The 107,942-nt window shown below is 58.2% G+C and overlaps 1 protein-coding gene across 5 annotated transcripts; it reads left to right on the forward strand.

Moving 5' to 3' along the window:
- The first annotated feature begins 209 nt into the window (after positions 1-209).
- On the forward strand, positions 210-96,219 carry PHF21B (PHD finger protein 21B). Of its 5 annotated transcripts, none has more exons than XM_021091398.2 (13): positions 561-679; positions 1,530-1,595; positions 64,670-64,762; positions 67,686-68,036; positions 71,038-71,178; positions 81,003-81,054; positions 83,851-83,927; positions 86,363-86,417; positions 88,371-88,393; positions 89,423-89,581; positions 92,508-92,583; positions 92,923-93,026; positions 94,138-96,219. In XM_021091398.2, the coding sequence occupies exons 1-13, from the start codon at positions 626-628 to the stop codon at positions 94,354-94,356; spliced, it is 1,470 nt and encodes a 489-aa protein (XP_020947057.2). In that variant the 5' UTR covers positions 561-625; the 3' UTR covers positions 94,357-96,219. The 5 variants fall into 5 exon arrangements, 4 of the variants coding, with proteins under 4 accessions (XP_020947057.2, XP_084881103.1, XP_020947058.1 ...); XM_021091399.2 differs by lacking the exon at positions 561-679 and adding an exon at positions 1,217-1,361; XR_014845368.1 differs by lacking the exon at positions 88,371-88,393 and having other exon boundaries at positions 210-679.
- The last annotated feature ends 11,723 nt before the right edge of the window (positions 96,220-107,942 follow it).

Here is a 107,942-nt window from a genome sequence, read left to right on the forward strand (position 1 = left end):
CGGCGCCCCAAGACGCGGACCGGCGAGTTTGCGCCCCTGAGCGCCGCCACTTTTGTTCTGCGCTCGCGGCGCCTGGCCGCGGCGGAGTGGCAGTGCGCACGCGCGGGCGGGGCGGGGCGGAGCGGGGCGGGCGGCGGGCTCCGGCCCCGCCCCCCGCGCCCCGGCCCGCTCCATCCGGGCACTGCCGAATTAGCATCGTGCCGAGGCACAACTTTGCCGAGGCCCAGCGAGATCCAGGCGCGCGCCGGAGGAAATATAGTCCCTGCCGGCTGGTGGCTCGCGCGGGCGGCGGCGGCCGAGGGGCGGGCGCGCGCGGGGCTGCGCGGGGCTCCCGGCGCCTGGGGGCCATGCGCCGGGCCGCGCCGGCAGCCCGGGGACCCGGCGCAACTTGCCGGGCAGCCTGAGGAGTTGGGGCGGCCGCGGGCTCGGCGCCGCGGCGCCCGGCCGCCTTTCTTCCCCCTTGCCAGACCCCTCCTTCCCTTTCGGCCGTGGGGGAGGGGGCTCGTGTCGCCCCCCCTTCCCCGGAGACCCAGTCCATCCCCGTCCGCCCCCTCCCCGGCGGAGCCGCGCAACTTCCCGGGAGCCGGGGCCAAAGTGAGCGTAAAGTGCCGCCCAAGTTGCCGGGATGGAGCTGCAAAGCCGGCCCGAGGCGCTCGCCGTGGAAATCGCGCGCCACCAGGTAGGCGACCCGGGGCTGCGGGCCTGGGGTCGGGGCTCCAGACACCGGAGGCCGGCGTCCTCTTCCTTGTCGCGGGGTTTGCAGGGCTGGAGGGTCCGCTCTTCGAGCCTGCCCTGGGGGCGAGGGGAGTGTGTACCTGCACGGGACCCGGTCTGGACCTCCCCTCTGCCCCTCTTCCGTGCAGTCCTGCCCGGTTTGGGAGGTCGGAGGCCGGTGGGACCCGAGCCCGGCGTCTTCTCTTTCTCGAGCACGGTCTACAGGACGAAGGTCCCGGGAGGGACCCCCTCGGTGAACCTCCCCGGGGCTTGTGTGAGAGTGCGTGCGCCGACCCCCTCCGGCCCCCACCCGCCCCGTGCAGTCCTGCACAGTTTGCAGAAGTAGTTTTGGCGATTGTTGCTCGGGCGAGCAGCGGCGTGGCGGCCGAAGCCCGAGCGGTATTGCGGCGTGCGCGCGTGTGTGTGTTGGGGAGATTAGGACGCGACTTGAATATTTATGAGCTTTGCTCGACACGGACTCGCCGTGTTTACTTGGCTCTTTGTTCCTCCCCCCTCCCCCGGCACACACTCACACTCACTCGCACACACACCCCGGCCTGCAAACTTGCACCTCTCGGGGCGCGCCGCCGGGTGGCCTCGGCCCCCTCCCCGCCCCGCGAGCTGCCCCGATGAGGCGGCAGCCACAGGTAAGCGGCCCCGCGCGGCACTGCCCGGCCGCCGCGCGAGCGGGACGCGGCCCCGGGGAACTTGGGGCGCGTGGCTGGCGGCCCGAGCGGGGGTCCGGGAACACTTGACCCCCACCCCACCCCCGCCCAGGGCGGCCGGCCTGAGCCCGCTCCTCCGTGTTTCCGCAGAACGGCGACCTCAAGAAACAGCTCCACGAGAGGCAGCCGCGGATCGCCGCGCTCAGCGACAAACAAGTAAGCGAGCTGGAGCTTGGCCCCCGCCCCCCGCTCGGGGCGGGGAGGAGGGGTCGCCGGGCACTTTGGCGGCACCCTAAAAAGTGCCGCCCTCGGCACCGCGCGCTCAGACTCCCAAAGGAGTCTCTTCAGTCCTCAAAGTTACTCGCCCCCCTTTTCTGGAAAGAAAGAGCCGGGTTATGGGCGGCCGAGTGGGCAGAGCGCAGCTCCCGCAGTGGCCGAAAGAGAGACGCTGCACTTAAAAGGCGGCGAGCAGCCCGGCGTCCATTTTGAGCTGGTGGACATGTTTTTGGAATGTGGCAGTTTCTCCCGGCTCCGTGTCCCCCGCTTCACGCTGGTGTGAGGGCGGGTGGGGGGAGAGGGGGCGGCCATTCGGGCCTGGACACCGAAGTACTTGGAAGCGATTTCTTGGTTCCCTTGCAAATCTTATTTAAAGCAGCGTCCCTCTGGGCCCCCCCTCCCCTCCACTTCTCCAGCATCACTTTTATTCTTGGAACCTGACGCCCGCTCCCGGGGAACAAAAGAAAGGCGCCCCCCAGGACTCCCCAGTTCTGCTCCAACTTTGGTCGTGGGCATCAGGTGTAGCTTGGGACCCGCGAGAAGCTCCTCGCGGTGGGGGGCCACCGACCCCCTTCCGGCCCCTCGGCGAGGAAAAGTTGTCCATTGTGACTTAGTTGCGCTGAGCTCAGCGGTAGGGGTTTCAGCACCACGAACAGATGCCGCCGCCGGAACGCGGCCGGCCGCGCGCCCCCGCCCCCTCCCTCCCTCCCTCCCGGCCGCTCGCGCCCCTCCCCCTCCCCCTCCCCCCGCGCTCCCTCCCCGCACACTCGCTCCCGCCCCTTCCCCGAGCCGAGAACTTTGAGCGGCGCAGCCAATGGCGGCCTCGGGGCTCCGAGGGGGGCGGGGGCGGGGGTGCCCGCCCCGCTGCCCCCTCCCCTCCCTCTGCCCGCCCCGCGGGCCCGCCCCCGCCCCGCCGCGCCCCCGAGCCATCGATCGCGCTTCCTTCGGAATGCCGGTCGCCGCCGTCGGCACCAAACTTGGACAGCGCCCCCCCCCCCGCCCGCCTCCCCGACTCGGCCGCCGAGCGGGTCCCCTTCTTCCCCCAAGTCCCGGCCGGGTCTGCCCGATCGGAAGCCCCCCCCTCCCCAGAGGGCTCGTCGGTTGGCGGGGAGACGTGGAGGAGTCTGGAGGGGGAGAACTCGGAGGCCGGGTGTTCATTTCGAGTCTTTAAAGTTGAGAAGTGGTGGGAGGGGGCGTGCGGGAGAGGAGGGGGCCGGGGGTGGCGGAAAGAAAGATGGCTGTTCCCGCGGGTCGGCGCCTGGTCGGGGGCCCCGGGCGGGACCCGAGGGTCGGGACGAATGCGTTAACCCCTTTCTGGCGGTGCCGCGGCCCCCTTCCCGGCCGCGCGCGCCCGCCCGCCCCGCGCCCCCGGCCAGGAGTGGAAGCTTCCATTCCCGCCGGAGGGGGGCCCGGCTCTCGGCCCCGGCGAAGTCGGGGAGTTCGCGGGGGGAGGGGACCCGGGCCCCGCATTAGCATTTTGATTGCTTTGATGCCATTTTTGGAGGGGGAGGGGTTGGAAGACCCTTCTCCGCGGAGCACAAAGATGTTTAATCACTGTGTAGAATCAAATCAGATACTTTCTTAAAAAAAAAAAATCCTCCATCGAATCTGATACCGTGTGATAGCTGAGGGTTACTAAGCCCCTTTTTAACTGGGTAAAATAGCAAGTTGTTGACTCTTATGCTCCGAGTAGAAGATTTAAAAGGGAGAGCGAGAAAATCCAATAATCCCGCAGCTTTTATTGCAACAATGTCTCTTTATGTGTGCTTCTACATCGCAATAGTTTTACTATTTGGAGTGGCTTTTCGGAGCTTAGGTTTGATCATGTCTGTATTGTGGCAACTATTTCAAGGCTGTTTAAATTTTTATGATGATAGTAAATGAGTAGCTATTTATTATCTGTCATGCCTGAATTTAGATGAGGCTGAGGAGAGAAACATTTGAAGATCGTGTTTGAAGGTTGTGGTGGCGCTTGGGGAAGGAACTGTCCTGCTCCAGGCTGCCTTTGCCTTTAAATTTGAACTCGGGGAAGGAGGCCCGTGAACGGACTGTACCTCCATCTTTTTGTGTGTCGGAGTGTGTGTTGAAAAAGAGAGAAAGAAAGCCACAAAAACTTTTGTTCTCTGGCTTTTTAAAAACAATTCTCTTTGAAGTGGCTGAAAATACCATTTGGGAAGCAGCCAGGGCTTGTCCTGGCCATTGGCACTTGTGTTGGTAACTGCAAGTGTGTTGTTTTTCCTTTTCTCTTTGTGGCATTTTATGTAGCAAAGGGCTCATAAAAGAGAGAGGGAGGGGCTGGGGCCGTGGTGCAGCATGCTAATAAAGCTGCCTCGTCTCTCCCAAGCTCCGCCGAGAAATCTTTCCGAGGTCACCTATGAAATGAGTTGGGGAGAGTTCACATTCACTCGTTTCCCTCTCCTCGGGCGAGTTTGGTGGTGGTTGGCAGCGTGGCTGGAGGAAGGTCAGGGAATGAGCTTCTGGAGGTGGTTCCGGGCTGCACCCAGGGTCTTGAAGGGGAGCGGTGGGCTCGTCTTGGTCACCCCTGCACCTGCCCAGGAGGAGCTGAAAGGCGGGATCAGGGATGAAAAAAGCCAGGATTCCGGAGTTTGTTTTTCATGCCCCGTAAACATAAGGGTAGTGTCCCTTTAGAGGTTCGCTTGGGAAGGAACACGCCATCTTCATCTCTGGGGATGTGTTTTTGTGCTGCTCCTGCTCGGAATATGGGACATAAGGGTTAAGTGTCACTGAGAAGTGCCAACGCGGGTGGGTGATGAGCTCGGTGGTAAAGTGGTTGGAGGACCCCATCGTCCGCATTTGTTAGAAATACAATAGCAGGGAGTAATATCTTTGGTGCCCGCCATCGAGTTCCCATGCACGCCCTTGGCACTGGGATTTTTTTTCCGTTACTTCTGGAAACATGGACGAGTGCTCGAAGATGTTTATCAAGGATTCCTGGAAGTAGAGAGGTTGTTTGTTGGTCCAAAGTACAGAGATCCGGATCCTGTGTAAGCGTCCAGCATCTCCAGAGGGTAAACTAGGGAACCAGTTTCCGTGGGACCTGGCTATTAGAAAACAGAGTTCATGTTTTTTTCCTTAAAAACAAAAAAGAGAAAGGGAGATAAGGGGCAGCTGGTCAGCGCCCAGCCGTGGCCCAGCCCTCCGTGGCCAGACCGCATTCCCGTGTGGCATCCCCCCCACCCCTGGGGTGTGAATCTGGTGGAGGCTGGACCCTTCGTCTTTAACAAGATATGATGTGTGAAGACTCCATTAGTTGCTCCAGTGGTTTTACGCTGTGAATTTGCAGCACATGCAGAGAGGCAGTAACATTTTTATCTAAATTGTCAAGCAACAAGAACTTCCGTGTAAATAACAGCCCCACATCATAAATACCGGGTTTTTTTTTTTTTTTTTTTTTTTCCTCCCCTCTGTCTTTGGAGTTCTCAGCACAGCGTTCAGCTGCCATGTGAAGGGGCATCTTCAGACCTGAACTTCATGCAAGTTCAGCTTCCCCGTGGAGTGAGAAGAGCCTTCTGTATGAACGCAGTCTGTGCCAGTGTGGCAGACACACACACACACACACACACACTGAACTCAGGGCCTTGCGTGCGGCTCGATCTGTCCATTTGATGGACTCTGGATTCCGAGGGAGCGTCCTCAAGTGCAGCAATAAAAATATGTCTTCTTGAAGGTATTATGTATGTGGCGTTCACCCAGGCACTGAATCACGTCTTGACTGTGATTCACTAGCAGCATCGGACGCCAGAGGGACTCCACCAGAAGCATCCACCGAAGGCAGCTGCGGGGTGGAGTTACTCTGAAAGCTGCCCACTTGTTTTCAGTCCCTCAGTAAAAGGATGCGCCATTTGCCAAGCCCTCCCCCCAAGTCCGCTCTCATCCCGGAGGCTAACTTTTAACCTTCCTGACCTGGTGTTCACAAAATCTCATCCTTAAAACAGCAGCATTCCATGGAAAAGATCACTCATGCTGCTGCTCAGAGCTTCATGTCTCATGTTCTGGAAAAGAGTGTGGGCTCGAGAGAGCAGGTGCTCAGGCCTGGCTTTGCCCTGTTGCCACCTGCTCGGCCTTGACCTCCCACTCCGCCTCCCACGGCCAGAGTCTCCTGGACCCACACTTTTCTCTGAGCTGTCTTCCGGGGCCCCTCTTGCCCTCCATCTGCCCACCACTCTGGTCCCTTCCCCATCATCCCTTGGCTGGAAGAGTACAGCCTCCTCACCTAAAGCTCCACTCAGAAAGCTTTATTGGAATATAATTCATGGATTGCATAATTCACCCGTTGAAAGTGTACAGTCAAGTATTTTTGGTATGTTCACAGGTATTTGCAACTGGTCACTGCCGTCGATTCTAGAACATTTTCATTATCTTTTGGGTATCAGCCCCCCGTCCCCACCCCCACCCCCAGTCTTAAACAACCACTAATCTACCTTCCGCCTCTGTGGAGTTACCCAGTCTGGACTTTCTCATGAACAGAATGGTCCAATCTGGGCTCGTAGATGCTGGGTTTCTTCCACCGAGCGCACCGCTTCTAAGCTCAGCCAAGTGTCACGCCTTCTTGGGTGTGAATTCTGTTCCGTCGTGTGGCAGACCGCACTTTGTGTCCGTTCACCAGCTGATGGGCGTTTGGGTCGTTTCCGGCTCTTGGCTCTCGCCCCCTCTGGTTCCTTCTCCACCGGAGGAAGCGTCTTTAAACTGGAACAAGATCATGATGCTCCCTTGCTGGAGCCATTCCAGGGGTTTCCCTCTGCTCTCTGCAGGGATGGCCCTGCCCCCCACCGTCCCCAGGGCTCGGCCTCTGCGAGGGGTGCCTCCCCCTGCCCCCTGCCCCCAGACAGCGCGGCTCCTGGCCTCGGGTACCGCCCGCGAGCATTTTCCTGCTCTGGAGACTCTGCTGACGGTCATCCGTTCCCATCTTTTCAACACCGTCCGTCGTTTGGGCCAGGCTCTAAGGGAGCTTACAGGTCCCAGAGCAGTGCCTTAGAGGGGCTGGCTGCGTATTTCCTGAAGGAGCAGATGCCCGGGAGAAGGTGGGTGTGCAGACCGGCAGGGACGTGCAGCGGGGCCCTAGAGGAGCCCTTCGTAGTGGTCCTTGTCGTGGGCCTGCCGTGAACAGTTTTTTCAGTCGTGTTTGGAATGAGCGGACACAGAGGTGAGTAAGACCGGCAGCTCCCTGTTTTTGGAAGCCACACGACGGAGTGCGGTTTAACAGCCACGTGTCAAGGAAACTCCAGAAAGGTTCTGTGGGAACCATGCTGTGTGTGTGGGTCTCCGGAGACAGAAGACAGCTTCCTGGGGGAGACGGGTCGGGGGGGGGGGTCCTGAGGACTCCTGGGGGTGTGGGCTGGAGATGCTGGTGGCCGAGCTCGGGGCTAATGGCCTGAGAGAACCTGCTGGTGAATTTCTGGCAGTTAAACCATAAGAGAGACAGACAGACAGCAGAGATTGCCGGGCAAGGGGGGCATCTAACACCGGCGCAGAGCCTGGATTTGTGCTGGGGCTGGGAGAGGCCTGGGGCTTTCAGGGCTTTGGTGCTGAGATTAGAAGGGGAGAGAGGGAAGGAGGCTTGAACTCATTCCCTGCCTGGCCTGGCCGTGTGAGCATCTTGATCTGTCACCTGCCTGGGAAGACTCTTACAGCGACGATGGCATCTGAACATGACGCAGGAGAGGGGGCTGCTAGGTGACGGGTACTTTGCAGGCTGAGGGGTCAGTGGCTATGAGCTGACCCTCCTCCTGACTTCACCAGGGCTTCTCAGGACCGAGAATTTGGTGGGGGAACACTTCTGGAAGCTCCTTGAAAGTGGCTCGGTGGGCAATTCTGCTGGGTTGGTTTAAGAGGAAAAAAAGTAGGAGTTCCCTGGTGGCTCGGTGGGTTAAGGACCTGGTGTGGTCACTGCTGTGGTGCAGGTTTGATCCCTGACCTGGGCGTGGTCACTGCTGTGGTGTGGGTTTGATCCCTGACCCGGGAACTTCTGCATGCCGTGAGCACAGCCAAAAGAAAGCAGAAAAAGAAAAAAAGTATGTGTGTACATAACACGTATTTCCATGTATTGGCTAGGTTTCCATTACTGATTTGATTTAGACTAGTTGTAAAGTGTGTAATAACAAATAGCAAGTACAGAAGACCCTTGAACAACGTGGGGGTTGGAGATGGTGACCCTCAGTGTGTAACTTCTAGGAGATTCTCTGATTCTCCGTGTAAGGCAGGTCCTCTTACCTGGGGATTCGTCCAACCACAGACCCTGCAGTAGTGCAATATTTACTAGTGCAAAAATCCGTGTGGAAGTGGACCTGCATGGTTCGAACCCGTGTTGTTCAAGGGTCTCCCGTACATCGAAAGATGCCAGTATATATGCACAGAGTCTGTGCCGTGTGTATATAAAGTGAGTTGATAATTTGTCCAGGATTATGTTACTAAAACCAGAGACAGGATTTGTTGAAGACAAAAAAATAATGACCCTTCTCCTACGGAAGTAAAATCTTAACACGATAATGAGCACAACTAGGAACCATGAGAATGCAGGTTCGATCTCTGGCTGCCTCAGGGGGTTAAGGATCTGGCATTTCCGTGAGCTGTGGTGTAGGTCGCAGATGTGGCTCGGATCCCGTGTTACTGTGGCTGTGGTGTAGGCTGGCAGCTACGGCTCTGATTCAACCTCCAGCCTGGGAACTTCCATATGCTGCAGGTTTTGGCCCTGAAAACAACAACAACAACAAAAACCAAGAAACAAACAAACAAAAATAAAACTGCGGAAGGCAGCAGTTGCTTTTCTTCCTGTTTCTGTAACATTTCGGAGAAGAGGAAGAAGTCAACTTCTCGCAAAGTTTCTGCTGTAAAAGCAACATCTGGTTGTTGGGGAGAAAATTCACAGCACAAACGTGAGTCGTAAAACATGACCCCGCCGCTGCCCCTCCTACTGTGCGGACGAGAGCCGTGCTGGTTCTCCGGTGTGTTTGCGGACGTGTTCTGTGCATGTACACACGTTTGTAACACAGATAAACACGCTTAGTGGGTTACTCATGAGCACGCGCTTCCTAAACTTGTTTTTTGCACTTGACATTTGTCTGGACATCTCTCGGGAACAACTCGGTTCAATTCCACAAACATGTAATGAGCTCCCGCCTGGTGTGGGGGTGGCTTTGATGGTGGGTGATGTGCTATTTTTAGTAATAGCGACAGCTCTCATCCAAGATTTTACACTAAGGCTTCACTGGCTGTGCTGGCAGCAAGTTTCTCCTGTAGTCGGGGAGGCAGGTGTATTCATGGTTACCTGTCCGGCCAGGCGCCTGCGTGGAGGGTTACCTGGGGCTCAGCCGGGCAGGGACGGGGTGCTTGCTGTGATGAGGCAGTGGGTCACTGAGGAGGTGACATCTATCTGCACTGTGCAGAAGCAGAGAGGCAGGTTGCAGGCCCTGTGCCCTGGCTGTCTGCGGCCCTGAGGTTCTCCAGTGGGTCTGTCCCAACACTGGAGACACACATCCATGGCACGCTGAAGTTCTTGGGCCAGGGATTGATCCGGCACCATAACAGGGACTTGAGCCCCAGCAGTGACAATGCTGGCTCCTTAACCCACTGAGCCACCAGGGAACTCCCCAATGCCTCTTTGATGCACGTCTCGTTTCCTTTTTTAAGGTTTAGTGGAAGTATAGCTCCGTTACAGCGTTGTGGTGAATTTCTGCGGTACAGCAGAGTGATTCAGTTATACGTGTACCCACGTCCGTTCTCTTTCAGATTCTTTTCCCTCATGGACCGTCCCGGACCCCTGGGTAGAGTCTCCTGTGCTGTACAGCAGGGCCCCGTTGCCCAGTCCGCCCATGGGCCTCAGTGAGATGCACGTCTTTTTGTTGGATTGTTGAGATAATCTCGTGACGTGTGGCTCAGGCCGGGCCAGGTGCACCTTCCCAGTGGGACAGGGCAGAGAGGGGCAGCGTCCCCAGTTAGACAGCTTGGGACCACTGAGGGGGTGCCCTCTGGTTCAGCCCTTGGCCTCTAGACTGTAACTTGGGGTACCCGGGAGGACAGAGGCCCTGAGGTCACGACACCAGGCTTCCCATCCCTGTTCCGCCTCCATCTGGCTCGCCTCGGACAGGTCCTTTTGCTTCCTCGAGCAGTTTCCCATCTGTCACGTGGGCATCATAGTAAAAACCACCTTCCTGGGTTTTTGAGGTAAAATCAGGTGATGGGTGACAGTGCATCGAACTGCCAATGGGCTAAAGGGGTGATTTGAGTAGAATTTCACTGGCCACGTGGGTGACCCCAGGAAAGGCCTTCGTGGCACCGGGGAGGCTGGAGCTTTTGTCCTGTTACTTGTCCTTCTTGGTCGAGGTTGATGACTGCTGTCCCCTCTGCCGGTCCACGGAGTTGGCTTTGATATGTTAGCCTCTTAAAACACCTGCTGTCGGAACTGTACAATTGATTTCAATTAACTTTGAATTTTTTCAGTGAGATGACTCTGATAATAACTTTGGTAATCCCATGCCGCCTCATTAGAGTGGCTGGCTGGTGATTAGCCCTGTGATTTAGCAAGTTTTTCCTCCAACGCCTTTGTCTGTTCAGAAACCCAGTCATGGGCGCACTGCCGTTGTCACTCCGCTCGTGCGAGCCGGTGCTCGGCGTGGCGCTGCCTGGTCCACCACGGAGCCCACTGTGGGGTCTGAGCCGGTGGTGGGGGCCCTTCCCGCGGGCAGCATCTTGGGTACACTCTGGTCACACATGGGGGGCTTAAGGAGGCCCCTTTGCGGGTGTTGGCTCATTCTCTAAGTCCCTTGTCCCTGACTTCAGGGGAAGGATGAAATCACGGGTCGTTTTACCCACGCTCTTTGGAACTTCCAGCTTTTGAGGAAATAGGACTCTTGGATTTTCCTGGAGGAAGAGTCCCCCTAAGAAGGCTTTTAACTCTGACTCTGAGAAGCGTGGAAGAGGTTAAGCACCGCCTGGCCTTACAGCTGGACAGGCTGGACGTGTGACCCCAGCTCTGTGCTTTGAGGGCTGTGAAGCGGGACTAGCAGGCCAGGCATCGCCCATCAGAGAGCCGAGTGCTGGCGTGTAGGGAGGATTCCCTGACACGACACGTGGCGCTCTGGGCCGGATAAGTTCTCAACAAGTGGGATCTGAGCCTCACGAGTCAGCTGTCCCATCGGATGACACCCTGGGTGCCCCCACTGCTGCCTCAGTCACTGTGCACACAGCCCTTTGTGCACGGCCTGCTCTTAACCCTCATCCTAGCTGGGAGGCGGCTGAAGCCCCGAGAGCTAGAGCGGCTTGTAGACGTCACTCAGCTGGCAAGTGGCGAGGGAGCCGTGGTCCAGTTCTGGGCCGTTGTGGCTTCACGATCGCAGCATGTGGGGGAACAGGACAGCACTCGGGGCCGTGAATGTGAAAAGTCGGGTGTGTCCTGTGACTCCAGGGCACGTGTTCTGATGAAAGGAAATGGAGTTAGGATGTCAGAGAGAAGCACCAGCAAGTTCGGTGCTGTTTGTGATGACGAGTGGGGATTTTATGGTGAAGCAGAAGGTCATGGAACTTGGGGCAGGGGCGGGGCTCGGTCTGTGTCCGGTCTCTGCCCCTGGCACCAGGGTGGGGAGCATGGGGCAGGCAGTGGGGAGGGCAATCTCTGTGGCATAGAACGAGCCAGCAGCAGGTGGTCTGGATGGACCCCCGGGCGAAAGCCCCCCACCCTCTGCTCTGTCATTCCCGCAGTGGCCTGAGCACCTCTGTTCTCCTTGTCACTGGGGTTTTATACGTTAAGGTGGAGGCATCTCCTCATTTTGAAATGGCCTCTGTTCTCCAAAGGAACAGACGTGCTTCCTTAAGATGTTTATTTGTTCGCGACTTAAGTGTGGTGAGAAATGGCTGATGGAGCTTCGTTCTGGTGGTGACCTCTGACCGCCACCAGCGGGCGTCCCCTGCGGTCTCAAGCGGGCCGCGCTTTGCTTTTTTCGTTTTTATTTTTATTTTTCGCTCGGTCCCTGTGTTGGTCTTGTTAAAGCGCAGCAGAAAGGGCACCCGTGGGGGGATTTTTCCTTTTTTTCACTCGGGGTTGAGTGGCTCCGCAGCCCCACGAGTAAGCCAGGGAGGGCAGTTGTTGGGGTTCCTGTGGCAAAGTGGGGACGGCGCGGCTTGCAGGCCGGGCTGTCCTGAGGACCAGTGCGGGTGCCTGTCCCACGTGCCGGGTGCCATTTCCGGCCCGCGGCGGGCAGCCGGGTGAGAGGGAGCCCTTCCCGGTGTAGCTTTTTAACAGTCATGCGAGAAGCAGGGGCCTGGCGGTGCCCCCGAGACACGACAGCGGTGGAGAGGTGGACAGACAGGTGACCGTGGCTCTTGTCGGGACCGAAGCCCCCGGGCTGCTTGCTGTCTCCCCGGACTGGTGTGTCCCCAGTTGGGATTGGGCCCTAACCTTGGCATTCGGTGGAAGTTGAGGGCCCAGGTCCCGCAGACTCGGCAGAGGGCGTCCAGCAGAGATACACGTGACCAGGGGCCACCCCAAGCCCCTCCTTCGCTGGAGCGACAGCCCTCATGGGGGTGGTGAAGGCGCCCCGGGCCCCCAGGCTCCAGTCTCCGGACCACAGTGCAGCTGCCCAGGAAGCATGTCGTTTGGGTCAAGCCACTCCATTCTGCTCATGCTGTTTTCTTTCAGAAGCGACTTGCCCCCTGGGGGAGGCAGGCTGGGTCCCTCACACGGGGTCCTCGTGGCGATGGCAGGGTCGCTGGGGCCACCACCCTGGAGGCTTCCAGAAGGCGGTCAACTTTGAGAGCCCCAGCTTGCGATGCGCCCAAGGGGGGAGGCGGCCCTGGGAGGAAGGGCGCAGCGCCTCCCGGGACCGTCCGTCTGTCCTACGAGACTTCCCACCAGAGATTGGCCGGTGCGCGCCACGCTGGTTCAGTCCAGAAACATGAGTGCCTGCAGGGCTGCACTTGGGGACAGAGGTCCATCGTGGACGTGTGTCTGGCAGAGGCCACGACCTACACAGCCACAAACCAGAAAGTGTTTGTCAGATTTCGCCAAGTCACCTTCCAAAATAGCAAAGGTGATAAAAGATAGTAGTTTGCAGGGGGCGGGGGGTGGGGGGATTATCTTTAGGGGAAATAATCGCTGCCTTTTGATCTCTTGGGGGGAGGCAGCAGGAAGTTACCTGAAATAGCAGGTGAGGGTCTCTTGGCCTCTGTGGGGGATTCCAGCAGGCTCCCACGTGGGTGATGCTCTCATCAATTTGGGGAGAAGCTTTTGCCCCAGGAAAGAGAACGAGGGGGGGGATGGGGGAGGAGATATGTTTCTCTTTGGTGTCACTCAGGCGGAAAGCCAATCTGCACATGTAAATGAACTTGAAAATGCAATTAAAAATGTATACATATTGGAGACTGTGATCCAGAATTTAATGTGAGCTGCAGGTTACCAAGCGACAAGCAGCATTTCCTACAATCAGTGGGACCGAATCTGCTCTGTGATTAATGCAGCTCGGTGGAGATGAGTGCAGCCCAGCCGGGCTGATGTCTCAAGCTGGAGTGTGACGGCCCCACTGAGTGTCACTTTTCTTTGCTGACATCACCAAGCTCCTTCTCCTGGTTGTCACTGCCGAGGGGACACGGACTCAAGAAGGTCCTTCCAAGGGCTCGTCCTGACTGGACAGGAGAGGTGACAGACACTTAGCCTGTCGTTGGGGACAGAGGTCAGAGGGGCCCTGGGCGAGGTCACAGCTGCTGGTGCTGGGAATGGGCGGATCTCGGGGACCACCTGGCTGGGGTCTTAGAGCAGGAGCTGGGCCGGGGGTGCCAGGGAGGGGCAGTCAGGGTGGCAGAGCTGTCCATGTCTGGGTCTTGTCCGGGGTGTACCCACCAACATGTGCAGAAGGCAGTGCTCGGGGTTGGGGGGCGGGGAGGGCGGCAGCAGCCACCGCTGGTTATGGAGATGGGACACACGCCTGCTGGGCTCCCACTCTGTGCCAGGCGCTGGGGACACAGCAGTGGACAGAAGAGGCCTTCGAGATGTGCTCAGGCTCAGGGGCCGAGGCAGGTAATAGGCAAGACACATCATAAATGAATAGGAGGGAAGGGGCCGAGTGTTTCAGCCAAGAGTAGAGTGTGTGGGGGAGCAGGGGGCGGCGAGGGGAGGCAGGTGGCTCCTTGAAATGGGGTGGCCTCAGGCGTCAGAGCCAGGCCTGCAGAGCAGCTGGAGAAGTGAAGAGGGCATTCTGCAGGACGAGTGTCCTAGGCAGGGGTCCGGGAGACAGGACCTGCCTGGCGTTTCCAGTGGAGGCCGGCGTGGCCAGGATCGTGAGTGACAGGTGAGTCTGAGGGAGTCTGGAGCTGGTGGTTCAGGCGGGGTCTGACCTCCCCAGCACGGCTGTCCCCTGCCTTTCAGTCGCCAACTGGCCGCGGCGAAGAAGAGAAGGTGGCCCTTTCATCAGGCAGGGTTTGGACTAGAAGCTGGAAGTTACTGGAAGGCCAGTGTCAGTGGGGGTATCGCTCAATGGTAAAGCACTTGACCGCAGAAGGCCAGCTTTGGCTCTGAGGCTGGAGGACTTCCCTTACACAGGCACCTCCCTGGGGGGCCAACCGGTCGTTCTGAGACCTTCTTTGGTCCAATCAGCACTTGAGCAGCAAAGCGGAAGTCCCGACAGCAGCTGGAGGGGGCCCAGGTGGGCTGTCCCTGTGCTGAGTTCCCAAAAGCCCAGGTTCCTCAGGGTTCCATCTCTGCCCAGTCACAACCTGTGATGCCCTGACAACAGCGGGATCCCCGACACTGCGGGCAGGCGGCGGGCAGCCTGGGCGGGCGCTGGGCAGACGTGCTCTGTGGGGAGGCGGGGGGCAGCGAGGCCCAGCAGCAGCCCTGTCATCACGTGGTGTGGCCCGTGGGCAGCCTGCTTTTTGAGTTTTTTCCAGGGGAAGCCAGAGCCCCGCGCTCACGTGAAATCTGCGATTTGATGTAGGTGCTCCCTGAAGGCCTTGCCTTCCCTCTTTCTTTCCTTCTTCCTTCCTTCCTTCTTTTCTTTCTTTCTTTCTCTCCCTCTTTCCCTCCCTTCCTTCCTTTCTTTTTTTTTTTTTTTGGCTTCTTAGGGCTGCACCCTCGGCATATGGAAGTTCCCAGGCTAGGGGTCAAATTGGAGCTGTAACTGCCGGCCTACGCCACAGCTCACGGCAACGCCGGATCCTTAACCCAGTGAACAAGGCCAGGGATCGAACCTGCGTCCTCGTGGATCCTACTCTGATGTGTTTCCGCTGCACCACGATGGGAGCTCCGTTAAGGCCTTTTCTAAATGCTTTGGCCCGAAGGACACTCCCGCCGGCCACACCAAACCTGCCTCCTGTGCGCCCTTCTGAGTCCCTCCCCAGGCCCCGGACACCTGGCCCCTCCTCCCTTGTTCGGACCCAGCCTGACCTCCCCAGAGGGGCCTGAGCCTCCCTCTGGCCCCATCACGGCAGGTCCTGAGCAGGTAACTGCCTGCCTCCTTCACCTCCATGTCCCTCTGTGGGGCCGATGTTCAGAGCTACGGGGCAAACCAGGGTCGGGTCGAGGGGTGTGAGGTCCAGCGAGCCCCCGTCCCAAAGCCCCCAGCTCCTGTCAGGGGAGGACAGTCGCTGCTGGGCTGGAGGGCCGTTGAGGTTCTTGAGGAGCCTTCGCTTCTCGCTGAGAGTAGTAAGCGGAGCGGGGATGTATTTCTGTAAATAAAACAGGCCCCAGCCCCTGCCCCTGCCCCAGCGGAAGCCGGTGCCTGTTGAAGTTAGTTTATTAACGAGTTCTGCTGAGTGGGCTTGAATGGGGGCCGAGCTCTCATATTGTGGATCTAATTATAAACACAAGGGATGACACCAAATACGCAGCCTTTCGAGGGAGAAGAGTCTGGCAGCTCGGTTTAAAGTGTCCTTTAATGAACTTCTTTGGCACTTGTATCTTAGCAACGCGTTTATTACATCCTGGAGCAGCTGGACTCCGGCACAGTAATTTATGCCCCCCCCCACCGCCGCCTCTCTTTGGTGACGGACCCGCTTTTCCAAGGCTGTGTTTCCGTCTCTTCTGCTTTGTCTGGTTGATGAAGAAGGTGCACGGGGTGCCTGAAGCGGGGACCTTGCTGGCCGGCAGCAGGGACCGCGGCCCCGGCCTGAAGGAGGGCGGCAGCCTGGCTCGGGTGCAGGCGCTGCAGGCTGCCTCTGGGATGTGCTGAGTATCTCCCCAGCGCAGCCTGGCTCTGGGTATTTTTATCTGGACTTCTTTCCTGTGATGACACTCATTTGGATGCGGCGGAAGTGGGGACATGTGCACATCTTTCCTCGTGATGATCGGCAAGCCTCTTGGTGGGATGGGACGCGTTCTGGATGGAGCGGACGTGGGGAGGGCGGCGCCGCGCAGAAACAGGCCGGGGCCCTTCCGAGCACGGGGACTTCGCCGGCCCCTTCCCTCCCCTGAGCCTTGACTCTCCTGTCTGCCGTCGAGGGTCCCGGGGCCACTGGAGCAGAGCGCTCACCGCACACAGGGCAGACTAAAGCGACAGAACTTTCCCCCCTCACCATCTGGGGGCTGGAGTCTGAAATCAAGGTGTGCGGGGCTGTGCTCCCCCCGGTGGGGGGGACCCTCCCTGCCTCTCAGGCAGCTCCTGAGGCTCCAGCTGCCCCTGGGTTGTGGCTGCATCATCAGGCCCCTGCTTTTGTCTTCACACGGCCGCCTTCCCTCTGGGTCTGTGGCTTTTCTTCTAAGGACTCCAATCACTAGACTTAGAGCCCCCCAGTGCCGTGTGACCTCAACGGATTGACCACATCCGTCAACACCCAACTTCCAAACAGGGTGAGCTGCGGAGGTTTGGGGTGGACTCTGCTTAACCCACGGCATCCGTCACGGAAGCTCGTCATGCCTGCCTCCGAGGGAGCTGAGACTGAGATGGGGAAGCCGCTGGTGCCAGTTGTGGGAGCCAAAGGGCTGTGTTTCCTGAACCCATTACCTCGGGGTGGGGGGGATGGAGCCCGCACTTCCTGGGACAGGTGAGAATGTGTCTTTACTTCTTCCAAGAACTTCGGGTCCTCTTCGTCCCTATTTTTCAGGGGGTGGGAAGCAGATTCAGCAGGGGCTACAGTTACTCATCCAGGACGTGGCTCTGGGGCTGAAATGAACCCGAGGATTCTGGGTCCTCAGCCCCTCTCTGACTGTATCACAGTGGCAGCCACGGCGGCAGAACCCCCAGCCCACGCCGGCAGCTGGTCCCTGCCAGCAGGCCCGGCGCGCTGCCAGCCAGCCTCCACCCAGCGATACTGCACACGCACGCAGAGTTTGAGGCTCACCAGGGTTGCCCGAACCAGAGATGGGTGGCCCTCGGGGAGTGGCAGGCGGGGTACCCCGCTGGGCCGAGCGTGAGGATGCCGAATCCCCAGGACCCCATGGGCGCTGATCTTTCTGAGTCAGTCTCTGCATCTGTTAAATGGGATGACACTTTCCTGTCGGCCTCAGGGAGCCGTGAGGGGGAGATGACAACCGCACAGGGCGGAAATCCGGCCCGCGGGCTCGGGGGCTGGGCATGGGGCCCGAGGGCGGGAGGTCACCCTAAGTCGTGTAGCAAGTCGCCTGCACACGTGCTTCCTGTCCCCTGCCAGGTCCTGACAGCCCACTGCCCCGGGGCTGCTGCGCTGTGTGAGGCAGGGCCGCACCCTCCCCATCCCAGGGCCCTCCTGTCCTGCTGGCTCTGGGCACACAGCGGGGGCTGGGTGGGCTGGCCTGGGCCTCGGGGTCCGGCTGCGAGTCGTTGGTAAAGGAATCCTTTTCCTCTGGAGCCGCCACTCTAAGCAGGTGCTTCAGGGAGAGCCTGTGGAAGTACGCGTGGAAAGACCATTGATCGTTCCGTCGGTCCTCCATCCAGATTTCAGCGAGTGACCCTTGTGTGCTGGGCGCCGGGTGACCGTGGCCCTTGGGGACAGGGGAGGAGGTGTCCTGGGGTCACTGTTAGTATCGTTGTCATCAGGAAAATCTTCACCCCGCATAGGCAGGCGCTTGGGTGTCCTTCCCCCGCCCCCGTCCACCCCTCCCAGTTCTCTAGGTCTGGCCTTGTGGCGGGTGTCAGGGGTGGGGACAAACACGGGACACAGCCTGTGTATGTGAGGGGATGGAGGGAGCAGGCTTGGCAGCGGCCGCGTCCAGCGGTCCCGGGGCTCTGGTCCCAGCCTCCGGGCTGAAGCTCCAGGGCCGGCCGCTCCGCTCTCCGCCGGAAGCGCTGGGACATGAACCTGCTCATTTTGCAGATGAGGAAACTGAGGAAACGGAAAGCAGAGAGATAAGTGACCTGCCTGAGGCCCCCAGCAAGTGAGGGGCGCCCCAGGACTCGGCAGCCTCTGCTGGACTCCAGGGGGCACTGTTATCCCCACTTTGCAGATGAGCAACCCAAGGGCCCGTGAGGCCAGGTAACGTCCCCAGTCGCTTGGCTCCAGAGCCCCACCCACGTCTTCGGCCCCAGGGCTCACCCTCCCCCGGGGGCTGCGTGGAGGAGGAGTCTCGCAGCTGCAGGTGCCAGAGCCCGACCCGTAGCCAGGAAGTGGGCACTGTCCCTTCTCCTCCCGCTGCCCTCCCAGCGTGCTCCCGTGACAGCCAGCCTCCCTTCAAACGGGGGCGCGGTTTGAACGAGGAGGGAGGAGTTGGGCTCCGGTTCGGGCCTGGGACCGCCTGCGATGTGGTTCCAAACCCCTCAAGGGCCATCGTGAGGGACGGGAGGAAATGGCGGGAAAGCTGGACCTTGTGCCACGCTGTGCTTCACCGGCCAGGCGGGCGAGCACGCATGACCCTGGGACACGGCGTCTCCAGATGGAGAACACCTGTGCTTGCTCGAGGTCGGCAGGTCAGAGGCCAGAGGTCGATGCAGATTCATTGTCCCGTGGGCTGTGGGCTGAGCTGGCCGAGGACTGTCCCCCCGGGCACGTGTTTCTGGGCAGCACGGGGCCAGCAGTCCTTGGAACTCCTCTGTCATTGGGGCTGAGCCGTGAGCTCAGCGTTACTGCAGGGTCTCAATTAATTCCTTTGAAAATTTTTCCTTTTACTCGTGGTCACGTACATACAGGTAGAGCTCACCTATTTTTACCACTTTGGGTGGCAGTTCAGGGCTTCAGCTTGGTCACGTTGCTCTGTGCCCATGGCCACTGTCCTTCTGAGCATCCGCTTTGCCCCAGCAGGTGGGCAGCACCATCCTTACCTGCGACCTGGTTTCAGGTGGCTCTGTCCTAACCTAGAGGACGTGGGAGTGGTCCTTCCTGCGACCGCCGAGGTTGGAGGGATGGATTCGCATGGAGCTGAATTTTGGCTTAACATCCAGAACCTTCTGAGACTCAAGGTGGCCTCTGCAACACAGCCCCGGCCACAGCTCCCTTTTCTAGGTTGCTCAGTTGACGCGTTTATTATGTGCATCACAGGTTTAAGTCACATCGAAATTTCGATTGTGGTAAAGTATCTGCAGCATGAGCTCTGACTTCTCAACCTTTTTTAAGTGGACAGTTCAGTATTAAGCACGTTCCATGTCAGGTGGCCATCACTGTCCTCTCATCCCAGACCGAAACTCTGTCCCCACTAAACACAGCTGCCCGTCCCCCGGCCCGTGGCAACCCCACTACCTTCTCTCCTTTCTTTTTTTTGGCTGCGCTCATGGCACGTGGAAGTTCCCGGACCAGGGATCGAAGCCGTGCCGCCACAGCACTGGAGTGTCAGCAGTGACACCAGATCCTTAACCTACTGAGCCACACAGGAACTCGAGAAATTTATTTTATTTTCTAATTAAAAAAAAAAAGTTCTTTTGGCCACACCTGCAGCATGTGGAAGTTTTCGGGCCAGAGATTGAACCTGCGCCACGGCGGTGACAACGCTGGATCCCACTGCACCACCAGGGAGCTCCAGCCTCTCCACCTTCTGTCTCTGAATTTGATGGCTCTGGGTCCCTCATATAAGTGGCATCATACAATATTTGTCCTTTCGCGGCCGACTCACCTCTCTGGGCATGCAGTCCTGCAGGTCCATCCACGCTGTGGCCTGCGCCACGGTGTTGCTCCCTTTTGAGCTGGACGACATTGGAGCACACGCATGCACCGCCTCTTGTGTGTCCACTCCCCTGTCAGGGACAAGCCAGTGATTTCCACCCTTCGGCTCGTGGAGCGATGCTGCCGTGAACGCGGCATGCAGGTGTCTGTCCGAGTCCCTGCTCTCGCTCACGTAGGGTGTGGTCCTGGAAGTGGAGCTGCTGGGTTGGGCTTTTGCTCTCCCCCCCCCCCCCGACAGACCCGTGGCTGAGAGGTGCCTGAAGGTGGCCCCGGGGGAGAAAGTCAGGGGTCAGCCCCTCTCTCAGACCCTCGTCCCGTGACATGGGGACCCGCCGGTTGGGCATCGCCATCTTCTAGGGAACTCGGGGTGTCTCCCGCCCCTGGAGACGTCTGCCCTGCGGACGTGGGCCTGGGTGGACGTGGCCACGGCAGAAGCTTCCACGAAGCCGGTCGGCCCCTGCAGCGCACAACTTCTCATGCCTCTGCAAGGATTTCTCCCACTCGAGGTGTGTGTCAAAGTTAAAAACATGGACATTAAAAATATAACCCGAGAGTTCCCGTCGTGGCTCAGTGGTTAACGAATCTGACTAAGAACCATGAGGTTGCGGGTTCGATCCCTGGCCTTGCTCAATGGATTAAGGATCCGGTGTTGCCGTGAGCTGGGGTTTGGGTCAAAGATGCGGCTCGGATCTCACATTGCTGTGGCTCTGGCGTAGGCCGGCGGCTACAGCTCCGATTGGACCCCTACCCTGGGAACCTCCATATGCTGCAGGAGCGGCCCTGGAAATGGCAAAAAGACCAAAAAAAAAAGGGTAGCCCGGGAGTTCCTGTTGTGGCTCAGTGGGTTAAGAACCGACCAGTATCCATGAGGATGTGGGTTCAATCTCTGGCCTCACTAGCAGGTTAAGAATCCAGCGTTGCCATGAGCTGTGGTATAGGTCACAGATGCAGCCAGATCCCAAGTTGCTGTGGCTGCGGCTGTGGTGTAGGCCGGCAGCTGCAGCTCTGATCTGACCCCTAGCCTGGGAACTTTCATATGCTGAGGGTGCGGCCATAAAAGGACAGAAACAAAACCAAAACCAAAATTAGCCCTCTTGTGGCAGTTTGTCCAGATGTGATCATGTGTGATTTATTTTCCTTTTTCTTCCTCTTACGATGGTTCGTCAGCGCAGGTGTGGGGCCGGATCCCCCGAGCCCTCACTCGGCAACAGCTAACATCTGCACAGCAGGATTTCGGTGTATCTGGCCCTGCCACGTACGTTAACCCGTTGGAAGGTTCCGTTTCGTGGGTGAAGAAACCGTATCCACAGCCCCCATGGGTGGGAACCCAGAGGCAGGAGGCCCCGGGGGCCTGGGAGGCGGCTTCCTGGAGCTGCTGTCTTACTCTTTCCCCGGCCAGGGGTTCAGGGATGTCATTACTGAAAGGTCCCCAAAGGTGGCTAATTCAGCGGCTCTTTAACTGGCTCTTCAGCCTGCGCTGGCCTGGCCTGGCCTGGCCTGGGGGACGTTTGCCACCGCCCGCATCACACAGCCTCCTCCCAGCGCTCAAAAGAGAGGAACGCTTCTTTTTCTGGCCTTAGTATTTCTTAAACTTCTGGTGTTTGGGCTCTAGCAGAGAATAACGTGGCAGAAGAATTAGCAGAAAAAAATTCACAGGCGTTCCCTCTGTGGACAGCGGGACGGGGGGCGTCTTTGGCGCGCTGGGACGCAGGTCTCATCCCCGGCCCAGCCCAGCGGGTCAAGGAGCTTGAGTGGCCGCCGCTGTGGCGTCCGTCGCCGCTGCAGCTAGGATCTGATCCCTGGCCTGGAAACACAGTTTTTACATTCGACTGTGATCATTTTGAAGACTTTGGAGGAGTCTGTGAGTGTTTGGTTTTGCAGGCAGTTCAGTGCAGTTCTGTCTTCTGTCGTCAAGTCTTTTCTCGGTGGGATGGGATGTGTCCGTTGCTCATGGGCTTCTGCGAAGATGTGACCTCTAGGCCCTGCTTCCTGAATCCACTTGGCGCATACGGACCAAAGGCCCCAGGGACTCCCTCCTGATCACTCCCACTGTGGCAGAGTTCGTTTCCTCCAGACAAGTCCATCTAGGCCTGGACAGCCCTGATCTGCACAGCGACCCCCTTATTTTCAGATCCATCATTTCTTGCTTTTTCTTGCTTTTTTGGGCCACACCTGCAGCCTATGGAGGTTCCCAGGCTAGGGGTCAAATCAGAGCGACAGCTGCTGGCCTATGCCACAGCCACAGCAATGTGGGTTCCGAGCCGCATTTGCGACCTACGCCACAGCTCATGGCAATGCCGGATCCTTAACCCACTGAGTGAGGCCAGGGATCGAACCTGCAACCTCATGGCTCCTGGTGGGTTTCTGCTGCACCACGACGGGAACGCCGAGCGAGGTCCATTGTTTCTAATAGGGCCATCCATCCACCCACTGGGAAAGACCTGTGTGTGAGTGTGAGCGTGTGTGTTGGGGGCTCTCTAGAATTAAGAACGGACGCCTCAGTGCCCGCCGTCGCCGAGACCCCATGACCATGGAGAGCAGTGACCCGGCAGCCTGAGACCAGGCGTGAGGACCAGAGGCGGCAGCCGTCGGTGCTCCGGGAGGTCAGAGGACGGGAGATCTCTTGCTCCAAACCCTGACCCTGCGCAGCTCTCAGATCCCATGTCTGACCCTTGTTTGTCTTGTGACCTTGATGAAGCTCCGGGTCCTCCCCTGCTAAGTGGAGGGAGTGCAGGGCCTGGAAGGATTCGGAGGAGGCGGCAGGGAGCCTGGTGCTCAGCAAGGGCTGCGGGGAAACGTGTTCTCACCCTGTGTCGTGGGCCGGGCCGTTGCCCTCCGACGCTGAGCTTCTGGGGCCCGCTGGCCTCGCCCCCCCCCCCCAGCTCCCCACCACCGCTGGCCAGTTTCACCTCCTCAGCATTCCTCTCCCTTTTCCTGCCTCTGTACTCCAGTTCACCTCTCAGCAGCCTCCTTGCTGTCTCTGCCTCCAGGGGGTGCATTCCACGCCCTCGCCAGGGCTGTCTTTCCAAAGTCTAGCCCTGCCGCCACCTCTCTGTGCCTCGCACCAGCCCCTGCTGCCCGTGGCAAGAGCTTCACCGCGTCCCGAGCCTCTTGCCCAGGTGAGTTGAGGCGGACAGAGGAGCTGCTGTGTTGCGGCCGAGCTGGGTCTGGAGCCCCGCCAGCCAGCCTGGCCTCTGCCCTCAACTCCAGGACCCTGGCAGGTGGGAGACACCTGGGCTCCGGGGAGAAGACGCGCGTGTCAGCGACTTGAAGAAGGCGACTCCGAAGTCTTGGCAGTCGACCGTCAGGGCCTTTTGCTGTCTGGCTCCAGACCGCTTCTTCTTCCTCCCGTCCCGACACGGAGGCGGGGCTCTTTCCCAGACAGGCCGGACGCCTGTGGCTGGTGGGCCTTTACCTACTGGCGTTGCTGTGAGCTGTGGTGTAGGTTGCAGACATGGCTCAGATCCTGTGTTGCTGTGGCTGTGGCGTGGGCTGGCGGCTACAGCTCCGATTAGACCCCTAGCCTGGGAACCTCCATATGCTGCAGGAGCGGCCCTAGAAAAGGCAAAAATGCTGGTATTTCATTCCTTTTAATGGCTGCGCAATATTCCACTGTGTATATGGACCGCATCTTCTGGATCCACTCTTCTGTCGATGGACATTTAGGTTGTTTCCATGTCTTGGCTGTTGCAAACAGTGCTGCAATGAACATCGGAGTACATGTGTCTTTTCAAGTCGTGGTTTTCTCTGGATAGATGCCCAGGAGTGGGGTTGCTGGATCAAGTGGTAGTTCTATGTTTAGTTTTCTGAGGAATCTCCATACTGTTTTCCACAGTGGTTGCAGCAATTGACAATCCCACCAACAGCGTAATAGGCTTCTTTTTTCTCCACACCCTCTCCAGCATATATTGTTTGTAGACTTTTGGATGCTGGCCATTCTGGCCGGTGTAAGGTGGTACCTCAGAGTGGTTTTCCTTTGCGTGTCTCTAATGATGAGTGATGCTGAACATCTTTTCATGTGTTTTTTGGCCATCCGTGTCTTCTTTGGATAGAAAAGGCAAAAAGACAAAATAAAAATTAAAAAAAAATAAAGACGGTGGGGCTCAAGTATACTTGTTCTGGTGCAAGTACATCTTTTTTTGCAGTTATTCTTGTGGCCTTTGACGTTATTTAGTAGGCCTGAAAAATTCCCGATCAGCTCCTTCCTTGGGGCTGGTCTGTTCCTCTTCTGTCTGAGCCCCCGGTTCTCTTGGCTGCCAGTGGCTAATGCTGAGGTTCTGGAAAGAAATCACAGGTGTAGAAAACAGTATTTTTCTTGAGAATTAAATTTTTAAGTGAAAAACAGCAAGATAAGTAATCCTACCACCTTAAAGGTGTAGTTGATAAACTATGGAGCAAGTTTAACACAGGCCAGCCTGTGCGTCCAGACTTTTCATGGGATTGGCCACTGAAGATACATTTTTTTAACGCTCAGGTGACGCTTGATTCTCGACAAGTGTTTGTTTTCAAGCTTTGCCGACTTGGCCCCTGATTGGATCTTTGCTCAGAGTCCCTCAGAGCCTGGCCCTTTGACCATCTGCCTCTGAACCTCCCAGGAGCTCCTTTGCCGGCCGGAGAGGCTTGGCGTCACCTCCCTTGTGGAGCCAGGAGCTCCACCACTGAGCCCAAGAGTGTGGGTGACACGCTTCCCGCGAGATTCTGGAACGCCCGAAGTGCGAGAAGCAGGGCCCCGGGTGAGGCCGACCCTGTCCCTGGCCACCTGACAGAAATGGGAAGGTACGGGTGGCACGCGGCTTTGGCGCTGATGGCGGTGATGGCGAGGTGGAGATGGTGGTCGTGTGATTATTGGGATGATGGTTGTCATGGTGACGGCCCTGGTCCTGGCGAGAGTGGTGCTGGTGGTGGTGATGGCGTTGAGGTCACGGTGATGACAGCGGTGACGGAGGTGGTGGTGACGGGTGGTTATACTGGCGAGGATGGTGGGCTCGGTGGGGGTGGTTGGGTGATGGCGGGTGGTCTTCGTCTACCTCACTGACCTCAGGGAGCGTTTGAGGAGACCAGAGGCTGGAAGGAGGGGCCCGGCCCCAGTCCTCAGATTGCTTGTCTCACGCGCTGCCGTGGGGTCGCGGGAGGCATCGTGAGGCCTGGAAACTTCCTGACCCTCATGTGCCCAGCCTGCAGGATGGCAGTCGCAGCATCTTCATAAGCGGTGAGACCTATGCACGTATCAGTGGCGCAGTTATTCCGACTCAGAGGCCTGCACCAGATGCTAATCGTGGGGCGTCTGTTTGTGAAGGGGGGAGGGGAAGGAGGGCTGACAGTCTGCAAACTGAGGTCAGGCTGTTTTCACGTCTCTGTGATGTATTTAGACATTTCCGGTTGTCTGCAGTAGTCTTTTTAAAACATATTTCTCTTAACACTTCTTTTTTTAAAAACGAACAGGCGTTCCTGTTATGGCTCAGCAGTGATGAACCCAACTAGTATCCATGAGGATGCAGGTTCAATCCCTGGCCTCCCTCAGTGGGTTAAGGATCTGGTGTTGCCATGAGCTTCAGTGTAGGCTGTAGACGCGGCTTGGATCCTGTGTGGCCATGGCTGTGGTGTAGGCCGGCAGCTACAGCTCCGATTCAGTCCCTAGCCTGGGAACTTCCATGTGCTGCAGGTGCGGCCCTAAATTAAAAATAAAAATAAAAAACGAACACAGAAAGTGCAAAAGATAACCTGCGCGTCCTCATCACCTGCCCTGGCCCGGGTCCCGGGTCCCGTGTGCTGGCTCCTCCAGGCTTGTCCCTGACGCCGAGGTGACCCCTCCTCTCTGGTCTCCGGGCGGGGGCCTCGATGAGCAGCCTGGACGGCTGGACCTCCCTGAGAGTCAACAGCCGAGGCTGAGGAGGGAAAGGAGCCCAGCTCTCTCTTCCCATTCCAGGCTATTAAATAGATCCCCCCCCCACCCTTTGCTCTGCTCCCTCCGAACCCGATTTTGTCTCATGAACCCGCTGGCTTTGATGCCATCGTCGCAGTTGAGACATCTTCCCTCGCTGGCTGCGCTTTAGCCTCAGGTGCCTCGTTCCTGACAGAGCCTGCTGCTCCCGGAATACACACTAACCCCTAATGAGCTACTTAAAAAATAAGCATTGATTTCTAGATAAAAATCACAATTAATTTTAAATGCCCTCTGTAAACCTTGTTACAAATAATTGCCAGAAACACACAAAGTCTGAAATTAATTGAAATTGACAGCCTCATTTGATGCCGGTGTGCTTCTCATTTTTCAGTTTTGTGTGTGAGCTGTGCAGGTGTCGCTTGGGCAGAGGCTGCGGCTGCAGGTCCCGGGGTCCCGGGGTTTGCTGGAGGACCTGTGCAGGAGGGGGCAGAACGCGGCTTTGGCACCGTCCACGCCTGGCTGGCAGTCCCATCTCCTCTTTTGGTGGTCGGACGACCTTCCGAGCCTCAGGCTCCTCGTCTGTGAAGTGGGTTTGGTGATGCCAGCCACCCGGATGGTGGCGAGGATGTGCCCACTCAGAGCCAGGCCTCACGGCTTATTCTCAACACGCTCTCTGCCCCGCTCTCCCTGCCACAAACCATTTCTTCCTTCATTCCGTCCTCCTGCCGTCAGCTACACAGAAGCCGACTTGGTCCAGGCCAGGCCTGCAGCCTGGATGCTGTTTCCACCCACCCCGCCCCTGTGCCCTCGAGGCTGCAGTGGGGTCAGAGCTGGCATTGGCTGAGGCAGAGGGAGCCGCCTGGGGACCACGGCCAGGGAGCTCTGTGATCGCCCGCCCTCCTGGCATCCGGCAAGCCCCTCTCAGCACCGGGGTGGACGTGTAGGGTGTGGAAGTCCTCCTGCAGCATTGCTGTAGGAACCGGATGCGTTTGTATGGCCTTGCACTCATGGTCGGCCCTTTGTCAGTTTCCATCCCAGAGGTCGCAGAATCCCTGCGGTGCGTCTTGAGCAGAGCGCCCTTCGCCTCCCCGTGTCCTCGCTGGTCCCTCGTGGCTGTGGTTTAGGGCCTCGGAGGAGCCGGTGCCATCTCCCTCCCTCCCCGTTTCCTGGTGGAGCACAGGCGGGAGCCAGACCTACCCCAGACTGAGTCTTGGGTTCCGCTCTTTCCTGATCACACGTGCTAGGCAGGTCTTTGGCCCCCTCAGTCTCCTCGTCTGCCCCCATCTGCAAACGGGAGAAGGGCACTTACTCATCCAAGGGGCATTCACCTCCTGGCTGGGCTGTTTGCTCAGTGTTGGGAGGGATGCGTTTCCTGATGCGTGAGGCGCTGGGCACACAGACCAGCAGCACAGGGTCTGCCCTCGACACGCCCACAACCAGATGTGGCAACAGATCAGAGCCCCCCAGCTCGGTGAGTGGATGGGGCGGGCTTGGAGCTCTGCTGGGGGTCCTGAGAAGGAGCCGCCAGTCTAGCCAGGGGCCGCAAGAGACGTGTCCCTGGGAGGGTGGAGGTGACACAGGAGGAGGGCCTTTCAGATCCCCCGGGCTCCTCTGTGGTAGTTTCTTGCTCTTCCCCCCCCCTTCCCCCCTTGCCCTCCCCCCTCCCCTCCTTCCCCCCTTTTTCCTTCCCACCTTCTTTTCCTCTCTTGCTCCCAGTCCCCAGCTCTCTCTTCCCCTCTGTCTCCCTCTCTCCTTGGAAGCTCTGGACAGAAAGGCTGGTTCCGCATCAGATTTCCTCTCTGCCTTTGGTCCTGAGACAAATAAATGACACCCCCCACCCCGCCCCGCCACCATGTCTCTGCAGACCGGGGCTCCAGAGAGGTGAGAACAAAGCTCGGGAGTTACTTATTTATTTCTCGCTTTGCAGAAATGTTTATTGGAAAGCGGCACGGCAAGGTGGAACGGTTTGATTAGATTAGCAAGTCTAAATGTATTAGCAGCAAGACAGAAACGATATTACAATTAGTGGTAATTAGCTGTGCTGATGACTCTGGGTGGCAGTGCTGGGTGACAGATGTTGCCTCCTGGTCCCGGGTTAGACTGGGTGGGCACTCTCCCCGTGTGAAGGGACTCGGCTCCCAGGGGGCCTAGGACCCGAGCCCGGTTGTCAGCAAGCCTGAGTAACAGCTAATTAGTCGCATCATGGAGACACGTGCCAGACCTGCTTGGTCCGAGTAAAGTGACTTTGCGATGTTTGGGGGGCCTGACTTTCGGGGGACCCGGGCCCCTCTCCAGCCTGCCCTGACTGGCACCTCTGCTGAGCGCAGCAGCGGGTGGCATCGCCTCCCTCGCATCGCATCTCTGGCCAGGCCTTTGGCACAGCCACACCTCCAGACCGCGTTCATCAGGGGTTCCGAATGTGGCCTGTCGTCCCTGGCCCAGCCAGGGCTCCCCCGGGGCCCCGGGGATCTCTGCTGGCTCGCGGTGCTGGCCGGTGACACTGTGAGGTGCTGGGGTGTGTCCGGAGACCCCAGGAACCCTGCGACCACGTGTTTACAAGTTTGTTGACCTCGGTGAGTGCGACCAGTGACCTTGAACAAGGATGGAAGTTGGGAGGGAGACGCCCAGGACTCTGCCTGTCCTCCAGGAGTCCCCAGACTTCCGACAGGGGCGCCAACCAAGCAGACATCCTGCAGAAGCGGCCGAGTGCTTCCTGTGGAGGGCCGTCGCGTTCTGGAAGTGGAGAGAGGAGGCGGCGGCCCACTCTATGAACGTTCTAAACGCTACTGAATTGTTCACCTTAAGAGGGGTGTCTTGTGTCCATTTCACCTCATTTTAAAAAACAGAAAAAAAAATGCTGACATGTTCGGGGGGACCCAGCACGGTCACCTGGGAGCATCCCGGAGGCTTCAGTGAGTTGAAGTTTCTGGAAACTCCGAGCCAGTGAGTGGCTATGATGGATGCTGAGCCCGCTTCTGAGATGAGAAAGGGCCGGGAGGGGGAGGCGGGGAGAGGCGTGAGCCCGAGGCCCAGGTGCAGTGACCCAGGCGCAGGGGTGCCACGTGTCCTTAGGCTGAGAATGAGGGGGTGGCGGAGACATGTGGGCAGAGGTGACACGAGGTTTCCTCTCTGCCTCTGGCTGCCCTCGGGGACTGGGGGAAGCAGCCGCGTGTGCCATCTTTGTGGCTGGGAGGAGGCTGCCCCTACACCCCAGGCTGCCTGTGCACGTTAGAAACCACAGCAGCCTCTGGAGTGTGCACCCTTTCCTCGGCATCACAGGGGGTGGGGTGGGGGGGACTTGGCCTCAGCAGCAGCATCTACCAGGGCTGTGCCGAGGGGCAGCCCCCAGAGGGCAGCTCCTGCTGGTCCCCCACCACCCCCAAGCCATCAGGACTGTCGTCGGGGATCCAGGACCGGGCGCTACCCGTGCAGCAGAGTAAATAAGATGTGATCTGCCCACGGTGGGGGAGGGGGGAGGAAGGGCTGTTGGTCCAGAGCTGCCGGAGGCCATGTGGTGGGAGTGGGTGGCGGGGGTGGGGGTGCTGGAGAGGGGCACAGGTTGAGGAAACGCTTTCTGAACTCAGTTTAAGGAATTTTTATGGGGGGGGGCAGCAAAGAGATGTTTAGCCGTGAACTGGGAGAATGAGCTCCCCTGTGTGGCCGGGACCCTGGGGGTGGGGGCCTGCCGCGCTGGGGGACTCCGGGCAGAGTCCGCCCAGAAGGTGAGCCTGCACAGTCCCCCAGAGGGGAACGAAACTGTGGTCTAGAGCCTTCCTCCGAGGCTGGGGGTTTGGACGGGCCTTCCTGGAAGAAGCCATCAAGTGAAAAGTCAGGCTCCGCCCGCGTCAAGGGACCGCCTGGTGAAAACCCGGGAGAGATTCCATTTCCTCCTGGTCAGATTCACAGCGACGGCAGTGCTGCTGGTCCGTGAGGCTGGTGAGCAGGTGGACTGGCGGAGCTCTGCGCAGCGCCTGCGTGGGGGCCAGAGAGTGGAGAGCTTTGAAAACGGTTGGGAGTCTGGTAAGAGCCGAAGCCGGGTGCGCGTCTCCTGGGACCGGAGCTCGCACTTCTAGGTGCGTGTCTTAGATGCTGCCAGGTGTGTTAGGGGATCTGCACGTGCCCAGAAGTCCAAACAAACGCAAGTGCTGAGAACTAGGGTGCCTCTGACGGTAGAGGGTAAGCAGTCACGTGGCTCGTATGACAGCAGAAAGGGGTTCACCAGGCCACGTGCAGGGAATCTGTACTCTGTCCAAGAGGAAGCTGCAGAAACATGCTTTGGCGTGAGTCCGTGTATAGAAAGTTCAGAATGTACAAAACGAAACTATGTATTTTATAGCCATATTTGGTAAAGGATAAAGAAAAGTCAGGAAATGCTGAATGTGAAATAGCAGTTCCTCTGTGGGAGGGAGGAGGGGGGCTGGCAGGGGTATTTCAGAGCGAGTGTTCATTTTCTTTTCTTAAGCTGGTCCTTTGTGCACAGATGGTGTTGTTATTCCTTAAATGGCACACATTTTATCATTTCTAATATCTCTTCAGTACTTAATAAAAACACACATGGATTCTGAAAGTGCACCTGCGGTATGGAGCATCCCGCCTCATGGCCATGGTGAGATTATGTGCTTTAGACAGGCAGGCAGGGGTCAGGGCTGTCCTTGGCGGTATAACCTCCAGGGGCAGGGCGCCTCCGGGTTCCTCGAGGAAAAAAAGTTGTGCGACTTTCACAAATCAGACAGTGGTCAAAACTATATGAAGCCAGCTGTGTATATTTTCAAACATAAGCCACAAGTTTGGTGGGTTTTTTTTCCCCCTGAAGTAGCATGAAGGCCACGTTGTGAAAAAGTTTTGTTTTTAACGGAGGGTGGATTCTGGAAATGAAGCAAAGCTGAGTAGCGCCCCCTCCTGGGCAAGGTGAGAAGGAGCCCTGACGACCCCAGTGGGAGGACGGCTGGGCCCGCGCGGAGTCAGCACCACGGACAGCGCCCGCGCCCCGCTGCCCTGCGTTGGCGCTGGCTTTGCGGAAGGAGGGTGACTGGAGCCTTGGAGACCCGGGTTGGAATCCTGCCTCTTGCACGTATTACCTGTGTGGACTTGGGCACATCTCTTAGGGCCCTGGGGCCTCAGTTCCCTGCTGTTCTCCGGGCGCGGGGGCGGGGGGGAGATAAGCCGCCAGGGAAAACCCTTTGTGCTTTTGGAGGGGGAGGGGCTCTTTCCCACAACACACGTGGGTGCAGCGTGTGTCTGTGAAGTGTCTCATTAGTTGGCAGGGTGGTCAAGGGGGCTGGGGTGAGCAGGTCAGGGTGGGAGAAGCCAGAATTTTTGTCCTGCTTGTGGGAGTCATGTGACAGACACCATGGGTGGTCACTAGTGTCTCCAACACGTGTTCACATGTTTCCTAGGCAGCTGGCATAGGGGCAGGCTGCCCCCCCCCTCCCGTGGCTCTGCGAGGCCCCTGACCACCTGCTCAGGGCCAGCCTTGGGGTGGCCAGAGGAGGAGTGAGCCCTCCAGCATCGCCTCGGACTTGGCAGGGGGAACAGATGTCTCAGCCAGGAGCTTGGCCCCTTGACCATCAGTCTCTGGAGAGGGTGACAGTGGTTTCTGGAAGGTTCTCTGCTCTTTTCTCCATGAAGTGAGAAGCAAGTCTCTCAGCCAAGTGTGTGTCTGGGGAGTAGGTGGAGGAGCCATGAAGACAGAGGTGGGGGTGGGGAGTCGTCTGTCCAGGAGAGCCAGCCAGCCCCTGGCACTCTGCAGCAGGAAGCGGGCACTGACCAGAACTGTCAGTTCTGGGGCATTTGCCTTTTTTCTCTCTCTTTTTAGGACCGCACCCGTGGCATATGGAGGTTCCCAGGCTAGGGATTGAATCAGAGCTGCAGCTGCCAGCTTACATCACAGCCACAGCAATGCCAGATCCTTAACCCACTGAGCGGGGCCAGGGATTGAACCCCCATCCTCATGGATACTAGTCAGGTTTATGACCCGCTGAGCCACAATAGGAACTCCCTGCCTTTTTTTTTAAAAGTTTTATTGAATCAGTTGATTGGCAATGTTGTGATAATTTTTGCTGTACAACAAAGTGATTCAGTTACACACATACCCGTTTTTGTTTTGTTTTTCCAGATTCTTTTCCATGCAGGTTATGAGCGAACAGTGGGAAGAGTTCCCTGTGCTCTTCAGCAGGTTGGGGCCTTTGCTTCTCGTCACAGCGACATCTGTTAATTCACATTGTTTTTCATTGGTTTAACCATCGGATGCTAGGGCAGTGTTATCTGCTGTAAACTCTCAGTAACAAGGAAAACTCACCATTAATTGAAACAAATTAGTCGGCGTCTGTAGCTGCTCACCCCACTCTGGTCTTGCTAAGTCTAAATCGCCTTCACACTGGGCAGCTCTGATGTGAGCTGTGAGCCCAGCGTGGGTGGAAGGAGTCCTGCTGTTTGAAGAGCTCCCCCTCTTTTTCCGTGATTTCTGGCCTGACCTGACATTCGCTGGCGTCCCAGACGAGGGCAGGAAGTGACCAGCTGCGGGCACAGTGGTCTCTCTAGCATTAAAACTCAGTGTAAAGAGTTCCCCTCGTGGTGCAGTGGTTGATGAATCCGACTAGGAACCATGAGGTTGCAGGTTCGATCCTTGGCCTCACTCAGTGGGTTAAGAATCCGGTGTTGCCATGAGCTGTGGTGTAGGTCGCAGACACAGCTCGGATTAGACCCCTAGCCTGGGAACCTCCATATGCCATGGGTGCGGCCTTAGAAAAGACAGACAAAAAAAAAAACAAAGCAAAAACCCTCAATGTAAGTCTAAGGATGTGGTGCATGTGGCACCGGCACATTCCAGTGTGTAGGTTGTGTCTGGGAGATTGTGAGCGTGGGCCCTCTCAGAGCATGTTTGTAAGACTTGTGTCCTTACACACGTCTGTGTTTACGCCATTGCACACCAGCCCAGCGCTTATGGTGCTTCTAGACAAGGGGGGGGTCAGCTTAGTCCAGGACTCCAGGGACATAACCCTCCCGGACAAGCCACAGACCTGGCTGATTCATCAGAGTCCCAAACGTAGGCACCAGGTGTTCTGCACTTGTTGTCTCTTGCTGCCTCTTCTGATGCACTCCTGTTAATCCTTTAAGAACTGACTCGGTGCCTCCTCCAAGAAGTCCTCCTTGGTTTCACGGTGTGGGGCTAGGTCTTCCTCAGCTGTTTGCACAGCTCTGGGAGCAGGGGCCACGCAGTGTCCTCCCACGGTGGCCTGTCCACCTCCCATGGTGTCTCGCCGAAGCTGGGAACACGGTAGGTGCTTGACATGTGTTAGCTGTATTTCAGGACTCCCTCTTCCCCTCCTCTCACCAAGCACGAGAGGATTTTTCTTCAGGTTCCCTGGGAGAACTTGGTGGGACTCCTGGAGGTAAAGCCCACAAAAACATGGAACCGTCCCCTTAGACTCACCCCTGGGAGTTTTTAATTTTCCAACTAGTCTATGCTCCACCTCCAGCGACTTGTCGAAGTTCCCTTATGCGTGTTCTTGCCGGTACCCAGTTGTCGCGCTTCTGTTCGCAGTGAGCTGTGATTCTCTGTCCAGGCAGCCTCCTGCCTCCGTTCCCTGCCTCTCCTCCTTTGACCTGCCGGGGACCAGGCCTGTGTAGGGCCCCGGTTGTCTGGCAGCAAAGACACAATCCCTGCTGAGTAAGGAGCGCCCCGTCTGTTGGGGCAACCACGGAACTCTGGCATAGGCTGCTTTGGAGAGGGACAGGGCTGGGATATGCTGTTTGGGGTGATTTTTTTTTTCTTTTTGTTTTTTAGGGCTGCACTTGTGGCATATGGATGTTCCCAGGCTAGGTAGGGGTCGAATCGAATCTACAGCTGCTGGCCTACACCACAGCTCACGGCAATGCCAGATCTGGACCTCCGACCCACTGAGCGAAGCCAGGGGTCGAACCCGCCTTCTCATCAATCCTAGTCGGGTTCGTTAACCGCTGAGCCACGAAGGGGACTCCGGAGCTGGGACGTGTTAGTCCCAGGGGTCAGCGCCACCAGGTCCGGGCACGCAGAAAGTGATCCTTCAGTGTTATGGACTGAGTAAGGGCTTGCAAGTGCCAGCCCTGTACGTGGCTCTGCCCACAGCCCCCGAGCTGGCCCACGCGGAGGAGTTTGGGCTCAGTTGTGTGGGCCACAAGAGCCCCGCCGTTTCCTCCGTCCCCTTGGGGAGTCGGCTCAGCCAGGGCTCTGTTCCAGCCTTCTTTGGCTTTTCAGGGTTTTTTTCCCTCCTTGAACAAAATGATGAATGCACAGTAGGCCCAAATGCCCACATCCGTAACTCATTAAACATTTTTGCAAAGTTAAAAAAAAACAAAAGGAAGCGCTCTCCTTAATCACCTTTCATATTTTCATTAACAACATCAAAGCCACGAGGTCTGGAAAAACCGATCTGAATCACAGTCCTGGCGAAGCAGTTGATGGAGACTGTGCAAAGGCATTTGAATTTCAAAGCCAAGCCTTTAGCCCTCATTAATGTTTTCTGCTGTGAGGGCTCCCCCGAGACCCAGCTCGTCCGTGGGGAGCTCAGGAACAGGGACAGCGTGGCTTCCGTCTCTCTTTAAAGCCCCATCATCAGCCCACGTGGCCCACCTCACGCCCACCGCCCCGCGCCCCGTGCCCCGCCCCGGGGATGCCAGTGCTTAGCCTGGCGGATCCGCTGGCTTCCTTTCTGTTTGTCAGCAGCTGTGGGGTACCTGTCAGTGCCCAGGTGGGGTGCAAGGTGTGTAGGATGGAGCACCTCTCAGCGGAGCTCTCGGCCCTGTGGGGAGACAGACCCACCTTCTCGCCAGAAGGGTCAGCCCAGACTCAGGTGACCCAGGGGACAGAGTGTCTGCTGGGCACGTGCTGGAGAAGGGGTGTCCCAGGGAGCAGACGACTTGAAAGCCAGGCCCCATCTCGGCTGCCCAAAGGCTCCGGGTGTCCTGGAGTCAGTCAGGGCTGTGTTGGGTCCTTCAGGGGTTGCAGGTGCTTGGGACAGTGGTGGACACGCGGTGGACATGCCTCTTTCCATCGTCCTGCCTCCGGAGGGTCTGCCGTGCGGCATGTGGCCTCCGCCGCTGGCCCGTCCACCAGCCCTCGGCCTCTGCAGGAGGCTGAAATCCCAGAACCAGCCGCGGGGTGTGGAGGGGCCGTTTCCCAGGGACTTGAGAGGCACCCACGTTGAACAGGCTTGCGGGCATGGGGTGCGGGTGTTGAATGAGGAAACACCGCAAATGGAAAGCTCCCAAGGTGTGTTAGGAACCCCTCCTGTCCTTCCTGGCTCTGGGGACAGGGAGGGGAACTCTCAGAAGTGGAGGGGGGACCCTGATGCAGAGATCTGGAGTTCAAGGACCAGCACTGGCACGCGAGCCGAGGCAACATTCCCTGGAGCTGGTCTGAGGACTGCTTATATGGGGGAGGTGGCCCCTCTTTGCCCGCTGAGCCCACAGCTGTAGGGAGAGTGAGAGAATCAGGCGTGATTAAAGGTGGCTGTGGTGAAAGGGTCACTTCTCTGCCAGTGACAGGTGGCCTGCAGGGGCCGCACTGCATTGGCTTAAGGGGTAGGTGTTGCTGGGTCTCTGGCAGCAGTTATGCAGCTGGTGCGGGGGTGGGTGGGCTGCTTCCCTGAGTACCTGGCACAGGTGCTGCCTATGGCGTTGAGCCAGCATCAGCCCGGTAGCTTTGCAGAATGGATTGGGGGTTGCTGGAGTCCATCCTGAGAAGATCGTGTGCAGAAAAGGAGTCCTGCCGCCCTTCTCTGCAGAGCAGGTCAGTGTGGGGTGGGGATGCACCACAGGGCACGCGGCCCGGGGGCGCGAACACGGCGGAGGTCACTATGTGCTGACCTCTTTGCCGTCTTGGGACCCTTGGCTGTTTCTCCCTGGAAGTGAGTGAACGGAGCTGCCAGGCAGGGGTGCCATCCTCGCTTTCTGATGAGCTAGCTGCGTGCCCTCGGGCTGGCCACACAGCCTCTCTGAGCTCTGCTTTTCCCGAGTAGCAAATGCTGGGAGGGGGGCTGTGGTCTCTGGGCCTCTCCAGAGCTCTCCTCCTGGGGTTTCATGAGATGACCCTGCTGCCAGGGGACATGAGGGTGAAAGAGAAGCAACCGCGAAGGTTTCCAGAGCTCACGGGGGAATGAGGCAGGGTTCGAGTCTCAGCTCTGACGCCGAGTAGCTGGATGTCCTCGGGCCAGTTAATTAACTTCTCTGTGCCTCCATCTCCTCATCTGTAAAATGGCCCCTATAAGATTGTGTCAAGGAGCAGAGGAGGTCGTGGTCACCGCTGTGCGTGGCAGACAAACGTCATTAGACCGTGTCATCGTGAAGGGCCGCCTGGCCTCTCAGCTGTCCGCGCACCCAACCCTGTCATCCTCAGGCGGCTTCGTCTGTCGGTTGGTGAGCAGAGGTCCGGAGGTTGAGCCCCGGGCCTCTTGACTCCACAGCTCATGCTCTGACCAGAGTGAGAGGTGGGGGGTCTTGGGGCACGAGCCCCACAGCTGTCAGCCGTGTGCGCCCCTGCCCTTGGTGCTGGAGACGCCCTTTGTTGGGGATCTCCTGCCACCTGACGGGCGCGGGGCCAGGCGGCCCAGCCACACAGCCATCACGCGGAGGACCTGTGGCTCTGACCCTTGTCAAGGGGTGACCCTGGCCACAGGAAGTGTCCGTGACCTTCAGGGCACCCGGTGACAGGAGCCCAAGAGCTGAGCATCTTGTGTTAGACACGACTTCCCGATGGGGGTGCGTCCAAGGGAGCCAGGAGCCAAGGCAGAGAGCCCCCTGGCCACCGCTGGGACCGTTTGAGGGACAAAGTACAGTGGTGGGTTGTGGCCCAAAGCGTACAGTCAACGTCTGTCCTAAGTGACTGAACAAGTGTAGAAAGGAGAAGCCCCCATGCCGACTCCAGTAATTACCTAGGCGCGCTGTCCTCGAGGTGGGGCCCGACCCGCACCCCTTGGTGGGAGCTGTGCCTCCCCAAGTCTGCAGCACGGACACCTGACAAGCACCCTCCACCAGGTGGTCAAGGCCAAGGTCGGCGATCAGCCACCTCGACACACATGCCTGGGTGGAGCGAGATGGAAGTGTCACTTCACCTCCGCCATCCCCCCGCCCCCAAACCCAGGACCCCTGTCTAGACGTGAGGAAAACACCAGGCAGATCCCAGACAAGGGCCCGACCCCCTCAAAGGCGTGTGGAGGTATTTCTGGAATCGCCCCAGCCCTGTCCGGTGCCTTCCCGTGTTGCTGAGTTCCGTGGGAGACGCGGCCCTGCCTTCCGCCGTGGGTGGGTGAGCAGGCACGTGGTGGCAAGGCCTTTGGAAATTGATTTCTGGATGGGCCTCCACGTCCCGGGGGAGGAAACCGTGTGTGCAGGGGTGGCGGGGGGGAGGGGGCTGGGTGGGGGAGCCCCTGGTATCCTGCTCAGACCCAGGCTGCCGGGGTGGGTTTGTGCCTGGCATCTGGCTCCCCTCTGGCTTCTCAGCCAGAGGGCAGGGTGCCTTCGGTCCCACAGAACCCTGTCCGAGCTGAGCGGGGCTCTGGGGCGCAGGAGCCACTTCAAGCAGCTGGCTGAGGCCACGCTGCTCCAGGGACCGGCCGCCGCCTCCGTCACCCGGCTGTTTTTCAGCTGAGCTCGGGCAGTGGTGCCGCCAGGGCCCCTGCCCCACTAGGCTGGACACTCAGGGCTTAACGCCTTGGGGGAGGAGGTGCTGGCTAGACCTCCCTGAGGCCCTGCTTGCCAGCTCCCAGGTCAGGCACAGCCACTCGGGCCCTGGCGGGGAAGGATCGTGGTTCCGTGATGGAGAGGAGCCCCCAAGTGGGGGGTCAGCTGCGCCCCAGGGTCCTGGGAAAGGGTTGGGCAGGAGGTGCTGGGCGGGTCTGGAAGGTCAGATGGGAACCCAGGCTGCCAGCCAGGGAATGAGGCAGCGATGAGCCGGCCAGCAGGGCTGGAACCCTGAAGAGCCGGGAAAGGCCCGAGAGGCGGAGGTGGGGCAGGAACGGCCGAGTTCTGGCGATGAGCTGCCGTGGGGACACCTGGAAGCTGAGAAGCATGAAGGAAGCCCCCGAAGGAAGTGGCTGGAGGGGTGGGGAGGGGGCCGTGTGCGGGGCTGTGGAGTGAGCGCGGATCCCAGAGGACCAACCCCCCCAACCCCACTCCCGGGGATGGGGGGGGATCAGAGGCTGGGGAGGGATGTGTCGGCAAAGCCCACCTCCAGGCTGGTGGTTCAGGCCAGCGCATTCCAAGGCTGAGACTCTGAGTAGCTGGGCGTCCACACCACAGGAGGCAGCCCAGCTGGGAGACCCACCAACCGCAGGGGAGAGAGAGGTCGGTGCCCTAAGGTCAGGAAGCTGAGGCCAGAGAGGTGACGATACTTGCCCAGGCTCACACAGCACAAAGCAAGAGCGGATGTGAGCCGAAGGCTCTGCTCTGAGAACCATCCAGGGGCAGCTCCCAGCTCGGTGTCTAGTGAATCTCCGGGGTGCCCCACACCCAAACCTGGGATGGAAGAAGCTTCCCCCCCTCCCCCACATAAATGAATAAATCCAAGAGACCGTCTCTGGTCTAATGTCACCTTTGAGCATGTGCTGCAGGCAAGAACTTGCCCCCAAAGACCGTACGCTGGGAGGTCGCCCCCTTTAAAATGTAGTTATTAATCACTTCGGCTGAAATTTAGCATAACCGGTGCGTTTAAATGCCCGCAGAGTGGGTGAGGCTCTCTCCCTGGGGGTGGGGGGTGTGGTCTTCCTGCTGGGGGCGGTGCAGAAGGGACCCGCAGGGGTCAGGCTGAGCCCCCCAGTGGGAGGGGCCAGGTGCGGGGGTGATGGGGTGGGCAGTTGATGGGCCATGCGGGGTCCCCTTCCTCTCTCAGGGCTGGGGCGCTCTGTCAGAGGAGAGACTTGACTTCAGAGTGTGTCTGGGGCGTGGGACCTGTGTTTGGGGGGACAGAGTGGGAAACCCCATGCAGGGAGGACCGAGGCCTGGGACCTGCGTCAGTAATGACACCACCCGGGTATCAGCCCGACGCCCTGTTCCAGCCGCTCTGCACACAGCCCCGCACTCACTCTGGCAGCAGCCCTGCCCGACGCCTTCTGAAAGAAACCCACCTAGTGCAGGAGAGGGGCCCAGCAACCTTGGGAGAGACCCGTTTAGGTTGGAGCAGAAGATGGAAGCTTCCAGAGAAAAAAAGGAACTGGCACGTGGCTGTTTTACAGAAAAAGGTCTTCTCACTCACTCAGGGGATTTAGGCAAAGTAGCAAGAGGGTCGTAGAAAACCAAGCCAGAGAAAACGCGAAGCCGGGGAAAAGCACAGGTGAGGGGTGGCTGTGGACGACTCACCTTATTTAACAGCAGGTGAGAATTAGTTTAGGGGTTTCTGCTGTGACGCCACGGGATCGGCAGCACCTCTGGGGCCCCGGGACGAGAACGTGTGATCCCAGGCCCAACGGGGTGGGTTAAGGATCCGGCACTGCCGAAGCTCCGGCTCAGGTTGATCGCTGGCCCGGGAGCTTTCCTCCGCCACGGGTGTGGCTGTTAGGGAGAGAGGGGGAATCCTTGTAAAGAACGCATTCGCTGCTTGACCCAGAAAACGGCCGATGCATCCTCCTTGGTTGGGCTCACAGCCTGGGGAGCGGGATCCGGTCCCTCTGCGGAAAGGGGGGGTGGTGACTGGCCGTGGCTGTGGGTCCAGGAAGGTACCTGGGGGGGGCAGTGGCGGGAGGATTAGGGGGACACAGCCCTCAGGAGAGCCCTTCCTCCCGCCCCAGCTCCGGGGACCAGGCGAGGGAGGTCAGAGGATCGGGAGGGGCCACCCATCCCTGAATTCTGCCTGTTTCCGGTTTCCAGAGACGGCCAAGTGGATTTGGAACTGGGCAGCACTGTCCTGGGAGTCCCTGCAGTGGCCCGGGGTTAGCGTTGAGGGGGGGCTCCCCAAGGGCCACGTGCTCTCTGCACGGAGGGTCCCCCCGGGCTCCACCCCCCACCTGCCTAGGTGGTGGCCGCCTGGCGGAGAGAGCCCCGCCCTTCTGAGTCCCATAATGCGGATAAATCCCAGTATTTCTGCCATTAAACAATAGCGTCACGAGGCCTGAATTGCCACCTGCAGTGAGTAAAGGGAATATTGACGATTTCATTGACTCTTGGGTGTAATTTGGCGCCGTCCTGCCGGGGCCCTCGTGGGCAGAGAGGACTAGTTCATCCCACCCTCGTCCCCGGGAGGGTTGAGTAACCAGGAAAAGGTTCGTGATGGGGGGGGAGCCCTGACCCCCCTGCCCCAGGTCGGGCCTCCGCCCGTCCGTCGGTGGGGGCCTCTGTGGGGTGGTCTTCCTGGAACAGCCCTCCTCGCGGTCACTACTGCTCGGCTCCTCTCCGGCCGGACCTGCAGGACCTGGCCCCCTCCTGCGTCCTCTCACCTCACCGGTCTCCCTCGGAGGCACGGGGATCTCGGCCGTCAGGACCGGCCCGCGGGGACTCTGCTCCCTTGTTTCTTGTATCGTCGCACGTAATGGTCACAACCAGCCTGTGAGCACAGGTCATGATGAGGGAACTGAGGCCCAGAGAGGTTCCGGACCTGCCCGAGGTCACACAGCCACGGTCGCACGGACCAGGATTTTGCACCAGGCCGTCTAAGCCCGGAGCCGTGCTCCCGACCAGGGACCCGGCCGCCACCCTCTGCCCACTCGGGCCCGACCCAGCTGGATGGCTGGCCAGGGGTCTGTTCTGTGTTTGCTCCGGGCTCAGCTTGACAGTGGCTGCGGGGCTGGAAGCTCTGTCTTGCCCGCCCTCCCACACACCCCGTGGCACTGCTGCGCCTTTTTGTTTGTTCATACCTCACGCCTCCTCGCCTTGAGCTTCCCCTTCCCCTGCCCTGGAGGGCAGGCCCTGTGCCACGAGTCAAGATCAGCCTGGCCTTCAAAGCCCAGCTGAAGTGGCCGGGGCAGCGTCCATCCTCTGGGAAGCCGGCCCCGCTGCCGCCCCACAGCCCGCCAGGACGCATGGCTGGATGGCGTTGATCTGGTGTCAGAGGGCCCAGGTCCAGCCAGATTGGCTGCATCTTGCTGTGTGACCTCGGGCAGGTCCCTCCGCCTCTCTGAGTCTTTTTCAAAAGGTGTTAACAGGGATAAACATACTGAGCCCACAGGGCTGTTCGGGGGCTGAGCTGAGACTGACTGGTAACGGCAGCAGCAGCGTAACGTCCTGAGCACGTGCACATGCTGGAATTGGCACCGACTGCGTCACACCCCTCTATCTGCTCCTTACAGGATTCCCTCAGAGCAGACAGCAGGGGGGATGAGGCCCAGAGGGTTGGGCCCTCCTCAGGCCCTCCTCACAGGGCAGGGATTCAAACCTGGGCCCACGGGGTTGCTTAGCCTGGGCCCTGCGCCCCATCACCTCGTGGTCCAGGCTGCCCGCATCGTGTCACAAGGCCCCATCCTCCTTTGCTATGACACCTTCTCTGTTTCCGGCTTCATCAGTGCTGGAAAAGCACCCTCATGCCCCCCAGCGCTGGCAGCCTGGGTTCTGAGTTAACTGGGTTTGGTAGCAGCTGCGCCTCGGGTAAGCTGTCCCCTCTGGGGTCCTTGGTCCAGTCAAGCCTCTTGACTTGAACAGAGTGGACGGTGAGGCCCAGCCTCGGACTTCAGCCTTGCTTGATGTCCTGGCGTCCCCTGAAGTCACAGGCAGCCCCAGAGAGACACGCACTGGGCACGTGGTTGGATCCAGACAGAGCCCTTGTTGTGGCTTAGCTGGGAGGTAGATAGACTTTCTGCAAAGGACCAGACTGTGTAGCTTCTCAGCTTTGGGGGCCACAGGGCCTCTGTTGTAAGTGCTTTGCTGCTGTCAGGCAGCTGTGGGCGATACAGAGTGGGTGTGGCTGATCCAGTGCGACCAATATGCACATTTCACGTCCACACGTCACAAAATATTTATGTGATCCCCCGCCAAAACCATTTTAAAAAGCCTAGCTAGGGGGCTGTGCAAAATTAGGCAACAGACCTGATTTGATCTGTGGGCTGGAGAAGCCTGGCAGCCTTCTGTGGAGCCGGGACCCCCTTGTTAAAGACACAGGAGCAGAATACGATTCAGGACCCTTCGTTCTCCCAGGTGGTTCTGCAGGTACAGTGCGGGGAGATTCGAACCTGCCGGGGGCCAATGTCACGGACTTGGCGCCAGAAGGGATGTTGCCATTGGCGAAGTGATGGTTGGGGGGGAAAGTAATTGCTTCTCGGTGAATCTATAGACCCAAGTGTCCCTGGAGCAGCCAGACGGATGCTGGCGGAGAACCAGGTGAGACGGTTGGAAGTTGGAAAAGTCAGGGCAGGACCTGACCCAGAAATACATCCCTCGTGGCTCAGGTTGGCTGGGTTGGCACAAGGGACCCCCCCCAACCCCCGGCTGCAGAGGCTTTGCTGAGGAGGGGCCAGCGTCCTCCCTGGTCCAGATCCCTGCGTGTGTGGGACTCAGAGATAATGAAGGTGAATCTCAGAGTTCCCTGGTGGCCTGGTGGGTTAAGGATCTGGTACTGTCACTGCTGTGGCTCAAGTCACTGCAGTGGTGAAGGTGTGATCCCTGCCAGAACTTCCGTGTGCCCCAGGTGCAGCCGAAAAAGAAAAAGAAAAGGAGTCGCTCTACACACAAAAAGGGGCTCCGAAAGTCCCCCGAGCCCGAGACGAAGAGGTTCAGGCCCAGAGGAGGGAGGGACCGATGCGTCCTGGGGGCTGCGGATTCCTTCTGGGGCTGACTGGATTTGGGCGCTGGTGAAAATGTCTTCCAAGCGGATTTGGGAAGAGAAACTGCGGCTGTGGCGACATTCAGAGACCTTGCCAGCGCTGTTTCAGCCTTCCTGCCCGCGCAGCGTCCCCCACCCCCTGCCACAGCGTGGACCCTTTCAGGGGCCGAGGAAACTGGGGTGGGTCCTGAGCTGGAGGAGGCTTCTTAAGAAGCTGGACTGGACCTGGAGGACCCAGCCTGACGCTGGGAAGCAGCGATGGATCCGGGAGAGTCCAGGAGAGGAGATGGGGTGTGGGGGCCCCAGCGGATGCGGGAGGGGTACCTGCAGCGTCTTGGTTCCAAGTCAAATGAGGTGAAGTCGGAGCTGGGCAGCAGCGGAACCTCTGGAGCCAAGCCTGTACACCTGGAAGCTGCGGGTCTCTGGAGGAGGCTGGGGCCTTGCTCTGCTGGAGAGTCTGCATCCGGGCGGCAAGCCCCCTGCTCCACTCCGCTTTGACTCCCTTTCCATGAAGCAAGAGCAGAGAAAACACTCAGAGATGTTGGCCGGGTTAAAAGATCCACTCCAGGCTGGGATTAGATGGTGAGCAGAGAGACCAATGAATGAATCAGAGCAGGAAAAATAGAATGAAAGGGGCCACGGGGAAACGGGACGTGATCCCACCAAGGGAGCCCAGTGGCGTCCGGGACCGGTCTGGTCTGCATGAGCCCTGGGGGCGCCCGGAGATGCAGGTGGAACCGCTGTCAGCTTCCAGTTTGACCTTCCAAGTTGGTTGAGCTTCTGCTTGAAAACAAGCCGGGAAACCACATGCAGACTTAACAACTGCCCCCTCCCCCAGGTGTGGGGATGGGTCCCTTCCCCTGTGGAAGTTCTCAGTGTCCCCACGGAGGGCGGCGCTGTGGGGACCGTCTCCCCTGGCTTCCGGGCTCAGGGCCAGAGCCAGGCCTGGAACGTGGGCTCCTGGCACCCAGGCCTCCCACCTCCCACGCTCCCTGGGCTGCTGTAGAAGAAACCCCAGGGTCTCGGTTGGGTACCCCCTTCTCAGCTTTCCCAAGGGCTGACCAAGGGGGTCCCTGAGAGTTTGCAGTGTCCCCAAGTCTCCAAGCCCACCATCTGTGGAATGCAGAAATGGGTGCCCGAGAGAGAGGAGAGTGCTTTGGCCAGATGGTGCAGCAGCGGATCCAGACGCGGATCTGGCATTGTCCCCATCTCCCTGCTGAGACCCCAGAGTTCCGGTCCCTCCTGGACCACCAGCCCTCCGTGCAGCCCCAAGATTCAGGTTTGCTTAGGCCGCCCCCACCTGCCGCCCCCACCTGTCGAGGTTAAGCACGGACTGCTTACCACCCCGACCCTGTCATCAGTATTTGAGGGGAGCCTTGTCCAGTGGCATCACTGTCTGTGCCCCCTCACCAGCCCTCCCGGAGGCGCTCTGCCCTGAGCCCAGCACAGAGATTTGGGGCCAGGGCCATGGGCAGGAGACAAGCCCAGGCTTCCAGCCTCTGTCCTAGGAACTGGCCCATGTCCACTCCCGGAGCGGGGGATTTGTAGAAAGCAGAAGCTTTGTGAGCTCCGGGTTCCCGCTCAGGAGGGGGGTGGGAATGCAGATTTAGACGTGTGTGAAGCACCGGACCTCAGTATTCGGCCAGAATGAGGTCGCCCCATTTCACAGAGGAGGGGGAGCCCGGTTAGACCCCCGGCTCTCACTCACCCTCTTCTGATGCTCCTGGGAAAACCAGCTCGCCCACCTTTCCCGGGAGAGCACAGCGCCTACCGGCCTCCTAAGAAGCAGGAGGAACCTGTGAGAGAATTTCCTTGGGAACAAGAGCTTGAGAAAACTCCCCCTGCAGCCCTTGCCAGCACTGACGGCGTTTCCACCCATCCTGTTGTTCAGACATCCTCATCCCTGGCAATTTACAGGAAACAAGGCAGGAGGGGAGGGAGGGGCCACTGGGAAGCACCTTGTAGAGGTACCGCCCACCCTTCATGCAGAAATCTCCTGAGATGCTGTGAGGAGGGCATCTCTCCAGCTTTACGGAGGAAAGAGGCTCGGGGAGACCACCCTGGGCAGGGAAGTCCCCCTTTGGCCCTGGCCCCCGGGTGTGCAGGGGCCACCTGGGCGGGGATGGTGTGAGGGGCTCGAGCATCTGTGCAGCTTGAGCAGAGAGGCCCCCGCCCCCCATCCCGAGAGCCCAGCCCCGCATCCCAGCCTGGTCCGTGCCGTCCTCCCACAGCCCCAGCTGACCTGGGCAGCATCTCAGCCTCTGGCTCCGGCCCCCAGGGATTGTGCCTGCTCCCCGCCTCCCCCAGTTGTCCCTCATGACTTAAGACCCCAAATCTTAAGTTAAAATATGCCCCCTGTCCTCTGGGCCCTGCTGCTGTGCACAGCTTCGTTATTCTGACGTACGAACGCGAGGATGCAGCGCCGGACCCCGGCCGCCTCTGTGAAGTCGCTGGCGGCGGGCGGTCTGAAGACCAGCAGCGCTAATGCGGGTGAAGAGACCTGCCGGGGACGCGGGCCCCCGTGGAAAGGGAGGGCCAGTCTCGTGCTCCGAGCGCGGCAGTAATGAAGTTGACTGTTGGCTTTGGCCGCCGCAGCGTCCGGCCCGCTGGCCTAGAGAAGGCGTGGTTTCCCCGTGATCTAACCACCCGGAGCCTGGCGGAGGCTGGCGGTGTCGCAGGCACGTCTGCCTTCTACCCTGAGTGTCCCCTTTTGCAGAAGAGGAATCGAGGCTCCAAGCAGCAGTCACTTTCCACACGCTCCCCTGGCTGTTTCTCGAGAAGGACGTCGCCTTTTTCATAACTTTGGTCTCACCACCCAACTCCAGGCTGTCGCCAGGATTTTTTCATGACTCGTGTCATGTCCAGCTGAAGACCCAGGGCCCCCAGATCTGCATCCCTGCCCCTCCTCTGTGGCCTCCCAGGGCCTCTGCTTGTGCAGCCTCTGGTCCATTCTGGGACTCTGAGCCGTTCCTTGAGCGCGAATGCTGCCGCTGCCCGTGCTGCCTGCTGCAGGTGCCACCGTGCCCAGCCCAGAAGCCTGAGGGAGGTTTGGGGACCTCCTCCATCTCTCTTAGGCCCCAGCCGGCCAGCCCTTCTCTGCAGGTTCAGCTGCTTTTGATGCTTGTCCGAGAGATGAGAACAGAAGCCTAACAGGACAGTGACTTCCTGTCCGAGGTCACGAGGCCCACGTGTGTTTTGTGTCTGTAAATGGCCTTTGTCTGTCCCGGCGCTTTCACAGCGCTCCAGAAACCACACCTCTTCCTGACCCCACTCCCGGGTCCCGGGCCCCGGGCCCCTCCCAGAGTCAGCGTCTTGCCCTTCGAGCCCTCACGCCGCAATGAGGGCTGTGGATTCCATCCGCAGGCAGCCGGGTGGCTGAGGCGCCTCCAGATGGCAGGGCTGGGGGCGGTGATCCACGTTCTCCCCCTGCCCCCCACCGTGGGCCTGGGTCTGCGCTTCAGCAGGCACCTCTCCAGCGCCCCCACCTTCTTTCCAGGAGGTCTCTTGCTGTTTTTTAAAATATATCTAATTCTTTTTGAGATAGAATTAGCATACATTGAAGTTCACAGGTTTTTTTTGGGGGGGGCCTCCCTGTGGCATATGGAGTTTCTGGTCCAGGGATCAGATCTGAGCCCCAGTTGCTACCTAAGCCGAAGCTGCGGCAATGCCGGATCCTTAACCCACTGTGCCAGGCCAGGGATGCACAGCGGGAACTCCAAGTTCACAGGTCTTAATTGAGGAGTTTTGGCAGTTGTGTGCCCGCAGTGCCTTGCCCTGTGACGGAGACGCGGAATGGTCCCGTCTCCTCGGGAGTCCCCTCGCGCACCTGCCCCAGCAGCCCTCCCCCGGGGGCCACACCTTGCTCATCTCCACGAGCTTCGTGTCCACAGGCCCCTTAGGAAGTGGCCTTCTTGTCCCCCTGCATTTGCTTGAGGCTCCTCCCCCTGCCTGTTCCTGGACACCCAGTGGCCTGGGTGCGTCACCACGTTTGTCCTTTCTCCAGGTGAGGGACATTTTTGGGGTGATTCCGAACGAGGCTGCGCCGAACACTTGGGCAGACGCCGTTCTGAGGACACATTTCCACGTGTCTGTGAAATTGCCGGGGCCTAGGGCAGCGGGCGTGTTTAATTGGGTAGGAAACTGTTTTCCAGGGTGTCGCATCACCTCTGGCTCCCCCAGCAGTCCGTGGCGACCACCTGGCCAGGGAAGTCAAAGAAGGCTTTCGAGACCGGAAGGGGGGCCGGGCGGAGCCAGATGTGTCATGGGCAGAGGGGGACCCCTGCCTGCTGTGGAGGGCCTGGGAGGACTGGCTTGTGAGCAAGGGGCCATCCCGGTGTGGTTGTCCCACACAGATCTGGAGCTCGGAGGAGAGGGGTTTGGGGGGCATGCACAGTGGCCAGCATTTCGGCCAGGTCAGGGGGAGAGTGGGGCCTTGGGGCTTGGGTGCCCTCAGAGGCCTCTGCGGGGAGCTGCCTTTTCTTTTTTTCTTTTTTTTAAATGGCTACACCAGCAGCATATGGAAGTTCCCAGGCCAGGGACCGATTCCAAGCCGAAGCTGTGACCTACGCCTTTAACCCACTGCACTAGGCCTAGGACCCGGCCCTCCGTCCTCTGCAGTGACCTGAGATGCTGCAGTCAGGGTCTTAACCCACTGCACCACAGCGGGAACTTGCAGGGAGCTGCTTGGAACCGGTCTGGGTGCCAGTAGCTTCTCCAGTCCCCTGTCCCGCCGCCCAGCACCACCCCTGGCCCCGCCAGACCCGGCTGGGAGGAGCCCTCCAAGGCCACCTGGAGGCGAGGATGACGAAGCAGGACCAGCCCCACTGCCTTCGCGCTCATCGCTCATCCCAGGAGCGAAGACAGTGGCCCCGCGTCCCCGGGGCCTCCTGGAGGTGTTTTCCCCCATGGGTAGCCTCCGAGGGTGCGTTACTCTCACCCCAGCCCCGTGCATTTACCTCAAAACCTAAAGCTTATTTTCAGCACTTGACTCATTTCCGGCAGAAATGCCATGCCTTCTAAAACACCCCAACAGAGAGGACAGGGCGTGGAGGGTCCCTGCGGGCTGCGGGCTGGGGGCGCACCTCCCCTCCCACCCACAACGGGCTCTGCATGGGCCTGGGCGCCCTGCAGGACGGCAGAGGCGGGGCAGGGCCACTCTTTTTTGAGCGGAACACCTTACATTCCTAACCTCACTGATGCTTCACTGCTTTGGATCTGATGTCCATCTCCCATTTTACAGAGGACAAAACTGGGGCTGGGCCCGGGTAGGGAGCCTAACCCAGTCACAGCGGTCCTACCTCTCGGGGTAGCTGGCCTTGTTTTCTGGGACTCCAGGCTCCAGGCGTGTGCCGCATGCTACTCTTTTAGCTGTCACAGCAAACCTGTGCGGTGTCAGGTGGCCCTGATTTGCAGATGAGAAGAACGGGCAGCCCCAGGGAGCCGGAGTAAGCTGTGCGGGGTCTTACAGCCCACGGGTGGCAGCGCTGGGACTTGATACCCAGGCTCTGGGCCGCTTTCCTGCAGCCCCCGCTGGCCTCCTGGGGAGTGCGTTTCGGGGTGGAGGTGACGGTGGACTGACCTCTGTGAGGCTCCTTGGAACCGTCCCTGGCAGCTTTTGCGTGCGTGGGCATTTGGCTGGAGTGGCATTCTGAAGGCTCTAATTTTCCCCTTGACTTAGAGGAGGTATTTATATTGTGTGCAAGTGTGTGTTTAACCAGGAATCAAGATTCAAAGGCGATGGACAGAACATTGTAAATCAACTATAATAAATTAAAATAAAATAAAAGATTCCAGAGGCCCCAGGAATTTCCCCTTGGGGGAAGCAGAGCTGCAGGTATGAAGCTCCCGCCCTGCATTCCCCCCCTTTACTCAGTGTGAACCAGCCCAGTGGTGATGGGAGTCCCTGGCAGGAGGGCAGCCTCCCCCCCCACACACACCCCGTGTTGGAGAATCAGTCTCAGGGAAGAATTCCGATTGGCTCTGCTGGGTCACGTGCCCGCCCACCAGACCAGTATTAGCTCCCAGATAATCCAGTGCTGTGATTGGCCAGGCTGGGGCATGTGCTCCAACCTGAAGCTGGGGAGAGGGTCTTGGGTCCCTGGCCCACCACCCACCCAGTCATTTGAGGTCAGGCAGTCAGAACTTCAGCAGCACAGGGCTTAGGGACTGTCACCCACTCTCACAGAGGCTGACAAAGGCCTGGCACAGGCACAGAAGGGCATTGCAGGCAGAAGCGACTGCGTGCACACCCGCGTGTGTGCCCGTACATGTGTGCTGCAAAGAGTTTGTCCCCCCATCCCTGGCTCAGCCTCCTCCTCTTGTCACCATTGAGGACACAGTGTCTGGGGGGTGGGTGGTATTTGCAGACTGCCGTCCTTGGGGACCTCGGGGAGCCTGGCCGTGGTGACCCTGCAGAGGAAGAGTCTGCCCAGTCGTCCCCTGGGGTGAAGGGAGGGACCCTTCAGGACAGCACATTGTGCCTTGGCATCTGTCCGAGTGCTCAGAGGTGGCTTTGGCCCCTCAGTGTGGCCTGCGGGCTGTGGGGGACCTTAGTCCTCCTGGGACTTCCTCGACGCTAGGGGTGCCTGGAGGGAACTTTGCAGTAGGGCCCTGGCCCCGGTCAAGTTCTCTGAGAGGCGTCTCCCACCGCGTGGACCTGTGCCAGTGGCCACGTGACATGCTGGCTCAGCCTCCCCCAGGCAGATGGGTCATCTTGGGGACGTGGGGAGGCTGGAGGCAGGTTCTGGTGAGAGTCAGCCGGTGTCCGCCCAGCACTGCTGCAACCATCCTTGCCTGAATCTTCAGTCCTGTGCCCCGTGTGGGTCTCAGCGAGGCCGGAAGGCTTCCCAGCGGTGAGCTCTCGGACCCGTTCAGCATGAGGGGGGCCTGGCATCCAGCATCCTGCTGGGGAAAGACTGCAGGCCAGACCAGGGTGGGGGCTCGTTCTCTGCTGCAGAATGAGGGAGTTGCCCAGTGCCCACTCCGTGACTGTCATTGCTCCTGTGGCCTCCGCCACGCCCCCTGCTCTAGGCCTGGGTCATCTCAAAGCCAAGTTCAGGAGCTGTCTTCTAGTGACCTGCCTGACCGTCTGCCCTGGACGCTGGTGGCCCCGTCATAGGGGAAACTGAGTCCGGAGGTGAGACAGCTGGTCCGGAGTCGCTCAGAAGTGGAGGCGCCGCCAGAATTGTTTCCACTTGGCGACGTTTGCGCCCCTCCCGAGGCCCCTCCCCTCCCGCGCTCAGTGTGGTTCCTGCTGCACAGGCTGCGTGCAGAAGGCCCCGGGAGCCAGCACGGCCGTCATCTCCCAGTCCCCCTCCGCCCTGCCCTGGACAGGCTTGAAGGGTCTCCTGTGTGCCGGGCACCGTGGCTGGCACCTTGCAGTGCCCAGTGGTACCCCCGCCTGTGTGTGTGAGCCCCGAGGGCACCCGAGCTCCTCTCTGTGTGTCCTCCCTTCCTCCGCGGGGCCTGGTCTCATCCTGCAGGGCAGGGGAAAGGGCTGTCCACGGACACCCGAGGGCCTGGGCCCCCTTGGGGTCCCCTCCCATCCTCACAGCCGCTCTCCTGGGGCAGGTCCCTCTGCCCCCCACTTCCCTCTGCTCGCTGAGGTCCTGAGCTCCTCCCCCGTGTTGTGGGAACCGCCCAGATGCAGGGGTGCTTCCTCAACTTCGGACAGCACCCCACGCCCTTCCGCGTCAGCAGGACCTCCGTGTCCCCCCGCACCCCCGTGTCCCCGCATCTCTGCTGGCGGAGCAGCGTCACCTTGCCTTGCTCACTTCTGTCCACGCAGGGCTGGGCGGAGGCCGAGGCGGCGGCGGGGGGGGGGGGGCGCCTGCTCGATAAACAGTGCTGAGTCTCATTACTGCCCACAGGTTAGGAAAGTAGTGTGGATTTAATCCTGTTTTCCTATCCGCTGCCCGGTCATGAATTCAAACCAGGAGCCGATTGCCAAGGGCTGGACCCCGCTCCCCCTGCGGGAACCCCCTTTGTGGGGCTCTCAGGAGCCTCCAGGGTTGCTGGAGTGTTCAGTATCTAGGTGTGGGTGGTGGTTACTTGGGTGTAGACATGTGTCGAGATCCATCCAACCGCACGTTCAGTTCTCCCACTCACTGCAAGGTACATGTCCAGCTTTACCTACGGGTGGGGCCCCCTGTGGCGAGCCGGGCGCCCCACCCCCCACCCGGGGCCGGGGCCTCACCCCTCCCCTCCACCGCCCAGGCCATGCTCGCTCCATGCTTGGGGAGCGTGTCGTGGCTGTTAGCAGGGCTCCCCGTGGCGCCGAGTGCGTCCCCTAAATTAGATTCCTGGCCATTGGAGGTGCAGGATGAAGGGGCCGGGCCAGTGGGGGTGCGCTTCAGCCGACCGCACATGGAAATTAGATTTCCCCAATGACTGTTCACTTCATGGAGGTCCGGGGTCGGTGGGGGAGAGGCTGCAAGGACGAAGACCCCCCGCCCATAGATGCATTTCGCCGTCTCTATGATTCATTAGGAAGATGCCCAGCTGGCGGTGGTGGCCTCTGGGTCCAGGGGCCCAGGGAGCAGCTCCGGGGCCCCTGCCGAGAAGCAGACACACCCGCCACCAAGTCTTGGAGAGCAGGGGGCAGGTGTGGGGGCAGTCCGTGGGGACCCGGGGAAGGGCAGGCACCAGCCAGGCCGTGCCCTCCTCTTGCCCCAGGCCTAGAGGCCACCCCATCTCTGGGGGAGGGAGCAGCCCCCGTGAGCCCCTCCTGCCCCCAGACAGGAGCCCACGTCCTTCCCAGTGGATTTTGCCGCATCGTTGCAGGGAACAGATGGAAGAAAGGAAGTAGCCCCAGGGTCTCCCGAGTGTCCCCGCGAGGCTGCAGCCCCAGTCCCTGGGTCCTCTGTGGGTGACCCTGCCTTCCCCGTCCCGCCTCAAGGCCGAGAGGCTGGCCTCCCCCCAGGGCACCCCAGGTTGGAAGAGGCAACCCCTTCAGCGGGGGTGGGGCAGCTTCCAGCCAGGGGCTACCCTCCGGGGTGCTCCCCGCCCTGTGACATGCCACACAGGCAGAGCCGCGCAGCAAGGTGGGTACCTCCCCCTTGGGAAACAGGTGCCCAGAGGGCCTGGCGAGGGGGGCTGGATGGGGGTCCTGCCGGCTCCAGGCTCCCCCCTCGTCCGGGTTTCTTTCAGACCGCCGTTCGTTTCCCAGTTGAGTGGATGTGATGTGGTCGTTTTAGCTGGCCTTGTGGACACTGTCGCGGCTTCGGAGGCTGCCATCTGTGGGGAAGTTTCCAGCACACCCCACCCCCACGCCCACCCCACACCTGTGGTTGCCCGGGGCTCATGGCTGTAATTTTTTTCACCTTCTCAAGATCGCAGCCCCCAGTTCTTAGTCCACAGTGCCATTTAGAGTATGTATTTCCCACTAAATAGCATAAAATTACATCCTTTCAAGTTAATTAAGCCACTTTGCCACGCCAGGGGCTGTTGAAGGGTGTGTTTTAAATGTCAGCGCTGCGCAGCCACTTGTGTTTTCTGGGGCTTTCTGATTAGGAGCGGCCGCCTCTGTGAAGACCTCTGTGTTGGTTGAGTGGCCCCGGGCAGCCTGCCTCCGCTGGCCCCACTCGGTCAGGGTCACCGGGACCCAGCCTGGCTGGAGCCACCTGTGCGGGCAGCTGTTCCCCCACGGCGCGCTCCGTAAACAGGTTTGCTTTGAGGTGGGGAGTTGGCAGCAGCTACAGGATCTGAGCTTCAGAAAATGACTCTCCCCGTGGGGCTGGGAGAAGCAGGTTTGGGAAGAGGGTTCTTGTTTTACAGACTCGGTGTTACGGTTTCGGGGCACCCCTCGGGTGGAGCGCCCCTCTCCCGGGGGCTGCTGAGCATTGGAGACTCCCCCCATCACCACCAGGCCCTGGGAGAGAGCAGGATGCCCAGGGCAGGGGCTGGCGGGCGTGGAAGCCTGTGGACAGGCGCCTCCCTCAAGGGCAGATCTAAGCTGGCCTCTGCGGCACCGTGGGCCCCTCGGACCCCCTGCCCCAGAGGGGCCCACCCTGGCCCACCTTCGGCACCTTACCACCTGGCTTCAGGTACTGCCCCCACACAGCAGCCTCGCTCTGCTGGCTATGCCAGCCGAGAGCCTGCCTGGCCCCTGCTGCCCCTGGGGAGCAGCCCAGGTCCTGCGTTGAGTCCCAAGGTCCTCACTCACACGATGCCACCTGCACGGTGGTTCATTCGCTCTGGCAGCCGGCAGGTTCTCCGTCCTGAGCACGTTCCAGTGGATCCGTCCCCTGCAGACGCTGTCTTCCCTGTCGCAGGCGCTGTTGTGAGAGTGCCCAGGTCTGGTCCCGGTGCACGTGGGCTGGGTGGCCCCAGATGTGCCCGGCAGGGAACCACAGGCCTGGGTGCGCCGGTCCTCGCTTCACCAGGAGACCCTGTTGCCCTCCCACGAGCCTTCCCGTCACCACACGGTCCCTGATGCGCATCTGTGATCAGAGGTCCCAGGGAGTGGCTCACAGCAGTGGCTCCAGGTGCCTCCTGCTGGCCCTTCTGGTCCCAGGAACGGGGAAGGTGGTCCTCACTCTCCCAGCCTCAGGTGAGCACAGGGGTGCCTGGCATGACCCAGGCCGGCAGGGGAATGAAGTTCAAGTGCAGGTGGGTTGGCGCCCACTGTCCTGCATGTTCCAGGTGTGTATGGGGTCCCAGCCGTAGACACGGACATGGGCTGGGAGGAGACTTGGGGAGGCAAAGGCAGATGTGCCTTTCCCCGGGGCCAGTGGAGGCAGGGGGCAGGTGTGGGGGCACCGAGTCGGGGCTGGCAGAGCATGCCAGCAACACTGGGAACTCAGTCGTTCCCGACAGTGATAAAGGCGGCGGGCGGGCGGATTTCATCTGTGAATAATAAACTGGTTTCGCACGACAGTAAAAGTGGTGCTTATGTTATATTAATATTTATTGGCACTTACGGATGGTGGAGCGTCCTTGTTATCTTTGCCCCGCGTCACGGTGGTTCCATGAAGACGCAGGGAAAATGGCAACTCGAGAAGCTGCACGGCCGCTCTGCTGGCGCTGGGCTGGGAAGCCGGCTGCCTGCTCCTGGGCGCCTGGAACCTCGGGGGTGTGGACCACAGGACCCCCACTCTGGTCAGCCCAGCACACTTTCCAGGCCGGAGGGGGCGCGGGAGGGGACCTCCCTGCCCTGCCCTCCTTGAAGCCCCACTGGGCATGCACACCTGACAGAGCCGTCCTGGGCCCCCGACAGGACACCCGTCTCCCAGACAAGGTTAATCAAGGTCACAGGGTCTGTCCCCAGATACAGGGCGCACGGGATCCTGGGCACTTCCTCCTCCTGCCGGCGAGCCAGGGTGTCCTCCGGCTTCTGTGTGCACAGGGCTGGCTGGAGCCCAGCCTCCCCGGCCTCACGAGCAGAGGGACCGACATGTGCCTCAGGAACACATTCTCCTCTGTGTGCCGTCGCTTCCTTCCCCGGGACCTCTGTTCCGGTGATGGAGGCTGAGCTCCTCGAGGGGCGGGCCATGTCCCAGCCTCGGCTTCCCCCGCGCAGCCCGCAAACCCTCTTCTGGTTGCTGATCACACCCCGGGCACGGTGCTCGCCGCCCCCCACCCCCCAGCTCCGAGGCCCGAATCCTCTCCCCTGGCTCAGAGTCTCAGCCTGGGATCACCTCCCACCACAGGGATGCTTGTGGGCATCTGAGCAGGAGTAAGTGCCAGGGAGGGGCCGGGAGCCCACCTGGATGTAACCGGGGGACAGATCTGCAGGGATGTTTGGGGACTGAGGACTCAGAGGCCCAGGACCCCCCCCAACCCCGAGATGTCTGGGACTCCCATGTGGTGGCCAAGGGCTCAGGCTCTGGCGAGACCCAGGCGCCACCATAGGCTGGCCATGTGGCACCAGCCCCTGTCTCAGTGTCCCTTGCTGGGGAGGGACGCATGGCAGAGAGTTGCTGTAAATGGGAGCAGAATCTGTAGGCAGCCCCCAGGAGGCTTCCTTTGGCAAAACTCAGCTTCTGCTTTTCCTTCCTGGTGGGCAACGAAGAGACGCAGAAGCCCTGCCCGAGCTCCTGCCCCAGACAGGCGTGAAAACCCTGCAGTTTAAACACAGCAACAAGCCTCTCCTGTCCCCAAGCTGCTTGGGGCACAGACCTTTCCCAGCAGCCGATTTGGGGCTGTGCTTCTGAAAGTTTGCAGGGCTGTGGCTGAAGGTGCCATCTGGGCAGGCTGCTGCCTCTGCTCCTGAGTGAGGGCCTTGCCTGGGAGGAGCCAGGAGCCACATCCTGGGGTGGCCCTGGGCACACAGAGGGCCTTCCCTGACTGCTCGGCAGAGGCTCTGGGTCCTGGGTCTCTCCAGCCTTGGTGACCTGCCCCACCTGCCTGGGGACAGGGCGCGCCCCCAAGAGCCCTGTCTGCCCTCTTCAGCGAGGTCTCGAGAGGAGTCACACTGAGGATGTCATTTTCTCTAGGAGGACTTCCCTGTGTGTTTCTCTAGTTTCTTCTGTGTACCTGAGTTGATATCAACCCTGGCCTTCGCACAGCAGTGGCCCCAGGGGGTGGGATGCAGCTGAAGACCAGGGGCACCGAGGTGTGGGCCCCAGACCAGCCGGTCCCCTCCCCGGGGCGGTGGTGTCTGTTTCTGGGCAGCAGCTGCCCTAGAAGGGGGAGGGGCTTAATGACAATGCCCATGGCTCGTACTGTCCCCACAGAGAGGGGGCCCTGGGACACCCCCCCCCCCCGCAATGTCACTGTCCAGTCCTCAGAAGCTCTGTGAGAGGGAACGCTAGGCTCCCATTTCTCAGATGAGGACACTGAGTCCCGGTCACCTGGGCAGGCCTGGGTGTGGGGGATGGGAGGGAGGGCTGTCCCCTCTCCCCAGGAGGCCTTCAGGGACCTGCTTCCTCCACTGCCCACTGCCCCCACCGGCATTTCCTTGGGTGGATGGACTCTTGATGTCTGAGTCATCTTGACCTGTGTCCTCCTGCTGGCCTTTCTTCCTGTGTCTGCTGGCACTTAGGGCTCCGAGCAGGGGTGGCAGGTGAGGGGCCGTGGTGGCTTCCTGTGTGTCCTGCACCACTGCGTGGCCTGTCCTGCGGGGCAGGGTGGGGGCCAGCCTTTCTCCAGAAGCACATGCCTTCTCTGCACACGGGCACCTGCTCGTAGCCGGCAAAGCCGAGAAGAGCCCTGCGTTTTCAGCCGAGTCGTGTGGTCTTGGAAAGACGCCTTCGGCTTCTGGGCCTGAGCCTTTGCATCTGTAAATGGAGGCAGAGACGCGTCCCAGCTCAGACACTCCCTTCATGCAGTTCGGTTTCTCTGGGGGGAAAACGGAGCTCTCTTTGCAAGTCCAGAGTGCTCTGAGAAGTTTCTGTCCTCTGGGTTCTGAGATGTTAAAATCGAAAGCTTTGGAGTTCCTGTTGTGGCTCAGTGGGTTAAGAACCCAGCTTGTATCCATGAAGATGTGGGTTCAATCCCTGGCCTCACTCAGTGGGTTAAGGATCCGGCATTGCTGTGAACTGTGGTGTAGGTCGCACATGCGGCTCGGATCTGCATTGGTGGTGCTGTGGTGCAGGCCAGTAGCTGTAGCTCCAATTCAACCCCTCGCCTGGGAACTTCTATGTGCCTTCGGTGTGGCCATAAAAATTTTTTGGTTTGGGTTTTTTTTTTTTTTTTTTTTTTTTTTTTTTTTTTTTTTGTCTTTTTAGGGCCACACCTGCGACATATGGAGGTTCCCAGGCAAGGGGTCTCCTCGGAGCTACAGCTTCTGGCCTACACCTCAGCCACAGCAACACGGGATCCGAGCCGTGTCTGCAACCTACACCACAGCTCATGGCAACGCCAGATCCTTAACCCACCGAGCAAGGCCAGGGATCAAACCCACAACCTCATGGTTCCTAATCGGATTCATTTCTGCTGCGCCACAACGGGAACGCCCCATAAAATTTTTTTAAAAAGAAAGCTTCTCCTCAGATCTGGATCCTGCAGCCTCTGAGCCGCGTCGTCTGTGGCCCCTTTGGCCCAGTGATGGGCTCACGATGTACGGACAGGGGTTCAGAGGGCACTGTGTGTCCTTGACCCTGGTGCTGTCCCATGAGAGGATCTCGCTATGAGACCAGCCCTGGCAATGCTGAATGGAAAAAAGACTTGCTTTTAAAATAGCTTCCAGTGTCCCCAGCACATGGGGAAGCGGAGTTGGGTCTCCGCTGGGAGCATGTGTCTGAGGGCTGGCGGTTTGGGTTTAGTGGGTCAGACTGGGGAAGAGGCACGTGGGAGCCCTTGGGGTCCGCAGGCGCCCCCGTGCCACCAGTCTCCCAAGCTCACACTGCAGGAGGCTCTGCCACCAGCGTTGCGTTACGGGTGGGTGAGAGTTGGTTTTCACCGTGGTGATGGAGCCTCCCTCCAGCCTGCAGGAGCGGCTGGGTTTGGTCCAGGGCTAAGCTCGGTCTGTCCTGTGACAGTTCCCGCTGACACCAGGCCTGGGAAGTAGGAGTGAGGTGGTCTTTGGCGGACAGTTGTGGAAACTGAGGCCCAGAGAGGCTTGGGAACCTCCCGAGGACACACAGCTGGTCAGGAGGCTGGGTTCAGAGTCAGGAAGAGATGCACAAACTATGGAAGGGATGGGACGGGCCTGGTTAGAGCAGGGGTCAGCCCTGAATTGTGAGTCCTAAGAACAGAGAAAGTCCTGGAAAAAGGCATGGGGTGAGAGCATCACCCTGTGACTCTGCCTGCCTGGCTGTGAGGTGTAAGGCTCTCCCCCCGCAGCCCCGCCCCAGGCATACACCTGTCCTCCAGGCCGCCCGGGGGAGGGACTCTCCGTGACCGCCCCCCCCGCCCCCCCCCCCTCCACCAAGAGGAAAGAGGAGCCCGAGGACTGAGCTCTCTGACTGCTGTGTGGCTGTGGCTGGGGCGCGTGGGAGATGCAGACGGCCACCCACGTGGTCTCGTCCCTGCAGGCCCTGCAGTCCTGCTGCGTTGCGTGCTGCCAGCTGTGACTGCCAGTCTCTCCACTGTCAGCGTGCAGGGCCCTGGGACTCAGAGCTTATTAGCAGGCTGTTTGGAAACAGAGGCCTGTCCACGGATGGTGCCCGAGACGTGGCCGATGAAGGCTGGGGCGGACGCTGGTGGGGGGCTTGTCCTGTCTAGTCCTGGAGACAGGCTGGCCCCCCACTGGTCCCTAATGCTGGGTGTCTGTCTGCTTTGGGAACATGTTTATATAGACAAGACGGGACCACTCCAACTCCCCACCCTGGGTTCATTCGCACGCGCGCCAAGGGTCCCACGGGGAGGGTGGCTCTGGGCGCAGGAACTGAACCAAGCCCAGGAGGTCAGGGGGAGGGTTGGCATGGGCTGGCGGGCAGCAGGCCTGCCTCGTGGATGGGGTGCTCTGGGTGACCGTGCGTGCAGGTCTGAAGCCGTCCTGCTCCCTGAGCATCTGGGGCAGGGTCCCAGAGCTGGACCCTGGGGGACCCTGGGGGCCGCAGGCCCTCTTTGTCTGATGACGTCATCAGTCACTTCACCCTGGACCTGCCCAGGCCAGGACCTGGGCTGGACTCCAGGATGCACAGGGGCCTCCATCTGCCGTCCAGGAGCCACTGTCCAGCAGGAGAGGGGAGATGAGAAAGGCCAGTCGGATCCGTCAGGTCAGAGCCTGGAGCAGGCCCTGTGCCCCATCTCGGGCACAGGGACACAGCCTGGGGCCCCGTGAGAGCCCCGGATGCAGACGGGCTCAGTGCCTGTCCTCTGATGCCAGGGAAGCGCTGTTGACTTGAGACAGTGGGGAGCCGGGGACAATGGCTCTGGTTTCCTTTATTGCTTCGTCACCCCAGGGCACTTCACTCTGCTTACTGTGGGGAGACGAGTGCGGACACCCGGGTTAGAACTGGGGAGGTAGGTAGGTGCCGGGCACAGAGAGCTAAGGGCCACACGCCGCCGGCGCCAGAGCCAGAATCCGAGCCTGACCCCCAGCCCAGGCCGTCCCCACTGTGTGCCCAGTCAGCGCTGACACCTGCCGCCTGGGCGCCTGCCACCTGCCTCGGCCGGGGCAGCGCTTCTCGAGGTCCCCCAGCTGCCCCCAGGACCCGCCGATGCAGGAAGACTGTGAAGTTATCTTCGAGTTTTACGGCCCCTTTCCCTCCTATTAAAATGCTCCGAGCTGTAAACGTCTCATCAGGAGCTCATTTACCCCGACAAAAGTGCGGCTGTAAACCATCCCTGCTTGTGAAATAGCCGCGGAGATGATTGTTGCTGCCGGTATCGATGAATTCCGACGCGGAGCCGAAAGGTCAGGCCCTGCCAGAGAAAATGTCTCTTCAGCTTGTTAATTAAAGGTGTATAAGGACGTGGGAGAACGCACTCGGGGGTCAGCCTTGGAGCCGAGAGACGCAGACAGACGGCAGTCGGGGGGCGCCCGGCCGCCCATTCCGCTCAGACGGAGGGTGGCCGGGGCTGGGAGGGGGCCCTGGTGTTCCGGGAGGAAACCTACAGTTCAGAAGCCACGCGGCAGAGGGACCCTGCTCAGCAGCCTGTTTGTTGCAAACTCTGCCCAAAAGCCTGGGCCTTTGGGCTTTGAGCCAGGGAGTCATCTGGTCACGTGGCACAAGGGGCGCCCCCACCCACCCACTGTAAGGTGCCCCGTGAAGAGCTCTCGGGCGCCCCGCAGCCCAGGCAGCGGTATAAATGCCAGTGGTCAGGTTGGGTTGGAGTTCACGGAGCAGGTGAACGCTCTTTGTTCTGTCAGCATCTGCAGGCGTCCAGCATTTTCCTCGTGGCAGGTCGTCTGTCTTGGTGACTGAGTATTTGAGAACGAGGTCAAAGCAACGCTCCTGGGCTCCAGGGTCTTTCGCCGGACCCACCCTGACCTGGCAGGCTCTGCCTCTCCAGCACCCTCCCCCACCCCTCCTCCCGTGGTCCCCTCCTTCCCCTCCCTGATGGTCGGTTTCTAAGGTGTGTGGGCGGAAGTCGCCAGGGTCCCATGCCAGCAGAGAGGGCTGAACACCAACCTGGAATGAAGGCTTAGCATCACTGGCTCCCTCAGGACGCACAGACACAGAGCCAAAGAGGTACCGGAGAGGGATCTCTACGAAACACACAGGACGCATGTGCCCACGTGGATGCTGGAGAATGAAGTAGCTGATGCAGTAACACACTGCGAAAGTGACACACGGCAGCCCTGTCACCTTTCCACACAGAGACACACGACTGGCAACACACGCAGACGGCACACACCCCTTGTCTGGAGGGCTTGTTTGGGGATCTTAGCAGGAAGAGAGTTACCAGGAAAGCCGCTTCATGCCTGTTTTCTGGCTCCTACAGGTGTCGGGCGTGGATTTGCCCTGGTGGTCCCAGAGCCCCAGAATCTTCTTCACTCCCCCAGGGGACCCCACAGCTCCACCCACTGATAGAGTGTCATGCCTCCTGTCTTTCCATCTCCACCCAGCCTCTGATCCCTTTAAATGAGCTTGCGTTTTCTGGGATTTTCTATAAATCATACAATAATCTGTCCTCCCTGTTTTTTTGGTTTGGCTCCCTTCATTCAGCAGAATTATTTTGAGAGTCATCCATGTGGTATCTGTGGCTTGTTCCTTTTTTATTGCTGAGTAATATTCCACTGGGTGACTTTGTGACTGTTTGGTCTATCTGTGGACCTGCTGATGAACGCTTGGCCGTTTCCAGTTTGGGCGATCATGGCTAGAGCTCCTGTGAACAGTCACGGGCAAGCCTCCGGATGGACATGAGCTTTCCTTTCTCTTGAGTGATACCTATGAGTTGAATGTTTTAGTCGGCACTGCTATGACAAAAACACTATCAACCCAGTGGGGCTTTAACAGCAGCCAGGAGTTCCCGTCGTGGCTCAGTGGTTAACGAATCCGACTGGGAACCATGAGGTTGCGGGTTCGATCCCTGGCCTTGCTCAGTGGGTTAAGGATCCAGCGTTGCTGTGAGCTGTGGTGTAGGTCGCAGATGTGGCTCAGATCCTGTGTTGCCTTGGCTGTGATGTAGGCCGGTGGCTACAGCTCCAATTGGACCCCTAGTCTGGGAACCTCCGTATGCCGCAGGTGTGGCCCTAGAAAGACAAAAAAAAAAAAACCCCAAACAGCAGCCGTTTACTTTTCGCAGTTCTGGAGCCTGGGACGTCTAAGATCAGGGTGCTGGCCGTGCGAGCGCGTGTCGCGATTTGATGACGGACGATCTCTTCGTCCATTCGGGCTGCTGTCACAAGAGACCGCAGACTGGACGGCTTCTTGTAAACGGAAGTGTGTGGTTCCCAGGTCTGGACGCTGGGAGCTGGCGGGCAGGGCACCGACACGGTCAGGTGAGGGCTCTCCTGGCTGCAGATCTCGTGTTGTATTTTGCATGGGGGCGGGGCCAGGAACGCTGCCGCCTCTTTTATAGGCACTGATGGCATTTATTTCCTCAAGGTCCCACCCTCCTGGCTTAAGCACCCTCCCTGCGGCCCCGCCTGCTGACACCACCTCACTGAGCAGTGAGGCTTCGGCAAGTGAGCCCAGACATTATCACTGCGTCCTCGCCCCTGGTGGGTGATGGGGAGGCAGGAAGCCCTCCGTGAGTCTCCTTGTGAGGGCGCTGACCCCATCACGACGGCCCCACCCTCATGACGTCATCACCCCCCAAGGCTCCCTCTCCAAATTCCATGACATTGGGGTTGAGTTTCAGCATGCGAGTGTTGGGGGCACATCCGCCTTCAGTCCGTAGCAGTAAATGTACGTTTAACATTTTATGGAACGGCCAAGGTATTCCAGCGTGTTTGGGCCACTTTCCGTTCCCAAGAAGAGCGAGCCCACCTCACCGCCTCCGGACTTGGTCGGCCTCTTTCGGGGGGAGCCGTGTGAACGGGTGTGTGGTGGCATCTTACTGGGGTTTGGTTGCATTTCTCTAATAACGAATGCTGTTTAGGATCTTTTCATTTGTGTATTTGCCATGAGCGCATCTTCTTGAGTGAAGTATCTGTTCAGATCGCTGTTTAATTGGGTTGTTTGTTTTCTGATTATTGGGATGTGAGGGTTCTTTTATATATTCTGGGTACAAGTCTTTTATCAGATCAGTGATTTACATGTGTGTTTTCTCAGTCTGGGGCTCACATTTTCATTCTCTTAATTCTGTCTTTCCAATTTCAGGCGTTTTTAATTTTTTGAAGTCTTGTCTATTAGTTTGTTCGTTTTTGAATAAATCCTCACATTTATTTTAATTTAAATTTTTGTTATTAATTTGTTTTCATATGGATTATGCTTTTGTGCCTAAGACCCTGCGCCCAACCTGCACCCCTAAAGATTTTCTCCTGTGTTTTCTTCTAGAAGTTTACAGTTTTAGCTTTTCCATTTAGATCCCTGATCCACTGAGTGGTGGTTTTTTTAAATATGTGAGAGGTACGGATGGAAGTTATGCGGTTTTCTTTGCTTGTTTTGTTTTTTTGTTTGTTTTTTTTTAAATATCTAGGACAATTTTATTTATTTATTTATTTATTTATTTATTTTAATTATTATTATTTTTGTCTTTTTAGCTATTTCTTGGGCCGCTCCCTCAGCATATGGAGGTTCCCAGGCTAGGGGTCGAATTGGAGCTGTAGCCACCGGCCTACGCCAGAGCCACAGCAACGCGGGATCCGAGCCGCGTCTGCAACCTACACCACAGCTCACGGCAACGCCGGATCGTTAACCCACTGAGCAAGGGCAGGGACCGAACCCGCCACCTCATGGTTCCTAGTCGGACTCGTTAACCACTGCGCCATGACGGGAACTCCTGTTTTTTTGTTTTTTGATGTTATGGCTTCATCCACAGCATATGGAAGTTCCCACACCAGGGATCAGATCCGATCCACAGTTGCGACCTACGCCAAAGAAACAGCAATGCTGGATCCTTTAACCCACTGCATCAGGCCAGGGATTGAATCCAAACCTCCACAGCAAGCCAAGCTGCTGCAGTCAGATTCTTTTTATTTATTTATTTATTTATTTATTTATTTATTTTTGTCTTTTTGTCTCTTTAGGGCCACACCCGAGGCATATGGAGGTTCGCAGGCTAGGGGTCGAACTGGAGCTGCAGCCGCCGGCCTACACCAGAGCCACAGCAACGCCAGATCCAAGCCGCGTCTGCGATCTACACCACAGCTTATGGCCACACTGGATCCTTAACCCACTGAGCGAGGCCAGGGATCGAATTCTCGTCCTCTTGGGTACCAGTCGGGTTCGTTAACTGCTGAGACACCACAGGAACTCATGCAATCGGATTCTGAACCCACTAAGCCACAGCAGGAACTCCTGTTTGATTTTAATATATAGGGTATCTGTCTGTTCCAACACCATTTGTGAAATGACCGTCCTTTCTTCACTAAATTAATAGACTTTGCAGTCGTTGCTGACAAATCAGTGGACAACATTCGTGTGAGTCTCTTTTTGGACTCTGTTTGGTTCTGTTGACCTATTTGTATAATTTGTCTATGCCACGCTGTGTTGATGGCTATAGCTTTATACTAGGTCTTGAAGTTGGGAAGAATAAATCACTCGTTTTGTTTGTTGGATGTTGTCTTTGTTTGTTTCAAGTGGTTTTAGCTATTCTGGGTCCTTTGCACTTTCCATACGCATTTTGAAAGGACCTTGTCCGTTTCTACCCTTTTGGGAGTAGATTTTGATGGAGGGTGTAGTGAAGCTATGGATTGATCAGGGCAGGCAAGTAACATCTCCCTAATACTGAGGAGTTCCCGCTGTGGTGTGTGGGTTGATGATCCGCTTGTCTCTGGGGAGGTGCTGGTTCAGTTTCTCTCAGCAGCTTCTGAAATTGCTCAGTGTACAACTCTTATACGACTGTTGTCATATTTACCCCTAAGAATTCCTTATTTCTTGGTGCTCTCGCAGGTGGCAGGTCACCATTTTTAAAACTTCTACATGTTGGCGCTAGTACGTGGAAATACAGTTGCTTTTTGTATATTGAACTTGTACCCTTCAGCCTCGTTAAACTTATTTGTTTAATTTGTTCATTCTAACAGCGTAAAATTTTCCACATCAACGATACGGCCATCTGCAGAGACAGTGTCACTTCTTCTTCCTCCTGTGGGAGCCTTTCATTTCTTTTTCTTGCCTTATTGCACTGGCTAGGACTTCTAGTCCAGTGGGGCTGAGGACTCGTAAGAGAGAACCTCCCTGCCTTGTTCCTGATCTCAGCAGAAAAGGAGTTGTCTTCCATCATTAAATGTGAGGTAGCTGTGCGTTTTTCAGAGACGCCTTTTATCAGGTTAAGGACGTTACTTTCTATTCCTAGTTTGCTGACATGTTTTTATCAGGAATAGATGGATGTTGGATTTGGCTCAGGGCTTTCTCTGCATCTGATGAGATAACCCTAGCATCTTTTTCTGACCCATGTCACATTAGTCTAGCCTTCCTGGGATAAGTTCAGCTTGTTTGGAATGTATTATCCTTCTTATTATTGTTGGGATTGAGTCACGGACACTTGGCAAAGAATTTTGGCATCTATGTTCACGAGAGCATCTGGCCACTGGTCACTGGCGGTTTGGCTGGCTCCGAGTGACGGATGCCTCTGCCCACCAGGCGGACTCCTGGAGTACAAATGTGTTGTGTGGAACTGCCCCTTCATCAGCTGTGGGTAGTGGTGCTTCCCAGAAAAGGGGCCATAACACATCCTCTGTATCTGTGTGGCCCTGGAGTCCCTGGGAGGTGTCATCTCCCATCCCCCCACCCTAAATATCCACCCTGCTGCGGGTGTGGCCGTCCTGGCCTGTGCGTGCTGGAGAGAGCCTGGACTCGGAGGCTGAGGTTTGAGGGTGTGTCAGGGTGAGCCCTGGTCTCTGCCCTGCTGAGCAGCCCGGTGGAGACCTGCATCGCGGGCCCCCAACAGTCCTGCCTTTAACACTTCCTGTCCATTGATCCGTATTTTCAGACCCTGTCCTGCAGAAATGCTTGTGATGTGGAAATGGCTTTATCCGCAGAGATGTGAATGGCAGCGCTGCTTGTTCATTGGAAAAGGACGGGACTAAAACCCACATTTCTGGGAGGATGGGATTGGCTGAGGAACCGCCGTGGTGTCTGCTGCCTGAAAGACTCCACAGCCACTGGAAGAGTGCTTTATGCAGATGGTCGTGACATGGGGAAATCTCACATGTGCCCTTAAGTACAAGTAGAAAAACGGGTTACACAATTCAGTGTTCAGCTGTGGAGAAAACATACTTAGAAGGAAGCTGAGGCCAAACAAAGGGTGAATGTTTTCTGGGGGTGCCATTTGTTTCCTGGGGGTGCCCTTCTTTTTCTTCCTCTAGCTTCCAAAATTTCTTGCATGGTATGTGTTACGTTTGTGATGAAAAAAACTCAGAATGAAGAGAAGGGGAGCAGCGTCCACGGTCCCCAGGGCACACCCTGGGTGCCAGCTGGGGGGGGCATGTGGGTCCCAGTGCCACCCTCCTCTGTCTTGCAGGCTTTGGGAACCATCACTGCAGTGCCTGTCACGGGTCCTCAGGTCAGCTCCTTGCAGAGGTTGGCTGGGCAAGGAGCGGCAGTGCTACCTCAGGTAAGCAGCCTGAGGGTGGGCTTTGTTTCTGTCTGTCTGCGCCCAGTCCTTGGGGCTGAGGTTTCCAGAGGGCAGTGAGCTGGGCGCGACCCGCGTGGGGGTCCCTCCCTTCTCCTGCCCCCTCTGTCTGTCCTGAAGAGATTTTTGGATCAGACTCAGAGTGTTTCACAGAGTGAAGAATTGCGAGATCAATTTAATGGGTTATGACCAGTTTTTTGTTTTTTTTTTTAATGGAGTAAACCAGGCTGGACTAGAAGAGAGGAGGTCAAGACACGTCATCAGCATATTCCTTCATCAGCAGTTTGTTTCTGGGCTGGGTCACGATGTAATGGAGATTTTAAGTCTGGGTCCCGGCCAGAAAAGCGTGAGAAAGCGGGGGCAAGAGGATGCGTTTCGGGAGACCCCAGACGCAGGCTGGGTGCCCTGGGTCCTGTCCTGACTGGCCTGCCCCTTTTGGACAAGTCGCCTGGCGTCTTCACCTTCCTGAGCCGAGTCTCCTCCGTGGGGACCGGACCAGGGGGCACAGAGCCTTTGGAGCAGTGCCTGGCCTCAAGCAGATGCCTGCTGGTTGTCGCCCAGTGCCCAGCTTTGTGGGCCACCTGCCGCTAAGCCACCCGGGATGCCACCTGCACAGGTGGTGAGGGCTGCTGCCTGTCCGCGGCCCTCTTGTCCTCGTGGCAGCCTCGCTGAATCTCCACTTGGACCGAATTCGACAGGGTCCTGCCCCCAGGAAGCCCAGAGCCCAGGAGGGGTTCAGACAAGCAGTCAGACGCTTTGAACTCGGGTGGTTGGGCTGTGTCTGAAGGATCTGCAGGGAAGGGCCGTGAGAGCTCCGAGGAGGCCCATAGCCTGCCTAGCGGTCAGGGAGGGCTTCCTGGAGGAGGTGGTGCTGGAAGCAGGCCTCAGAGGGTGGGAAGTCTTGGCAGTGCCAGGGGAGCCAGACCCCAGGGAATGAGCATCCTGGAAGTGGAACACAAGGACACAGGGGTGAGAAAGGGAGGCAAGCGACACGGGGAGGCCAGAACCGCAGGCTTCGCAGCCCTGGAAGGGCGGTGGGAGCAGGCGCAGAGCTGGCGAGGCAGCAGCAGCTTTTCGGAGGCCTTGGATGCTGAGCTGTGGAGTGAGCTTTGCCTGCCTGTGACTTGATGGCAGCTGGGAGCCATGGAAGGCTTTTGAGCAAAAGGGAGGGTCAGGATGGGGGCCGGGGAAAGGCTTCCGATCAGGTCAGAGCTGTTTCCCTCGTTCCCACTCCCACCTGCCTCCCTCGGTTGTAAAAGTCCAAGTCCCCCCCACACACAAGACACACACACAACACACACCCAGCACACATGCACACACCACACCACACACACACACACACACAACCCACACATAACATGCACAACATACAGTACACACAACACACGTGCTCACATAGCATGCAGCACACAACACAAATACAACATACAGCACGTGCAACCTAACCCATACGCAACACACACGCATACACAGCAACAGAACACACACAGCGACACGATGCACAACACACATGCACAGACAAGATACCGCACTCACAACACACACATATACACAGCAACATACCGCACACGGCAATACCACACATGTGCACAGACAACATACAGCAACACAACACACACATACACAGCAATACAGCACACGTGCACAGACAACACACACAGCACATGGCACACACAACACACACAACTTACACACACTGTCGCTGTCACCCCCCAGCCTCTGCACCCGCCCTGCTCCTTCCCCTCCCCCTGCTGCTCCCGGGCTTCTGTCCGTGTTTCGCCCCTGCCATCCCCCTCCCAGCAAATGTCCAGACCTGCCGGGCTTGGTGAGCTGCCAGGGGGTCCACTCAGGCCAGAAGCTGCCCAGTGCTCACCTGCTTGGCTGCCGGCTGCTGCCGTCACAGGAAGCAGCCACATGGGAGCAGAACCAGCAGCCTCGGTGGGAACCGACCACAGGCCCAGAGGAGGGGGCGCGCGTCACGGGCGGGGAGGACCGGGCCTGGCCGTGCACGGCTCTGGGTGGCAGGGGTGAAAGGTCCTGAGCTCCGGGGTCTCCCGGATGTGTTTTCTCTGGGTCAGAGGCCCACCCGTTTGAGCCAAACCTTGAGCCCCCGGCCGAGCTGATGCCGAGCTGAGCGCTGCCATCTGGGCCCGGCTGACCCCCGTTGAAAGTCCGATCGATGGATTGTTAGCCGTGTGGACCAGGGCCGGTGGTCGTACCCCGAATGACGGGGGCGGCCCCCAGAGCACAGGACGGAGCCCCTGGGACGTGAGCGCAGATCACAGCTGGGGTCTTCGCTGGCTGCCTCTCGCCCCGCCTGCGGCCAGGACCAGAGGGAACCTTCCACACTCAGTATCTGTTTGTGTGGGGCTCTGAGCCTGGCTCCACAGACCAGAGGTGCCAAGGACAGAGCGGGCGGGACAGGGCCGTCCACCCCCAGCCCGGCCATCCACAGGGCAGGTGCCAGGCCTTCAGCCCGGCCTCTGCGACGCCCCTGATGGCGGGGAAGTCGTGCCTGTGCTTAGAGGGCAGGTCTGCTTGGCTGCGGGCCCACTGTGGCGGGAGAAGGGAGGGCCACCCAAGTGGAGACCAGCTCCGGGGTGGCCCTGGCGAGACGCCTGCCTAACGGGGGCCATGTGGCACTGGCACGGAAACCACCCCAGACCTCCCCTTCCGCTGTGGCCGCTGGTGACCAGACGCCCCTGGCCAGGCAGGGCACAGCCCGGGACGCAGGCAGCCTTGGTGGGTCCATGGGCGCTCCGCTGCCCGGCCCTCACCTCTCACGTGGGAGTCTCTGGGCGGGGTCGTGTCCGTGCCGTGCCTGGACTCGTCCCCAGTCCGGCTCTGCTCATGTCACCTCGTCTGTGTGCCTGTCTGACCCCGCGCCGCTGCCTCCCTTCCCCAGGTTAGGCCAAAGACTCTGATTCCAGACAGCCTCCCCGTCACCCCCGGCCGGGACCGGCCCCCCAAGCAGCCCCCGACCTTCCAGAAGGCCACCGTGGTCAGTATCAAGAACCCCAGCCCGGCCCTCCCCACTGCCAACAACACCGTGAGCCATGTGCCAACGCCCGGCAGCCAGCCCCAGGCCCTCGCCGAGCCCGCCGCCATCACCTCGCCGCTGAGCAGCGCCGGGGTGGCCTATGCCATCATCTCCACCGCCCCCAGCCATGCCGCCGCCATCGCCCCCAGCACCGCCGTGTCGGCGGTCAGCGACAGCATCAAAGTCCAGCCCCTCCTCATCAGTGCCGACAACCAGGTGAGCGCGTGCCCGCGGGCAGGTGGGCCCACGCGCCCGGGGGGCAGGCGTCGGGAGGGGTCGGGTGAAGGAGGCCCAGGCAGAGCGCGTGACCAGCTGGCAGAACCGTCAGGCGGCCCAGCGAATGGCTGGAGTGGGAACCGAGGCGGGAAGGAACAGAGCGTGAATGAGCCGTCGGGGAATCGGCCCGGGCGGAGGAGTGGGGAGGGTCCCGCTGCCCGGATGGCAGGAGTGGCGCCTGACGGAGGGCCGAGCGAGCGAGTCAAGGTGGGAGGACCGAGGTGGGACTCGGGAGCTACAAGCGAATGAACGGGGAGCGAAAGGACACGTGGCTGAGCGAGTGGACACAGTCGGGAAAGTGCGATCCCTCGGTGCCTGAGCGACTTCATTCCTCAGAACAATTCATTAGCCGATGAAACGTGTGGCCGAGGGCACGGCGGGCCCGTGCCTGGTCTCTGCGGGTGGAGGGAGGTGGTCAGGGGCTTTTTGGCCCCTGGGTGACTGCATGGAAATCGTCATGACTTCCTGCCAAGATTTCAAACTAAAACCAAGATCCTCTCCGGTTCCACGCCCAGCTCCCCGGCGATTGCGTGGTGCACTTGGGGCTGCGTAGCAGGTGCTGTTGCCTCTCTTTGGCTTCTTTTCCTCCGTGTCCAATTCAGGGTCCACCAGGCTGCCTGTCCCTTGCCTATGGCCAGTGTCCCTTCCACTTTCCAGCCCGAGTGGCAGCCACTTCCACGCAGCTCTGTGGTACTGCACGCGGTGTATTTCTGGGAGGGTGCTTTTGGGCCCACCCACTTCCAGACGGGACGGCATCCCCAGGGATTCTCCAGGCCCAAAGGGTCATCACCAGCCAGAGTCAGGTGGCAAGTTCCAGTGAGGAAACTCACACCCCAGACGGCGCCTGGTCCAGAGAGGGAGCGTAGCAGACGTTTGTTGGATGAGCGTACGTGTTTCACTGCAACCTCACTGGCACTCAGTGTTGGCATTTTAAAACACTTTTTGCTCATTTAGTCGGTGCAAACAGATGTTAGTTTTGGTTTTGTTCTGGGTTTTTTTGTTTTTTGTTTTTTGTTTGTTTGGTTGGTTGGGTTTTTTTTTTTTGCCTTCTTTAGGGCTGTACCCACAGCATTTGGAGGTTCCCAAGCGAGGGGTTGAATTGCAGCTGAAGCTGCCGGCCTACACCACAGCCACAGCAACGCGAGATCTGAGCCATGTCTGATCTACACCACAGCTCACGGCACCGCTGGATCCGTAACCCACTGAGCAGGGCCAGGGATCAAACCCTCGTCCTCATGCCTAGTAGTTGGGTTCAATACCCCTGAGCCATAACAGGAACTTCCCAGATGCTGATGTTTGAAAATTGAATTGTTTTGGTTAGTGTTGGGCTTGAAGGGTTCCCTGTATTTTTCAAGAGTCTTATCTCCTTCATTTGAGAACTTTTTTTGCCCTTTTTTTCTGCTGGGGATCTTAGTGGTTTTTTTCCCATGAATATAAAAAGGGAGCTTTTTTTTATTCCATCCAGAGAATTCTGGGGCTTCAAAATTCCGATAAGAAGAACAGACTACTTTCCCTCAAGCCAGCAGAAAAATGGGATGCATTTTCTTTTTGTGCTTAAGAGCTTCAAATTCGCAAGTCACACACACAAAAAGTCTGCTACAAGGGTCTAAAAAAATTTTTTTGGACTTCCCATTGTGGTTCAGCAGTTAAAAAACCCAACTAGCATCCATGAGGATGCAGGTTTGATCCCTGGCCTCACTCAGTGGGTTAAGGATCTGGCGTTGCTGTGAGCTGTAGTGTAGGTCACAGACATGGCTTGGATCCTGTGTTGCCTTGGCTGTGGTATAGGCCGGCAGCTACAGCTCTGATTAGACCCCTAGCCTGGGAACTTCCATATGCCACGGGCACAGGCCTAAAAAAAAAAAAAAGAACCCGACTAAGTAACCATGAGGACGTGGGTTTGATCCCTGGCCTCGCTCAGTGGGTTAAGGATCCAGCGTTGCTGTGACTATGACATAGGCCAGCAGCTATAGCTACGATTTGACCCCTAGGGAACCTCCATATGCCACAATGCAGCCCTAAAAAGACCCCCAAAATTTTTTTTTCTCTTCACAAGTCACTACGTTTTTAGGAGGGAAAAACAAATTCAAGTTACTCCTGGCTGAGGCCAGACCAGGGCTGCTCCTGGTGGATTCCTTTGCTTAGATTCTTTCCCCATTCGTTGTCCAAAAGAATAGATGCAGTAGTCGAGCCACGGATGGAGGAGACCCCAGCCCACGGAGAGGCCGGGTGGCAGAGGTCAGGCTTCAGTGTCTCAGCTTTCAGACCCTTCAGTCCGTCCAGCCAGTGATTCCTGAACCCCGGGAGGGCACTGGAGTGGGGCTGCTGTGTGTGCTGCTGAGCGGGGTCGAGGTTCCCTCCCCTCTCCATCCCCCAGGATTGGCAGGGCCCCTCCGAGTCAGCAAATCGGGACCTCCTGGCTCCCACCTGCCTGATCCCTAAGCCAGGTTTGAACACCTCAGACACAGTGGCCTGGGTTGTGGGGAGGAGGTGGCAGAGTGGCTGTCGGGGGCGGGGGGATCAGGCGAAGCAGCCAGACAGACCCAGGAAGGGTCCCTGCCCCTCTGCCCCCTTAATACCATGGCGTCAGGCAGGGAGCAGGTCTGAGCTCAGTTTACCTGCATTTGATGCATCTTGAGTCTTTGCCGCCTGAACGTTCACTGCCACCTGGAGGTGCATGTTGCCAAGGTGTTAACTGATGAAGCAGCTGAGGCTCAGAGATGGGAAGTGACCTCCCCAAGGCCACACGGCTGGGAGACAGTCGCACAGGATTGGACCCAGGTCCGATTTCGATTCTTGGGCAGACCGACCTGGCAGTGTAAGGCCTGCACCACCAAGGGGTGGGAGAGGCGGGGGCGAGCCTCCTCGGTCCTCTCGGGCCCCGCCCCTCAAGCTCCGCCCCCTCAAGCTCCGCCCCCTCACCGCCCCGCCCGTCTCCCAGGTCATCATCCTTCAGCCTCAAGTGCAGACGCAGCCTGAGAGCACGGCGGAGTCGCGGCCGCCCACGGAGGAGCCATCTCAGGGAGCTCAGGCCACCAAAAAGAAGACGGAAGACCGGCCCCCAAGCCAGGAGAACCCCGAGGTGGGTGGCGTGGTCTGGGGGCGGCTTTAGGATATGGCTCTGCAGGGGCACAGCCACCGGGAGCAGTGGGAGTTGGGGGGGCAGGGTTGGGAGGGGGGACTCGCCCAGCAAGTCGAGGTCTCAGCCGCCTTGTGTCACGGATTTACTCCCTGAGTGGCCGTGTGGGGCAGTGGTTGACACCGATCCTAGACCCAGAGGCTGCCTGGATCTGCACACCCGCTCGCTGCCCATTTCTGACCGTGTGACTGGGGGTGGGGGTGGGGGCCGAGCCCGTTCCTTTCCTCATCTGTGAGCTGCCTGGGCTGAACCTTCCTGGCAATGATGTTGGGAGCATTTCATGAGTCTGTGTCTGCTGAGGCCCTAAAGAGTGGGGTCCGCGAGCCCAGCTGTCCCCTCCATCTCTGCGTCATCAGGACCCTCCGTCCACGGGACAGCGCTGTTCTTGGCAGCCTGTGGCTCTGAAGTTGTCTGGCTCCTCTCTCTGCCCCACTGGTCACTAAACATCTGTAGGTGGCACAGCAGGACCCTGAACGCCTTAAAAGCCAGCTCTGTGTTGGACCTCTGGTTCCTGCTTGAATCCTCTGCCGCCCTGGGCCAAAACCCACCGTCTGGGCCTTTTTCCATGTGACTCTGTCTGCCAGCGCCCCTCTTCTCTAGCAACGGGTCTATCTTACGAGATTCCCTTTAGAAACCTCCTCCAGGCAGCCTTCCCTGAGCACCTGCCCCCAGCTGGCAGAAGAGATCCCTCTGCGCTCCCCGAACGCCTCTGATTCTGTTGGTGAGAGTGTTGCCGTCCAGAGAAGTCCTTCACCCACAGCTCCGTCCATTCACTCGTCAGCTCCACACAGGCTCTGCTGAGGTGGGGACACGGAGACCGGGCAGGTGTCCTTCGTCTTGGCCTTGGGGAAGCTCGCTCCTACTGGCAGACACAGGCGCGGCCACTAAGACTTGAACTTGGGTTAGGAAGCCGTCAGGTGTCATCAGAGAATTACAGATTCTGAGCTGTGAGCGATGTGGGGAGAAGCCGAGAGCCGAGTTTCCACGGGGAAAGACCGTGGAAGGCCTCGCGGGGGAGGGGCCCTCACGGGGTTGGGGCAGCAGGTGGGGCTCCAGTAGACGGGCAAGAGGCAGGAGGGTGGCGAGTCAGCCAGAGGGCAGTGCCTGGGAGAGGGCGCAGCATGCCCAGGAAAGTCAGCTGGTCCGTCCAGACCATGGGAAGCGTGTGTGCCGGAGAATTTCTGGGCATGGCATTAAAGATAGACGACTGGAGGGTATCCTGGAAGACCGGAAGCAGAATGCCACGGTGAAACTTTATTCTTTAATTTTTTTTTTTTTTTATGGCCGCACCTGCAGCATGTAGAAGTGCTCAGGCCAGGGGTCCAACCGGAGCTGCAGCTGCCGGCCTACGCTACAGCCACAGCAACGCCAGATCTGAGCTGCATCTGCGACCTACACTGCAGCTTTTGGCAACACTGGATCCTTAACCCACTGAGCAGGGCCAGGGATTGAACCCATGGACACTGTGTCAGAGTCACTCTATTTATTTTGTCTTTTGTCTTTTTAGGGCCACACCCACAGCACGTGGAAGTTCCCAAGCTAGGGGTTGAATCGGAGCTATGGCCGCCGGCCTGCACCACAGCCACAGCAACGCCAGATTTGAGCCACTTCTGCAACCTACACCACAGCTGACAGCAACGCCAGATCCTTAACCCACTGAGCAGGGCCAGGGATTGAACCCTCATCCTCATGCCTCCTAGTTGGGTTCGTTAACCACTGAGCCACAAAGGGAACTCCTGCGTCAGATTTTTAACCCACTGAGCCATGACGGAAACTCCAGAACTTTATTCCTTGGGTAGTGGGGAGCCATGGAATATCTCTGAGCAGGAGGGTGGCGTGGTGGTCGTCCTCTGGCACGTCCAGAAAGCCCACTGGGGGTTCGGAGACTGGACCCCTCCCCGAGGCTGAAACCAGTCTCCTCTGTGACCTCAGCCTCAGTTTTGTCTCAGGAAAGACCGTCAGTTCCATTCGGCTGCAATGTTTGAGTACCTGCTGTATACGGGATCAGGCCAGGGCCCAGCTCGCAGCTCGAGCTCCCACAAGTGTCCCCCCACCCCCACCCCGGGCCTCCCATGGGGTTTGCTGCATTCTCAACATTCAGGAAGGTTTTCTGGGTGGATTCTTTTTGTTCTTACAAAGTCTATCTTAGTCAATTATTGTGCATTTATACAATTAGGATAATTACAGCTAACTACATAATGAGTGTAAATACGTGTAATGACTTAAATAGAACTTGCAATTACAACACATCCTGATATAAAAATCCTTATTAACGTTGTCTTTGAAGAGGGCTGGGAGCAGGCGTGCTCCACAGACATGGCTTCCTGGCGCCCTTTGAACCTGTTGGTGGAGGATCTAAGTCAAGATCCTTCCTTTAAAAAAAAAAAAAAAAGGAAGAAAAGAAAAGGAGTTCCCGTTGCAGCTCAGCAGGTTAAGGACCTGACTTGGTCTCTGTGAGGATGCGGGTTTGATCCCTGGCCTTGCCCAGTGGGTTAAGGATCTGGTGTTGCCACAAGCTGCAGCGTAGATCGCAGATGCAGCTCGGGTCCAGTGTGGCTGTGGCTGTGGTGCAGGCCGGCAGCTGCAGCTCCAATTCAACCCCTAGCTTGGAAACTTCCGTGTGCCGCAGGTGTGGCCCTGAAAAGAAAAAAGAAAAAAGATCCCCTGAAGCCAGAGCAGCAGCTGCCCAGAAACGTCACCAGACAAGCCCTGGGGGAGCGCAGGGGCCTTGGTCTCAGCATGGACCAGGGGAAAAGAGACACTGACTGGTGTTTGTAAGGCTCTGTGCAGTGGCTTGCAGAGCAGTGGCTGGCTGGGTCCCAGGGCTCTCACGCACCCTCCACACGGCACCTTCCAAGCCCCGGCCACCTGTGAGAGGAGCGGGGATGTCACATGAAGTGACGGAGTCCACCCAAGGCATCGAAGGGACGCGGGGCCGCAACCCCCTTCTCTGCCGATGGAGCCTCCCTCGCTCACGCTCCCTCTCCCCTCTCCGCGTCCTCCCAGCAGCTGCGCCAAGCGCCGGGCGGGAATTACCATGTTCACATCACAGACGAGGAGGCAGCTCCAAGGCCAGCAGTGGGGACCTAGCCCAGGCAGAACCCGGGCCCCGGCTCCTTCCTGTCGCAAGGCCCCCTGGCTTCTTCACGACAGAGCCTGGCCGTCTCAGTGTGACTCGTTATCCTGGCCACCCTCGGGTTAGCGTGAGCCCCTGGGAGGGGCAGCCAGCGCAGAGCTCCAGACACACCCGCGCCCCGGCCGCCTCCCTGGGCAGGACCCGAGCAGACGGACGCTCCTTCCCTCCGTGCCACCCCTGCTGCCACCGCCCCTTCTGGCCCTGCCCTCCCCCCTTTGGGGTGGTTCTTTCCTGTGTGTTGACCCTGCAGCTAGAAGGACCTCTCTAAAATGTAGAAATATGAGTTCCCATCTTGGCACAGCAGGAACAAACCTGACGAGTATCCATGAAGACGCAGGTTCGATCCCTGGCCTCGCTCTGTGGGTTAAGGATCCGGCATTGCCATGAGCTGTGGTGTAGGTCACAGATGTGGCTCGGATCCCACATTTCTGTGGCCCTGGCATAGGCCAGAGGCCACAGCTCCGATTAGACCCCTAGCCTGGAAACCTCCATATGCCGCAGGTCCGGCCCTAGAAAAGACAAAAATAAAAAAAACAAAAAAAACCAAATCCATTAGGAGTTCCCGTCGTGGCTCAGTTGTTAACGAATCCGACTAGGAACCATGAGGTTGCAGGTTCGATCCCTGGCCTTGCTCAGTGGGTTAAGGATCCGATGTTGCTGTGAGCTGTGGTGTAGGTTGCAGACATGGCTCGGATCTGGCGTTGCTGTGCCTGTGGGGTAGGCCAGTAGCTATAGCTCCAATTTGACCCCTAGCCTGGGAACCTCCGTAGACCACAGGTGAGGCCCTTAAAAAAAAAAGGAAAAAAAAATACATAAAAATTTTTTAAAATATAATTCAGAAATAACCAGGTCATCTTCCTCCTTCTTATTTTTTTATTTTTTGGCCACGCCTGAAGCAGGCAGAAGTTCCCAGGCCAGGGATCAAACCTGCACCACAGCAGCAACCCGAGCCACTGCAGTGACAATGCCAGATCCTTAACCTGCTGAGCACAAGAGAGCTCCCACCCTTCTTTTTAAAATAATTTTCCCCAACTTTATTGAAATAGAATGGCATAGAACAATGTGTACGTTTAAGGGGATTTGATATCTGTGTATATCGCCACAATAATTGTAGTTAACACATCCGTCACCTCACATGCTTATTTATATATTTTTCCTGATGAGCATTTTTATGTTATTTTATTTTATTTTGTCTTTTTGTCAGGCCGCACCTGCAACATATGGAGGTTCCCAGGCTAGGGGTCTAATCAGAGCTGTAGCTGCCAGCCTGCACCACAGCCACTTGGGATCCGAGCCTTGTCTGCCACCTACACCACAGCTCACGGCAACGCCGGATCCTTAACCCACTGAGCAAGGCCAGGGATCTAACCCGAAACCTCATGGTTCCTAGTCAGATTCGTTTCTGCTGAACCACAGTGGGAACTCCGGGATTTCCTCAGTTTTGAATTAGTCACCCCCTCTTCTTGCAATGCACCCCCATCGGGATGGCTTTGAATTCTCACTTGGACTATACATCTGTGCTGCAAAAGCAACAACAGGTAAAAGGCAGGAGTTCCCACTGTGGCTCGGCAGGTTAAGAACCTGACACCGTATCTGTGAGGATGCAGGTTCAATCGCCGGCCTCACTCCGTGGGTTAACCGTCCAGCATTTGCCAAAGGCTGAGGATCATGGTGAGGCTTAGATCTGGTGTTGCTGTGCCGTGGGGTAGGCCGGCAGCTGCAGCTCCGATTCCATGCCTAGCCCAGGAACTTCCATGTGCCCCGGGTTTGCCCCCCCCCCACAAAAAAGAGGCATCTGTGTGTCACTGTGTCCCCGAGGTAGAGGCAGGGGCAGGATGGATGCCCCGGGCTGGGACCCCAGGTTCAGAATCGGGTCAGGGTGACCAGGAGGGAGGGCAGCTCCTGAGGGGCAGTGGGTCCCAAAAGTCCTTCCAGCAAGAGAGGCGCAGAGCTGGGCTTCTCCGCTAGTCTGGGAGCCGCCTGTGCCTGGGGCCCCACGGGCTGGGCGAGGCCCGGGTGATCGCAGACTTGCTCTAAAGGGAAGGTAAGCAGTAGGAAGAGAAAAAGACACATAAAACTGAGGAAAAGAAAGTGGTGCGAAAATGAGTCTGCAGACAGAGTTCTAAACACATGACGCCGTCTGATGCTAAGAAGGACAATCAATAAAATCAACATTTGGGGAGTTCCTGTTGTGGCTCAGCAGAAACAAACCTGACTGGCATCCCTGAGGACGCAGGTTCAATCCCAAGCCTCCCTCAGTGGGTTAAGGATCTGGTGTTGCCATGAGAGCTGTGGTGTAGGTCTCAGACGGGGCTCAGATCTGGCGTTGCTGTGGCTGTGGTGTAGGCCGGCAACTGTAGCTCTGATTGGACCCTAGCCTGGGAACCTCCAGATGCCATGGGTGTGGTCCTAAAAAAGGAAAAAAATAAAATAAAATAGAATAGAATCAACATTCGGAATGTGAATTTATGCAAGATGAAGCTAATTTTGTGGCATACTCATAGCAACGACTCTGACATAAGTGTGTTTAGGATACTCAAAGAAGTTAAAAATAAAGGAATAACATCCACTTGAAATAAGTAAGGGCTAACGAAATAAAAAAAATCGTAAAAATAAAATGTTCGTCAGATGGGTACAAAAATTATGTGAAAATCCAATAAGGAGAAACCGGGTGATTGGTTGAGATTTTTAAAACCTTACCAGACTGGATGAACAGAGCTAATTAGTGCTTTGGAATATGGCTCCACAGAGAGATGCAGAGAAGTCAGCAATTATCCGCATGCGTGTGGGAAGCAGCAGCGTGGAGCAGGTGGAGGGAGGCCTCGCCCAGGGCCAAGGAGCTGCAGGCTGCGGACGCCGTCAGCCGCAGACACTGTCTGAGGATCACATGTCCATGTTCCAGGCAGTGTCCCTGAGCTGCCCTTGGGGGAGGCAGGGCTGGGTCAGGTGCGAACTGGGACCACACGAGCAAAGAGAACATGCAGGAAGCGGGAGAGTCTGGTGTTGGCAACTCTCAGAAAACACAGGCAGAAGCTTGCCTCCTGAAGATGGTTGCAACTGCAACCCATGAGGCATCCAGGACCAGAGAAGGTGCCGCAGACCCTCCTTGACCTTGTTGGGGGCCAAGGACACATGGTGAAACGGAACACCACAGAGGCACCATATTTGAAGAAGGAAGTCAGTACAAAGCCCCTCTGAGGGACACTCCGAGAAAGAGAAGTGATTTTTATCTTAAAGAATACTTGCCACACATAAACCCCCCCCATATCTTTTCTGTGAATTAAAAGAAATCGATAAAATAATCACCACCAAGGAGGAAACTGCAGTGCTGAAACACAAGGACCGAGGGGAGTGATGGCTCAGTGGCCGAAGTGCTGGCGAGGGTGTAATGGGAGCTGAAAATTTTCAGGAAGAAATAATCAGGCCATCGCGTAAATAGACATGTAACTGGAGGAGCACAGGGCCCCGTAGACACATCGGAAGACACAGTAAGAGACCTTGGAGCCAGGAGTGAGAAAAGGTTACAATGCAAAAAAGAAGGAATGAATTTTTAAACATTAGGAAGTGGCGCCTACAGAAGACAAGCAAAGAAGATACAACAGATGGCTAATTGGAGGCTTTAAGAAGAAAACCAGGCTGATGGAGCAGAGCAGAGAGATCCAGTAGATACAACAGGCGAATCCCTGTAACGCGGCTGCCGTGGGGTCGGCCGTTTGCTTCTGTTTCGGCACATGGGCGTGGCCTGAAGGGAACGGCTGGCTGAGTGGGGACCAGAAGGCAGCCACGCAGATGCCACTAGGATTGGCTCAGCCCAGCCGTCCCAAATGGGACCGGTGAGAGGACACCAGTCCCGGGGCATCCTGGAGGCCTTGCCACTGTCCATTCAGCCGCAGGACGCTCGATGTGACATAGAAACTGCGCTGGCATCCGTTGGCCGAAGCTGGCTGGCCCCCAGAATCTCTGTTTGAGCAGCTCTGTGGCCAACTCAGCCCTTTCATTCGTCTTGGGCTGATGTGGGCATGTGACCGCGTCCCAGCTTGTACTGCTCATGGCACGACGGGCCAGTTAGATAGAGAGATGAGTAGTTAGGTGAGGGAACAGTGCCTTAGGTCAGAAAGCCGGCAGATCAAGAAGACGCTGGACTTGCGTCCCAAAGGCCCATCTCGCCTGAGTTAGAATTCAGGCTTCTTTTGTACTAAAAGGGAAGAGAGTGAAGTCAGAGGCCACCTGGTTCCCACCAGCCGCTCGAGGCGGTGGGGCCCTTTCTTCCTGCTGCTGCCCTTGGCGGGCGGGCTGGTCAGGGCGTTGCCGGGGATCTAAACCAATGCTCTCTCCCTGGGAGGACGGCTCCCAGAGATGGGCCGCGATGTGTGGTTTAAGCTTCTAGGCAACATCGCTGTGGTGGTGGGCGTGTGACAGCACAAGGAGTCTTCCTATCGCGACACGCAGCCCACAGGATCAAATTTTATGGGCCCCACTTTTCATGGCACGATGATGCTTCACAATTACAGAAATATGAGTAAAGTTTGCTGAAATAGAAGCTTTAACGTCCTCACGGAAAGGAAGCAGGCGGCAAGTTGACCTGGGGAAATGATAAACACTGGGGCCCAACCCGGTCACGTCTCTGACTGGCTTTTTCCAGCCTCACCTGCCGTATATGGAAGATCCCGGGCCAGGGATTAAACCTGCCCCACAGCAGTGACAATGCCCGATTGTTAACCAGCTGAGCCCCTGGGGAACTCCTAAAGTTACTGACGCTTGTGTGTGTGTGTGTGTGTGTGTGTGTGTGTGTGTCTTTTTTTCTTTTCTAGGGCCGCACCTGTGGCATATGGGGGATCCCAGGCTAGAGGTCTTATCAGAGCTGTAGCCGCTGGCCTACGCCACAGCCACAGCAACGTAGGATCTGAGCCGCGTCTGTGGCCTACACCACAGCTCACGGCAACGCAGGATCCTTAACCCACGGAGCAAGGCCAGGGATCAAACCCAAAACTTCATGGTTCCTAGTCGGATTCGATAACCACTGAGCCACAACGGGAACTCCCTGAAGTTACTGACTCTTACCAGAAACAAAAGGATCCTGTAGGCATCCAGGCGAAAACCATCACAGTCGCTTTAGAGGGAGAAGAACTTGGCCGGCTTCTGACTTCTCACGGCAGCGTTCACTGCAGACACTGACTTCTACAAGTTTGAGGAAAGAGGTTGGGACCTTACATCCAGCCAAGCTGTTCTTCACATTGAAAAGCTACAGACTCAAAGTTTTAAATCTGCCAAGATCTCGGGAGCTGTCATTCCCATGAACCATTCATGAAAAACTAGTAGAAACTCAACCCCAGAGCTCCCGTTGTGGCTCACTGAGGATCGGGTTCAATTTCTGGCCCTGCTCAGTGGGCTAAGGATCTGGCGTTGCCATGAGCTGTAGGGTAAGTTGCGGATGTGGCTTGGATCCTGTGTTGCTGGGGCTGTGGTGTAGGCCAGCAGCTGCAGCTCTGATTCAACCCCTAACCCGGAAACTTCCATTGCGGGTGCAGCCCTAAAAAGACAAAACTCACAAATTGAAAGTTCCCTGGTGACCTAGCTCTTAAGGATCCAGCATTGTCACTGCTGTGGTGTGGGTTCAGTCCCTGGCCTGGGAAACCCTTACATCCTATGGGCTCGACCAAAAAAAAAAAGAAAAAAAAGAAAAAAAAAAAGAAACTGTAGGTATTAAAATCAAACAAAAGCAACTTGCTTTCTAAACCCAGTCTCCAGCTAAGATGCAGAAACCTGAACCCTGCAAAATAAAATATTGGTAAATTTTACTACATGCAGTTTCCTTTTTTATGGCTGCACCCATGACATATGCAAGTTCCCAGACTAGGGAGCGAATCCAAGCTGCTGCTAAGACCTACGCCACCCCAGAGACAACACCGGATCCCTGACCTGCTGCGCCCCAGTGGGAACTCCAGTTTTTCGTCCGTGGCCCAAAAAACACCCGTGGACCGTTACCCTTAATTCCTTAAGTGACAGCAGTGCATGGTGACCTTCTCCCAAAAGGACAGTGTGGCCGGATGGTAAAGAGTGACACTGCAGCGCAGAAACCTGACAAGCACACCTGAGCCGGGTGATCACGGCCAGCATCTCAGTGATCAGTCACACTGACGGCCCTTGCCGTCCCGGGATGGGAAGTTCACTTGACCTCTGTGGTTTCCCAAAACACCCAGGACCCCAGTCTAATCCTGAGAAAAACATCATGCAAATCCCTGTCGAGGGGCATCCTACAAACTTCGTGGTCCACACCCATCAAAACAGCCAAGGTCATCAAAAACGAGGGAAGTCTGGAGTTCCCGCTGGGGCACAGTGGGTTAAGAACCTGACTGCTGTGGCTCAGGTCGTAGTCCTGGCTCAGATTGGACCCCTAGCCTGGGAATTTCCATATGCCATGAGTGCAGCCAAAAAGAAAACAAACAAACAGAAACCAACAGGGAAGCCTGAGAAACTCTCCCAGCCCCAAAGCGCTAAGGAGACAGGATGGCTAAAGTCATGGGGGCTCCCGGGTGGGGGGGGTCCTGGGACAGAGAGAGGACATCAGACAGAAACTAAGAAAACCCAAATAGAAAAGCTGCATTAATCCTTCTCTGTTTCCTTCTCTTAGAAAATTGCCTTCATGGTAGCACTGGGCCTGGTTACGACGGAGCACTTGGAAGGTAAGGACCAGGGCACTGGGCTGGCGCTGCCCGCAGGGCGGGGTTGGGAGGTGGGTGCAGAGCTGGCGCCTGACAGAAGCAGTGGGGCTCGGACTCCCGGTCAGATGGCAGCGCCTGAGCCTGGCCCACTTTCTGCGTGGTTGGCGCCAGGCCGTCATCACACAGACCGCGGATCGCGCCTGCTCTCCCGGCCTGTGACTCTGCACAAAATCTGCCTGTCTCAGCGGAGGGATCGACCGGGTGTGTTCGCTGCCCCCGGAGGGGAGGCCACGCAGTGAAGTGGCAAGAGCCAAGGGCCCTGCTCTGCCATTGCTACGGCTCGACGCCTGGGCGAGTCACTCAGCTCCTCGGCCTCAGTTTCTCCATCTGTAAAATGGGCCGGTAACCACCCCTTCTCCTGGGGTTGTTGTAAAGAACCCAGAGGAGAGCCCGGCACCCAGTTAAGCCCAGCATCACCTCCCCCGCTGTTGAGCTGGCCTGTGGGCTTGGAACTTGGAGCACACCGGTCAGTCAGCGTGGCAGTCCAGGTGCTGTTTGATTTTACCGCAATTACAGATCAGCTCTGTGCATTGTCATAGAACCTAAGGGCCTGCAAAGCGTGGAGACCAACCTTCTTGTTGCACTCGTGGGGAAGCTGAGGCCGGAGAAGTTGGTTCACTTGCCCAAGGTCACACAGCCAGCCAGGGTCAGGCCCAGGCTGGAATCCAGGTCTCCTGGCTCCCAACCCAGAGTGCTTGCCATGCTTCTGACCTCGCTGCTAAAGGCATTTTAAAGGTGAAGACACGCCCCTCTCCCCCAAGTGAATCTGGATTCGGGGAGGAAAACCAAACTTCCTTTTCCTGGTTAAAATCGAGGAAAGGCAGAGTTCCCATTGCGGCTCAGTGAGTTAAGAACCAGACGTAGTATCCATGAGGATGCGGGTTCTATCCCTGGCCTCACTCCGTGGGTTAAGGATCCAGCATTGCCGCACGTTGCAGCGTAGGTTACAAATGCAGCTCGGATCTCGCGTTGCTGTGGCTGTGGTGTAGGCCGGCAGGTGCAGCTCCAGTTCCGCCCCTAGCCTGGGAACCTCCATATGCCGCGGGTGTGGTCCTAGATAAAAAAAAAAAATCCAGGAAAGGAAGGGAATGAATTGACCCCCACCGTGCAGAGGCACTCACGGTCTTTAATCTCAGGTGGGGTTCTCTCTGGCACAGCAGGTGAGTTCCCGAAGCCCAGGGAAGGGACCTGGCGAGGCCCCAGGGCCCGCTGGGGCCTTCCCGTGCTGAGTAGCATGCCCGGCCTTCCACAGCCACCTCCCTTGCATTCCCCGGGTCTGACGTGCCCTTGGGCGGCCCCTGGGGCATAGATGTGGGCGGAGAGGGGCAGGGACAGGGACCAGACCCCTGGGGTTCCACTGACTGGGCCCTGGTAGGGAAGCCCTGTCTGAGCAGCCCCTGCCTGTGGCCCTTCCTTCTGCCGGCGGGGCTGCACGTGTGGATGCCCTGCTTGAACTTGGGTGTGCGGAACCCGGCCGCGCTCGGCGGCCTTTGAGAACTCTTCATGCTCTGTCTCCTTGGCTCCACGGAGGCAGCCTGGGCGCAGGGACGGGTCCGTGGCCGAAGCCCTGTGTTCACGTCCTGGCGGTACTGCTTGGAGCTGGGTGACCTTGGGCGAGCTCCCTCCCCGCGCCGAACCTGTCTCCTCGAAAAACCGCGTCTGCCCACGTGGCAGGGTTGCTGGGGTGCCTGAGGTCAAAGCACGCTGCTTGGAGACGTGTGGCAGTTACGGTGTTTATACGTCCCCCTCATTTGGAAAACTCTCCGCCTCCTGGATGTTTCTTTATTTGATTCTTTCTCCGCAGAGGGTCCGAGGTGTTTCCAGGAAACACAGGAGTGATATTGAGACTGTTTAAAAGGCGGTAGATCAGGTCCAAGAGGCTAGCAGTGTCAAAACAGCTGCACACAGGGGTTCCTGTTGGGGCTCAACGGGTTAAGAACACAACGTGGTGTCCCTGGGGATGTGGGTTCCATCTCTGGCCTCAGTCAGCGGGCTAAGGATCCATCGTTGCCACAGCTGTGCTGTAGGTCACAGATTCGGCTCGGACCTGGCGTTGCTGTGGCTGTGCTATATAGGCCAGTGACTGCAGCTCAGATTCCACCCCTAGCCCAGGAACTTTCATATTAAAGGAAAAAAAAATAAAAAAGGATCTGGCATTGTCCCTGCTGTGGCTCAGGTCACTGCTGTGGTGCAGGGTTGATCCCTGGCTCAGAAACTACTTTATGCCGTGAGTGGGGCTGGAAAAAAAAACAGCTGTACACAGAGAAACAGAGCCCACCTGGCAGTCAAAGCAGAAGGAAGAAAGAAGAAGAGAGAAAGAAGGAGAGGGAGAGAAACCACCGCACCAGGCCCCGCTGGAAAGCCTCGGGTTGGAGCCGGGCTGCCCCACCCAGGCTTGCACCTGCCCTTTGCAGGAGCCCTGAAGCTCTGCAGCTCAGCCAGGCCAGCAGCTGACCCGCGGGCACCTACTGTCCCAGCAGTCCCAAGAGACATCCCCAGGCGGGGTGATGGGCACACGGGCTGTGCTGAGAGCAGGCGCCTGCATCCCATACTTCAGCCCGAGGCCAGCAGGTCTGTCCCTCCTCGGAGCGAGTGATTCTGGGGCTCCAACCCGCCCAGAGCCTCCTGGGGCGAGGATGCTGGGCAGAGAGCCTGCCGGACCGGAGGGACTGGTGGTGCCCAGGGTTTGCCAAGGAAGCATCCAGGGTTCCCTGGAGCAGGAAGATTCAAGTAACCGCGGCATCTGTGCCTTTTCAGAAATCCAGAGCAAGCGCCAAGAGCGGAAGAGAAGAAGCACAGCCAACCCGGCCTACAGCGGCCTCCTGGAGACAGAGGTGAGGGTCCTGCCGTCTCTGCCCCCCGGTGGGGGAGGGGAGGGGGAGGTCCCAGGGGCAGGGCTCCCTCCCCAGGGAGGCTAGAGTTCAGGGAGCAACACTAGGTAATTCTTTACCTCCTGAGTTCAGAATCAATTAAGAGACAGATGCAGGAGTTCCCGTTGTGGCTCAGCGGTAACGAACCCGACTAGCAGCCATGAGGACGCAGGCTCGATCCCTGGCCTCACTCAGTGGGTTAAGGACCTAGCACTGCCATGAGCTGTGGTATAGGTCACAGATGTGGCTCAGAACTTGCGTTGCTGTCGTTGTGGCGTAGGCCGGCAGCTGCAGTGTCCATGCGCTGCAGATGCAGTCCTAAAAAGACAAAAAAAAAAAAATTAAAAGAAATAAGAGACAGATGTGGAAGGTCAGAATGTCAGTGGGATTCCTCACCTGCCGGGAAAGGGGCCGGTTGCTGCCGGCTCCCTGACTCTTCACCTTGACCATGAGGTCAGGTCACGGGCAACCCTGGCCGCCTGTGCCTCCCAGGGCCAGTCCGGCCCTACTGTGGAGCCCACCAGTGCAGCCCAAGTTCATGAGCAGAGAGAAAGGCCTGGAAGGGCAGGGCTGAGTGAGGTCGGGTCCCTCTCTCACGCGGAGGAGTGGGGTGGGGTGGGAGGTGGCAAAGGAGCGGCTGTGACTCCACAGGAATCCCCTCTGCCGGCTATGAGAGACCCTGGCTGCTGTGCCCCCTGCCCACTGTGCTATTGCAGCTCCAACACGGCTGCTCCTGCACTTTCCCCAAAGAGCCCAAACTGGTACAATAGGGCATTCAAGTTAACTCGGTGCAGGGAAGCCCCCCAGCCCCCTCATCCCAATCCCCGCCCAGCCGCCTGCCCCCAGGTCAAGGTCCACGTCAGCCCTAGAGGATCAGATGCGAATGACCCCACAGCAGCCAGTGACATGACGTCAGGACTTCAGGTCGCTTTCAGGGACCGCCTTGGCCCCTCCCACCATCGCATCCCCGGGGAGGAACTGACCCCGAAAGAAATCTTCTTGCCCTTGGGAACGAAAGTCTGCAGTTCCAGGCTGAAATCCAGATGGCATCTTCCAGAAGCCAGCTCCACAGAGGCTGCCAGCTGGCTTTCCCAGATGCTCTGGGCTTTCCTAGGAAAAACGCTCGGGAATCTTTCCCTAGAATGGAAGCAGTTTCCCGAGGGCCCCAGGGTGAGGCAGCCCTCTGAAGCTGTGTCTGCAGAGGCCAAGGCCTGGCGCGTCCCAGGGGCCAGCGAGGCGCTGCTGGGCCTGGATGAGGGCCAAGAAAATGCCGTGCTCGGCTCCCCCAGCGTGGTGGTGGGTCTGGGCCAGTTGTCCCAAATCTGCGGCTCACGAACTGGAGGTCACTTTGGAGAGAGGGCTCCGTGGAGCGGTCATCGGCTCCCGCCCTGCCATTGTCCTGGGGGAGAGCCCGACCGCCTGTCCCCGCCCCCGACTCCTGCTGGGCGAATGCATGTGTTCAGCCGTCACTTCTCCCGATTTTCTGAGCAAGCCGTCCTGAGAGAGAGTGCCCCACGCCCTGGGCCCCGTGGGAAGAGCATCCGGGAGCTGCTTCTCCACCTCCACCCCTGGAAATGGCGTGTCCTCTGTGCAAAAGGACCCTGTCCCCTTTGTCCCCTGCCCTGAGGGATGACCTGGCCATGACCTAGTCTCCGAAGTCTGTGGCCACAGTTAGGGAATCAAGAGCCGACACAAAGCCCTATGACCTTGAGCCTGAGACCCCTGTGAAGAAGCCCCAAGCGCAGCCCTGCCTTGGCCCTGAACATGGCCCGAGCACATCGAGGAGAGACCCAGGTTTACAGCCTGTCATCGAGGCCTAGAACCGTCTTCTTGCCACAGCTAAAGCCGCCTCGAACCCCCACGATCTGAACCCGTGTGGCCTGTGGTTGTTAGATCCCAGGACTAAAGCCACCTTCTGGAATGTCCTAGAACCTTCTTCCATCTACCGATGACACTTTGGGCTCCAAGGGCCACGTTTTGTTCCTGGACCCTATGCCAAGTAGGGGGGTTTAGGGAGCCAGTCCTTCCTACCTCTCATTTCCCCACTTGACCCCAGCGCCAGCTGAGGAAGAAGATACAGGGGGAGACAGCTGGGCAGCCAGATGGCAGCTCTCTTACAGAGTTGCCCCACCTGGAGCGCTCCACCTGTCCTTCCTGAATGAGGCGGATGGGCCCACGGGGGCAGGAATGGACTCCACGGCCACCCGGAGGGCAGAGCCTTTGCTGGCCTTTGTCTGGGTCCACCTGCCTCTCCCCTTCTCTCTGCACCCTGTGTCTGTCGCCGTTTCTGCTTCTGGCCAGTGGGTGTCCAGCTGGGGACCAGAGCCCAGGTGGGGTCAGAGTAGCCGAGGAGGCACCATGCAAACTGGCGGCTTGGTTTTTGTCTTCTGTCCCCGCAGAGGAAGCGGCTGGCGTCCAACTTTCTCAACACTCCCCTGTTCCTCACAGCAAGAGGTAAGCGCCTCTCCCGCCGCCGGGCCGCCGTGGGGCCGGCGCACCTGCCCCCGCTGCCAGCGGGCCTGGCTGCCCGCCCTCCCCCGTTCGTCCCCTGCAGTGAGCCTGTGGTTGTTTTCTGTTGGGCGTCTCATCGCGGCTCACCAGGCCCTTGGCCCCGTGGCCGCCCAGGTCCTCATGCCTCCTGGGGAGGGTGGCCAGGGAGCTGCGCCCCTGACCGGCGGGTGCAGAAACCACGGCTCTGCGCAGGAGTGTCACATGCTAGGCCCAGAACCAGGCTCCCGGCGGCCCCTCTGTGATCTGGAGCAGAGATCCGGGCCACGTGGTGCCAGAGGTCACTGTGGCCGGCCCAGCCCCCACCCCAGGCTGACCTGGGCAGGGGGAGGGGACGATGTGCTTTTGGCAAGGGCCCCACCACCCTCTCTTCCCGGCCCAGCCTGTGCTGCCCAGGTCCTGGGTGTGGTGGGCGTGGCCTCCGCTCTCGGCGACAGCCCTGGGGAGAAACTCTCTCCCGCCCCCAATACTCGGGCAGCAGGTGCTTCCCGGGCTGGGCTGGTGGCTCTCAGCCTGCTCCTCACGTGCCTGCCCTTGGCAGCGAGCGCCCTGGCTGGATGTGGGCGTCCTGGGTCCTGGTCCGGCTCTGCCTGTGACTGGCAGTGTGGCAGGGCGGACCTTCCCCTGAGGGCCTCAGGCCCCCTCTGCACAGCAGGGCACTGGAGCGGACCTTCTGCGGGGTCCTCCGGCTCTGACAGGCCGGCCCCTGGCCTCAGCCGCCAGCCCAGGATGCCCGGGCCCCTCCCTCCCATGCCAGCCTTGCCCTAGGGCAAGGCCACAGAGGGACCAAGAAACCCATATCTTGGAGGCGCTTTTTGTTCTCAATTCAGAAGAAACGAGGAGTTCCTGTTGTGGCTCAGCGGTAACAAACCCGACTCGTATCCATGAGGACGTGGGTTCGATCCCTGGTCCCATTCACTGGGTTAGGGATCCGGTGGTGCTGTGAGCTGTGGTGTAGGTCACAGATGTGGGTTGGATCCTGCATTGCTGTGGCTGTGGCGTAGGTCGGCAGCTGTAGCTATGATTCGACCCCTAGCCCAAGGACCTCCATGTGCCATGGGTGCGGCCCTAAAAAGACAAAAAATAAATAAATAAGTAAGAAAGAAAGAAAAAGAAACGAACAATCCTAAGGGCAGAAATGACTGCCTGTCTCTTGGGGCTTGTGCTGGTTTTCAGCACATCACCTTGCCTCCCTGGGCCTTGGTTTACTGATCTGAAAAATGGGCCGGCGACAGTGCCAGCATCTCAGACAGTGCTGGGACAGTGACACCAGGGGTGAACAACTTTGTAAACTGTCGAGTGCCATGTAAACGTAGGAGCTGCCCTTCCCACTCGATGGTGTGATTTCCAGAAACTGAAAGAAAAACTGTCACGATCATTAAAATCTGTGGTTTGGCATCACTCCCTGGAATGGGAGTGGTTAGTGGCCAAAAACAGGTTGACAGTGTGTCACTCTCAGGGATCCCTGGAGCAATGTTCCCTCCGCTGGACAGCTCACTGCTGCCACGTCCCTTAGGAAGCTCAGGGGCCACCATGAACCTGGCCTTTGATGGGTCTTGGCCGTGACCCGGCAGAGACCTTTACGCCCATAGGGCCTTGGGTGAGGACCCAGGAGTTGCTGGTGCCTGTGATACTCCCATCATGCCCTGGGTGAGGTCCCAGAGGTTACTGGGCCCTGAGATACTCCCATCATGCCCTGGGTGAGGTCCCAGAGGTTACTGGGCCCTGAGATACTCCCATCATGCCCTGGGTGAGGTCCCAGAGGTTACTGGGCCCTGAGATACTCCCATCATGCCTTGGGTGAGGACCCCTTTGACTCTGGGCCTCGTGGACTCCTGTCCTGATCGGCGCTCCTCCTGTGCCCGCTAACATATTCTCCGCCCTTCTTCCCTGTGCCAGCCAATGAGGACCCCTGCTGGAAGGTACGTGTCCCCTGGTCTTCACCCCTGGGTGGGGTGGGGCATGCTCTCCATACAGTCCAGGTAGGGTGACTCCTGGCAAGGGGGCCGGGGCCCTGGTGTCCCGCCGCCCTGAGTGAGCAGAGGGCCTCGGCTCGGTCGTCAGTGCCGAGAGCTTTGTACAACATCCAGTCCGCTTTGCAGCCTGCCTGGCAGAGTCAGGTGTCGCCCCAGGGCTCAGCCCGCAGGCTTAAGCCAGACCTGCCCCCACACAGAACGGAGGGTGCGGGGACCCTGGGCCGCAAAGGCCCTAAAGGAAACGGCCGATGGTGGGTGCCAGCACGCTGTGGCCTCGCTGTGTGGCCCTAAGAAGAGCTGGCTCTCTCCGGTCCTCTTCCCCCGCCTCATAAGGGCCTGGAGTTGAGTCTCAGGGTCTCCGCGCACCCGCCCACGTTTCTGTGATCCTGGGAGACCCCGACCCGCATGCACGCACCACGCCCCTGCTTCCCAGGACGCTGGCTGGTCATGACCTCATCCGTAAACCCAGCTTCAGGGTTTATTTACTGTTTTCTTTCCTAAGTTTCAGGCCTAATTCTAAATGAAATTTCCAGTTCCCACAGGCCCGTAATGGTCACGCTACTGAAAAACAAGAGGTGATGAAGCTCCCGTTAGAGCGTCTTGTGTGCAGCAATAACCCTTTGGGGTCTCAGGCGGGTGCTGGCGGGGGTGGCGCTTGTCCACAGCCACCCCGTGCCTGGCCAGCTCGGGCATGGGGACAGGAGATGCCTTGAGCCCAAGTCCTGCTCTGCAGAGCACGGGGGCTCCTGGAGGGGCCGTGGCTTTGAGGCGGGAGACCAGGTGCTGCTCCTCCTCCTGGTTTCCAGGCCTGTCCCCGCGGCGTCATCGCGGCTGCCCCCTGGGGCTTATTCCTCCCAGAGCCGCTGAGAAACCCTGGCGAAGAGCTGGTCCCAAGCTGGGGGGTGGCAGCGGCCTGGGCCCCCGCCCCCCACCCCCGGCCTGGCTGACTCCCTTCCGCCCGCCTGTCTCTTTCAGAGCGAGATCGCCCACGATGAGCACTGTGCCACCTGCAAGCGGGGGGCCAACCTGCAGCCCTGCGGCACCTGCCCGGGGGCCTACCACCTCAGCTGCCTGGACCCGCCCCTCAAGACAGCGCCCAAGGGCGTGTGGGTGTGCCCCAAGTGCCAGCAGAAGGTACGGGAGGTGTGTCGCTTGGGTGGGCGGCCCCACTGTCACCGTCACCCTCTCTCTGCAGGGCCTTCACCGGGCACAACATCAGAGGCTGCTCAAGCCGTCCGCCTCCTGGGCTAGCTCCACCGTGAGCAGAGACGGGGCGGGTCATGGAAGAGAGGGGTCAGCCAGATGTTATCTGACGAACAGCCAGGTGTTATCTGACCCCAGACAGATGGCACCTGGCCCCCAAACATTAGCCTCAGTCCAGTTGATGTTTGGGGCCAGATAGTCCGTTGTGGGGGCTTCCTGTGCACTGTACCGAATTTATCAGCATCCCAGCCTCCACCCATGAGGTGCCAGTAACAGCCGCCGTCACGGGCATCTCAGGCATTGCTGGTCAAGGGCCACGGGTGCAGAGCGAGCAGAGAAGTCCCTCTGCAGCCGCCTTAGTCACCCCACCTTCCCCGGGGAGAACCGGGCTAACAACACAGTCCGCAGAAAATAGGGCCACGTTTGACCTCATTGATAATGACACGCAAATGGAAAGCTATCACGTTAGTAAAAACGAAAACACACCCTTCTGGTGATGATGAATTGGTCACTCCCACACATTGCTTTAAAAATGTGTACACCTGGAGTTCCCGTCATGGCTCGGTGGTGAACGAATCCGACTAGGAACCATGACGTTGCGGGTTCGATCCCTGGCCTTGCTCAGTGGGTTAAGGATCCGGCGTTGCTGTGAGCTGTGGTGTGGGTCGCAGACGCGGCTCAGGTCCCGCGGTGCTGTGGCTCTGGTGTAGGCCGGTGGCTACAGTTCTGATTAGACCCCTAGCCTGGGAACCTCTTTATACCGTGGGAGCAGCCCAAGAAAATGGCAAAAAGACCAAAAAAAAAAAAAAAAATGTGTACACCTTGGTGTTTCCCGGTGGCTCAGCAGGTGAAGGATCTGGCATTGTCACTGCAGTGGCTCAGGTTGCTGCGGTAGCACAGGTTCGATCCCCAGCCTGGGAATTTCCACATGCCACAAGCATGGCAAAAAAAAAAAAAAAAAAAGTGTACCCTTTTTGTTTTGTCTTTTCTAGGGCCGCTCCTAAGGCACATGGAGGTTCCCAGGCTAGGGGTCGAATCAGAGCTGTAGCCGCCGGCCTACACCAGAGCCACAGCAACGTGGGATCCAAGCCATGTCTGCAACCTACACCACAGCTCACGGCAACACCGGATCCTTAACCCACTGAGCAAGATCAGGGATCGAACCCACAACCTCATGGTTCCCAGTCAGATTCGTTCACCACTGAGCCATGACGGGAAGTCCAAAAGTGTACACTTTTAAACCTGGAGTCTTGCTTCAGGGAATAGAGTCCGAGGCAGCAGTCCAGTACAGGTCAGGTGTCGTGCAAAAAGAAGCCCCTCGGTCAAGCCCCTCGGTCTTGCTTTCATGGAAGATGGAAACAGGCTAGTTTCCTCGCGCAATGAAATAGATTCCAGAGCTTTACTCCGTGAGGTGTCATGTGGTCACTGCAAATGATGTTTCCAAGGATTCTGTGATTGGGACTTACTCTGTGGAGTTACATTAAAAAAAAAAAAAATGCTTTCTAGCTGCTGTATATTTTGATCATCAGCCATCTGAGAAAAACAGGGTGCAGAACAAAAACCTGGGAGAAAATGCCCCCCAGTGTTAATATCGTGTGTGGCTGAGTGAAGGGAAGCATTGATGTTTTTATTTATTTATTTATTTATTTATTTTGCCTTTTTAGGGCTGCGCCTGTGGCATATGGCGGTTCCCAGGCTAGGGGTCCAGTCAGAGCTGCAGCTGCCAGCCTACACCACAGCCACAGCAATGCAGGATTCAAACCACGTCTGTGACCTACACCACAGCCATTGGCAACGCCAGATCCTGAACCCACTGAGCGAGGCCAGGGATGGAGCCCGAAACCTCATGGTTCCTAGTTGGATTCGTTTCCTCTGAGCCACGCCGGGAACTCCTGATGTTTTTTTTTTTTTAAAGAATGCTTTTTTACAACATGTAGTACTTGTAAAATCATGGAAGAATCATCTTTATTTCAAAAAAATGCCAACTCTCGCGTCATCCTGGGTTTTGCGGGGACCAGGGGGAGGGTGGGTGTGATAGACTGTGTGCCACTGTGGGGGCTGTCCCCTCTGGGGGCCGCCAGCCCCTGTGTCATGACTGCCTGGGAGGGTCACAGCTTTTTGAGCGGACGCAGTCCCTCATTTGTCCCTGACTTTCCCGGGTTGCTCTGAGGCCCGTGGGACATGGGAGGAAGGCACGCTCGTTCTTTCTTTCAAGAAGAATCTCCAGGGAGTTCCTGTTGTGGTGCAGCAGAAATGAATCCAACTAGAAACCATGAGGTTGTGGGTTTGATCCCGTGTTGGCTGTGGCTGTGGTGTCGGCCGGCAGCTGCAGCTCCAATTGGACCCCTAGCCTGGGAACCTCCGTTGCTGCAGGTGTGGCCCTAAAAAAAAAAGAGAAGAGGAGTTCCCGTCGTGGCGCAGTGGTTAACGAATCCGACTAGTAACCACGAGGTTGTGGGTTCGATCCCTGCCCCTGCTCAGTGGGTTAAGGATCCAACGTTGCCGTGAGCTGTGGTGTAGGTTGCAGACGCGGCTCGGATCCCGAGTTGCTGTGGCTCTGGCATAGGCCAGTGGCTACAGCTCCGATTCGACCCCTAGCCTGGGAACCTCCATATGCCACGGGAACGGCCCAAGAAATGGCAAAAACAAAAAAGACAATGAAAAAGAAGAATCTCCGTGCCAGGTGCCGTGGGGGTCCTGGCGACAAGCAGATTCCTAACTGAGGGTGCTGGTCTCACTGAGCAGCCTCTGAACCAGACCACGAGAGCAGCCCAGAGACGGTCTCCCCAGGGTGGCACAGCCAGGGTGTGGCGGGCCCAGGGCTGTCAGTTTGCTCAGCTCCCTGTCTGCCCTCCAGGCCTTAAAGAAAGATGAAGGTGTGCCCTGGACCGGAATGCTGGCCATCGTGCACTCCTACGTCACCCACAAGACAGGTAAGAGATCCCAGGCAGCGAAGGGGCCCCGCCTCCCTCTGTCCCGCCCCGCCCGCCCCCAGGCCGCTGGACTCACGTTGGGCCCGCAGGAGGCTGTTCTGGCCTAAAGCTCTGAAGAGCGGGACCCTGGGACCAGTCCCGTGTGCAGGGCAGTGACTCTAGGGATGGAGGTGCAGTCCCTGTGCCTCTGGCAAGAGCCGCTGGCTCCTGCAGGAGGATGTGGCCAGAGGGATCCATAGGAGCAGGCCTAGGACTCTGTCTTTCTGCCTCTCCTCTGAGCCACAGCCCAGCACCGACTTCCCCGCCTTTGCCGGCGGGGCCTGGCCTTCTCTTCCGCAGTCAAAGAAGAGGAGAAGCAGAAGCTGCTGCAAAGGGGCAGCGAGCTGCAGAGCGAGCACCAGCAGCTGGAGGAACGGGACCGGCGCCTGGCGTCAGCGGTGAAGGTGCGCGGCGGGCGGGGGTGTGGGCCGGGGTCCGCCCTCAGACCCACAAGGTCTCTGCGCCGCTGTCTGCCACCTGCTGAGGCCCTGGCAGAAGGCAGACTCGCCAGCATCCCTCGGTGACAAACAGTTACCCAGCACCTGAGCCCCTGGCTCTGCTCCTTCTCAGCTCTGTGACCCTGGCAAGGCCCTGGCTGTCCGTGAAGCTCGGGGTCTTCCCGTGTAAAGGAGACGCAGTGACTTCTCCTCTGTAGAGCGGCGGGAAACAGGGTGGCGGTGGCGGGGAGGGTGGTGGCGAGGGTGACGATGTTGGTGGCGATGACAGTGGTGGTGAGGATGGTGGCGAGGCTGGTGGTGAGGAAGGCGATAGTCATGGTGCTGTTGATGTGGTGGTGCTGGTGCTGGTGGTGGTGGTGGGGAGGCTGGTGAGGAGGAGGGTGGAGGTGGTCCTGACGGTGGTGATGGGAGGAGAAGGAGGAGGAAGGTCGTGAGGACGGTCACAGCAGTGTCAGGCCCTGGTGAAATCCTTGGGACGGCGGCATCTCACGCAGTCCTCTCGGTAACCCTGTGAAGAAACTGACTGTTCCTGCCTTAGAGTTTCGGACACGGTCTCAGGGAGTCACTTGCCCAAGCAGCAAGGGATGAAAGCTGCAACTTGAGGCATCTCCTTACCATGTTGCCATGATATAGAAAAGGCTAGAAAAAACCCATGAACCCAGCAGGCAAAAGAAAGAGCTTAGAAAGCTGGCCAACGACCTAAAGGTCTTCCACGGCTGCCGCTGAGCCAGAACAGGCTCTGAGCTTCCTCTGGCAGGAGGAGCCATGGCAGCGGTCGGCTAGGCGGCCTCGCAGCCGGGAGGGAGGACTTCCTCACATCTCCCCTACGTGCCCACCGTGTCCAGCCCTAACCATCAAACTTCGCCTGGGAGTCTGGCTTCCATTTAATTCCACTTTTCGCCGCCGCCTGGTGTGTAAGAGGCCCGCTTCCTGGATTCTCTCAGACGTCTGCCGGGGAAGGAAGGGCCTTTGGGAGGAAGGGCTGATGGGTGGCTGCCTCCGGATGCCTGTGTCACCGAACTCAGAGTCCCTTCTCTTGATATCCTCCCCCTGACAGAAATGCCTGGAGCTGAAGACGAGCCTGCTGGCCCAGCAGAGGGGCACCCAGTCGTCCTTGGACCGCCTGCGGGCCCTCCTGAGACTGATTCAGGGCGAGCAGATGCTCCAGGTCACCGTGACAACCGCCAGCCCCGCCCCGCTGCTGGCCGGGCCCTGGACCAAGCCCTCAGCAGCAGCCATGCACTCTGCCCTCCAGCAGCCCCAGGGACACAACTGAGCCCAGGGACCTGTCTTCACCCCTATGGAGAGTCTCCGGGACCCTGCTCACAAGACCTGAGGGTTCTATCAGCCTTAATTCACAAACACGATGAGTTTCAGACAAAAGTAAAACCAGACGGAGGCAGGAGAGGAGGGAGGAGGAGCTGGGTGAGAGTCCTCGAGCCAGACGGGGTTGGGGTGGGGCCCCAGGCCCCTCACTGGCAGACGGGCCGCCCAGAAGCCAGGCGGGGGAGCACCCAGTCAGCTCCCGGCCATCAGGGGGTGGCCCAGGGCTCCGGCTTCCAGGCACAGCTGTCTCCTGGGCCTCGTGCCACACCTGTGGGACAGAGAAGGGCCGAGGCTGTGGAGGGGCCAGGAGGACCGCAGTCCAGGCCCCCACGCCGAGGGCCGAGGCACCCTGCGGGAGGGGAGCCCCGGGCTGGGTAGCTGGGTAGTAGAGGTAGCTGGGGCGAAGTGGGTAGCAGATCTAGGTAGACCCCGCCGCCTCCCAGAAGGCCCGGCCCGCCGTCAGTGTTACTAGCATTTGGAGTCGCAGCAGTTAAACTTGAAGGATGCCCCCGAGGGGAGGGGTGCTGCCACCGCAGCCAGCCCTCCGTCCTGGGGGCGCCCTCGCCACGCCCTGCTCCTCTGCCGACTTCGTGGACTCCTCTCGCTCTGATGTCGTTTCCTTGCGGCGTCTTTGGGCGGGATGGATGGAGCGGCAGCCCTGCCAGGGAGGCGTGTGGCAGGTTTTCTATTTGGGGTTGAATTGTTGAGCATAAGGACAGAAGCCTTTTCTTGTCTCTTCTCGAAGAGCCGATAGAGTGTTCCACTCCTCTTTTCTTGCCAGTTCAGACACTATGCCAAAAAAATAACTTTACATTTTTGTATGGCGTTTTTATTGTGAGACATTTAATGAGAAGGGGACACGTGCTGACTGCTTCTCCTGCTCACAGCGGTCTCTGCTGCCAGAGATGAATGGAAAACCCCTTGGGGGGGGAAGCTGCCAAACTGGAGGGATCCAGAGGGTTTTCTTAAGAATCGGGGTGAGGGTGGGGGAGGAAGAGCGGGCGGCGGCCTCGGGAGCCTGGAGGGTCCCTCTTCCTGCTGCCTCCCCGGGAGCGGCGGCGGCCCGCCGTCTACAAAGGGCTCCCGCGTCCAGGGTGGGGGCTGCTCGGACTCCTGGTGCGCACCAGCCTCTCCAGTCCCCGAGGGACTTGGCACAACAGGATAAGCACCCGGGGGAGCCACTGGGCTCCCGCCCCCAGCATATCACACGGTGCCGAACTGCATCGAACACACGTGTGCACGCACACGTGGCCCCAGACACGCGCGCGCGCGCACACACACACGCACACACGCTGCCAGGTGCAGAGCAAGGAGGCTGGCCGGAATCCCAAGACTGCCACGGTCCCTCCTGTCATTTTCACGACTCCGGGAGAAACTGTGCTGTACGATACAGATCTATTTTAATACACTCGACACTGGGTTGAACAAGATTTTTATATTCTTTTATTGATGAACAAGGTGAACTGTGAGACACACATCTTATATATTGGTTACTCTGGATGCCAATTATGCATTACCGCGTGGCTTGTGGTGTAAATGTCTTCAGCTTCCAGTTTTTCTCTTGGTTTTTTTATTCTTCTTGGATGGATTGGGTTACTTTTTTTTTTTTTTTTTTTTTTTTTTTTTAATGTCATGGGAGGATCTGAAAGGTTGGACCCGGGAGGGGTAGCTGCCGCTGTGTCTTGAGACTTAGTTTTTTGGACCCGGGAGGACCGGCCAGTGGATAGTGAGGATAGAGAAGTTGTTTGTCTTTAATACGCGAGGTGTAGTTTTCCTTCTGTACGATGCATTAAACTCGATGGATGATTTCAAAGCCCAGCGATTTGTTTCCTTGCCTTTGACACTGAAGCGTCTGGGAGCCCCGTGGGGCAGGGAGGTGGGAATTGGGAGAGGCTGAAAGTCAGGGTCCAGCCCTCACCGCAGCCCTGGGGTGGGGAGAGCTCTGGGCCACTTTTCACGCATGGGTCCCCTGGAGCAGGTGCACCTGCACCCATAAGGGCCAGGCTCGACGGTCCCAAGGAGCAGAAACCCGAGTTCCCGCTGTGGCTCAGCAGTAACGAACCTGACTGGTACCCATGGGGACGCAGGTTCCATCCCTGGCCCCGCTCAGTGGGTTAAGGATCCGGCATTGCTGTGAGCTGTGGTGTAGCTCTCAGACGCGGCTCGGATCCCGTGTTGCTATGGCTGTGGTGTAGGCTGGCAGCTGCAGCTCTGATTCGACCCCTAGCCTGGGAACTTCCATATGCCGCGGGGGCGGGGGCGGCCCTAAAAAGGCAAAAAAAAAAAAAAAAATCCAAGTAACAGAAACCCAGGCCACGCGCAGCCACGCAGAGCCCATGTCCGCCCCGCTCCCTCCCTCCTCCTCTCAGTGTCAGCATCACCACTTTCCTCCCTCCCAGGCACCAAAGTCCCACAGCCACCCTGGGGCTGAGTCAAACGAGGAACAAACTAGGAAGCCAGGCCCCCGGGTTCTTGCTGCAGACATTGTGCAGAAGCCTCATAGGGCCAGCTGGGGAGGAGCTCACCGCTGGACAAACCAGCTGTGGCCAGAGGATGGGATGCAATACAGAGCGCCCGCTGGAGCCCCCAGCGGGGACAGCGCCGCCCTGTTCCCACCTGGCCTGGGGTCGCACAGTCAGAATCCTCCAGTTTCTCTCCGGCCTCATCACCTAGCACCTCAGGCCCCGGGTCTGTGTCCTTTCCTCTCGTCCTGCATCCTCGCTGGCCGGGTGCAGCCTCCTGCCTTCGTGACTATGTGCGGCTGGCTCCCCAGCCTTCATCTCCAGCCCAGAGATGGAGGTGGCCTCCAGCTGCCCACGGCCAGCCGCGCGGATGCCAGCGGGCATCTCCAACAGCCTCGTCTCTGCCAGGCCAGCGCCCCCGCCCCTTCCCCATCCGGGGGGAGTTCAGCCTTCCTAGTCGGTGGAGTCACTTTGACTGCTGCCTCCACCGCTGGTCACTGGCCCTCTGTCGGCTGGGTATGTCCATGTCACGCCACCCACACCATCCCCACGGTCTCAGCCATCATTTCGCCTGGATTACCGCCACCACCACCTGAGCATGGTCACCTCCCCCGTCCTGTGGTGGCCAGAGTGATGGCCTGTGTTACAGCCCTGCGTGCCCTCCTTGCTTAACCAGAGCCAAGGTCCTGCATCCTCTGCCCCTCCCCCCAGCGTCCCTGCCTGCTCTGCTCCAGCTCGAGGGCTCTGTTCCCGCCCCGTGGCCTCCTTACGCTGCTTGGAACCCACGAGGCCCGCTCCCACCACAGGACCTTTGCACCTGCTGTGTCCTCCCTCACCTGCATGCTCATCACCAGCTGCCTCCCTGACTGGCCCCCCACTTGCTTGGGGACTGTCCCCTATCGGTGCAGTTGTCCCCAGGAGCCCTCACAGAGACCTAGTATTTCCTCCCTTCCCTCTGCTCTCTGATTCCTTAAAGAACGTTTCTTTCCTTGGCTGCACCCATGGCACGCGGGCATTTCCCGGGCCAAGGAACAAACCCAAGCAGTGACAACGCCGGATCCACAACCTACTTTGAGTCACCTTTTTACAGTTTTGTCTGCTTCACAGGGCCAGGGACCTTGGAGGCTGGAAGTCCAAGATCACGGTGACAGCGGTAGGGCGGGTCCCTTCTGAGGCTGTGGGACAGAGTCTGTTCCTGGCTTCTCTCCCAGCATCTGTGACCTCGAACCATCCTTGGTCTGTAGATGGCTGTCTCTTCCCTGTATTTCCTCAGTTTTTCTTCCTTTTTAGGGCCCCACCTATGGCCTCTGGAGGTTCCCAGGCTAGGGGTCCAATCGGAGCTGCAGCTGCCGGCCTACACCACAGCCACAGCCACGCCAGATCCAAGCCGCATCTGCAACCTACACCACAGCTCATGGCAATGCCAGATCCCTAACCCACTGAGCGAGGCCAGGGATGGAACCTGCATCCTCATGGACACTAGTCAGTTTCTTAATCTTCGTTCTCCCTCTGTGCCAGCTTTACATTCCCTGGCCTGTGGACTCTCACCTGGCCTCCCCCCATGTGGCCTTCCCCCCGCATGCATGTCTCTGCCCCAATTTCCCTTTTTCACAAGAACCCAGTCGAACTGGATTAGGATCCACCCAAATGATTTCCTTTAAATTGGGTCATCTTACTTCCCCATCAAGTCACATTCACACGTCTTGAGGAGTTAGGACTTCCAACGTCGTTCAAGGGGTCACCATATGATGCGTAGCAGACACCTTGCTGCAGGTTGTCTGAAATCTGCTTCCCTATGGCTTCCACCCCGGGAACACCCGCGGCTGCCCTGTTAGCCTTGCGCATCGCCCAGCCCCCAGGGTAGAGAGCCTGGCCCTGCCCACCTGCTGTGTGCCACCCTACCTGGCACCTTCCTCAGACCTGCGCTGACACATCAGCCCCTCGCAGGGACTTGAAGCACAGGGACCCCGAGGGACACACCCAGGTCACACAGCCTGCTGGTGACTACACCCCGGGCTGCGACCCTGTGCCTGTGCTCCTGGCCGCTCTGACTCTGGCTGCTGGCCACTGGTCATGCACCTTACCAAGCCGTGCACACGCATGCTCCACACCCAGCTAGCTCACCAGTCTGGGGCTGCAGATGGCACCCTGGCCCCTGGGTGACTCCATGGAGGCATGAGGCAACAGAGGAGGGGGCACAGGCTAGCTAAGCATTACTAACACTCGTTGCTCCTCCTACTCTCTTAGGCCAGGCTGTGTGCCCCACGGTGGGGGATGGGGCGGGCAGTGCTTCCTAAGCAAAACTCTGCCCTGCCGCCCGCCCATGTCTCAGAGTCCCCATGGCTCCCGAGAACAGCACCTATGGTTTCCAGTGACGCTGCAGGGTGGTTTCTGGTCCCCACCTCTGTGTCCTCCCCTCCCCTGAGCAGCAGCTCCGAATGGTCTGGGGGCTCCCCCAGGGAAGTGTGAGCAGGTAGCTGAGAGTGGGTGAGCACTCACGGGCACACCATCCTCGCCCTGCCCTGCCTCGGGCAGCTGCCACTCCCCGCCCCCTCCCCTGCCTGCCAGGTCCCCTGTACAGGACTCCCGGGAGCAACCGGCACCAGGCACGGAGGGCTAGGTGCTGGCCGCGGCATCTACCTCCCCTTGCCACCTTCTGCATGGTAAGGCCCCAGCGCCCACCCCCAAGGATCCCTGGTTTCCAAACAGAACAGAAGCACTCCTGCCCACCTGAAAGGCAGCTCCAAACGGGTCCCCGTGTGTGGTCAGGCGACAGAGCTCCCCTCGCCCAGGTGCTGCCACCAGGCAGGTCACTGCCGGGTAAGAAGCCAGGTGGAGGAAGGCCGGCTCTGGGACAGGCTGTGCGGATCCGCCTCGATCCCCAGCTCCCCGACCCCCGGGGTTAGGTCAGCAGGAGGTGTCCGCACAGCGTCCACTGCTGCGGCTCTGGCGAGGCAGAGGCACCGCCCGAAAATGGAGGGGGCGTCCAGCCGGGATCGGGCCACCCCGGGGAAGCATGGCACTGGTGCCAGAGCAGGCTCATGCCATCCCCAGAGATCACTGTGTGTGCCCCTTCGAAATCCACGTTCACCGACTTCAGGCTGACAGCTTAACATTGGCCACGGTGGGGGCGTTTACACCACGGAAACTGGCCGAAGCCACCCCGGGGTTTACATCCCTAGAGACCCAGTGGTGAAAACACTTAGGAGCAGACTGCTCCGTGTGTGCGCGTGTGTGCACATGCGTGTGAATGACAACGCTATCGGGGGGTGTGGTTCCGAAGTCAACTGGCCCCTGGCATTAGCCGAAGCCGCTGGCTTTGAAAAGGCAACGCTAGATCCCTTAGCGTTTCCACAGAAGGTGAACCTCTGGCCTTGGCCGTTGTTCAGAAATGTAGGACTCTGCGTTCCCGTGGTGGCTCAGCGGAAATGAACCTGACTCGTATCTGTGATGCAGGTTCGATCCCTGGCCTTGCTTGGGGGGTTGGGGGGAGTCCGGTGTTGCCCCTTACTGTGGTATAGGATGCAGACGCGGCTCGCATCTGGCGGTGCTGTGACTGTGGTGTAGGCCAGCGGCTACAGCGCTGATTCGAGCTGGGGACCCAGGAACCTCCATATGCCACAGGTGTGGCCCTAAAAAGACAGGGAAAAAAAAAAAGTATGGCTCCAACTACAATAACTTCACAAGGAGGCTTTATGTGTCAATATCTTTTCCTGCGCGGATATAAATGAATCTGGCCAGATACTATGAAAATATAATTTGATCAGCCCTTTCGGGGGGACCAATTATCCAATACTTGGACATAATGCACGTCCTTCACGTCATTTTAGGGGAGCAGTTCTCAAGCGTGAGTGAGAACCAGAACCACCTGAGTTGCTGATTGAGCTCAGATCGCTGGGCCCACCCCGGCTCTGCGGTTTGGTTAAAAACCACACGCCCCGAGCCCTGTACTGAGAGGGCGCCCCAGGAGTTTCCCTGGGACCTTCAGGATACAAGCATCTGGCACTCGAGGTCCCTGTGAGCTTGGAGTACCCGGGAGCCATTTCTTTTACTTTTAAACTTTTTATTTTGCCTTTTTTAGGGCTGCACCTGTGGCATATGGAAGTTCCCAGGCTACGGGTCGAATTGGAGCTGTAGCTGTCGGCCTACACCGCAGCTATAGCAATGTGGGATCCAAGCCACATCTGCGGCCTACACCACAGCTCATGGCAACGCTGGATCCCCAACCCGCTAAGCAAGGCCAGGGATGGAACCTGCATCCCCATGGATACTAGTTAGATTTGTTTCCGCTGCGTCACAGTGGGAACTCCCAAATTTTAAAATGATGTCAAGCCCCAGTTCGCTCTGTATGACCACCGACCAGCTCCTGCTTAGCTGCAAGCCACGGGGTATTTCCTGCACACCCAGTGACTGTGGATCAGCTTGGCCCAGGCCACCCAGCCAACTTCACCATCCAGGAAACACTGCAACCACCCTTCGGTCAAAGGAGTCTGAATTCCAGCCTTGGGGAAGAGTTTTCTTTCGAGGTGTCCACTTCTCGGGCGCTCTCGTGCACCCCTAGGCTGTTCTTTAAAGATCTCTATACACTCTCAGAGTTATTCCTCTGTCATGTTTTGTGATTGTTGATACCAGATTTTTCCCTTTCAAATTATTGTGCGGTTACTGTTTCCTGGCTGAACCCTAACCAACACACCTGTATCTGCAAACCACGGTAAACCATTTACTAGTTCGATTAGCTGTTTGGAAGTTCCCAGGCCAGGGCTGCAGCTGTGACCTATGCCATAGCTGCAGCAATGCCAGATCCTTAACCCGCTCTGATTTTCTATGTGTTTGCTCTTGTTCTTTTGTGTTTTGTTCTAGAGTTTATAGATGTTGTCTGTGGAAAAGTCAAGTCCCATCAGAGTTATTCAGCCGTACTAGGAGAACACTTAGCATATGTTAAACATCTTTAGAAAGACTTAGAAGCAGTTAAAGACTTTTTTCTCCCTCTCCTCCACGACGAATTTGGTTCTTTGCCTTCGTAGTCATTAAAAAAAAAAAAAAATCTTTCTATATTTTCTTCCAAAAGTGCACTATTTTCAATTCAAAAACTACACATAGGAATAGGGAGTTTTAAAACTTTATCCAGAAGTTCCCGTTGTGGCTCGGTGGTTAACGAACCCAACGAGCATCCATGAGCCTCACTCAGAGGGTTAAGGATCTGGTTTGGTGTGAGCTGTGGTGTAGGTCACAGACGTGGCTCGGATCCTGCATTGCTGTGGGTGTGGTGTAGGCCAGCGGCTGCAGCTCCAATTAGATCCCTAGCCTGGGAACCTCCATATGCCACGGGTGCGGCCCTAAAAAGACAAAAGACAAAAAAACCCACCAAACTTTATCCAAGTGAGAGCACCCTGTGTCCCTGCGTTTAGCATCCTGCAAACTTTCTCCCCTCTCAGCAGAGTATCTGGAGATCTGTCCCTGTTGAAACACACAGACCCGGTTCACCCGCTTCCCCTGCAGGACACCATCCAGTCACGTGGACGAGACTTGCATCCACCTGCCATTTGTCCTCTTGAGGGACACCCAGGCTGCATCGCGTTATCCACTCCAGCAACAACGCCGCCGGCTTGCTCTGTAGCTACTACCCCTTTTTCGGGTGGCTTCCGTAGACTTACACTTGCTGGGTCAGCTTTCGCTTTCCAAGCCTGCTAGACCGCCCTCCAAAGGGATGGGACCAATGTTCCTCTCTCTCTACCAGCAGAGCAGGAAAGCACCCCTTCCTCAAAACACTAGCAACGGTTCTCTGTGGGTGCTCAAACTTTAAATGAGGCTCACTTTCACGGTTTGCACTTCCTGGCCCTGAGTTTTTTTTCCCCCTGGAGCAATTCTTTTTCTTCTAACAAAGCAGTAAAGTTTTTGCTATCAGAGTGATGGCAGGACTCGCCCTGCCTCTTCCACCCCATCCATCCCAGAGGACCTGCTCTCAGGGCTTGACCCTCGGGGACCCACAGAGCTTAAGGCAGAAAACTGGGAGGTGCCCAGGAATCTCCTGTCTCGATCTCCCCACCTCCCCTCACACTTGCGTTTGCACACTGCTTTAGCTCTAAAAAGACTGATTTTAGGAGTTCCTGTTGTGGCTCAGTGGTTAATGAACCCGACTAGCATTCACGAGGATGTGGGTTCGATCCCTGGCCTCGCTCAGTGGGTTAAAGGTCTGGCATTGTTGCGAGCTGTGGTGCAGGTCGCAGATGTGGTTCAGATCCTGTGTTTCTGTGGCTGTGTCGTAGGCCGGCAGCTACAGCTCCGATCCATCTCCTAGCCTGGGATCTTCCATGTGCCCTGGGTGTGGCCCTAAAAGACAAAAAAAAAAGAAAGAAAGAAAGAAAAACATACAAAGACTGATTCTAGGCATTAATGGCTTGTTTTCTCCCCAACTATTCCACAAGCCCCTCAAAGGCAAGAATTGTGTCTGATTCGGGTCTATGACTGCGAGACGGGCAGTGCCTGACACAAAGCAGGTGCTTCGGAGTCCATAGGACCACAGAGTGGACGCTGCTCTTCTCATGATACGAATGAGAGGCTCAAAGAACTGACCCAGCCCCATACAAGCTGAGCCTTCTGACTTTGAATTTTTTTTTTTTTTTTTTGGTCTTTTTAGGGCCGCACTCTCGGCATACAGAGGTTCCCAGGCTAGGGGTCAAATTAGAGTTGCAGCTGCCGGCCTGCCCCACAGCCACAGCAATGCCAGATCCGAGCCACATGTGTGGCCTACACCACAGTTCATGGCAACGCTGGAGCCTTAACCCACGGAGCGAGGCCAGGGATTGAACCTGCATCCTCATGGATCCCAGTCAGGTTCCTTAACCGCTGAGCCACAGAGGGAACTCCCTGAGCTGCCTCACTTTGAACTCCTTCCTCTGGGCGAAATGACTTGTCCAGGGCCCCGCAGCTGTGACTCTGAGCTGCACCAGAAATGGGGCACCCAGCCCTTGCTCCTCCAGGGACAGGAGCCTGGCTCTCAGGACAGACTGACCACTTCCTTGGCCTACAGACTTTCCAGTTCTGGGCAGGATTCATTCCTTCCTCGGGGCTCTCAGCACAGCTACAAGGTCTGGGCAGCCCGCCTGACCTCTGGAGTCACTTAAACCAGGGCCATTTCTGCCAAACATGACGTCTGGGCACTTTCTTTCCACTGTCTTGTCAACAGAGACAGCCTGGAGCCCTCCGTCCTGCATCACGTTCCATTGTTTTAAGCCGAGACGCCCCGCGTGTGTCGCCAACACGGTATCAGTGAAATCGCTGCTGTGGCTGGGAAATCGCGCTCTGACACACGGGAAGGGAACGAGGATTCCACGCGCCTCGAGTGTGAAAGGCAGACTGGTATCCAAGCCGCCGCCGCAGGAGAACGACTTGGGGCCACCTCTCGGAGTCGGAAAATTTGCAACATATATTTCACAAATGTGTTTTGCTCTGTAAACCTTTCTGCATAATGCATGAGATTTGATTTAATGTCGTTGTTCACTCTGGTGCTCGCAGTGACGTGCTCTTAAGGGAGCCATCATTCTTCCTGCAGATTTTTTTTTTTTCTTTTTCCTGGCAATAGAACGCCGAGGCCGTTTTCAGGCTGTTCTGAATGGTATGCGAACAAGACACTCTCCGGGAGCGGGGAGCAGATGCCAGGCAGCTTTTCCAGAGGCTGAGGCCCCGGGTAGGGGTGAGTGGGGGTGGGTCTGCCTCAGGCTCGGGACCGAGCCCCTCTTGGGGGGGGGGCCCACTCAAGCCCGGTCTGGGCCCCCGGTGTCTGGCTGTGGTTGGTGGGAGCTGGAGGGTGGTGTTTAGAAAAAAAAAGAAAAAAGAGGCGTTCCCTGGTGGTGCAGTGGGTTAAGGATCCTGCATTCTAACTGCTGCGGCACAGGTTTGATCCCTGGCCTGGGAACTCTCCACGACTGTGGGTATGGCCAAAAACAGGAAAAGAAAAAGAAAGAAAGAAAGAAAGAAAGAAAGAAAGAAAGAAAGAAAGAAAGAAAGAGAGAAAGAAAGAGAGAAAGAGAAAGAAAGAAAGGAAGAAAGAAAAAGAAAGAAAGAAAGGAAGAAAGAAAGAAAGAAAGAAAGAAAGAAAGAAAGAAGAAAGAAAAAAGAATGAAAGAAAGAGTCATGGCAGGATAGAAAAGAAATAGGGGAGCTCCCTGGTGGTCTAGTTGTTAGGATTTGGTGCTTTCGTGGCTGTGGCTCCATCCCTGGTCTGGGTACTGAGATCCCACATCAAGCCACTGCACGCCACGACCAAAGAAATAAAAAAATAAAGTGTGAGTTCCTATTGTGGCGCAGTGGAAACGAACCCAACTAGTATCCATGAGGATGCGGGTTGGACCCCTGGCCTTGCTCTGTGGGTTAAGGATCTGGTGTTGCCATGAGCTGTGGTGTAGGTCGCAGACACGGCTCGGATCTGGCATGGCTGTGGCTGTGGGGTAGGCTGGCAGCTGCAGCTCCAGTTCATCCTCTGGCCTGGGAACCTCCATATGCTGTGGGAGCGGCCCTAGAAAAGGCAAACATGAAAGAATAAATAGAATAAATAAAATAAAATAAATGATCACTTTTTCAGGTTGTACCAGAAAACTGCTCTGGCCGAGCTCAAGGTGAGAGCAGGGGAGCTGGGGGAACAGCAAAGACGGACCAAGGAGGGTGGAGGGGGACTCGGAGAGGTCAGTGAGGAAGAGGGAGCCGGGAGGAGACAGTGACACCGCTCAGACCCGCAGGTCCTAGGGCCCCCCCTCGTGCCCAGGACGAGGGGCTGGAGCCTGGGGCAGTGAGGGCACAGGCTGGGGGAGGCTGGCAGGGGTCCACCAGAGCCTCGGAGGTCCACCCCCCGTGAAAGGCGGAACCCGCTGCCCTCTGCTTAGGGCGAGTGCCGCTGCTGAAGGGGTGCGCCCGGCGGGCTGCTCGGAGGGAGGGGCACCAGGGGACCACGTCCCGCTGGAAACCCAAAGACCCAGATGCTTCCGGGGCAACCAGGAAATGTCCAAACCAGACAGATCTTTTTTTCTCAGTTCTCGTGAGACGTCGCTGCTGCATATATCACTGTGTAGGTTTCAGGCATCGGGAGGGTCTGGCTTCCTTCTGCTGGGAAATGATTTTCACGACAGGGTCAGTCCACACCCATCATCTCGTACAGACACAGTGGAAAGAACGTTCCTGGTGATAAGAAGGCTTAGGGTCTACGCTCTTGACCCCGTTCCCAGGTCGTCCGGCAAGGCCCCCTCCAGCCAGGATGCTGTACGTTAGATCCTGCATTTATTGCTCTCATAACCGAAGTTTGTAGCTTTGACCACCGTCTTCCAATGCCTCCTGCCTCTGGTAACCACAAACCTGACCTCTTCCTCTAAGTGTTCTGTTTCCTTCGTGGTTGTTCCACACAGTAAACCAGACCATGTGCTATTTTATGTGTCTGTCTCCCTCTGGACAGTTCATTTAGCGAAGCGTCTCCGCGGGGCCTCCCGTGTTGTTGGCACCGGTAGGATTTCCTCGTTTTCTACGGCTCAACACGGTTCCCTGCATAGACAATCACATCGTCTCCATCCACTCAGCCCTCGATCAGCCCAGGGTCTGCTTCTGGGTCTAGGCTGTTGTAACAACAGGCAGATGAACCCTGGGGGCACGTGTTCAGCTGTGCGCGGAATTGGATGTGGGGAAGCTCAGCCTGATCAGGGTGGTGGAGCTGATTCTAGCTCAGGCCTCGGGGTTTCTGTGCCCATGAGCTTGGAGCTGGAGGCGCGTGTGCACTGTGAACCCCCCCACTGTACAGATGCGGAGGCCGAGGCCCCGATCCCTCCCTTTGGCTCCCACAGCCTAGGGTTGCACAGGCCTGGAGCCCTGCTCTGCCACGTACAAGCTGTATGACTTAGAGCAACTCCCTTAACCTCTCTGGGCCTCCAGGTCCTCATGTGTAGACCAGCGATGAGACTGTCAGAGAAGACGTGTAGGCCCACCTGCCCCCCAGGAGAAGCTTCATCAGGGAGCTTCTATTCTAAGGGTGAGTCTGGCAGGTGGAACCGAACTGTGCTCGGGACCAGCTGTCTGCAGACATGTGAATTCCAGCCCACGCCTTGCCCCAGGGCCAGCGACCAGGCACGTGTTTGCCTAAATCACTATGACTATGAGTGGATGCCCTTGGGCACAGACAGAGCTCAGATGGGGCTCCGGTCAGCTCGAAGCCAACATTCTGACCTGCGATCCTGCCTTTTCCTCAGTGTTCTGAGCCTGGGCAGGGGAGGCGGGTGTTATTTAATGCCCGTCAGGCCCCAACCATGAACACCCACCCAGCTGGGCACCAACTCAGGAGGCAGCCGGGGAGGTCATTCGGCAGCAGCCTCAGCCCAGAGCAGAGACCCAGCTGGCACAGGAAGGCAGCTGTCTCCTCGCCAGCCTGTGGCCACCCCCCTGTGGCCATGGGTGTTGTCCCCTGAGCCCCACAGGAGGAACCCAGCTCAGCCCCCGACCCCATCCGCCCCGATGATGCTGAGCCGGCCTCTCCCCAGGAAGACGAAGCACCGAATCCGAGTCAGAGAAAGAGCAAGACGCCATCCTGCTCTCGGTGCGCCCGGGGCCTTGGCACAAGGTGTCACCCGCTCACTGACAGGTGCGAAAAGACGGCTCAGTGGACAGAGGTCCCTCCATTAAAGCCAGCGAGGACAGCACCCTACATATCAGGGGGTGGAGTGAATGTGCAGAGACGAGGCAGGAGGTGAGCGACGCACCCACGCCCTGGGCCACCCCCAGGGTCCCCGTAGACATGGGGTCCCTGCTCAGCCGGGCGTCAACACCCCGTGCGAGGCGTGGACAGGCTGACAGGGTATCTGCAGTGGAACGTGTCCTTTGCAGCCGTCCCCCCTCCTGGTAGCAAGCTCGTAGGAGCTCAGCAGTGCCTGGCACATGACCAGCCCTATGTGGAGGGTGACTCGAAGCCCGTCACTAGGGTATTTATCATCCGTCGGTGCCGTGGGCTGAATGTGTGTCTCCCCCAAAACCCTACGTTGAAGCCCTAAACCCTCGTGGCACTGTACTCGGAGATGGGCCTTCACAGATGGTGGCAGTTAAA

Source organism: Sus scrofa, chromosome 5 (assembly GCF_054392235.1).
Source record: "Sus scrofa isolate SSC_HxYL_T2T_F1_AM1 chromosome 5, Sscrofa_HxYL_maternal_Yorkshire_Landrace_v2.0, whole genome shotgun sequence".
NCBI classification, from domain to species: Eukaryota; Metazoa; Chordata; class Mammalia; order Artiodactyla; family Suidae; genus Sus; species Sus scrofa.

What these genes read in the sequence shown, in the direction of transcription:
- PHF21B (XM_021091398.2), top strand. Translation starts at nt 626, where the DNA reads ATGGAGCTGCAAAGCCGGCCCGAGGCGCTCGCCGTGGAAATCGCGCGC. An exon ending in CCTGTTCCTCACAGCAAGAG is followed by an intron (nt 86,418 to 88,370) that starts GTAAGCGCCTCT and finishes TCCCTGTGCCAG; the next exon opens with CCAATGAGGACCCCTGCTGG. An exon ending in GCCTGGCGTCAGCGGTGAAG is followed by an intron (nt 93,027 to 94,137) that starts GTGCGCGGCGGG and finishes TCCCCCTGACAG; the next exon opens with AAATGCCTGGAGCTGAAGAC.